Source organism: Arvicola amphibius, chromosome 5 (assembly GCF_903992535.2).
Source record: "Arvicola amphibius chromosome 5, mArvAmp1.2, whole genome shotgun sequence".
Classification (NCBI taxonomy): Eukaryota; Metazoa; Chordata; class Mammalia; order Rodentia; family Cricetidae; genus Arvicola; species Arvicola amphibius.
Genome location: NC_052051.1, coordinates 36,049,614 through 36,193,792, shown reverse-complemented (window position 1 = coordinate 36,193,792; position 144,179 = coordinate 36,049,614). Strand labels below are relative to the sequence as shown.

General features: G+C 41.0%; 1 protein-coding gene, 1 non-coding gene and 1 pseudogene across 2 annotated transcripts; all 3 read right to left on the bottom strand.

The window, feature by feature from the left end:
- Nucleotides 1-31,280: 31,280 nt before the first annotated feature.
- Sel1l2 (SEL1L2 adaptor subunit of ERAD E3 ligase) lies at nt 31,281-99,674 on the bottom strand. The gene is made up of 18 exons (XM_038331621.1): nt 99,512-99,674; nt 79,870-79,972; nt 73,703-73,865; nt 66,420-66,473; nt 65,935-65,994; nt 65,767-65,848; nt 63,842-63,996; nt 62,974-63,030; nt 55,450-55,518; nt 53,728-53,805; nt 48,005-48,067; nt 47,397-47,484; nt 44,003-44,151; nt 42,767-42,932; nt 42,575-42,649; nt 39,738-39,910; nt 32,145-32,273; nt 31,281-31,400 (listed from the first exon to the last, which is right to left on the bottom strand). Exons 2-18 carry the CDS (start codon nt 79,917-79,919, stop codon nt 31,281-31,283), a joined length of 1,731 nt encoding a protein of 576 aa, XP_038187549.1. The 5' UTR covers nt 79,920-79,972; nt 99,512-99,674.
- Nucleotides 50,448-50,547, bottom strand: LOC119815978. The gene has a single exon (XR_005285648.1). It is a non-coding gene; the product is annotated as a small nucleolar RNA U13 (small nucleolar RNA).
- Nucleotides 99,675-141,954: 42,280 nt separating the features above from the next.
- Nucleotides 141,955-144,109, bottom strand: LOC119815178 (annotated as a pseudogene).
- Between the last annotated feature and the right edge of the window lie 70 nt (nt 144,110-144,179).

The following is a 144,179-nucleotide window of genomic DNA, read 5'->3' as shown; positions in this document are numbered from 1 at the left end:
GATTGTCTATTGAGTTGCTGACAGCTTCTTATTAAGATGGCGCGATGGTGCCCCACACTTATCAGGCTCTTAAAGGAACAGAGTGTATGGAAATAGTATGGGTTTTCTTTTTAACAAAATAAAATAGGATAAGACAAAACAACTGTATGTGCTTTTTAAAACCCAGATTTGATCATGCTCCACCCTCCCATTAAGATTTATTTTTGTAGTTATGTGTATATTGTGTAAATATATGCCCAAGAGTGCAGCTGCCCGTGGAATCCAGAAGAGAGCATTGGATTTCCTGGAGCTGTAATTACAGGTGAGTGTAACCTTCCCTACACAGGTACTGGGGATGAGTCGTTTCATCAGCCCCTTAAATACTCTTCCAAAGTAGCATGTTTAACCCAGCCTGTTTCTAGTCTGTAAGTATGGGGATTATGTTTTCAGGATGTCAGAATCATCTTGGCAGAGAGTCATGAACAGTTACCAGATCTACCTATAAATGGGAGAATGGGAAGAGAGAAATTCCGTGTGAGAACATGGCAGCCTTTGTAGCTAAAGCCTAGAAATACAAGAAAGGGGCCTGGGAATCAGGTGGCCTGGGGTTAGCCCTGACCCCGTTTCTAGCAATTTTGTCTAGCCTTAGGATCCTAAGGTGGAATTTCTCTCCCAGGAAGACTTGTGAGGATCAAATGAGTGAGTTTGTCTAGTTAGAACAGTGCCTGGCATGTAGTAATTGTGACATGTTAGCTCTCATCTAGAAAGTTTTGAAAGATATTTTCAAAAATAAATTGATTGCTCTTATGATGCCCATTGGTCTTTCATGAAACTGCTTCCTGTTCATGCTAGACGCCTGGCTGATAAATAGTTAGGTACTATGTGAATCACTGTCTTATTTATTTTTGAGATAGCGCAGGCTAGCCATCATCTCGCTGTGTAGCTAAGGAAAGCCTTAAACTCTTGACCCTCTTGCCTATATCTCCAGTGCTGGGATTAGAGTCTTACACCACTCTTCCTGGCTTCATTTTTATATAAAAGTTATGCAAGTGTGTGCATGCTGGGGCACAGGTGTGGTTAGTGCTCAGAGGACAGCTTTTGGAAGTTGGTTTTCTCCTGCCACCTTATGGGATTCAGGTTTGTTGGGTTTGGCTGCAGGGTCACCTACCTGCAGATACACAATTCTCACCAGATACACACTTCCCTTTCCTGTTTCCTTTTATGAGAAAACTAAATCACATGACCTCAGTCATTTCTTTTGCTTCTCTGCCAAATCTAAACAAGGCTTGCATTTAGGAGCACTGCAGAAATGCTTTAATAAGGTGATGATGAATCATTTCCATCTTTAGCAAATATTTTCTGATTAATGAAATAAAAATTAGAATACTCTTTTTCACACAGGTACACACCCAACATACAAAATAGGAAGCAGATATTGTTGTATCAAAACAGGCATACATGCTAGATGAAATTCACTGAGTACCAAAGAGAAAAAAAGGTAAGAATTCAAACAGTGCTATTCTTGCCACAAGAGGGTCTTAAAAGTATTTTCCCTGTACTTTGTAGACCTTAATTTCTTATCTGAGAAGCTACCCTGCAAGCATTTGAAATTTGAGTCATAAGATACTAGAGCAGTTGCAATTTGCAGTTGAGAAAGCCGTGTCCTGCAGAAAGGGACTTGCTTCTGGCAGTACTGAGCTGGTAGTACAGAAGTGGAAAGGCAGGTGCTTTCGTTCCCTTGGCACAACCCTGGCACACTTACCCGGCTCAACGGCAGAGTGGGGAAAAGGATGGTAAATGAACTTTGTTGGGGTCCCTAAGGAGTGCTCATTTCAGGCCTCAGGATGGAGCTCACAAACCCAGGGTCAGCTCTACCTTGCATGTGTTCATTCAAGTGTTCATTTTGCAGGTCTGATAGACTGGTGTGTGTTGCAAAGGACACAACCCAAAACCAAAACTCTTGCCTGTTACCTGTGCCCAGAAATATTAGTTACCTTGGCTTCCAGGAGTTTTAAAAAATACAGACCTTACAGAAGAATAAGGTTTCTTTGAGAAGGGAAACAGAATCACAAAAACCTAGTTTTGACTCCTTTATTTAAGGCGTTAGAAACTTCAATGAGTTGCTTGGTAAATCAGTGCTGGGGTTGGAACCCCAGTTCTCCCGCTAGACAAGCACTCTATCACTGGCTGTCCCCACAGCCTACATCTGGGAATCTTGAAGGACTAGCTGCTGCTAGGTTGGTAATAAGGTATTGTGTTGTGTTGGCAAGATGGCCCTTTGTGCTATGAAAGCCTGGTGACCTGGGTTGGAGCCCCACAGCACAGAAAGGTGGAAGGAGAACTGGCTCTACAAAGCTGTCGTCTAGCATTGCCATGTTTGTGTGGTGTACGCACAGCAGTCAGTGAGATGAACTGCGTGCTCTGTGATGTGTGTTATGTGAGGGGGCTTACTATGTGAAAGAGGCTTTTAGACTGGGTTGAGAGAGGAAAAGTGGGTATGAACAAGTTTGTCATTTAGTAATTGATAAAATTCCCAACTGCAACATAAAGGAGCACAAAGATTGATCTTAAATGTGTCCCAGAGGCTCTTGGGTTGAAAGCTTGGTCTCCAGATAATGGCACTCTTGGGTGGTATGTAACCTTTAGGAAGCAGAGTTTAATGTAAGGAATTTAGGTCACTTGGGACATGTCCTTAAGTACATATTGGGCTCTTCCGCACCTTCCTGTCATTTGCTTCCTGGTTGCTGTGAAATGAATAGCTGTCTTCACTGCAGACTCCTCACCATGATGCTGTCTCACTATAGACCCCCAAATCATAGCTCCAGCCAAGCATAGTCTGAAACTTCCAAAAGGTGAGCCAACAAATCTTCCTCCTAAGTTGCTTATCTCACCTACTTCAGCACAGTGGTGAAAAGCTGGCTTGTGTGTAGTAACTGCTGAGTGTTCAAAAACTGAACAGGGCTTGAGGAGATGGCTTCTTGATAGTCAGTATGCAAACTCGAAGACCTGAGTTCGGATCCCCAGCACTCATGTCTTCTGTAACCCAGCACTGGGGGAGAAGCATGGAGACAGGAGGTCACTGAGGCTTGCTGGCCAGCCAGCCTGTCAGAATCAAAGAGCTCCTCTGGCACATGCACATGGGCACATATGCACATACGCACGTGCGCATGCACACACACACCTACATGAACCATGAACATATGTATATACTATACACAATGAATAAATGGAAAGCACATATGTCTCACTATACACTTAGGTTTATTACAGTTTATATTTAGCATACTATTACTGTTTTAATATCTTTAATTATAAAAAATGAACCTACCTTTTTTTCCTATGGAACAGGAGCTTGACATTTGATTAAGAACCAAGTTCAAGCCAGGGTGAGCTATTCCAGCACCAAGGAGGCTAAGGCAGGAGGAGGGCCATGAGTTCAGTGCTGCTTGAACTATATAGTGGATTCTAGAGCAGCCTGGACTATACTGTGAGATCCTGTATCAAAACAAAACAAATAAAATCCGTCTTGGCTGCCGCAGGTGTCTGTCCCTAAGTGGACCTAGGTGCAGTATCCACGCCACCTGCTGGGCAGATTCCATCCCTCATCCCCTCAGCTGGGATGTGATTGACTGCTCAGTGGGGTATCTGAGACCTCTAGACCCCTTCTCTATGGTCACCTTCCTATTTGGGGTTGCAGGAGTCCTTAATCCATCACAATCCTGCCCTGGCTCTGGGACATTTAGGGTGGTCCCAGTTTCTCTGGACCTGGGACACCCAGTTTCCTGAGGTGTGGAGGACCATTGGTTCCCCCCCCCCCCCCGCCCCCCACCCTCAGTAAGCTGTCCACGCTTTGTCCATGCCTGTCCAGGCCGGGTACCAAAAGCTACTAAGGGACCCTGCATCAAAAAACCGTAAAAAAAAAAGTTGGAATTTGCTGGTCATGCATTCCTTCTCAACAGAGTGACAGCGAGCTCTTGTTGAGATCTGGGTGACCTGTGTCATGTTCTGGTTGCCAGGGTAGGGAAGAGAGAGTGGTATAGGGGATTGGTGATTTCCACAGGAAAAAAATGCTGAGAAGCTTCCATGGCTCTCAACATTTCCCTTTTCATATTCCTGTGACTAGTTCTAAATTTTTCTTGTTGCAAAGAAATATACTCACTCCCCAAAATAGACTTAAAGTCAAGAAACCTTTGGGTATCATTGAGGTTGCCTTTTATTAATTGACTTGGAAAAGAACCCAGACTCCTGTTTACATGTGTGAACCCCAAACCTAGTTTCTATTTCTCAAGAAGTTGTCTTTTAGCTGGGCGGTGGTGGCCCAAGACTTTAACTGCAGCGCTTGGGAGGCAACGGCAGGTGGATCTCAGTGAGTTCGAGACCAGCGTGGTCTACAAAGTGAGTTCCAGGGCTATGGAGGGCCTTGAGTACCAGCTTCAGCACCCCCTCAGGGTCCAGCTAAGATTCTCTTTGGCAGTCGAAAACTGGTTGGGAAAAGGAATCTGAGGGGTAGAACAAACTTACTGACATTCTTCCTGTATGTTTCTTTATTCCTTGGACGATGAAGAAAAATGGGAAAGGGAAGGAAAAAAGAAGGGCCGTTCTCCACACAGCTTTCAGGTTATATAGGCATGCAGACAAGTTAGCAATCCCATAGGTGGTAACAATAATATCAAAGACACATTTCACAGAATCACAAGAAAAAAAAACCCCGCAAGGAGGCGTCTTACTTCTCAGAGAGGCGTGGCTGTGAAGCTCCCCAGCAGATCGCGTTGGTAGCCATAGCAACTTGCGGGCTTGATTTGCTTTAGCCTCTAGCTGATTGAGTTAAAAGAAATCTCTATTGGGGACTTTGCTTTTGACTCCAGCAGGGTGCCCAATTGAGAATTTTTCTCTCTGAAACTAGTTTTAGGGACTCAGGCCTTTTCCCTGTATAAATAGTTCATTTCCTGGGCTATGATCCTATGTTAATTGAAACTAAGGGTAAATGCATACTATTAGCAGTTTGTTAAGACAGAGCAGAAGACCAGTAGATTACCCCTTCCCGAGTCTGCTGTTTGAGTCCTGTCAATAAAGAAAAGTTGTGGGGGACTAGATTTATGTAGATTTTGGCTATGAGAATAAAGGTTTGTCTGAGTGAATGCTTTCACACCAGGCCTCATGGTGTGGGAGAAAGGTATCCGGTCGCCCTACAGAAAAAGGCAGGTTTACACTGCTGGGATATTATTTATAGAAGGGAGAAATGTCATGATTTCACAAGATTTCTACAGAATTGACAGTGACTTATCCAAAAGACAAGCAGCTCCTCTCTGAAAAAGTTCTCCATGTGAATGTGTACATATGCACATCCCGTGGATCTGCCTATTGGTCTGTCAGCTGTACACTGGCTGTATAATACTTGTGGGTTCACCACACAGGACAGCCAGGACTGGTACACAGAGAAACCCTATTTTGGAAAACCAGAGAGGGGGCGGGGGTTGTTCTTTCTGGTATTGATCTCAGTTACTGATTTGGGAGTCTAGGGTCTGAGTTCTGGCTTTGTACCATTTCCTACTAATCCCCACGGATCATCCTGGATGATCTTCATCCTTCTGGAAAGAGTGCCTATCATTGCTTTATGGAACAACTGCTTGAAAAAGTTATTTGGGACCAAAGAACGTCTAGTCCCCCCCCCCCCCCGCGTACTTTATCAGATGCACAGGGAAGGACTCACCCAGACATGGGGAATCCACTCTGCGATTTGTTTGTGGAACACGGGTGTCAAACTTAATAGGCAACTGAGAATGCCTTTGAGTTTCTGATTCTCGGGCTTCGTGAGTGTTGGTATTACAGGCACGCGGTACCACACCTGGTTGAGGATAAAGGTTCAGGACTCCCAACATGCTAGGCAAGCACTCTACCACTTGAGCACATCTCCAGCCCACAGGGGCTCCCCAAGCCCTATTCATTTCTCTGCATTTTGTATGCCGCAATACTGTCCTGTCTGCTTGGGATATTGCTGGAATGTGAACAGTGCTCCGTGCTTTTCTTTCCTTGTTGACACCTCCCAGTTTCAGAGCTTTCCCTAAGCCATTAGACCCTGCCCCAGGCCCATTCCCCCCCCCCCCCCCCCCATGTTAGGGAAGTTGGTGTGCTTTGGACCTCTTCCTGAAGTCACGAATTTCTGCTCATTTCTCCTCAAAATGTGACTTGCTCCTGACGGGTCATCAGGTTAATTGACATTAAAGTTTTATGTTATGATTTGAATCTGAAATGTGCTGTCTCCAGAAGGCTTAACTGTCAGTAATGGGGTTTGGGAGAAGTGACTGGATCCCGACAGGCTGCTCTTGGGTTGGGGGGGGCTGTGAGATGTGGGGCCTAACTAGAGAGGGAGGGGGGTTGAGAGGAACCTTGTCCTTGGCCTCTTCCTCCTTTTCCTTTGTCACAAGTTGCTGTGCTCTGTTCTCTGCTTCAGACAGAAGCTGAAACTGTGTGAGAAAATCATCTTCTCTATTGCTTTTCTCAAGTTTTTTTGGTTGTTTTGGGTTTTAGTTTTGTTTTGTTTTTGGTCACAGGATCAAAAGGTGATAAATCATACAGAGATTAAATCTATATGTGTCTAAGGTGTACTCGCATATGTTTGCTTCTTTTTGTTTGTTGTTTGTTTTGTTTTGATTTTTCTAGACAAGGTTTCTCTGTGTAGCCCTGGTTGTCCTGGAACTAGTGTAGGAGACCAGAAGGATCTCGAACTCAGAGATCCACCAACCTAAGCCTCCCAAGTGCTAGGATTAAAGGCTTACACCACCACCGGCTGGCTTTGATTCTGTTTCTGTTGGCGTATGTGTGTACAGCTGTGTATGTGTGCATGTGGAGGCAAGGGCTGACTCTGGATCTCCTCCATCCCTCTCCACTTCATATATTACGGCGGAGTGTCTTCCTGGTGCCAGGGCTTGCTGATTTGTCTAGCCAGACAGCTTCCTGGGATCCCCTTTCCACCACCCAGTGTGCTGAGGACCACAGGAGGGCTGCCACACTCAGAGGTTCTAGGGATCCAAACTTGGATCCCCACCATTGTGTGGTAAGCACTTTGCCTGCTGAGTCATCCCCCCACAAAGATTTTCATTTTTGAGAGGAAGAAAATAGGCTGTAGATGTCTTAAACAAAGCAGCTTTTTAGTGGAGCCACTTGGAAGAGACAGTTGTCTTGGATGCCTCTGGGCATAGTTAGCTTAGTTTTGCACAACTGTGGGGTTGAGTTTACAGCAGATATGAATCTATTGGGAGTCTTTGCTAAAATAAATGGTATTTGTGGTGTATTGACTATTACGAGAAAGCGAGATTCTAGCCAGGGTCAGTATGTTAGTCAGACATGCAGACTCTGCTCCTCCTGCAGTGGGACATAGCCACCCATCAAATCATGGGCCTCTCTGCAGCATCTTGAATTGCCATGTCTCCCTGGAAGTGACACTCAGGTATACCCCGTTTGGGTCTGTGGTGAAGGTGACACACAATATTCCTAATTCATAAGAAAACTGGCTCAAGGTAGTTGTGACTTTATCATTCCATTACTAAATAGTTTCATGTCTGTGATGGGCATCAAGTCTCTTGATAGCCTGAGTAATTCTATAAGAAAGCAGGTTGGGTAAGTCATAATGAGCAAACCAATAAGCAGCACCTGTCCCTGGCCTCTGTATCAGCTGCAGCCTCCAGATTCCTGTTCTAGCTTCCTTCAATGATGAACTTGCTTTTGGTCCTGGTGTTTCATTGCACTAGAAACCCTAACTAGGACATGCATATAAGATCTTTTGATCATGTTTATCCCAATTTTACCTCCAGCTCTCTCCCGCTCTCCTCATCATGATTCCCTCCCAGCTTCATGTCCTTTGTTTTATTTTGTTGGTTTTTTTTTTTTTTTTTAATCTATTAACCACCGAGTCCTAATAGTGCATGGGTGTGGGACCATCCACTAGAGCGAGGTCACCCGACCAGGGACCAGATCCTAAAGAAAACCGACGTTTGCGCTCCACTCTGTCAGTAGTCCCCCAGCTAAGGGTGGGGGCTCGGGTGCTGGACCACTGACTGTCTCGTCACGGTTGCCGCGAGCTCATGGCTGTAGCTGTTGTTCAGAAGTCACTTTCACTCCAGCCCTCCGCCACCTGCCCCCTTTGACAAAGAAACATGATGTCACTTGCATGGTCACGGAGAGGGTGAGTGGGATATGCACAGGGCCTATAAATAGCAGAATAAATAACTGTTGCCTAGGTTTAAGTAGACCTTATGCCATTTATTTTTCCTGTGGTGATTTGTGGTAGCATCGACCTTACGTGTTGGGCACATCTTTTCCAGATGTTTTTTCTCCTCATTTCTGTTTTGTAAGTTATAGCTTTCTTCACTTTGTTGCTACTCACTTTTTCTTTGCAATGACTTTTACTGATTTGTACTTACAAGTTATTACCACCCCATTCTAGGATCTTAAACGTTATTTTGAATTTTTTCCCCAGTTTTCCTACCACCACCCCATGCTCAGGTTTGAAGCCAGGACCTAGCACATATTGGGTGAGGAAATCCTAAGCCTTTAGGTTTTCTATAGACAGGAGCATGCTAGCTATCTCAGGCAGGCCTTGAACTCTTTTGTAGCCAAAGCTGATCTTAAACCTGACCATGCCCTTCCTCCACAGTCAGTGTGCTGAGAGTGTAGGTGTGTGCCAACGAGCAAGCCCACTGGCTATTCCTGATAGTTCTATGCCAACACATTCTATCAAATTAGAGTAATTAGTATTGTTTTTTCCTTTGGTGCCTCACTCCCTTCGTCCAGTACTATAGTTTTATATGTATACTTTGGTTTCCAAGGCCTTCTTGTTAGGGAAAGGAAGACTAAGGAACCATAAACAGCTTTGGATCGCCTTGGCCTCCTAGAAGTGCCAGAAATCACTTTCACAGTTCATTGGCCTGAATTAGTCACATGAGATCAATACACTCATCAAGGAGAATCTTAGGGGAGCATGGGGAATGTTTTATTGAACACCATTAATCTGTACTACAGAGAGTAAGGAGGTAGCATGTTCCTTCCATGTTGTCTCAGCATCCCTTTACTTTGACTATAATCTAAAAATTAAAATTTAACAATAAAATAACAGTCATATTCCACCAGCACTAACAAATGTGAGGACTGTCATATTGTTCCCATCTGTTTATTTTTATAACAGCTTGAATGGAGCTATAATTTCCATAACATAAATTTTCCCTTTGGAAGAAAAGATTGAGAGGATTTTAATATATTCACAGAGCTGTGGAACCATTAATAATATGAAATATTAGAGTATTTTATGGCCTCACAATGCCCATACATATAAAATATTCTTAAATATTTTGAGGAATTGACAGAGCATTTCCCACAGAGTTCTATTGTTGGGAGGGATGTCCTAATAGATACCTGCTGTGTCTAGTTGGTTTGTAATGTTAGTCCGTTTCCTTATGATCAGCTACTGAAAGTGGGGCATTGAACGGTCATTATTGGTGGATTGTCTCTCCTTTTAGTCCCGCCAGCTGTTCCTCCATGTATTTGGTATTGTATGTTATAATCTTAGCTTCCTAAGAAGTTGTTCCTTTCACTCTAAAAGCCCTTCTTTCTCTGTGTCACTTTTTGTTCAGTGCTGGGGTCAAGCCAGGACCTTGTATGCGCTGGACAATTGCTCTGCCCCTGAACTACACCTCTTTTCCTTTTTCTTAGCGTAAAATATTTTGCCTGGTATCTGTACAACTATTTTTGCTGCTTTGTTTACTGTTAGAATGATCATGTTTTCTTTTAATATTTTTATTTAAACCTGTTTGTATCTTTGAACTTAATGTATGTCTCTTTGCTAAAGTTTATCATGTTTAAATCTTTGCCTCTCTAGAATTTAGTTTATGAGGTAAAGCTTTGATTTTTGTTTTTTTTTTTCCTAGCAGGCTACCCAATACAAACAGAAAAAATTCCTAATTCTTCATTGATTTGAAACACCCGTTAAATAGTATATATTGGGATTTTAGAGGGCTTATTCTATTATAACTTATGTAAATGGTTTCGTTATCAATAGCCTTATATTTCTATCAGTTTGTTTATTTCCTCGATATTGTCTTCCTTTCCCAGAGATTGATAAAGGTTTTTTTTTTCACACATTATAGTCTCATTGCAATTTTCCTCCCTTGACTCTTCCCAGTTCCTCCCCACCTCCCTTCCCATCTGAATCCACCCCCTTTCTGCCTTTTATTAGAAAGCAAACAAGAATCTAAGGGATAATAACAAAATGTAATGAGGTAAAACAAAAACAAACACATTGAAATAGAACAAAACAAAGAGAAAGAAAAGACAACCCCTTTCAACCCCTGCTCCCCATGAGCCAAGGTACAAGAAACATTCAGGAATCCCACTTAAAACACAAAACTGGAAAATGTAATACATATGCAAAGCAGAAGGGTTATAAAGTAAATAAATAAATGAAATAAAAGTAAAAACAAATTTAAATAATTAAACACGACAACCCTGACAAGAAACTATGAGATAAGGAACCTCCAAAGATGCTGCTGAGTTTGTTTTCCTGTTGTCTATCTTCAGCTGGGCATGCAGCCTACCATTAGGAGTGTCCCCCCTCTCCCATGAGAGTCCCTTGTAGTTCGCTTCTTTCAGCTCTAACACCCTATCTGGTATAGACCAGTACAGGCCCTGAGCGTGCTGCCTCAGTCTCTATGAGCTCCTATGTACATCTGTCCTCTGTTTTGTAGGGCTTATTTTCTTAGTGTCTTCCATCCCCTCTGGCTCTTCCCCAGGGTTTCCTGAGTCCTGAGAAGAGGGGTTTGATGGAGGCATTCATTTAGGGCTGAGTGTTCCAAGGTCTCACCTTCTGTTTATTGCCTGGCTGTGGGTCTCTATATTTCTTCCCATCTGCTTGCAGGAAGAAACTTCTCTGATGATGGCTGAGTCAGACACTATTCTATGAGTATAGTAGAATGTCATTAGGAGTCCTTTTATTTCTATGTTTCTTTTGTAAAACAGTAGTATTTGTTTTCCCCTGAGGTCCCTGGGCTATCCATTCTGAGGTTCTTGGTCACCTAAGCAGCATTGGGTGTGGGTTCCATCTCATGGAGTAGGCCTTAAATCAATCAGATATTGGTTATTCCTACAAGCTTTGTGCCACCATTGCACTAGTGCATCTTGCATGCTGGGAACTCTTGTAGACTGAAGGATTTGTAGCTGGGTTGGTGTTTACATTTCTCCTTTGGTAGCATGCAGAGTACCTGCTGGTGTTCTGTATGCTGCTTGTACTTTGATAGGCATATAATTCTTTAGGTTAGGGAAATTTTCTTCTATGATTTTATTGGAAATATTTTCTCTGGTTTTGACCTGGGTTTCTTTTCCTCTCTTTATTCCTATTAGTTTTAGTTGTGGTCTTTCCATAGTGCCCTAGATTTCCTGAATATTTTATGTCTAGAATTTTTTAGATTTTTCTGACTGAGATATCCATTTCTTCAGTCTTGTTTTCAGTGCCTGAGATCTCTCTTCCATCTCTTGTAATGTGTTAATGAGACTTGCCTCTGGGCTTCTTATTAAAGTTCCTAAAATTTTCATTTCCTTATTTCCTTCAGTTTGGGTTCTTAATTTATTCTATTTCCATTTTCAGGTCTCAAACTGTCTTATTTCCTCCCACTGTTTGTATTTTCATGATGCGGGATTCCCCTCTGTATGCTGTGAATACCATTGGTGAATAAAGGAACTGTTTTGGGCCTATAGCAGAGCTATAGGGGAAAAGAGCTCTAGTGGGGAAAACTAAACTGAATGCTGGGAGAAAGGAGGCAGAGTCAGAGAGAAGCCATGTAGCCCTGCTGGAGCCAGACAGAACTTTACCCGGTAAGCCACTGCCACGTGGCTTACTAGATTATTAGATTACTAGAAATGGGTTAAATTAAAATGTAAGAGCTAGTCAATAAAAAGCTAGAGTTAATGGGCCAAATAGTGATTTAATTAATATGGTTTCTGTGTGATTATTTTGGGTCTGAGCTGCCGAGCAGTCAGGAAATGAACAAGTGGCCTCTTTACAACATTTTCATAAATTGATTTATTCTTTCCTCTTTAAGGACCACTATCATATTAATAATGGCTATTTTAAGGTCTTTTGTGCTTCAGCTATGTTAAGTTTCTCAGGGCCTACTGCAATAGAGTTGCTGGGCTCTACTAAGTACATAATATCTTGGCTGTTATTGTGTTTTTACACTGCCGTCTAGGCTTCTGGTATGGGATGACTATAATTCTAGATGCTGATATCTGACAGAGTTTTCAATGATATACTTTAATGAATTGACAAATAAATGTTTCACTGACGTTTGTAAGCTATTTACTTTTGTAAGCCATTTAACAGCACTTGCATAAAGATTTGTAGTCAGGTTGAACAAAAGTATGGGTTACCTGACTGATGTCAGATGTGGTGGGCAGAGCAGTCCTGTGGGACTGAGTCCTTCAATTTATAGAGTGTCAAATTAACTGTGGATAGATGGTGCCAGAACTGAATGGAATTGTAGAGCACCTAGAGTTGAAGAATTCATTGCTATGGAAAAACCTCCCACACAATTGCTGTCAGGAGTGTTTTGTGGGTAAAGAAAAACAGAGCTTATTTTCCTTATTTTATTTCATGTTCCTCTTTCATATTCCCAGTTATTTTCTTTGGTATTTGGGATAGCTGTTATTTTAATGTTTGAAAGGTTTTAGAAACCAGCTAGGAATCCTATTTACATTTTTGAAAGCAATATGCAGGCACACTCATGGGTGCTGCAAATACACTAGTGAGCCAGTCAAAACTGTTCTATGCTCCCACAAGAGTGTGTGTTGCATATATAAACATACCTTCCTCTTCTTTCCAACTCAGCATTGTCTCTATGTCTTCTGAGCTGTTTGACATATTCTTCCTTATGATATGTTTATGTTTTATGTTTTTCACATACCACAGCCTGGGACAAGGATTTGAAGGCCAGTGGTTAATTTGGAGAGAGAGTGTAAGCAGGTGTGGGAGAAGAAAGGAAGGAAGCCAATAACAAACTGTTAATGATAAGACCAACATGTGGATAAATGGAGGTCCTTCATGTTTGTCACTTTAGTAGATGTTTATAGAAACACTCTGTGACTGCCCACTGAGCAACAAGAAAGTGACAAGTTCCTGTCCCTTGGTGGGGGTTGTTTCTGGGAATGCCAACTCCATGACACTCTGGTCTGCTTTTCTTCTGACCATCTTTGCTCCCATAAGCAGAAAGGAACATGAGCACAGGGAAGAGAAGGAAGTCCAGGATGGCAAGAGCTGTCCCATGATGATGCTGAGCTGTGCTCAGGGTAGAGGTGCTTCAGACACCATCCATCTGCAAGAGGAAGCACAGTTACAGAGAGTAGCAACAGAGGAGGAAACCGGAGAGGAAGGTGGCATGGAAAGCCTGTGTAGCTCACAGATCACAACAGTATTTGATCATTGTAACTTGTGGAAGTTTCTGTCCCACAAGCTGCTCCCAAACTTCTGCTTATAAACGGTGTCCAATGTAGGTCACCTACATCCACATAAAATATGAGAGAACGTAGAAAAGGGTTCTAGACACAGAAATGGAGCCAGGCATGCCTTTCTAGTCTCATGTCTCATGGCAGTCATAATTCAGAGATATGTCTACCTGCCATCCTCTGCGGTCTTGAGCTGCTAGCCTGAGCCCTGACAGCACACCATGAGCTGAGTCCCTTGGCAGGTTCCTGTAGTCTCATGCAGGCTGCAGTACAGAGAGGCATCTTTTGGCAGTTGCCTCAGGGAAGAACCAGCTTCCATGCACTCACTACCACTGATATACTAAGCTAAGCTACACTGGTGGCAGCTGACATATTAGTTTAAGATTTGTTTCAATGCTGGATGGTGGTGGTGCACACCTTTAATACCAGCACTCAGGAGAGGCAGCTGGATCTCTGTGAGTTCAAGGCCAACCAAGCACCAATGCTGCACAGAGAAATCCTGTCTCAAAAAAAAAAAAAAAAAAAAAAAAAAAAAAAGATTTGTTTCATGTGATCAAAAGCAATACAGATGCTCAGTAAAAGAAGATCCAGACAGAAGAAAGCCTCTGAATGGGTTATTGTGTGTTTAAAAATATACATAGGTAGTCTTGGGAGAGAGAAGAGGAAGAATCATAGATTTAAGAAAATATAGTTTTAAAATAAAAGGTTCTTAAAATGGAGTAAAGTTACATATGTGTGTGTATGTGTGTAGTATCACATAAAGGTGGAAAATACACTGAAAGTCTGGATTGTTTTGTGTTGTGTTTAGATTTTTTGATTGCTAATAAAGAAATGACAGCTGCTGAGACTTATTAGTTGTGAAAACTTCTGGATCAAACCATCATATATATTTTTAAAATGTTTTGACTTCAAAATGGAAATCAAAAGATATACTACTTTGGGAAAGAGGTTATTCTTTTATTTCCACAGGAGAAGAGAGGATGTAGATTTGTTCCAGGTTGATATAGATTAGATTTGATCAAGGAAGACTCCCTGAAAATGCTTTCTACAAACATAAAGAAATAAACCTCAAAGAACTACAAGACACATGATGCATATTTTACCTGCTCAAAAATAAAACAAAAATCATCTTTGGCTGACTTGTGTACAATACACAATCTACACTTGTATTAATACAGATATTTACATTACCTTTAAAAGTTTATGTATTTTCAGAATAAGAGGATCAGACACCAATAAAAACAGATCACCCAGGTGATCCAGCATCCAGAAGATCTTCAAGAGTGCTAACTAAGATGATGAACTACTTTTTTCTGAGGCCATCTTCATACCCTTAAGTAGGCATCGAGCCATGATGTCTCACTTCTGTCAGCTGTTCTGGCCAGGTTGATAATCCCAGTATGGTTCTGAGGCTGGCATGGCCACCTCCCCCATTGGGACTGTACTGTCTACTAGGTGAGTCTGATCTGTGTACTGTCTAGCTGCTGCCTGAATGGAAGCCTGGATGACATAGAAGTCATGTCAGGTTAGATCATAGGCCTGGGACAGATAGTGAAACTCCTTAAAATAAACAGAAGGATTAGCAGAGAAGAAACCCAACCACTTTTCTATCTGAGAGAGATCTGGAAGAGCGAACAGAACATGGATTTTAATAATCCCATCAGCTCCCACTACTTCCCGGGAGAGGGAAGAGAAGGGCAGGGTTATGGTGAGATCTGGTATGGGGGTGGGGGGCGGGAAGGATCAGGAGGGGTTAGTCCAGTGAACTAGAAGGGGTCCAAGAAGTAGGTTGAGGCGTGGAGGGGTGGGGAGATGCAGTACAGGGAGAGAGAAGAAAGGTGGGTTGGGAGAAAGTTGACCTTGAACTTCCAGTTTGGCTGGGGAGGGAGTAGGTGGGAGTGGGTAAGGGGAGGAATGTGGAGACTGTTGTTGTTCCACAGGAGGGGGTTTGGTAGCCAGGATTCAAGGGAGTGGGGGAGGGGCCAGTGCTTCTGGATGCATGGTCTGGCCGAGCTATCAGGGTCCCAATTCCCAGGTGGTCAGGAATCTGGAGGTGCTGTGATCCTGGTGACCAAACCCGGTGCTGCAAGATACTGGCTACTGAGGGAGGGGTGAGAGCACAGTGCCCAGAAACCGTGGACAGAGTTCTGTCCATTTATTCACACAGTGACAAAAATGTCCTAGGTCCTGAAGGACAGAAAACTCAAGAGTTCCCTCTGGTGGACATTGCGTCCCATTTTCAAGGTCATATTGATGGCCAAATCTTAGTGCATAGAGAAATTGAGACAGATTGTATCAGTCCCAATTTATAAAGATTTTGTAGGAGGCAGCCCAGAGGCGATAATGGAATTGAAAGCACCTATTTGTAAGCCTATGTCCAACTGTGGGGCTCAAGTCTATCACAGTGCGTCCACTGGGACAACCCTTGAGCCAAAAACGGGGTTGTGGAAATTGAATGGTAGGCATCCCTGGCCATGCAATTTCACCTCAGCTAAGCCTGGCTCAGCCATTTGGATTGGACTTTCACAGCTCAATCGTAACTTCAACAAAAAGCCTGAAAATTGACAAAAGTAAACATGAATGGGTCCCCCACACCCTACTAGCATAAGCAAAAAAGGGGAACTCACGGAGATGAAGCCAATCTATCCTGAAAGCCAATTTTAGCCTGGCAGAGAGTCTGTGAGAAAAACAGCCTCCTCCGTGGGACCTTCAAAATGTTAGGAATATTCCTAAAAAATGAGCCTCTTCGCTGATGCAAATAATCCCAATCAGACCTAATCAGACCAAATTAAAAGATACCCAGGTTTAATTAGATGTCTGCGCTCTCAGGTGGCCTGAGGGGGGAATGGAAAGCTGACATGACCACCAAAGAGGAAGAGGGAAGACCACGTGTTTATTTTCTGGGGAGCAGTTTAAATAGCCTGTGGGAGTGGTCTTGACCTTTCCTGGCCAAGGACCAAGGTTAGGCGGGTTCCCTTGGCCCTCCCTGGGGAGCGGTCAAGGTTTGATGGGCTCAGGGGAGGGGCTTCCAAAGATGGAGGTTGGGGGCTGGGATTACACCAGTTTCACAGAATACTGCTGCCAAGACATAACAATTTATCCTGTGCTGTTTTTCACCCAATTCTGTAGCTGCCCCTTAAGCAATTGCTGTCCTAGTCAGCAACTGCAACTCTGCTGCTACCAGCAGTGGTTGAGCTGCAAGAGCCACAGCTGATGGGAATTCTGTTCCCTCACACACCAGCTCTCTCAAAGCCATTAAGGGAAACTTCATCTAAATCTCTACCCCTCTATAGAAACCAGGCTTCAAAGGTCGAAGTGAAGTTCTGCTCACTCAGAGAGATTGAATATAGCAAGTAGCTAACCTCTCTTTGCTCATGTCTCCGAAAAACCCATGAGACCTTCTGCCCAGCTCCCACTCAAGAAAATTTGCTACAGCTTCCTGTCAGTTTCTGACTCAGCCTCCTGACCATAGGTTAATTTTATTTAATCAAACAAATGGAACATATTTTTGCATTGTAAACAAAAGCAGTAGGAAGAAATGTAACACACCTTAAAATAATAGTCCATCTTTTCCCCTTTGCCTAAATAGAAATGAATGGTTTTAACTTTAACATAGTAAAACTATATACAACAAAAATGGTTATCAAGAATTAATTTACAATATTCAGTCCACTTGCATTTAGCAAATTAAGAGAAATACATTACCTATCTTAACTTAGTAATTCCAAAATTTTATACCTAACTTACTTTCATAATTAAAGAAAACTATAACTATCTAGCCTTCAACTGCATCTAATACCCCAGAAGCAATTAATATTACCTAAGTAAATAGGAAGTATATTGCAAGCAACTTCCAAGACTCTAGAAATGAAAGAGACATCTGGCTGCCTGGATTGTCACCCAAAGTTCTTCGGCAACATTGAGGCATCTATCTTCATTCTACAGGCCAGGAGTATCTTGCAGACTTTTCAGTGAAGTAAGAAAGTTGAAGGACTGTTCTGCCTTGTATCAGAAAAAGTTTGTCAGTTGTTTTCTTCTGTGTCCTACAGAATGTTTTTCAGACTTTTATGTAAAGCAGGAACCCTGAAGGACCATTCCACCTTCTTTTGGCAAAGTTCAGCAGTCACTTTCCTGTGGGTCATGCATATCCAGTTTATAAAGCATACTGTCAAACAGTGAAGGCAAAAGCTGCTTGTCAAGTCTAAATGACTAATCTTGCCACAATGAAAGCAAACTCCTATGAAGTTTCTTTGGTGGATCAGCCTTTTAAGAAGTAAGTTGATGCTTCTAGGAGCAGATGTGTCTCATTGTCATGAAAATCCTTAAGTTAACAAGACATTTTAAATGCCATATTCTATAGGTCTTTGCAGTATTTGAAGACCATTTATCTATCTAAAATATATCTCTGTATGATCTAGAAAATATGCCTAGCATATCTACCAATTTGACTGTTATAAATGACTACTTACCTATGTTTCTTGATTATCGTAAATAGTTTATAATGATGCCTTTCAGAAAAATAAAATTTTACCTTATATTTTTACATGAACTATATACGTACAATACCTTAAACAAAAATAAAAACATTCATGTAATATGTTGTAAAAATTACCTTAAATTTGTATCAATATACAAAAAATCCTTTAAACAAGAGTAGAAACATATATACAGTGTGTTGTTATAAAAATTATCTTAAATTTGTATCAATATACAAAATATTTGAGATTATAGTTGTTTTTTAGTTAACAGTAGATTCAATAATCTACCCTTTTATTATTCCTAGATCCTTCCTTTCAAAGAGAGTCCTGAATGTAATCCCATTTGTATAGTTTCCTCCCTAACCAAAACCAGTAACAATTAATAAACAACCCTTGTAAATGATGACAATCATCCATAACACACCAAATGACCAAATACCATTTTCCCCACTTCTTGGGAATGTGTACATCATGTTCTTAAAATTACCTCCTGTTTTCTAGGGATGATAGTATCTTTAGGGAACCTTGAGAAAATTGAAATACTGGTTAAGTCTTGAGAAACTAGCTGTAACATTTGTTGTCTAGTTTCTGTGTAATGGGAAAGTGCAGAGCGTATCTGAAATCCTGGCTAAAGTATTCTGCGAGGCTGGACCCTCTCAGCAAGCAACTTGCGAGTTGTCTCAAGCAGTTTGTAGTCAGATACTGATCTTTAGGTGGTATTTTCCCCCTAAAAGGCATTACCACAATTCCTACAGAATTGTTATTGTAGGGCTCTATTATCTATTAGAGACTTCAAAAGTTGCCATTGCGAATGGTTATGGGTCACTGCTAAAAACAAAAACATTTTAAATGTCATATGCAGAATAGTCTTATAAATTTAGAGCTAATATTTATGCCTATGAAAAGTTTCACATAAAACCAAAGGATTATGAAATTAGTGGCAAAATGAAAGTCCATTAATTTTGATTTTCTTCTGTTCCACACCAGGTTAATTCTTCTGACATGAGAAAGAGATTTTGGATTTTCCTTTAAGAAGAATGCTTGGGTTTACAGAAGGAGAGAGTCGTTCAGCTTCAAATATTAATTGAACTGGGACTGCATAAAGGCCATTTGCCTTTTATAGTTGTAAAGGACAACAAAAACAAATATTTAGAAAGGCTTACAAAATTTTATCCTTATAGAAATGTACTATACCATTGGGCAAAATTGGCTCAAACTATCTCCTCTCCTCATCAGGAAGGCTCTCTTGTTTAAATATGTTCATTATCAGTCTTGATGGTATCCACAGTTTTTCTTCTCATGCAGAAACAAAAGCAAAACCTTCTCCAACATAACACATATCTTTGTTTCCATTCTGAGTTTAGTACATCTTTAAAATATATAGGCTGTTTTAATAATCAGTTTTTCCATTATCCAATGTCTCTCTGTAGCTGTTATTCCTTTTTCATTAGAATTTAAGACATTTAAAGTCAATATAGCATTGAGTAATCTATCTCTGGGTGTCTTTATTACTCCTGTTAATTAAGCATATCCTTTAGAGATCTTTCTATAACTGCTTGTCCTGTAATATTGGGTAGTATACCTGTAATATGCTTTATGTTGTAATATGCAAAAACCCTTCCATTTCACTAAAGACATTCTGGAGCATTGTCAATGTTAATTTGTATAGCCATATATAATATGGTAAGATATATGGGGTTATTTTTTTGTCTTTTTGTATCTGTTGAGGTTTGCTTTGCTACCTAGTATGTGGTCAGTTTTCAAGGTTCCATGAGGTGCTGAGAAGTTATATTCTTTTATGTTTGGATAGAATGTTCTATAGATGTCTGTTAAGGCAATTTGACTCATAACATCTGTTAGTTTTCTTATTTATCTGTTAAGCTTCTGTCTGGTAGACCCATCCAGTGGTGAGAGTGGGGTGTTGAAGTCTCCCACTAATAGTGTGTGGGGTTTAAATTTTAACTTAAGCTTTAGTAGTATTTCTTTAACATATGAGGGTGCCCTTGTATTTGGGGCATAAATGTTCAGCATTGAGATTTCCTCTTGATGGATTTTTTTTTCTGTGACAAATGAGAAATATCCTTCTTTTTCTTTTTTGATTGATTTTAGTTTGAAGATTATTTTGTTAGATATTAGGATAGCTACAACAGCTTGTTTCTTAAATCCATTTAATTGGAAAATCTTTTTCCAACCCTTTACTCTGAGGCAATGTCTGTCTTTGTAGTTGAGGTGTGTTTTTTGTATGCAGCAGCAGGATGGATTCTGCTTTTCTATCCAGTATGTTAGCCTGTGTCTTTTCAGAGGTGAGCTTAGTGCATTTATATTAAGGTATATTAATGATAACTGATTACTAATTCTTGTTATTTTAGTTTTCATTGCTGGTGATGTTATTGTGTATGTTTTCCCCTTTTTTGGGATTTGCTGCTGTGTTTTTGTGGATGTAGCTAATTTCCTTTGGTTGGAGTTTTTCTTTTAGTACTTTGTGTAGGGCTGGGTTTGTGATTAGGTATTGGTTGAATCTGGTTGTCATAGAATATCTTGTTTTCTCCATCTATGGTGATTGAAAGTTTTGCTGGGTATAGTAATCTGGGCTGGCATCCGTGGTTTCTTAATGTCTGCATAATGCTTGACCAAGACCTTCTGGCTTTTATTGTTTTCATTGAGAAGTTGGGTGTAATTCTGATAGGTCTGCCTTTATATGTTACTTGACCTTTTTCCTTTTCAGCTCTTAATATTCTTTATTCTATATGTTTAGTGCTTTGGTTGATATATGATTAGGGGACTATTTTTTTTTTTTGGTCCAATCTATTTGGTGTTCTGTAAGCTTCTTGTATCTTCATAGGCATATCTTTCTTTAGGTTGGGAAAGTTTTCTTCTATGATTTTGTTGAATATATTTTCTGTGCTTTTGAGTTGGACTTCTTCTATACCTATTATTCTTAGGTTTGATCTTTTCATGGTGTCTATATTTTCTGGATATTTTGTGTTAACCTTGTTAGATTTAATGTTTTCTTTGACTGATGAGTTTATTTTCTCTATCATATCTTCAATGTTTGAGAGTCTCTTTTCCATCTCTTGTATTTTGCTGCTTATTTTGTGGTTCCTGATCATTTCCCCATATTTTCCATTTTCAGAATTCTCTGTTTGTGTTTTATTGCCTCTATTTGAATTTTCAAGTCTTGAATTGTTTCTTTCATCTGTTTGATTGCTTTTTCTTGGTTTTCTTTAAGGGATTTGTTGATTTCTTTAAGTTTTGTGTTTGTCTTTTTCTCCATTTCTTTGAGAGAATTTTTCATTTCCTCCTTAAGGGCCTTAAGCATTCACCTAAAGTTATTTTTTTCTGCTTCATTTATATTCAGTTGTTCAAGTCTTGCTGTTGTATGGCCACTAGTTTTTTTGGTGTCATGTTTCTCTTTATGGTGTTGAGTGTGTTCCTACCTTGTCTACCTATTTTTTCTTCTGATTGGTAGAGTTGGGGCCATGTCTCTGGTGATCACTCTTCCAGGTGACAGTAGATCCAAGACTCAGATGGTTGCTCTTTGGGTGGAGTTGTGGCCATGGTTTCAGTCACCTTGGAGTTCCAGGAGGTCACTTTGCAATGCCAGATGTTGTTCAGGTCTCTTCTCACAGAGGTCTCTGGGTTGGCCCTGCTCCCATAGAAGTTGCAGGCTTGGGACTGCTTCATGGAGGTTGCTGGCTTGGGCCTGGTCCCACAGAAGTAGCTGGCTTGTGCTTGTTTCCTGGGATGTTGGAGGTCACTTGTACCTGCTTCTGTGGAGATGGCTGACTTGGGCCTTCTGCAGATGTTGCTGGCTTGGACCTGATCCCATGGAGGTCACTGGCTTGGGCTTGTCCCTGTGGAGTTTGCTGACTCAGGTCTGCTTCAGCAGAGTGCTCTGGCTTGGGCTTGCTCCTGCAAAGGTCATTGTTGTGGGCCTGCTCTAGTGGAGGTCACTGGCTTGGGACTGATCCCACAGAGATCCTTCACTTGGGCCTGGTCCCATGGAGGTTGCTGGTTCAGGCCTGCTCTGGTAGAGGTTGCTGGCTTGGGCCTGTTTATTCGTATTTTTAACTTTGGTCTTTGATATTTTATGGAAGTTTTCCAAAATATTTGCTTTATGGTTTCTCCTGAAAATTTTGTTTTATTTTTTAAAGCTGTTCTGGCATCCAGAGCCATATGGTTTTTAACAATAGGAATCATTTTGTGGAGAGTTTTCCCCAAAGCTTGCAGGAAATGATTGAACTACATTTGCTATTGGGGCCTGCAAGGGGCCCTGTAGGGTATTTTCCAATGACAAAGGGTTACCTTGCCTGTCCTTTATTGATTTGCATTTGTTTGTCCAATGCTGGCCTTTTCCACACCTTCTGCATACCCCAGAAGGCTGGGGCCTACTGTTTGAATTATTTCTGGAATAAATATTGTTTCTAGAAACACCTTGCCGATTCTCCCTTTTCATATGACCTTTCCCACAGCAATTAAATTACCTAATATTTTGATTTTTCTTCATAGTTTTAGAAAGCAGTGCTACTATCTGAGTATCATCATTAGAAGTAGGGGGGACCAATATCAACTGTATTTCTGATCTATTCTTCTATTGGTACTGATCTTGCCTTTAAAGGCCTAATCACCCTTTTGCATTCTACATTAGCATTTTCAAAAGCCAAAGAATCAATTAATATTCATCTAATATCTGGATCAGATATCATTCTGCTTATAGCTGATGTTAATCTTTATTTAAAAAAAACAGTGAAGGCTTTCTTGGGGCCTTATATAATTTTAGTAAATGATTCAGTCCTCTTTTTTACTTCTTCAACCGTCCCAAGCATTCAAAATTGCTGTGCAGCATTGAGTCAGGGTGCTAATATTCAACATACACTGTCTTTGCAAATCAACATACTGACCATTGATCTAGATCTCTACTCCTCTATAGAAACCAGGCCTTAAAGGTTGAGGTGAAATTCTACTCACTCAGAGAGGCTGAATAGCAAATATCTAACTTCTTGCTTGTGTTTCCCAAAGACCTACAAGACTTTCTGCCAGCTTCCACTTAAGAACATTGACTACACATGGTTCCTCCCTACCATTTCAGTCAACTAGTTGCCAACTCAGCCTCCTGACCACAGGTTAATTTTATTTAATCAAACAAATGGAAAATGTTTTTGCATTGTAAACAAAAGCAGTAGGAAGAAATGTAACACACCTTAAAATAATATTCCACAACAATCTTGATTCTCTCAAGATTCCAACATCCCTAAACATAGAAAGTACTTTTAACAAGGCCTACATTCCCCCCAAATGGATTACAGATCTTTATTATTATTTAAGGGGGCTGGTTATAAATTGTTATTGGTCTTAGTTAAAAAAAGGCTAAACAAAAAAGTTAAATTTACTTTCTAAAGGAAAAAAGTGGGTTATAATAAAAAAGGGTAGATTATTGAATCTACTTTAATCCAAAAACAATTATTAGTTTCAAAATATTTTACATTGGTATAGATTTTAGTTTATCGATATAAATTTTAAGTTAATTTTGTTATATATATGTTATATATTTTCATATATATGTTATATATATGATATACACATATATATCTTTCTACTCTTGTTTAGGGTATTGTGTTAATGTAGCTAATTTTAAAATGTAGTATATAATTAAATACAGATTAATAGTCATCTATAATAGTCAAGTTTATAGTCATGGTAGGTATATTTTCAAGGTCATATGCAGATATATTTAGATTGATAGATGGTCTTTCTTCAGATACTCCAAAGACCTATAGAATATGGCATTTAATAATGCCATGTTTAATAACCTAAGGCTTTTCATGATAGTGAGACATGTCTGTTCCTGACAGCTTCAATTTACTTCAGAAAGATGATGGGCATTAAAGAAACTCCATAAGGAGTTTGCTTTCTTTGGAGCAAAAGTTAGTCACTGGGCAAGAAACTGCCCTTGCTTTAATTGCTGATAGTATACTGTCCAAATGGAACCAGCAGGACACATAAAAAAGGTGATTGCCAAACTTTGCCAAGACAAGTTAGGACAGTCCTTTAATATTCTTTGCTTCTCAGGAATGTCTGTCAGCTATACTAGGCCTCTAGGCCCAAGTTGGATGTTCCAAATGTTAAATAAGAACCTAGAGTGACTGTCCAGGCAGCCAGATGTCCCTGTTGTTAGGTAACATTTCACCCTTCTGGGGTCTTTGATAGAACTGAAGATGAGATAGTCATAGTTAAAGGTTTACTTAGTTATGATAAAAGGCAAATTAGGTATAAAACTTTAGAGTTGCTGGGTGGTGGCGGCACATGCCTTTAATCCCAGACCTCAAGAGGCAGAGACAGGCAAATTTCTCTGAGTTTGAGGCCGGCCTGGTCTGCAGAGTGAGTTCCAGGACAGCAAGGACTGCTTCACAGAGAAACCCTATCTCAAAAAACCAAAAGCAAAACAAACAAACAAACAAAAAGCAAAAAAACAGAAAAACCCTTTAAAATCACAAAGGTGAGATAAGTAATAGAGTATTTTCTCTAAATTTCACAAATACAAATGGTCTGGATATTGTTACTGTAATTCTTACTTGATAGCTGGTTTTTTTGGTATGTAATATTATGCTAACGTTAAAACCTTTCCTTTTAATTAGACAAAAGGGGGAAATGTGTAATATTCCTTTATACTGTGTGAATATATGTCACTATGATTGGTTTAATAAAGATTGAACAATAGCTGGACAGGATAAGGTTAGGGGGAGAGCCAAAAAGAATGCTGGGAAGAAAGGTGGAGTCAGAGGAGTAGCAAGCAGATGCCAAGAGAAGCAAGATGGACAAGCTGTACTGAGAAAAGGTATCAATCTATGTGGCAAAGCATAAATAAGAATTGTGGGTTAATTTCAATGTAAGAGTTAGCTAGTAATAAGTCTGAGCTATTGGCTGAGCATTTATAATTCATATTAAGTCTCCATGTCTGTTATTTGGAGGTGACCGCTGGGACAGGAAAACTCTGCTTACAGATCACAATCAAGAATACACATTCCATTCTAAATTATGAACAAATAAAGTGGAAAAATGGTGCCTTTCTTTCTCCCTTCCTTCCTCTCTTTATTTTTCTTCTTTTGTATTTAGTTATTTATACTACAATAAATCAAAATGTGATTTTTTTAAGAAAAGGATTTTTCTAAAGAAAATTGTAAAGTTTAATTTTTGCTACTTTTTAATACTTCTGAAAGTGCAAAAGTGAGCCGGGCAGTGGTGGAACATACCTTTAATCCCAGCACTCAGGAAGCAGAGGCAGGTGGATCTCTGTATGTCAAGGCCAGCTTGGTCTATAGATTGAGTTCCAGGACAGTCTCCAAAGCAACACAGAGAAAGCCGGTCTCTTAAAAACAAAACAAACAAACAAGCAAACAAAATGTGCAAAAGTGGAAACAGAGGTGATAACAGTGAAAATCATTTTTGACGGTAACAATGATAGCAGGATAGACGAAGATCAGGAAACGGTGACATATGTATTCCTGTAAACCCAGCCCTTCAGAGGCTGAGGCACAGAACACTAGGACAACTTGAGATCACAGCTATATCCTATCTTAAAAAGGGAAAAAAATAAAGACAAAAGAGAATGAGAAAGGCTGGTGGTAAGGTTGTTAATCTACTCTCTGAGCTATGGGGTCCTTAACTGGAGGTTTTTCTTGTTGTTTAATTCTGGTTTCTCCAGAGAAGCTATTGAGGCTCAAAATCTGGAAGCTGGAGGCTTCAGGTGTGTTTTGCTTCTACATAGGCCAGCCAGCACTGCCTGCTTCTCTTGTTGCCTCTGCTGGAATTGCTATTTTTAGTTTTATGCTTTTTCTTGTTAGTAACCTACTATTGTTAGAACGGCACATTTATTTTTAATGTAGGTTGATACTTTTACTTCAAAAAAAGATGTGTCTAGAGGAGGTGGATAATTTTCCTGTGCCAATCATGTATAAGCAAAATAACTCTGTGGGAAAAATAATTTATTCTGGTCAAGCAAGGATTGAAGGTAAGACAATTGGCAGGGAAGCTTATGGCTCCTCAGGAAGCAAAACTCAGGATGATACCCAAGTGTTCCTCCCCAACTCTGCCTCCATTTTATTTCTGACCTCTTTCCATCTCCAGTGGGTTACTTCTAAATTTCAAAACAAACAAACAAACAAACAAGCAAGTAAATTAAATTCTCAAATACCTTACATTTTTTTGTGTGAACGAAGTAGTCTAGTTATATATTTATGAGCCACTATAAACCTACAGTTAGGTTTTCACTTAGGACATAAGCACAAGTTCTTTGGGCTCCAACAGAATTTTCTCTTCAGCCTACTTTGAGCAGGGAGGCCCTTCTTCGTTCAGAGGTGAAGCTGTGTACTTGCACAGTGTTCGTGGCTTTGTAAACTCATCCAAAACTCTCAACTTCCTAAGCGAACCGGAAAATGGAGAGGTTAAGTGACCAAAACCATAGTGCTGCTCTTGTTTCTAAGGTCAGAGTCATTCAGTGCTGCTCAGCCACAGCTCACACCTCAGTCCGGAACTGTCAAGGACTTCTGGGTAGTGCAACAGGACAACTGGAGTCTTGGTTTGGTTGAGACCTAAGTCAGAGTTAAGGAAAGGAGCCAGATGCCCCCTCCTTGTAATCTGGGAGTCTGGATGTCCTGGGCTAGAGTGAGTGACAGGACGTGCAGTCCTGAAGTGGGAGGGTGCCAGCAAATGTTTTTAGAAGTTTCTGATCACTCTTGCGTTTTCCACTGTAAAAAGACAGACAGCTCTCCCCTGAAGGGTCTAAGAAAGGTTCTAAGGGAGCAGCTGAGAATGCTTAATCTGCCACCTTTCTGTTAGAAAACAAATAAAAGAAAGAAAACTGCTTAGCAGTCTGTAGAAAGGAGCTGACAAAGTTCCCCTTTGGAAGAAGCTTTCATGAGGTGGTGGGGGAATCTGGATCTGCGATATAACGTTTGGAACAGAGGTCATTATGGATTTGCGTGTGGCACAGCCTAATAGCAGGGAGGGTGAGGCCATGTGCCAGAGGACAGAACAAAAGCAAATGAAAGCAAGAGAGACCAGACTGCCCGTGGAGCCAGACGCCTTTCTACCAGCACCAGGGAAAAGGATGCAAACTTCTCCTTTCAGCAGAGAAGCAGGGCGGATAACAACATGGAAAGGTCAGTATTTTTTTTTCCTAAATACTAGTAACAATTGTGCTAAGGAAGAAATTGGGAAGACACTTCCATTCACGGTGTCCATAAATGATTAAAACAGAACTAAGCATAACCATGGGGTGAAAGACCTCTATTAGTCAAATCCTTGCCGTGGTCTTTGCTTTGGGAAAATCCTAAAGACACTAGGTTCCCAGTGGAGAATTATGAGAGCCAACATGGTGAACTTCTATGCTTAGAACTTCCTGTGCCAGTTTAGGAAAATAGTTCCTGTCCTTAAACCATCCTGTCTCTGTCCCTGTTCCCTTCAACCATGAAAGAGATGGGGGTGAGAGGAATGGGGAAATAGGCTACAAACGACTAGCTGTGTTTTGTTCTAGACATCTTGTTCACGTTGGTCAGTCCATTCTGCTGGGCCCTGCGTTTCTTCCAAGGGCAGGACTCATTCACTGGGCTGCACTGGAATACAACCCCATGGTTTAAACACCCTCTGCTAATGACTGTGAGGATAGAAAAAGGGGAGACTAAGGAATCACAGGAAGGGAAAGGAGAGCTCTCATCAGCTGGAGATCAAGCATGTCAGCACAATTAGCAGCATTTTCTCTGAAGGTTTCCTATGTGTGGATGATATTATTCTTCTACAGAGATAATTTCAAGTTAATAATGTTAAAATAGCAGTAAACCATGCCAAGGCCTTAGTGTGTGTGACATTTTTTCCCCCTTTTTCTGGTATTCTCAAGGAATCTTATAAGACTTTTGTTTACAATAAAAATACCTTTTCCTATGAACCCTGTGATCTATGATATCCTTATCAGCTCTAATCCTATCCAGCATACCCCAACAAGGACCCCCATGACCCCATTCAAGTCCTTAGTTACCCTTTGAAGACAGGGATTCAGAATCCACCAAAATCACATATGTGGCTATGTAAAAACAATGAGAGACAATCCCAGAGGAAGCTCACATCTACACTCTTAACATTCGAACTTAAATTTATGTTAAAAATATATTCGGATAAGTTCTAACTCTGCTTCATACTGACTCCTCCTGAAATTCTTTTCTGTGAAGTTGGGAATCCTGACAGCATCTGAATGGAGGGCTCTTAAAATAACTCCTCAGGCTGCAGGTGGCAGCAGCATAGATAAAGCTGTGTCCCAGGCCCTACAGCTGTTGATCTGATTTGCGCTATCTGAAAACAGAAAGCTGATCATTGTTCCACGTGTCCATAGAACAGGAAGAAAAAAAGCTCTCTTCATGACTCTCCGGAAGGATGAAGGCAACTAACTCGAGAAAATGCTTGTCACATGGTGGAGGTGCTGACTGTTGGGTTTTCTCTCTCCTACAACATACATTGCAAGCTTCCTGAGGACGAAGACCAGATAGAACTCATACCGATTTCTCAAGTTCTTGGCAGGAAATCTGGGACACGAGAAATGCTCAGTGAGTGGATCATTGGATTGGAGGAGTGAGAAGAGCAGAAAGCAGTTGTCCCGCCTCCATCCTTCCAGGCCTCACAGTGCTTTGAAAGTGAAACTGATAATTTGACTACTTGCATCCTGTTGGTCCAAGGCAGTGATTCTCAACCTGCAGGTCAGGACCTTCTGGGGGGGGGGTGTAGAATGACTCTTTCACAGGGGTCACCTATCAGATACCCTGCATATCAGAGATTTACATTATGATTCGTCACAGTAGCAAAATTACAGTTATGAAGTAGCAACAAAATAATTTGATGGTTGGGGGTCACCACAACATGAGGAGCTGTGCTAAAGAGTCACAGCATTGGGAAGGTTGAGAACCACTGGCCCAAGGGCACTACCGTCCGTGTGGGAGTCCAGGCAATTATTGTCCCCCCCCCCCCAAAAAAAAAAAACATCAGTAACGACAGCTTGTCTGTAAAAACTTACCTTCCTTGCTCCTTCGGCAGAATAGCTAGAAAGTACATGCTCTACCCAACCTACTAGAAAGCTGCCCTGAACTCCAGTGGCCAGATGTGGTCCTCTTGATACCCACTCTGGTGTTTCCTTCTTACCTGTTTCCCTTGAGGTTCCCTCCAGATAAACTACTTACACAGAAATCCCTGGTCGACTGGTTGGGGGAAGCTAAATGATGGGAGACTAATTAAATTTGAAATGTTTGTGCCACATGAGGCTCTCAGAAGCGAAGCCATTCCCCTCTCACCACATCCATCCCTCCTCTCACCTGGTTTGGGATCTTTGTATAAGCTGATTGTCCTTACTCTCGTTCACCCTAGGCCAGCACATCTGCCAAGTCTCAGCTGCCTTCGGGCTGGCTGTGGTGGCATCTGTTTTAGCTGGCTGATTTCCAGGCCCCATAGCAGTCCTGTGACTGATGTGGCTAAGCAAATCGTGGCTTTTCTTGGCTCTAAGATGACCTCGGCTTGCTCAGGGCTTATCATCCTGATCCGATTTGCCTGCTGTCAAGAAGACAGTGACTGAACGTTGTTACATTTCTCTTGGATTCTATTAAGAGTCTCTGTATACTTGCTTGTGGGTCTGTATGCTCTCTGCTAAATAATGTACTGAAGAGTACAAAATGCTACTTTGCCGTGGTGGGGAAATGTCAGTGGCTTTCCAGAGGGAGGCTCTTTCTTCTCCCTTGGTCGGTCATCTTGAAGCTGCCCCTTCTCCAGTGGTAGAACCAGAGAAGAAGCCCAGAGAAATGGACAGTTTGATGACCTGTAAACTAATAGTTTCTAAGCCTGCTTTTCATGTTTTTCTAGGTTCTCTTATCTGTATTTTTCTCCACATCATTTACAATAACAAACTCTTGTGACTGTGTTGAATTATAAAGGACCAAAATGGATCTTTTCTTACTGGCTCTCAGCACTTTGGCTGGGCAGTCACAGGGCACAGAGGCCATGGTGATTACCAACTCAGCTTCCCTCACCCCATTCCAAGTCATCTGAGGTTTTGTTTGCGTTTGCTTTTGTGTTTTAAATAGGCTCCCTTTATGTTGTCTCTGATGGCCTTCCTCTCACTGTTCATACCAGACTGGCCACAACTTCAGTGCTTCGTCTTCCCAAGTGCTGTGACCACAGGTGTGTACACTGTGCCTTGCTTCTTCACTTTGAGTTCCAAAAGGATTTTCAAAGCTACCACTCACTTGTTTGTTTTTTAAAATTACCTTTATTTATTTTTGCCTGTATGTATGTCTATGTATTGTGTGCAAGCAGTGCCCATGGAGGCCAAAAGAGGGTCTCACAACCCCTGGGACTGCAGTTACAGATAATCGTGAGCTGCCATGTAGGTGCTGGAAATTGAACCAGGGTCCTCCAGAAGAGCATGCGAGTACTCTTAATTGCTGAACCAGTCCCCCCCCCCCATCATTTATAATGTACCTCCTAGGTGCAAGACTTTTGCTACTTTGTTTGCATTCCTTATTTCATTTAAGTCTCATGCCAACTGTCTAAGATAGGTATTTTTCCCTCTTGTCTTGCGCATCAGGAAACTGAAGCTAAAAGATTTCAAAAACAGCTAGAAAGGTATAAAGCTAGGATTCAAGCCTAGCCTTCAACAGAGGTCATGGGCCTATTGGCTTCTCCTCATCCACCAATCCCCCAGCTTAGTCTTAGGCCCCTGACTTGCCTGTTGGGATCCAGAAAAGCTAGACCTTTTCATTTATGCCAGGAAGCTGATACCAGCTTCCACTTTTGCCACCCCCTCCTTTTCCAGGCATGACCTGCTGTGAAGAAGCACTGTTGTTCATCATGACTTCAGTTTGCCTCCAAGATCTTCCCTATGGAATCTATATGTTTAGTATATTGGTCATCTTCTCGGGCATCTGCATTCCTACCTCTCGTGAAACTACCATCCACTCCAGCTTGTGTTCTAGAGCCAAGACACCCAGCTTGTTCTCTCAAAAGGGAAGGATACCTTTGTTATAACACAAGGATGGCAACCTTTATCGAGGCCAGGACTAGATCACCAAGACAACAAATTTGTGGTGTAGTCTTAGATAGATGACCTGTCCTCAGCATCCCCCTATGGTCCCCTTGACTTAGCAGAAACTGGAGTTGTTTCTCTAGATCAGTTCTTAAGCTTTGTCCTCTCTCGTTCACAGCCGTGTGGGAAATCTGCATTAGCTCTTGATTTGGATGAGGAAACTCTTTATTTGGTGAGGATAGCTTGGCATGAACCTGTGGGTAGGTTTCCTGATGGTCCAGAGCCTACCTATGGCGATTTGTAAGCAAGAAGATCAGCATGGCGAGAATTAGGCCAATTACAAATAAATCCCAGTATGGTCCAACGGTGCTGTCTGCTTTCAGCCACTTCCATCTCATGGTAAACTGCTGGCAAGAGGCACTCAGTCAAAAACAAGACAAAAACAAACAAGCAAATAAACAGTCCCAGTGCTTGACTGTAGTCAGAACCAGCTCTTCTCACAAGCCTGCCGCTGCCACCCTGTCCCCAGCCCCCAGCCCGCCCCCTGCTCCCTTCCATCTTAGAAGATGGGATCTATTTCAGGGTAGAGCCCATACGTGGGCTTAATTGCCACCACTAAAATAACCACAAAGTTGTATAAAATATAGCTGGACAAGGTGGCGCTTGCCTGTCATCCCTGCACTGGGAAGCCTGAAGCAGAAAGGTCTCAGAGTTGAGGTCAGCCTGGGTTACACAGTGACTTCTAGGTCAGCCTTGATTATGTCATAAGGCCTTGTTTCAAAAAAATTAATGTCTACGTTTAAGAAATACAGCTTTTTGTGGTATCACTTGCCACCTGCCATCTGCTCACCCATCTCAGATTCCGATGGCAGGAGCTGTGTTTTGAACAAGTATATATAGCACATCTCTGCTTAAGGCTTTGAACACAGCGTGTGCGGAAAGAGTGTGCTGAATTAATTCACTGGTTGTACTACACAGTGTCAACACATGCTCAACAAGCGGAGCTGCCGTGTGCTAAGTACAAGACTTTGCATTCCACTTATCAAAGAAAAGTTAGCTAAATAAAAAAAAATCACTCCCTTCGTAAGCCTCATCACTTTGTCCCAGAGTCTCTTAGAGTTTTTAGAATCAATTTGAGACAAACTTACATTAAAAAACAGGATATCTCGGAGCAAATGCACAGTTTCCAGCTTCATAAGGGCAAAGAACACAGGTATGTGAGCATCTGGGCTTGTCTGGGCAGCCATGTCGTACAATCGTCTGGCCAGATGAAGGTCCTGGAAAGAAAGCATCCCGTCTCGGTCAGGCACAGATTCTTGAGAAACAGAAACCGTTTGGTAGGTAGAATGGGTCTGAAAAATTGTCCATGCCCTCATCATGCCTGGGGCACACAGGGAGATGGGAAGCATGAGAGAAACTCGTCATACTGGGTGGTGGGGTGTGGGGACCACAGGGAAAGAATCAGAAGCAACTCAAAGAGCCAGCCAGGAAAGAGGAGGCTTGGTCTTAACACCGACAGGGAACTTAGTTCACTAACAACCTGAATCAGATTGAAAACACATTCTTTCCAACTGCCTCCAGGACAGAATTAGCCTTGATTTAAGTCGTGTGAGACCGTAAGCAGAGTCAGGCCATTTAGACTTTTGACCTACAGAGACCATGAGAAAATCAGCGTGCTGTGAATGGCATCTGTGATGGAAAATTAACACAGGCCTCGAAAGCTGTTCTTATATCATCCGGGGTTAGTTAGCTCCTACTTGAGAACAAAGAACTTGAGGTAGGTACCATAAGTACAGATATCTAAAATAAGTGTAGATAGTTAAATAATAATCATACAATCTCTGTAGTATGTATCATAGAATTTGTTTATTTATTTGTCTTTTTTTCCAGGTCCTTGACTGTCTTGGACTATCTGTTCAAAAATAAACTTAATAAAGTGCCTACTACGTAGTAGGGCTGCTGTTGTTGTTTTTTTCTCCTAAACTTTTTACTCTTTGGTCTTTTGAGGGGAGGCTGCCACCCAGCTCCCAAATAAATCACACACATGGAGGCTTATTATTACTTATAAATGCCCAGCCTTAGCTTGGCTTATTTCTAACCAACTTTTCTTAAATTACGTCATCTTTCTCTTGCCTCTGGGCTTTTACTTTTTCTTCTGTATGTCTTATTTCATTCCTACTCTGTGGCTGGCTGGTTGGCTGGCCCTTTCTTTTCTCACTCCTTGATCTCTCTTTCTTACTTTTTCTCCTTCTATTTATTCTTCTTGTCGGCCAACCCTGCCTATCCTTTCTCCTGTCTTGCAATTGGCCAGTCAATCCTTTATTAGACCAATCAAGTGTTTTAGACAGGCAAAGTTCACGGGGTTAAACAAATGTAACATAAAAGAATGCAGCACATCTTTGCATCGTTAAAACATATGTTCCACAGCTTAAACAAATATAGCACATCTTAAAATAATATTCTACAGCAAAGGGCTTCAATAATTCTTACAAAATGAATGGGTGGGCTAATTTATCTTTCAGGTTGGAATTTGATTCCTGAAATGATGTGTTATATTCGTTGGGGGCTTTTTTCTTATTGAATTATGCAAAGGCAGATAGTTATTTTCCAACTACTTATGGCTTATGTTTTTATTTTATTTTTGTCTTGTTGCTTAACATGGGTAAAAAGATATCTAAGCAACATTCCTTTAAAACATTTTTACATTTAGTGTGTGTATGTGTGTGTGTATGCTATCGTTCTCAAGTGGAGGAGAGAGGCCGACTTCAGGACTCTCCTTCCACCATGCGTGTTTCATAGATTGAACTAGGTCATAGGTCATCAGGCTTGGTGACAAACTCCTTTACCCACCGAGTGTCTCTCTGGCACAGGAGTATTGTCTTCAAAGCATCTTTCCCAGAACAGTGTCTTTGCTGGGTACCTATGGACTAAGGAGAGTTTTTTTTTTCTTTTTTCCCCAGAAACTCATTTTGGTTTTGGTTCTGGGGATTAAATTCAACATTTCATACATGCTAGGATACCACCAAGCTGTATCCTCAAACCCAGGTGTCTTTTTAGGCTTCAATACTTGTGAGTTCTTGGGCTCTCTGCTAATCCTTGTCCTATGTAATGTCTTCCCTCAGCTGTGTTCTGCTCTCTGCATTAGCTCCCTCCTCACCCCTCCCTCCTTCCCACTCCTAATAAAGCAGGGTCTCACTGTGTGATCCATGCTTGACCTTGGACTCACAATCTTCCAGACAGCCACCTCCTGAGGACTGGGATCACAGGTGTGTGTCACCATACCTGGTTCATTTTTTCCTTTTAATTTTTTTTGTTAGTTTTGTTTTTTAATTGTTTTTATTGAACCATATGTTTTTCTTTGCCCCTCTCCCTTTCTCCCCTCTCCCCTTCTACCCTTTCCTGTGACCCCCCCCCTCCCAATTTACTCAGGAGACCTTGTCTTTTCTCTTTCCTATTTAGATCCATGTATGTCTCTTTTTTGTCGTCTAGGTTCTCTGGGGTTGTGGATTGTAGGCTGGTTTTCTTTGCTTTATGTCTAAAAGCCACTTATGAGTGAATACATATTATATTTGTCTTTTTGGGTCTGGGTTACCTCACTCAATAAATTTTTTTCTAGATTCATCCATTTGCCTGAAAATTTTAAGATATTATTATTATTATTATTATTATTATTATTATCATCATCATCATCTGCTGAGTAGTACTCTATTGTGCAAATGTACCACATTTTCTTTATCCATTCTTCTGTTGAGGGGCATCTAGGTTGTTTCCAGATTCTGGCTATTACAAATAATGCCGCTATGAATATAGTTGAGCACATGTTGATCTCCAAAATATACAAAAACGCAAGAAACTTGACATCAAAAGAACAAATAATCCAACAAAATGGGGTACAGACCTAAACAGATGAACTCTCAACAAATGAATCTCAAATGGCTGAAAGACATCTAAGGAAATGCTCAACATCTTTAGCCATAAGAGAAATGCAAATCAAAGTAACTCTGAGATTCCATTTTACACCTGTCAGAATGGCCAAGATCAAAAACAATGATGACAGCTTATGCTGGAGAAGATGTGGGGTAAGGGGAGCATTCCTGCATTGCTGGTGGGAGTGCAAACTTGCATAGTCGCTTTGGAAATCAGTATGGCGACTTCTCAGAAAAATAGGAAACAATCTACCTCGAGACCCAGCAATACCACTGTTAGGTATATACCCAAAGGATGCTCATTCATATCACAAGACATGTGCTGGCTCATTTCTTAAAGACTTCTAAAGCTTCAAAGTCTGCTAAATAAATTCGTTGGAAGCAAAAAGAACATTCTCACCTGAAGTACTTAAAATTCAGAAGATTGGGACAAATCTTCCCAGCATGAAAGAAAACAGATGCTGTAAGGCCTAGCCTGTGTCTTAGTTTCAGCTGAACATAGTTAAGCACATGTGATATGAATGAGCTTCATAATGTGAGCAATCACCTTACCAGGTGTATGTGATAAACATACAGTTGAGTGAAGGACAGTCAGATCGTAACAGCAGGGCATTCTAGAATTAGGCATCTTAAACCTGGGAATATATTGAAGGATTTGAGGGGAAGGAATACATAGGCTAGACTATATTTAGAAGAAAAGTGGTATATGAGGCTGCTGTTATCAAGAACAGTTAAGTCAAAGAAGGCACTGAATTTCAGGAAAGAAGTCAAGGAGTTATTATGCCAGAAAGGTATTTTCGGCTTGTGTGTTTGTCTGTCTGCATTGTCTTTGGGACAGTAAGGGAAGTAATGGTTTGAAGGAGTTAAACTTTATCCACAATATCATAGTAGTGGTAGATGAATCGAGCATTCCTTAAGGTAATGCTAACACTCGTATCAAATAAACTCCCCGAATTCAGGACACTTAACACTGAAAGGTTTGTTTTTACCTTTAATCAACATTTTAACATGGATGTTCCTGGGTAGAGGATTTTTTTCCACTGGTAATTAAGGGACTCAGCTCTTTTCCATTAGGTGGTTCTGCATTTCCCCAGAGCCTCTACTTTCTGCTGTGATCCATCAACGAAATGCAAAATGGCCAGGGAGAAACTGCTATTATGTACTGGCTGCCTTAGAACAAATGGCACCTTTCTCTTAAGCAGCTGGGGGTAGGGGGGTGGGGATGGGGAAAGGCACATGATGCAAAGGATGTTGGGAAATGTAGTCCAAGTAGGCAGGTATCCTTCCATAAATGTTCTAAAGACCAGCAATTATAAGTCTCTAGTGGGTGGAGGTATTTCTGGTATAAATGTAATGGGAGAATAGCAGAATGAAGGCACCAGATAGCCTTTGCAATAGACCAACGTGAAAAAATAAAAATTCAGAACTGATCCAGAGTAGAGACAGTTGGAATGGCCAGGAGGAACGGATAGCAGGCTTTGTTCATAGCACAGCTTCTGAAGTAATTAAAAAATATAAACTGCAGAAGAGTTCCATAGTAATTTGCAAGCTGAATGCTTGCGTTTTAAAGATCCTATCCTCAGTTAATTTTCCTTCAGGCGTGTGGGACAGCTCTATCCTTACAGCAAGACAACCACCATCTTCATCAAGTGAGCCGAGTCTGCTTGCTGGGGAGCCTTACAACTGGGTCTGTGGAGTGTCGTTACTCCCTGACAGCAGGAGGAGTTGGGAAAGGTCACTGGGTCCTCAGTTCTGTGTCTAGCTACTTCTTACAGTCCTGTTGGTAAGTCTGTCCTATTTGCACGTGGCCTCAGGGAGGCGCTAGAGTATATAGGCTTGGGAAGCTCAGGGGGATGGGTCCATCTTTTTGGCTATGGAGAAGCCAATGTCCACGCTTGATGAAAACCTGCCCATGCGGTTGCTTTGGGGTCACCCGCTGCCCTGTCAGCAACTCCTGACCTGTACTTTTCTGTAAGTAAAGCATTCTCCCACCAACTCTTTAGTTCCCCAGGGTGAACTTTAGAGGAGCCATTTTTTGTTTTGTTTTGTCCTTGGGAGTTTAGAAGGAGGTGTGTGGGGAGTGCGGTGGGGGTTCCGTTCACATCTCCTGCAGAAGAAGGATTTGGGGAACAAGGCATTGTTTTATGTTTCTACAGTGACACAGTCTGCCCTAACCCTGTGTTTAGATCAAGCTGCCCACTGCGCTGAGGTGCTTCTCAGTGAAGCTATTAGGATAAGGCATCTGTGTTACTTTAGGCCCACCGTCTGTTCCCAAAGACAAAGGAGCACACCAGAGGCTCATATTTTTACATCACTCCCCAAGAGTTGATCTATACCCCACTTTCCTCCTTAAATTCAAGGGTTTACCAATCGTATTTCCACCAACCTTCTTACATTCTCAAAGACTCTCTGGAAAAAACCCTCATTTTTGTCTCACTGGTTTGCACGAGGATTTACGGTAACAAGAACTGTGGCATGCCACATCGATGAAACGCTACAGTGAGGACAAATGCTAGAAAGGCCATTCTCCTAATCGCTTTGGAACAAGTTTGGGGGTTGAACTCATCAAAAAGCTTATTTTTGAAAATTAGAGTCACTTTATTAATTTGTCTGAGATGATGAAATTAATAAAATTTGCCCTGAACACTTGGTAATTATTTTTCTAATTGCATAGTGATCTCTCACCAGCTGAATCCAAAGTCCTGATAGAGGTCGGAGAGCAGCCCCTGGATTCTAGTCTTTTCGCTTTCTTTCTTTCTTTCTTTTTTTCCTTCCTTCCTTCCTTCCTTCCTTCCTTCCTTCCTTCCTTCCTTCCTTCTTTCTTTCTTCCTTTCTTTCTTTCTCTCTCTTTGGTTTTTATTTATCTCCAACTGCACCCTGGTTTTTAATGTAGATGCTTTCTGTCAAAACAACCACCCAACCAACCAAAAAACCCATGAGACCTCAGTGAGGAAAACTGATCAGTTTGATCACAGTGAATGACCTGTGAGTTAAGAGGAAACCTGGCAGGAAAGAATAGAAAAGGGTCAGAGAGAAGAACCTGTGGCTAGTTTTTCTGAGTGTGGAATGGATGTCCCAACAGCGGCTATCTGAATAGTGAAGGAAGAGAGGCTCACTGGTGGGTATGGAGGCAAGAAAACCAAAGCCACGGGTACGGTCCAATGCTGGGCCCTTGACAGTCCTCTCCTGCAGTCTTGGCCGCGTGTCATGAGAGGATGCTCTATTCAGGCTCTGGGTACACAGGAGAAAATGGTCTCACTATGGGGAGGATGTGGCTGTTAGGAGTGAGCCCTGTTTTGAATCACCCTGGGCAGGACAGCTAACTTAGTGAACACGCTGGGTGGGGTCATTTGTACACTTTCTGTAAACAACGTTTCTCTTGTGTTTTGGTGTTTTATATGAGGACTTAATGAATAAAACCCTTGATCAATAATTGAAACCTTAGCAGCTGTTCAAATTTCCCTCTGATCCAAGTGACAGTCATTCCACATAGTGTATAACTACAAAGCCTTTTCACACAGGCTTGTTCATTTAATCCTCTAAGCTGGAGGGTAGGCCAGGTATCATTAGCTCTGTTTCAGTGATGTGGATGGCAGTGGGATGTGGAGAGTCAACAAATAACATTCAGAGAAATATCCAGTTTAGCATTCGGTCCTGTCCGTTTTACAAACAGAGGTAGCTCACCTCTGCTAGGAGTGGAAAAATGGGTTGGATTTGGAGTTGACAAGTTATTGCTCAGGGCTGACTGATGAAAATGATCAGGCAAAGGCAGGCTGTAGGGAGGACAAGACAGTGGCGTCTGCATGACCCAACAGTCGGGGCCGGAATAGGAAGCCTTTGGCTGTAGAGAGCACTGGCTCAGCGGTTCTCAGGAAACTCCCTACCAATAATCCTCAACCGGACAGAAGAAGAGAGCACAGAGGCTCCAGGGCACTTCACTCTAGAACTATTTAGGAACATAAGCACCGTGGAGAGAAACATGTTTTGTTGCTCAGCATGACTCAGTGTTGGTCCCAGTTTTTTTTTTTTTCCTGAAAATGTTTGGGATCAGACATGGTGTGCATAAAATTCTGGATCCACCACTAAGGAAACTCTGCAAAATTAGCCAAATGAATTTATATCTGCAGTGTGGATTCCTGATGCACACAAGGACAGAGTGCTTACCTCAATATAGATATGTCTGTATATATGTACATGTATATCACACCTAACCAAAACTGGTTAATATTGGCATTTAACATACCTGCCTCCTCCTTTCGTACTCATAATACATCTCTGACTAATCACACCTGCTGCCTAAGGGATTTTTCCCACTAGCTTGCACTGTTAGGGCGCTCTTTTATTAGTGAACATGCCTCAAGCCAGATGTGGGCTCTATAACCTCTTAGGTGTCTTTAGAGTGCCCAGTATGGTGTCATGGAGACGATGGCTGCTTTGTAAGATGAATGCATGCCACCCTAATCTATAGCCCTGGCCTTATTCCACCTTCCTGTTATAGCTGACCATTTAGGAGCTGGTGGAGATGTCAAAGCATAAGTCACGTCAATGAAGACGTGGAGACAGGGCTCACCACAAAAATATGTGTTGGGAAAAGGAGGGATACATGAATCAGATTGGCCCAAATTAGATTTCTTCTACTCATTAATTATGTACCTGGAGGACATGAAGGCAATAGTGTAGTTATATGTGTTAGCACAAGGGAGAGGGACTCTTTTCTTTCTTCTACATTAATGGCATCGATGAAATTCCAAACATTTATAATTTTTTTTCTTCTTACACAGCTGCCATTGCTAGCTTTGAAAAAAATGCAATTACCTTTGCGATACCCAAGCCGTGCTCATACATATAGGCCAGATTGAACATGGCTTGTGCACTGTGATGCTTGTCTGCTGCGATGCTGTAGTGTGTGGCTGCTGTTTCATAGTCTTTCTTAGTCCCATAACCGTAGTAATGGTAATCTCCAATTTTCACTCTAGCGAAAGCATTCCCTGAGAGGAAGACCAGAAAGAGAGAATAATAACGCAGGGATTCGTGTACAGTCCTCTCTAAGTCCACCTAGTAAGCTGTAAAAACGCCAAATACATACACTTGCATATATATGTACACATGAGATAGGCAAAATCTCACAGGTAAGATTACATATATTGTATGAAAGACAAGACACAAATACAATGCTAGTCATGTTCATTGCAGGATAATATTCATGATTATAATGTTCTGAAAGAAATAATAAACTACACATAAATTCCTATTTGGAGATAGGACGGCAACTATTGGAGAACTGGATCCTATCTATTTTACCCTTAGAATTCTTTTCTAAAACTCTACTCTTATCTAGCCCCATAAGGGAAAAGCAAGAACTCTAAGGCTCTTAATTACTAAAATTGTTCTGGAGCCCAGTATGGTACTTGATAAATATTTATGGAATGATCGTGCTAGGATATTTTTAGAAAATGTTTTTCCCGGAGCTAATTTAGGATATTACTTTCCAATAAACATGGATAGATCATGGATGGAGGAAATCACATTACTTTCAAAGATTTGTGGCCACTTAGAAATGGCTTTTGAGGGTATGTGTGTATCTCAGGAGATGGCCATGCTTCTGTTTCCTAAAAGAATGTGGGTTGAGAGGATGAGGGAGAATTTATGGGGGACATTTGTCTCAGCTGTGGCCAACCCTTCACAGAAGACAGGCTTTCTTGGAAAATGGGAACCAGTGTATTAGGGTCTGAGGTATGTCTTGACAAATAGGACTCCCTTCCAAAATTCTTTCCCAGTTTGGTCCAGTGCTGTGGATTTCTTTTAAAGTTCTACCTTTGGTTAACAAAATTCCTCTAAACTTCTAGTTCAAGCACAGACACTTGAAAGATAAATGACACCATGAGCCATCTTTGTTTCCCTCTGAGAAGAGCCAACATTTTAAAACTTGTAAGCTGATGAAGACATGAGGTTTCAGATTTTGCTTCCTACACGATTCACACAAAATGTACAGGCAAGTTGGAGCGAGGGCCGATAGGGATGTCACTCAAGCAAGGCTAAGTACAGAGGCCAGAAGAGACATGAGGCCCCAAAGAGAAACCCACTCCATCTCTAGTTTTGTTCCAATCTGTCATGCTGACCCCAAGGTTTCTGCTTGGGCATGGTCACAGAGGGATGGGACACTTGTGTAATCTTAAGCTTTGCAGTTAACAACAGGATCTCCCAAGTCTCTGAGAATGGAGGACAGTGACCAAGCCTGTGCTCAGAGCCACAGTACCCGAATGAGTGCATGTGGCGATTCTGACAGGCTCCTGGGTAGATCTGTTGACTAGAGATGGCTACTTCAATCCCACAGCTGCAAGGTGGGTCCCAGGCCCTGATGTCTCAGTAGCTCTTCATATGGAGCAGCCGCTAAAAGAAGCATTAGTGACTAATTGGAATTCCATTATTAGAATTCCTACCTTTTGTGAGCCACTCAGCAGCCATAACTTTGAGATGGGAATGTCTGACCTTTGGACACAGGGTTATTTTGAGCAATCTGCAAGTGTGTGTGTGCATGTGTGTGTGTGTGTTCTATTTAATATTAATGTCTCTTCATTTTCAGCTTCTTTTTTTCTTTGGTCCAATTTCTACACCATTTCCTGGCTTGAAATAAGTGTGTATCTGTTGCAACCGAGCTGATTTGCTATGGCTGAGAGATTGCTGGTGTTGTTTTCTCGCTCCAAATAAGGTCTTTATTGCATTTTATAAAACATAGAATTTCTCACTAAAATCGTATTGATGGCTCGCTGCTGTGTTACCAGCTCAGCTGGGTCTGCGAAGGCACCACTGTGGTTTTTTTTCCCCTCTGCTTCATATTAGCATCAGCTGAGAATCATTTTTTTTTATCCTATTACTTCCTGTTAAAAAGGGATGATTCAGCCTTAACAGGAGATGATTTTCAAGAAACCTAATTGGAAATAAAATTGCTCTCTTATTGCAAGAGTTCTTCACACATCCAAATGCCAACCGTGACAGCTGTGCTACATCGCTCTGATTTTAATACTATAATTCTAGTGGGGGGGGGAAATTGGAAGGGACATGGTAATGCAAATGCCACCTGCCAATGCTGTTCCGAGCAATGATAGTTTACATTCCTTACCACGTGTGAAACCAGCAAGCAGGAAGGCCTGGAGGGTGCCAAGAAAGGATCTTCCCACTTTTTTTTTTTATTCTAACATATTGATAGTTAAATATCTGAAGTGTGTTGTCATCATCAATTTCTCATTTTAGAAGAGAAGTCAGATGTAGTCGGCACATCAAATTACTTTTGCCTACAGACTCGGAGACACAGGTCACATCTCAGATCGGCTCAGCAAACAGCTCAGCCAATGAACGGCTAAAGTCAGCCCCAGATAATTGTTTTCTTGAGTAAAATTATCCTGTTTCGAACAACAGTTCTGGTACCATGGAGACAGAGACAAATTCTGAGGGCTTGCTAAACTGAGAGACTTTGAGAATAATGAAGAAAATGAATGCTCAGAAATGACCTCTCACAGCAGAGCAATTTGAAGTGCCCCCTGCTTGACACCCTGTCCCTCTGTGCCTCTGTTCCCAACCACACAACTGAAGCAAACCAGAGGAATAGCCAGCGATGTGGTCCAGCTATGTGCCTATTTTGATCTGTTTTATACCTTGGATGGCGGCTCGGTTCCATAGCAGAAGTGCCATTGGGTACATCTTCTCTTTTCCCAGAATTTTAGCCCTTTCTAAAAGAAACAGGAAAAAAAGAAGAGGGAACTTTTCCATTAAAAAGGCTTAAATGAGGACTTAGTAAGCCATTTTTGCATATGCTTGGTTGGGGAATTGTGAAGCTCTTATCTTACTAGATTCCAAGATGAATGCTGAATTGCTTTGAGCGACTTCGTATCCCATTTCTGCGAGCAGTGCGTACTGAACGAGAGAAGAGTCTACATCGCCATCCTTATAGGCAAAGTAGGCTGTCAGGAATTTCTCAGCCCAGTGGCCGAGTTCACAGACACCTTTGTAAAGCTGAAGATGGAAAAAGGAGTCAAATGGGCTGGTTAGCTTCAGCCCACACAGTGATCTGTGGTCCTCGTCTTCAGCTGCTGATGGCTGAGCAGACAAGAACTTTTTTTTTCTAAAATTGCCTGGCTTTTGAAAATCATTGAGGGTGAAGGACTAATACGTGTATAGGCACACAGATTCTCAGGGTAGCTTTGTCTCTAGCGAATGGTTTCTCTGGCTCCTTTTAATTTGTGTAATAAACTTTCCTGGCTTGGAGGCTATTCGAGAGGATAAGAATATCAATTTGGAGGGGTTTGTTGTTGATAGTGTCATTTTCCAGGCACTGGTGCTCTGGTGCTCTGCGTGGATGAGGCTGCAGCTGATGTGGGAATGAGGAGGAAGGGAAGGCAGCGCCTGAGGGTATAGGTGACATGACAGGGAGGGAGGTGTGTGGAGCTCCATGGGGACAAATGTCAACTTAGCTGAATAGCCCTTATGTAACCAAAAGAGGTTAGCCATACATAATTCATTAGGAAGTTGGCAAAGGAACAAATCTAAAGATAGATTATTAGCTGGGAGCTTTTGAAATGAGTTTCAGAGGGACCAGATTGCAACGTGGAGGTGTTTGTACTGATGCAGCGGACGTATTTAATAAATCAATGAAGGGCATTAAGGTTCGGAAAGCATTCTTTTGAAAAGTACATTACTGGCTCAGGCCGAAAGAACCCACTTTCTCATTTGCCATCTGAGTCATCTAAAATCTAAGGACCCTGTTTCCTGGGAAGGAGCGGGCTATGTTTTCTAGACTAAATCAGGCCTGCCTTTCCTGAGGACTAACTCCCGTCTCACTGGGAATGCCAGGTTGCTCTGGTGGTTTGACTGAAGGCTGAAGCCCTTCTAAATTCCAGAGGCAGATTGTGGCTGCAACGAGGAGCCAGACTCAAGAGGAGGGGCTCATTGTTCTCCTTTTCTCCCCCATTTAAGTTACAATATTATTTCTTCTCCTGTCAAGTGGTGGTGTTCGTTGCCAACAGCAAGAAAAGATCTATGAAACAAAGGCAGCCCCCCTCCACTCTGTGTGACCCCAAGTTTACCTCCACGGCTGTTCTGCATGATCTTAGCACCCCAGTTCCAGTTGCGTACATCTCGGCTAGGTAGTAAATGGCGAGAGGCTGCCCGCTCTGAGATGCCAAGTAGAAGTATTTGAAGGCAAGCTTATAATCCTTCCATACTCCAGAGCCGGCTGAAAATGAAAATTCTTTTAAGTCACTCATTTTTTATTTTGGAAAAACATTTTATGGATATAATGGTCATAGTGATATCCAAAAAGTCTAAAGAGGATGGGGAAAGACCTAAAACCATAAGTAAAACTATTTGAGATTCACTATTTGGGGGGCAAGTGGCTGAGTTAGTCTATGATTTTTACACATTCAGAAAATTAAGAAACAAGTACTGTTCAGTTTCATGTACATAAGAAGACAAAGAAATGTGTGATCACAGGAATTCTTCTATGATCTTACCGCCATTCTCTCTCTCTCTCTCTCTCTCTCTCTCTCTCTCTCTCTCTCTCTCTCTCTCTCTCTCTCTCTCTCTCTCTCGATCTCGACCAGCCACAAACACAGAGCAGGCAAATCCCAGGTCTAGGAAGAGCAGGCTCTGTCTGAACTCATGATGGGAGGAAAGGCAGAGGCATTTGGTGCTGGGCAGAGTTGGTAGATCTCTAGCAGGTGAGATGCTTGACTCAGCTCTGCCGTTAACTGTTATTCCTCTTTCTGAGTCATTCCCATCTAGGGACTTCACTTGCAAAAAAAACAAAAAAAAAAAAAAACAAAAAAACAAAAAAACAAAAAAAACCCAAAGGGGCTTCCCCTGGATTGGCTTCACATTCCCTCCCAGCTCAAAGTTTCATGGTTTTTAAAAGCGATGCCACACAGGAATTAAGCTACAGCCAGCCTGTGGCATGGTGGCACACGCCTGCAATCCTAACATTCCAGAGACTACGGCAAGAGGGTGGTGAGTCTAAAGCCAGCTCAGACTACATAGTGAGACTCTATGACTAAACAGATAAATAAGTAAATAAAATTTAAAAAAATTAAAAAGAGCTAGAAGTCTGGTGACAGATTGCTTGGCACTGAATCCCAGTCTGACTGTGTCATCTTGGGTAGGATGTGTGGCCTTGATATCACTCAGTCTGCTCAGCTGTAAGCTGTGGGGTGTCCATATGTTGAGAGAGTAAAATGAACCGGAACATGCAAAGCCATTACTATTATTCTCTCCTAGAAGCTTGAGGAATTGGACAGATTGTAAGCTGAGGATTTGGAGTGAATTAGGAGAACACGATGTCAAACACAGTACAAAACAGGCGCTCTAGCTGGACCACAGCTGCAAACTTCAGCATTGGCTGGACCACAGTGGCAAATATCACCTTAGCTGGACCACAGTGGAAACATTAGCCTAGCTGGACCACAGTGGCAAACATCTTCTTAGCTGGACCACAGTGGCAAACATCTTCTTAGCTGGACCACAGTGACAAACATCAGCCTAGCTGGACCACAGTGGCAAACATCACCTTAGCTGGGCCACAGTGGAAACATTAGCCTAGCTGGACCACAGTGGCAAACATCACCTTAGCTGGGCCACAGTGGAAACATTAGCCTAGCTGGACCACAGTGGAAACATTAGCCTAGCTGGACCACAGTGGCAAACGTCTTCTTAGCTGGACCACAGTGGCAAACATCTTCTTAGCTGGACCACAGTGACAAACATCAGCCTAGCTGGACCACAGTGCAAACATCTTCTTAGCTGGACCACAGTGGCAAACATCACCTTAGCTGGGCCACAGTGGAAACATTAGCCTAGCTGGATCATAGTGGCAAACGTCTTCTTAGCTGGACCACAGTGACAAACATCACCTTAGCTGGGCCACAGTGGTAAACACCAGCCTAGCTGGACCACAGTGCAAACCTCAGCTTAGTTGGACTACACTGCAAACCTCAGCCTAGCTGGACCACAGTGAAAACCTTAGCCTAGTTGAACCACAGTGGCAAACATCAGCATAGCTGGACCACAGTGGCAAACATCACCTTAGCTAGACCAGAGTGGCAGACATCAGTAGACTTCTTGACTAGATGTGACCTACTAGAGAGAGTTGGCTGTTGCCCTGGTTCCTTCTCTGGCAAGAAGAACTTGGTGAGGGCATGTTCAGATACTGGGGTTTGTCCTGACTTCTCACTCTTTCAACTCCCACAGAAATCATTACAAATCTCCTCTCTGTTTGAAGCCCCTTACTGTAACTACCTTGCTATTGCTCTAAGAAGGCAGTATTTTTGCTGGTGAAGTAATTAAGGACAACCTCACCTTGTCTTTCCTCACTGACCTCCACCCCACCATCTTACCCCAGTTTGTGGATCTGTGCTTCCGCTCTCCCTTCAGTGCTGCAGGCTGAGAAACACCACTTCTCTATCAAGACCACAAGGCCTCCACCTACTTGGGATCAATCAGATCTTAATGCCACCAACTTTTCCCAGAACCTCCTTCTATCAGTTATAATTATGCCCATGTCTCATCATATAATAACAATTTCTTCTTGGATGTTGTTCCCTTCAGTTTCTTTTTTCTCTTCAAAATACATTTTGGAAATATTTTTCTCTTTTTCTCATTTTATATTCACACCCTGACCCACTGTAAACTGGTGCTCATTCAAATAAATACAATAATCTCACCAATCAACACAGCAATTCTCCATATTGACTAAGCGATAAGGGTACTGATTCATTTCTCTTTCCTTCCCTCCTCAGTACCCGCTCTTCCTTCTCTTTTCTCCCTCCTGCCTTTTCACATCCTTCTCCCCTTCGCTCTGTCCTTCCCACATAGTCTTTCTTCTCCCCTTCTCTATTACCAGACATTGTGCTACATTATCATCATACATTATCAGTGACATGTACACGGTATCTGGAAAGTTCCGCCATTTTGCCCTTTTGGATTCCTTTCAACCTCTCCTCCCCTTCCAGGCTTTTGTTCTTTTCTTGATAGTCACTCTTCTGTGGCTTAACATTTCAAGATGCCAGAAAGGATCACCAGGTTTATGAGCACAGCCACATCTCCTCTTTCTCACATTTTTTTCTTTTTCCTTTGCAAGCTCAACTACTCTTGGCTTATACCGATATGCTTATGTCTTGGATCTTTCTCCTCAGCCTTGTTCTCTCTCATGAGTGCCATTGTTACTTCTGGACTTACAGGAACTGTGCTGGATCTTACAGGAACCTCAAGGTTAGCCTAGTCAAAGGTGGGCATCCCACCTTTGTGTCTCCTTACCCTTTCTTTTAACTAATGCCCAAATCTTTACGTTTCTTTAAAGATCTCTTAAACTGATGCCTTAATGTTCTTTGCAAGTCACTCACAGCAGTGCTTTGATGCTTGCTACATGAGGAGGAGATTTACTAACGCCTACGTCATTCTAAATAAGGTAGCCATATTTGAGGTACCTACAGTAGTACATGAAGCCTAGCTGGAACTGTGCGTTAGGCCATCCCTTCTCTGCAGCTTTCTGGAAGTATTTAAGTGCTTCACCATAATTCTGCAAGATAATCACACTGTATTACTCAATGCTATATGCATAACTCCATGGTAACAACCACATTCCAGCTTAAGCGTACTGTCAGCGTCCTATAGGCTAGTTAACATAGCACCAGAAATAGAATTCATTTTCATTATTATATTAGATTCTATATAAAAATAATCATATTATTTCATTATAAATTGTAGTTTTCTGATTAGTAGTTTTTTTTTGGATGAAGGAAGGTCACTCAAAAGACATATTAAGCTAAGAAGATAAATTTCTCCATCAATAAAATCCTCAGGAGGCAGCTGTTTCAAAAGCTGGTTTGACCCTGTGAGTCTCAGACCCAGCTCTGGATGCTATTCTTGTCGCAGGTTTGTGCCTCTGTCTCTTTGGAACGATTTCACTGAATCATTTCAGCCTCTGTCTGAGATGCTAGTTTGGCTAACCAAGCAATCAAAACTAATTCTCATACATTAATGCTAAATGCAAAAATGCTAGAAATATGTCGAAGGGATGGCAAGGTTATTGAACTTACCACAGGAACACCTTTTCCATGAAAGTAAAGGAGACCAAGCCCATGAAGACCAATTGCATTGCCCTAGAATAATTTAAAAAAACTATGTAAAGGAAAATTACTGCAAAATCAATTCAAGTATTTCAAACGCACCCAGTAAGAAATGGCCAAGGCCACCAATTAGGAGGTTGGTGAGTCATTCTGTCTTATCTAGTACCTTTCATACCTTTATTCTAGTCACCCCTCTGACTAAATGTTGTAAGTGTTCAAGTTAAACAAGGTGAGAACGTTGTAGGCAGATAAAAGGGGGTACTTGACTATTTGGTTGAGGCTAGGAACTTGGGGGAATTGAGTTTTATCATGGTAGTGACATTTGAGCTGTGACTTGAAGGATGGATTTTTTTTCTCAAACGGGAAGGTCTATTCAAACAATTGTTACCTAATTTGGCCAAAGAGAGTTGACATCAATAGCCAAATAACATTTCGGGACATTGGATTTCAGTGCAACCACTGCTCACAGTTAATAATTTATTATTATTTGTATATACTATATATCATATCATGCGGTGGTATATGTTTATTCAAATTTAACTGTTCACAACATCACCAATGCCTACCTGATGTTTAAATTACAGTTTCTTTTTCTCATCTATACTTAGTGCTCTAAAAATGAAGTGCTTTCAAAATGGGAGGGCTGTGCTTCCACTAGCACATGTTCTGGCATATTGGTATTTAGTGTGTCAGCACCGGGTGAAGAGCGAACCTTAAAATGACAGGCCATATGGCTCATGGTAAAATTCTTGGGTGTGCTGCAAGTGTAACAACCTGAGTTGCAGCCCTGCAACCTATGGAAGCCATGGTTTCCTGAAAGTTGTTCTCTGATCTTCATATATTGTGACACGCACGTACGCATGCAGGCACACACGCACGCACGCACGCACGCGCGCACAAAGTAATTTTCCAATGGAGAGCTCCTTTTTTCTTTTCTCCTGTCATGTCTTTTGCCCTCTGGTGGCTGTGTAAGAAGCCAGGGCTTGGCCACTTGGCTTTTGTTCAGCAGATCTGCCCATCGATCTGTTTTATAGGCTTACAGAGTTTCCTCAGGAAGTTAAATTCTGATAGAAAGCTCTCCAGTGTCTCCTAACAACCTAAATTTAGTTCTTTGGATGCAGCCAGAGCATGCCCCCATGACCCGGGAATAGCACAGAAGCAGAGAAGGCATATTTTAAACACTATCTCAAGAATCCCAGCTGTGAGCCTGTGCATTTCAAAGGACCGAATATTACAAAAATCCTTAGGATATCCCATCAATATTAACTAAGTGGCGTAAAGGCCCTCCCTGTTTGTTTTGCACTGGGTATTAATCCTGAGGCCGTGAACTACATAAACCTTCAGTAGCTAGGCCACACACCAACCCTTTCTTCTCTTTTGTCTTCCATCCACCTGCGATTTCTAGCCATCACCTTCTGTGCTCTGGGAACAATAAGACCTATTGGGAAGGTCTTGTGAGTTGATTGTCGAAGAAGCATCATTTAAATGTTGAAAAACTGAAAGGGAGAGGGGCATAACAACCCAAGCAAACTGCTTTCCTTCTTTTGCTGGTAACTCAGTGGTGGTAAGCTCAGAGAACCTATTTAGAATCTTGGGACCAAAGTGGCCTTCTCTGTCATCCCCATGCTCTGTGCTGGTGATGTAAGGGGTCGTTGTAGGATGCTGTTCTCTGAGTGTGTCAGCCATTACTATCTTCATTAGAATGGCTATGGCTGTTTCCTCATAGAAGATGGAGATGATTTCAGCTGCTCCCTTTTATACCCTTCTCCCGATGTATGGAACTCAGCTTTATTTGCACATGATTTTGTGGTTCGGGGACTCACTGGAGTGTATAGAGTATGTAGCTATGATGGAGCCATCGTCTGTACTGTCCTCAGGCTTTCCAGTGGGGTGGTTCCTCTAAGTCCATGCTTTTCAATCTGTGGGTCATGATCCCATTGGGGGTTGAGCAACCCTTTCACAGGGGTCACCTCAAGCCAACCTGTATATCAGATATTTACATTACGATTCACAACAGTAGCAAAATTACAGTTATGAAGTAGTAATGAAATAATTTTATGGTTGGGGGTCACCACAGCATGAGGAGCTGTATTAAAGGGTCACACATCGGGAAGGTGGAGAACCACTGCCTTAAATCACCCTTGCCCACATTCTGTAAGAAAGCCAATAAACTCACTGGTTTGCCCAGTTGGATTTGGGTGGAGTCAAACTTTTATCCGTCCTTGAGTCCTCTCTGAGGGAACTTGATTGGACAAGTGGTAGAAAAGAGGAAAGTGGGGCAAACCAGAGGGTATATGCCTTGTCTGGGGCAGCAGCTGCTGATTAGCATCTCTGCTCCAGTTGCTGCCACATAGCACAGTAATCCTGCACAGCTCTTGCCATTTTTAAAGAAAATTCAAATTTTATTTTCCTACTTCAGATGGGTCATTTGCCAACATGGTACCAAGGTTTAAGGGAGGTACATCTCACATGTATTATCAATGTATTATCACAATCGTGAACCACAGAGGCATTTGATTGTCCATGGTTTGATGTAGCATGTGGTTATTTTAAAAGCACCTTCTGGGCTAAACAAGACATATGTGTAGCCAACTTCCCAACAACTTCCATGTTAGGGCTTAATGTTCTCGATTAATTAAGGGTCATGAACATATGGAACAGATAGTCATTTATCTGACGTTTAATGAATCTTAGCAAGAGGCTAGGACCTTGTCCTTCTCAAGTTGAGGGGACATAGATTCCAGATAGTAGGAAAGAAGTCAGAGAGCAGAAAGCTCTGAAGTGGGATTCCCCTCTGTATGTTGTGAACACCAATGATTAATAAAGAAACTGCTTTGAACCTATAGCAGGGCAGAAGTTAGGTAGGCAGGGAAAGCTAAACTGAATGCTGGGAGAAAGAAGGTGGAGTTAAGGGAGAAGCCATGTAGCCCTGCCGGAGACAGAGGCTAGAACTTTAGCTGGTAAGCAACAGCCACATGGCCATACACAGATGAATGGAGATGGGTTAAATTAAGATGTAAGAGTTAGCTAATAAGAAGCTAGAGCTAATGGGCCAAGCAGTGATTTAATTAACAGAGTTTCTGTGTGATTATTTTGGGGCTGAGCTGCTGGGAACCAACAAGCAATCTCCTTCCAACAAAGCTCTACAGTCCTAGAGTAGAGAGTAAGGCACCAATTCAAAAAGAAGGAAAGGATTTTGTGAGCAAAAGGATGCAGGGAGGCTTTGTGGCAGGGACAATGATTGAGTCCTGCTCAGGGTGAGAAGGGCTTAGAATGAGGAACACAGGACAGAAGGGTGTGGTAAATATACGGAGATGAGGTTGGGACAGCTATGTCCTGTGGGAGACAATTGAGACCAAAGAGTTTATACATAGTACTTTTATGTCCTGGTGATGATAGAACTTTAAAGAAAATTAAACAGCTAACAGCGCGCTCTCTCTCTCTCTCTCTCTCTCTCTCTCTCTCTCTCTCTCTCTCTCTCTCTCTCTCATTAATTTGGAGACAGGTTGCTCAGGTTAGCCTTGAACTTGGTATGTAACTCCTGATCCTCCTGCCTCTATCTCTGGAGTGCTAGGATTATAAGCATCACCACATCTGCTTTATTTGATGGAAAGATTAAACCCAGGATTTTGTACATACCGGACAAGCAGTCTACTGACTGAGCTGTAGCGAAATCCCAAGAGCAGCATTTTATATTTTTAGTTGCAAAATAAAAATATGTATGAAAACTCTACCACGTTGTTCAGGCAATGACTGTGGAGTGTGTGGCTATGCCCACCTAATGCCATCGAGGAGATTTACTTTAGATACAGTTTTAAACTTCCATCATAAAGAGGAAAAGCTAAGGCTAAAATATAACTAAGCTGGGTCACTGGCTCACTGCTGGTTACTAGCCCTCTACTATCTGGAAAGCAGAGTTACTTTATACACCCAGCTTCCTGGCATTATCCCTTTGGGGTAACAACTCGGTGTTATTGGCCAGGTTACAGAAGATTGTCCTCGGTTACCTCCTTTAAGTCTGTCCTCCTTTGGGTGTCTAATCTAATGGTATTCCAGATAGCTGCCATGCTGAGTGACAATTTCACATAAATTACAAGGGAGGCAAGGACCAGCCTCTCGGGAATTTTACCACAAGAGCAACAGCCACGGGCTGCTTGTCATTTCTAAACAGCCTCCTAAGACAGTGTACAGCTTGTAGAAACAGAACAGCTGAAAATATTCTTGATCCAAATGCATCTTGGTTTTGCCAGTTTATAGAATAAAATTGTAATACAGAAAAAAATGCTTCCTATTGTGGGTGCCAGAGAGTTAATTGGGCCATTTCCTGAGATTAGGGTGTGGGATGAGGTCATTCTTTGTGTAGAGAAGGGATTCAGGGTAGTCTACTAAGTTTGAACTGACAGACACCAGCTTCACTAAGACTACTGCTGAGATATTCTCTTGGATTATGTTTAGCTGAATGCATGCATGTGGAACATGGTATACAGAGGGCCAACTGTCACAGCCTTTCTGTGCGCCCTCATAGCTGCAAGTTCTTCTGTTTTGGCTGTGCTTTGAGGTTCTCTTTACCTGACTAGTTCCAGATTACAAAGAACAACAGTTGATATCCAGCAACTATTATATGCCAGGCAGTGCTCTCACAGTTTGTAATATGACAACACCAGGCAAATCTTCAATTCTCAACTCACTAATAGGGAAGCAAAGCACAGAAAGTTATATCACTGATCCTTGGCCACACCGGGAATGAGTTGCAGGAATGACACTCAAATCAGAAAATCATGGTCTTCATTGCCTTTCCCTGTCTACCTTCTCTACCGCCCAAACAACCTTCCACAAGGGCTGTTCTAGCCATTAGAACAGGCAAGCTGGGTGGCGACTCTGTCTTAAACTTGCTGCAGTTAATGATTATCGTGTCCGCTCCACCCTTACCCCTTTATTTCCTGTCCCTAAGTCATGACTTCATCTGCTACTCAGAGGCGATGGAATCTGCACATCTGTCTAGCTTCCTGCTGGCTCCAGCAAGGGTGGCATGAGTCACTGCCCTTTTCATTTACCAAAAAGACAGAGGACAGGTTGTATCCCTCCATGCTCCAGCTCGGTGCTCTATTGCTGATGATCTATTTCTCTCGGACACAGAAGTCCTTTCTAGGCTACTGTCAGGTCCAAAAGAAACCCTGGACAAGTGGCTAACTGTGGTGCCCATTAGCATGCCAAAGCGCTTGTTGGCCTCCAGGTTCTTCCAGTAGCAAATACCTGTTTTACAGAGTCCATGTTGGCATCCCGACTCCTCCCAGCTCTTCACCTCACCCCCTTCCCTAGACTTCTCTAGCTCATGGGCTTCCCTTTCCCCAACTTTTCATTCCCATATAATACAACCCTGCCATTTTGGTCACTTGCTTGTTCCCTTGTTCTTTTGTCTTTCTTTCCTCTCTCTGCTGGTTCTCCTATCCCTCCCTCGGTCTACTGGCCATATGTAGTCCCTGCTCTGGACTTCTCCAGATGCCTATAGCTGTACTCGTTCCTCAGGTCTGCAATAAAAATCTTCCCCTGTATCATACCTTGGAGTGTTCCTGTCCTCACTTTATATACTTATCAGATGGGCTTAGGACTTTGAAGTCAGTTCTTGGGCATCAGTCTGCTTGCAATAGAAGCCGATTATCTTACACGTTTACTGCAGGGGACTGGGTGTATACCTTGCTGGCCGCCATGGAGAAGTATTTGAAGGCAGTGGCGTTATTTTGTGGTGCAGCAATATTCCCTTCTAAGTACATCTATGGGTGAAAAAGAGGATGGAAATAGCAAAGGCCTTTAAAAGCGATACAAATATTTCAAACCTAAATAGCCATAATGATTGCCAGAGCATTGTGAATATAATAAATACCACTGAATTGTACATTTTTAAAGAAGCAAACATTGTCTTAATTTTACTTTAAGTAAGAAGGCAGAAGAAGCTAATGTCACCTACTACACACATACTAGAGAGATGCTGCCCCAGGAAAAAGAAATGGAACCTATTTGTGTTTTCTCATGTTCCTTGCATCTGAATTACAGTATGTGAGTAACGTTTCTAGAAGCAGGGTACTCATTCCCATGGTAACTAATGTAAATCGGCTACAGGGAGCCAAAGCAGACTGGGACGGGGTTGGGGGAGGTGGAGAAAGCACTCTCTTTATGGGCGAGAATAGCCCATCACATGAGGCACAAGATTTTGGCTTTGGTTAGGGTAGAACTGTTTCTCATTCTAGGAGTGGAGGAAAGACCCCTATCTGACTGAGCCAGGGCCTGTACCCGTCTCCGATGACATCTAGTCTGTTAAATGTTGGGCCTAAAGGAAGCTCATGGGCTCATAGCTACTCTCTGTAGCTGAGTCCAGACCGGCTGTATTTGAAGGCTTTGTGAGTGCCTCAGAAAAAGGCTGATGTCCTAATAGGCTTCTTTCTGTCACCTCAGGAGCACCACCCACTGTCTGGAGCTGAGTGCCTCTTCAGTTGCTGCTAGAAAAGGAGTATTCAAGTGTGGTCACATGTTACTCTGCATTCAACTAGTTGTACCGGTTAATCCTTAGAGTGCAAGTGCACACACGTGCGTGCATGTGTGTGTGTGTGTGTGTGTGTATGTGTGTGTGTGTTTCATTCATTTATTTATTTGCAGTGCTAGTGATTGAACCTAGGTCCTTGTACGTACTAGGAAAACACTTTGCCACCGAGCTACATCTCAAGTCCATTTCTTCGAGTGTGTGTGCGCATGTGTGTATGTGTGTGATGTGAATGTGTAGGTCAGAAATCACATTGAATGTCTTCCTTGATGGTTCTCTACTTTATATAATTATTTTTTTTTCAGCCAGAAGTGGTGGTATATGCCTTTAATCTCAGCACTCAAAGGGCCCAGGGAGATGGGCCTCTGTGAGTTCGAGGCCAGCACCTGGTCTATGTTGCAAGTTATGGCTCAGTCAGGGCTACATTGTGTGTGTGTGTCTGTTGGTGCAGGGGGAGTATTGCTAGCATGCATGGCACAGCAGGACAATTTTGTTGAGTTGGTTCTTTCCTTCCAAACCTTCATGTGGTTTCTGATTATTGAATTCAGATCACCAGGGTTCCCCTGCAGGTGTCTTTCCTGTTGAGTGACCTTACTGGCCCCTCTACCTGGTCTCTCACTAAACCTGGGACTCACTGATTGAGCTTGACTAGCTGGCCAATGAGATCCGAAGATCTGCTTGTCTCTACCCATTCAAACTGGGGTAATATACCTACATAACCACGACATGCTTTTTTTGGGGTGGGGAGGGGTGGCGGATAGAGATTGAGCCTAGGTCTTCATGCTTGACAGCAGGCATGCTATGCACGGAGACGTCTCCCAGTCCCGTGTTTCTTAACTTTTAAAGAAACAACAAGGACTGATCAACTAGAAGCACGTACCTTTCCTATAAGTGCCATGGCGTTTGCACTCCCAGCCTTTGCTGCCTTTAAAAAGTAGTATAGTGCCTTCTGGAGAGAAAAGGAACAGTATTATTGCCAGTCACAAATACATTCTACAAAATGGCTTTTTGAACCAGATTTTATTCATTCAATATGCATTTAAAAATATCCATGAAATAACCACTTTGTTTAAGGCGCTCTTCCAAGTGTTATTTCAACCATAAACCTGGAGAGTAGGAGAATGTGTGTGTGTGTGTGTGTTCTGCAATAGTGTGAATATATATCATATATTCATATATATAAAATATAAAATTTATAAATATATATTCACATATATGTCTTTACATTTTGAATTATGTATGCAATTTAAATTATATATATATAAAATTTAAAATATATAATTTAAAATGTAAAGACTTTTTTTCTTATCACATTTGGAAAAGCTGGATAGACATGTAGCTTTATAGTGGAAGATGACTCTCAGCTACAGATTTAAATAGTCCAGTATTTGGAAAAGTAGGCTTCTATGTACTTATTTTGAGACAACTGGTAATATAGTTGGCAGAATCCTAATGTTTATAAGGCCTGACACGCCCAGCTGCTTGCTGAAACCATGTCATTGGGTAGAGGTCTGCTCCAAGACAACTTCTGGATCAAAGTGAAGGACATCAAAGAGTCTCTGATTTCTCTAAGTAATAAGATTAAGCATTCTAGAATAATCTTAACTCTTATTGCTACATTCTCTAGGCCTCATCTTGACTTTCTAAAAAAACTCCTGAGAAATAAAAGTAACCAACCCCAAGGATGAGACCCATAAACAACTCTTGGGTGTCAGATTTGCACTCAGCGCATCTGTTTGAGCACAATGAGTCTGTTCTTTACAGGGACTTGACTAGGTTAATGTGCAATGAGCTACCCCCTCCCAAAGAGGGTGAGATAGTGGCATGGTTGGTGGTGGTAACCAACACATTTATGATTGGATTTAAGACCAGATCTATAAAAGAAAGTTCATGGCTGACACTGTTAACTTGACCAAAAGCCCACAGCTAGAGAGGTTATAGGCCCAAAGAGAGAACCTGTTTCTTTCATTTTGCTAAATGCCCATATTATCAATCTGTCTTCTAAATATTTATGTTTATATACCCATAGCTTAGTGCTGCTGTCAACCTTGGTCAGAGAAGCTTCTTTTTGCAGTGAGTAACTGTTAACACAGAGACTCATGGTTGCCAAAGGCGTGTGAATAAGTCAGTTTCAAATGCACAGCCCTAAATGGAACCTCTCTGTCATTCCCCATCCCCCACTCCCAGGGGCTCATGGAACACTACGGAAAAGGAGGCAGAAAGAAGGATGAGCCTTAAGAATGGGGAGGGACACTGTGAAATGCTGTCATCAGGACATGGCATGGATGTCTCACTCAGGAACTCACAACGGCTGTGGTCACCTGCAGAACTGTCCAAGATCAAGACGGTCAACTTTTCAGCACGGATGACACAGGGCCTTCTGTGGCCCCGTTCCTCGTTTAGGAGCTGTTGGTAGTTGAAATTGCTGGGGAATACAGAATCAAGTTTCTTTGGGGATTTGGCCTCTGGTAGGTTGCTAATACCCCAGTGGATGGCTCCACAGCCATGCGAATGTAGGTAGCACTAATTTGTACATAATATAAAGAAATGTCCTCAAATAATTAGATAGGTAGAGAATGAGAAAAGACTATAGGTTGTACTGTTTCCTAACAAGTATTTATATGGCTTTTCTTTCTATATTCTCATAATAAGAAGAAGATAATGTTATTTTTTTCCCTATTTAATGACATCTCAAGTCAAGCACTCAGTATATAGATTCCATAAGAGGACTGAAAACAGTTCTATGTCCTTGGAACTCTGTCTTCCTGGTGTAAGGGGAGGCCAAAGTAAGAGGAGCGTCACTGTATTGAGGCCATCAGAAGCCAGTGGAGTGTCAAGAGAAAGGGACTCCTCATTCCTGTGAGAATGTCTAAGTTTTCTAAAAAATCATCATTGTTCCAGTGGAGCCAGACTGGAATACCCCAAAACTAGGGCTTGTGAAAGTAAATGGAAGCTAAGAATTTAACTCAGAATTTAATTTTGTTAGAAAGTAAACAACATCATTAGAGATTTATAATCCTTTGGAAATCTTGAAACTAAAATCTCTGGACTAATCTAAGTGTTAGGAGAAAATTAAAACTATGTATGATTTGTTTAATTGAAAAAAAAATCACTGGTTTTGAAAAAATGGCTTTTTGTATGGATATTCTTCCTATCCAAATACTAACCAGGCCTGGCCCTGCCTGGGTCCTGAGACCTGGGAAGACTGGGTACATTCAGGTTGGTATGTCACAGACTCTGTGGGCCAGAGCTAAGCATACACCCAATAAGGGTGTCATTTGTGCAAGTCACATTATCTCTTGGTTTGATTTCTCATGTAGATTCTCCTCCTCTGTGTTCTCCAGGTACCCTGTTCTGTCCCTGTTATGTCATTCACCCACCAATTTATCTGTTTGTCTCCTTCAGTGTTGGAGCCTCTGTACTTAGCATAATGTCTTCCACATATTAAACATGAATAAAACATTTTAAAAATGAACGAATGAATATTTATGAACCTTTAAAACAAGGGACCTGGAGTTTAATCTTTATGGGATATCTTGAAGGCCTAAGTATTATGGTCCTAAAATCATTTCGAAGTTCAGTTTAGTAATTTGGCTCTCAATTAGTTTGCAGCAGATAGTTCTGGAAAAAAAAGAGTTTCATTCTGGGGAAAAAAAGAGATAATTTGAACTTTTAAAAGGAAATAATCTACTCAGAAGCAAATAAAAGTCCTAGAGTTCCCAACCCTTGAATGATGTGATCCCATAAGGTTCACGAGACTTGGCAACTTCTCACACAGCACTTAATGATGTGGCCTACTCTGCTCTAGTGTCATGGCTTACTCTAGCCCACCGCCATGACACTCATAGCCTACTTCACCCCAGTGTGGCAGCTTGCTCTGCTCCAATGTTGAGGTTTTCCTTATGCCGCTGTCTTTTCTTACTTGGAGATTCAGTTTTCCTTTTTAAATTTACCAGTTCTGATGTGGTTGCTTCTATTGTGTGATTGTGATTGCTTCTGTTCTCATGCACCCCCCTTCCCTTAGGGACAGGGTTTCTCTGTGTAGCCTTGGTTGTACTGAAACTCTAGACTAGGCTGCTCTCAAACTCAGAGATCCACCTGCATTTGCCTCCCTAGCACTGGGATTAAAGGTATGCACCACCATGCCTAGCTGTAAAATGTATTTAAAACATCATGTGAGATTGTCATGCAAGTCACTTTGATGTAATACATATGTAAAACCAAGTTATTGCTCTCAACAAGTTTGACGTTTTGGAGGTATAATTGTCAAGTGCTTGCACTTGCCTAGCTTGCAGAAAACCCTGGTTTGATCCCTAGTCCTGCATAAGCTGAGTGAGGTGGGAGACCCAGAAGATCAGGGTCAACCTCAGTTACGTAATGATTTTGAGGCCAGTCTTGGCTATATGAGATCATGCCAGAAAACAAGCAAACAAAACAGAGTAATTATCCACCCAGCCATCCATGTAGCCTTTGATTTATTCACTGAGCAGAGCCAAAGATATAACTCAGTTGGTAGAGTGCGTGCTTAGTATCCCCAAGGCCTTGGATTCAATGCCCAGTGCCACATAAACTGGGCATGGCATTCATGCCTGTAACCCCAGCACTCAGGAGGTGGTAGGAGGAGGATAAGAAGTTCAAAGTCATCCTCAGCTCTGTAATAAGTTTGAGGCCAGTCTGATGAGGTATGTGAGACCTTGCCTTGAAGAAAATTATTGAGCACTCATTAATTGCTCATTTTATACTGTACATTTTAACCAGGATAGATCTTACTGCCAATGGCAGATTATAGTCTAAGGTTATATCGACAGCTACTTTCTTTCTCAGTGGAATAATGATTTGTGTCACAGCTAATGGTGTGTTATTATGAAAAATAGAATGTCACAGGCATTGTGTTAGGTAAAGTTTCATTATTTAAACTCCCCCCATCTTGTAAATGTGGTTTTTTATTGGCTCTAAGAAAATCCCTAATTTAATCAGTTTGTAAGATTTTTCTCTAGAATGAAATGTGAAGGAAACGCATTACTCTGAAAACATTTACGAACATTTCCTTTATCCAAGGTTCTGAAGATCGTCCTGGGAAAGTAGCATTAGCTCTTTCCCTATAGCGGGTAGCAGAGAGGTTAATGCAGTTGCTCTTAGGGTTGATATGATTCCTTTGCCGGTTTTAATTTAATTATGCTGCATCCGTGTTAATAATATGCACCCAAGCACCCAGCTTTCCTAATCAAATTCATTCTGAGCGTTTGTCTTTTAAGAATGCAAATGAAATTAAAATGTGTGTATAGAAAAAATTCAAGATAATGTAATCAAGAATTGCACATACATAATTTTTTAATAACTCCAGATTTGGTCATAGAGGAGCCAAATTATTCCCTATGATAACAAATTCCAGGAGAAAATTAATTCATTCCAATAGTGAGCAGTGATGGGGAAAGGCAGGAGAGTTATTCCTGGGCACTTTGATATTTAACTTGCTGATCAGCAAACTGGAGCATCACACTTAAAATGAGCCTTGTAGTAATAATTTCTTCAGTGGATTGAAACATCAGACTGGCTGAGGGCATCATCCAGTGTGTAGGTTACAAACATCCATTTATTGAATATCCATTTATTGAGTGCACTATTCTGAGTAGAAGACAAAGTAGAGAGCAAGATGAACAAGCACATAAGTCCCATTGTGGGCATAGACAGCAATAGAGACCAATATAATGAAGGGAGTTATATGTGCTATGCAGAAAACAACTGGGAGTGTAAGTAGTGGATAATAGATAATAGATAACTAGAGTTATCAAGACAATTCTCTGCAGGGAGGTGAGACTCAAAGGATATGAAGCCAAATATGGGAGGAGCTCCTTAGCAGCCTCTTAGAGTTTTTTTTTTTTGTCTCTTTCATCTTCCCCTCTTTCCTGTAGCTAGCTAACTGTGCATAAGGCAGTCAGGCTTAAACTTGAGATTTTTGGAGAAACTTCCACATATATTCAGGTTCCTCAGACTGAGGAGTAGGAAGAACCAGCCTGAACCTGTCCCAAAGAGTGCCTGACTACTGGAACGGTTCTGAAATTAAACTCACAATCTTGGGGTCTCTGGATGAGAAAAATGAGGCCCAAGACAATTATTAGAAGGTTGGAGATGGCTGGGAGGTGGTGACGCACACCTTTAATCCCAGCACTCAGGAGGCAGGGGCAGGCGGAGTCAGAGAGAAGCCATGGAGCCGCCCCCACACGCTGAAACCTTGCCAGTACACCATGAGCCTCGTGGTAAAATATTAAATAATGGAAATGGGTTAATTCTAGATGTAAGAGCTAGCTAGCAAGACGCCTAAGTAATTGGTCAAGCAGTGATTTAATTAATACAGTTTCTGTGTGGTTATTTCAGGAGTCTGGGAAGCTGGGAAACAAACAAGTGGCCTCCCTACCACAGATCTCTGTGAGTTCGAGGCCAGCCTGGTCTACAAGAGTTAGTGCCAGGACAGGCTCCAAAGCTACAGAGAAACCCTGTCTTAGGGGGAAAAAAAACCCAAACCAAAAACCAAACCAAACCAAAAAACTAGAATGTCAGAGATGGAGGCACCTGAGCAGCCATGCCTTTCTGTAGTCTCACTCTAAAAATGAGGAAGCAGATTTAGTGGCTATATTGTGGGAGTGGTGCAAAAATAAATGACATTTACTAAAAAAAAAAAAAAAATCACAGGTTTTCAATGATGAGGGCCTGCAGCCACTTTTGCGTCTTTATTTTTGAAGATTTGTTTTGTAAAGGAGTATTTGGCCTGCATGTGTGTCTGTGTAACCAGACACATATGGAGGCCAGAAGAGAGTGTCAGATCTTTTGGGACTGGAGCTAAAGACAGTTGTGAGCCATCGTGTGGGTGCTGGGAACTGAACTTGGGTCCTCTGTTCTCTTAACTGTGGATCCATTATACCAGCCCCCCAATTCTGCCTCTTAACTGCACTTACTTCCCAGCTCTGAAACCTGAAAGGAGTTGCTTTATCTCTGCAGAGCAGGCTTTTCGTATATAAAACACACTTTTAAAAAGTCCCTGCAGTAGTGCTCTGGACCGTCTGGGATGGATCCTCATGACGTCTGTTTCCTGGCTGCTGCCACTCTGGTCTTGGCATCCTCAGTGCCACTCAGGAGGGCTTGTACTTAACCTGAGCTGAGGTGGCTCCAGCTCCCTTCAAGTGTTGACATTGTGTATGTGTGTGTGTGAGTGTGTGTGTGTGTGTGTGTGTGTGTTGGAGAGTGTTCTGTAAAAAGGCTATTTTCATCCTTGAGCTAGTAAAAGTTCCTATTTAAAACAAATGGGGAAATGTTCCCACTTCAGTACCCAGTGACATCTATTCTTATCTAAAACTGGACTCTGGTGCAGTCTTATAAATGTAGAACTCCCAGCTAAGGAGCTAACACAGCACTCACAAATAGGTTTTAAAAGCCCTGAAAACCTCTGCTTCAGTTACTCTGGGATGTGCATGCCTATGGAAATTGCTACCTACTTTATGACATTAACTTTGATATTTTTCTAATGTTTACCATCTCTCATATAAAAGAGAAGGTAGCAGCACCAAAGCCATACATGAAATAACAATATCAAGTGAAATGAAAAGTAGTAACAGATCTCCCTTTTAATGTAGCCACCTTATGGGGGGGTAATTTCTGCCCCTTAGGCTGTTGGGTTTTTACTGAGACAGAGTTTATATTCCCTTGAGAAAATGGCTCCTAGAAAATAATAGTAAGTGCAACATCATCTTTTAGAAGGAATCATTTGTTTCTCCAGGTCTGTGGTGATTGGCACCTTGAAACCACAATCATAATCTAGGGCAGAACATAGCTTGCAATGTGGCATCTTACGTAGATAGGTTGGGCTTATTTTTTTTTTCTCCACTATGTATTTGGAGGGTTGATTAGGCCTCTAACTCACCACAATTAGGCAAGGTCAAACACAGCGATTAAATGTTTCACAGAATCACAGAGATCCTTGAGTTACAGTTAAAAGCAGTCTGATTCTTGACCTAGCCAAACCTGATGAATCAGGTCCTCAGGCAACTTAGCAGGAATTTCCCAGGAGGACTTTGGGGGAAGATGAGAGTTCAGGACTAGTGAAGTGCTCAACTCCATTCTGAGGGAACGCCAGGAGTAGGAAATGTTCAGGGTCTGCACAGGCGTGGGGCATTCTTTGCCTTGGTTGCTCCTCAGAAGTTGCTCTGCCTGAAGGCAGGTTAGGAAAATGCACCTGCTGGTGAACTCTGCTTTCCCTCAGGGGCTGGCATTCGGACCTGACCAGAGCAGCAGCTGTGGGTTCCCGACATCTTGCCCACCTCCCGCTCTTCTGCTTTTCACTGGGCCCTCAGCTTCCCTCACCACTGCCGTCCTCGCTCCCATATAGGACTGAAGATTGAGATCAACTTACATAGTAATCCTGATCTAGACCTTTCCTCCCGATTAGATGTAATTGTCCAAGAGATACCTGGAAATGATGATGCTTTGACAATGAGTTTAGCGGTAATATTAACTTAAATAAAATAGCATTTATTTGTTGATTTTTCTATAGTGCATTGCTTCAGTTTGATGTTATTGGCTTGCTTTGAAAGGGGTGGGGAACATTCCAGTCTATGTCTTTTATCAGTTGTTTTATCAGTTGTTACAAGGCATATGACTTCCTTAGTGGTACAAATTCACTGGCTGGCCTATGGTAATGACCAGGTCCATAGATGGAGGGGCCTTAGTCTCTTTCTTACCAAGGTGCTGTCCTATTCCACTCTGGATCCTCGGGAGTCCATCTACATGAATGCCAACATTGGAGCTACTATTTTCCCATAAAGGTTTTTAAAAGTGAAATTTTCAGGAAGAAATGCAAAACCACCACCACCACCATCACCACCACCACCACCACCACCACCATCATCACCACCATCATCACCACCACCATCATCACCACCACCATCACCACCATCACCACCACCACCACCACCATCACCACCACCACCACCACCACCACCACCATCACCACCACCATCACCACCACCACCATCACCACCACCACCACCACCATCACCATCACCACCACCACCACCACCATCTTACTATCACTATCGCAACCTCTTCTTGAATAAGCTCCCCCCCCCCCAAACTACAGGTAGCAAGAGTCAGAGAGGAAAGGTTATCTCCTCCCCTTCTCATTCAAGGTCAGGTGTTGCTGATCCCCCTGGCACTCAAAAGGGAGCAACTCTCTGGTGATTGGCATGTCCTAAGAACGTGGTCTTTTCTCTGTGCATTACTTGTATCTGAACATCTCCTCTTTCTGCCAAGAACTTATAGTACTGGTATATGTCCCAATCCAAAATCTCACTGTTGGAACTCAGATTTTCAGGTCTCTCTGTTAGTCTCACTTTTTCCACTGGAATACCTTCACTTTTTTCCAATTTGTCAGCAACTGTGAATGGAAACAAATCAGAAGATAGAACACTCAGACTGAAAGAAGTAACCGTTAACTTGGAGAGTCATGGTCAGACTCATTCTGCTTAAATTGTGCAGGAGTCTGGACTGCTGACAGGAATATAAGAAATAGGGACTTCTGCGGTTTTGTTTATTTGGATCTGAAAAACAGTGGGGTAAAGTCTGTACTTGCTTTTGGAACTCATATAAATATTATCAGCATAAACTCTTATAAGGTAATGAGCAAGGGGACTTGAGCTGGGGCTTTAAAGGGATACCCATTAGTCTCTCTCTGCTAACTTTTTTCTGGAATGGGCATTGCAATATAAGAATAAGGGCCACTCAATTATTCCCTATAGATAGTCTGAGAATAAATATGAAGCTATATGTGCTCGAATATTCCTAACGAAATGTACAGTTTGAAATATGCACATAACAATTCTGTTATCATTAATCACATGAAATGATTTTGTCATAAATAGCCTCTGAAATCCAACAGCATTTTTTCAAGACCCCACCCCCATTTTTCCCAGATGTCTAAGATACACGTTTAGATGTTCTTCTGAATACAGAAGTTAACCTAATCCACATCTAGGAAGACTTTGATTTCGAAGCGTCTGTAATTTCTCTGAGTGATGTTGGAACATGGAGTGCGACATTCAACTCTACTCCCTCACACTCTATTTCTGTAGCTAGAACTTGGGTGGTAGAACAGTGACCAAACTGTGTGTCTTCTATTTGTTTCATTAGTATTTGTTTCACTTTTCACACACACACACACACACACACACACACACACACACACACACACACACACATATATATTTTTGGTTTTTCGAGACAGGGTTTCTCTGCAGCTTTAGAGCCTGTCCTGGAGCTAGCTCTTGTAGACCAAGCTGGTCTCGAACTCACAGAGATCCACCTGCCTCTGCCTCCCGAGTGCTGGGATTAAAGGCGTGCGCCACCACCGCCCGACCACTTATATATTTTTTTGAGACAGGGTCTCTTTATATAGCTCTTGCTAGCCTCAAAATTGAAGTGACTGTTCTCTGTTTTTCTGTGTTCCAAGTCCAGAGTCTACAGGCTGTGATGGTTTGAAGGAAAATGGATCCCATAGGGAGTGACGCTGTTAGAAGGTGTGGCCTTGTTAGAGTAGGTGTTGTCTTGTTGGAGAAAGTGTGTCACTATGTGGGTGGGCCTTGAGGTCTCCTATGCTCAAGTTACACCCAATGTGGACACAGAGACTCCTTCTGCTGCCTGTGGATCAAGATGTAGAACTCTCAGCTCCTTCTTCTGCACTATGTCTGTCTGCATGTCAGCATGCTGCTCATCATGATGATAATGGACTAAGCCTCTAAAAGTGTAAACCAGCCCCATTAAATGTCTTCCATTATAAGAGTTGAGGTGGTCATGGTGTCTCTTCACAGCAACAGAAAAGCTAACTAAGACACTGGTCCATATCACCATGCCCCCACTAGGAACTTTTAACAAACTATCCAACATTATATAGGTTAGACTTAAGGATGTTCACTTAACTTGTATGTTTAAGAAACAAATAGTATAGCAAGGCATAGTGGTGCACAGTTTTAATCCCACCACTCAGGAAACCGAGATGGATGGATCTCTGTGAGTTCAAGGTCAGCCTGGTTCTACATAGGGAATTCCAGGCCAGCCAAGGCTATATACAATGAAATATTGTCTCAAAAGAACCCAGCCAACCACCCAACCACCCAATAACCCTTCTCAAAGACTTATGAGAATTACTCACTATAATCTGCCACTTTCTTGTAATGATTTAGGGCAACTTCACAATTTTGTAAAACATTGATTCCTGACAAATATCTGTACCCCTAAAACACAAGCATAGATACATGTTAATGTTCAGATAATGCTATAGTTATAATACATCTATTTTGTTCTAAGAATATTTACAAACCAGAATCATCTGGGACATCATACTTCCTCCAGCACTTCCAAAGGTATAATATATCAATGCCTAAGATAAAAGAAATACAATTATATTGGTTTCCTAAACTGGAACTCAATCCAAACATTGTTTCTTTATTCCTACCCCAGTAATGAACTGAAAGCCATTCCAAAATATGCTCCAAGTCTCAAACTGTTCTGTTAATTTGGTTTTCATTTATTGGGGGTTACTGGGGCTTAGAGTCTTTGAAAAAGGCATGACATATGGTATTTCATTTAATCATCTTAAAATCCTATGAAGTAGATAGTATCTACCTTTAGTAATGAACCTGATATATGAGGCTTTAAGAAGTTTGTAGCAGATTCCTAAATTTCTCTGTTTAGTGGATACTTTTAATATACAGTAGAATGAACTTCTTTAAGAATAAATTCTATCCAGTGTTCCTTTTAAGTAAATAAATTTTGTTCCTGAGGAAAAAATAGAGTTGACTTTACCTTGGCTTGATCATATTCCATTCCTATTCCATAAGAGGATAAAAACCCCAATGCCTAAAGGGCAAAAGAAAACAAACTGAGTCAGTCAATTTGTCATCATTTAGCATATATTTAGTTTTTAGATTTTTATTTAATTTTATTGTATAAGTATTTTGCCTGCATGTATCTGTGTGCATCATGTGTGTACCTGGTGCCCTCAGAGGTCAAAACAGAATCCTTGGTATCCCTGGAGTTGGAGTTATAGACGACTGTGAACTACTGTGTGGGTTTTGGGAATTGAATCCTGGCTCTCTGCAAGAGCAACAAGGGCTCTAACCACTGAGCCATCTCAACAACCCCATAGATTTTTGTTTATATTGATAATGGATATCTTTATATTTTAAATAATATTTTAAATTTATTATTTTAATTATAATTTATACTGTTAGTTAGAATGCTATAAAAGTGCCTTTATATTGGGAGGATTATATGTGTATATTTCATAATTCTTGCTGTACCTTAGAATAAATCATAATAATAAAATACTAAAGTCAGACATGTGGTGCAGATCTGTAATCCCAGGAAACTGAGGCAGGAGGATCATGGCATCTAGGCTATCCTGGGCTACATAGAAAGACCCTGTCCCCCCCCCAAAAAAAAACCAAAATGAAAAGCAAGCAAACTAAAAAAATACTATAAACTTGTGGTTGACATATGTTTCCCTCTGCTGTTAACAACATTTTTCTTTGATATGTTAAATCTTTAAGTTTTCTATCTTTCTTGCTTTTTGTGATATGAGTACTGAGTCCAGGGCCTCACATATGCAAGGCAATGCTCTATTACTGAGCTATTTTCCCACACCTAATTTGAGTACTTTTATTCATATTTTAAAAATGAAACAGGATTGACTTAAGAAAAATATTTAATTCAAAATACACTGAATAAAGAGTGAAAGTCTGATCACAGAGCAAGATGGAAGTAGTGGAGGCCCCCGCCTGTGTACGACACAGTATGCCATCCAAAAAGCTTTTATAGAAACCACAGAAGCAAGTTAAATCAGTACATCAGTGTGACGCACCAATCGGAAAATGCGATTCAAAGCCCACATATGCAGCTCCCAGATGGTTTGACCTATGATTTTCCACATTTGTGATGGTGTGAAAGCAATATGCACTCTGTAGACACTGTGTTTCAAATTGGGATTGTGTTATTTCCTGGGCTAGTGGCATGGGATGCTATACTCCTAGGATGCTGGGCAGTGGCAGCAAGCTGCAGTTCCTGGTCAGATGTGAGCACAAGGGTGGACCACTCTGTGATATATGTGTTGGTAAGCTACAGTGCTTGGAAGGTGAAGTGGATTAAGTGCATTTCAACTTGTGATATTTTCAATTTTCAATATTTTATTGGCTCTTGCAGATTCATTTCTTCCAGCAGCTTCTCAGTTCTTATTGGGTCACCCCAGTAGTCTCCAGGCCTATCTCCTCTTGTCTGTTCCTCATCTACCATTTCTATCATCACCCCCATCTAGCATTAACAAGCTCATTTTGTGAAATTTATAGTTCACAGAGTTTATAAGAATACTGTCAGATGTCCAGCATTTTCATTGAGGTTCAATAATTCAATCTTCTCAGGAAATGAGTAACTGTATTATACTCTAAAGGATAAAGAACCCTGTTACTTTTTATTTATATGTGTATATGCACATGTACAGTGTATGTGTGTATTGTGTATGTATGTGTGTATATGTGTATGTGTGTATGTATGTGTGTATATGTGTATGTGTGCGTGTGTGTATGTGTGTATGAGTGTATATATGTGTGTGTGTTGGTCAGAGTACAGAGTTCCTCAGATACCATCCACTTCTTTTGTGAGGCAGGATCTCTTACTGACCTGGGACTCGCTAGGCTCAGCAAGCTGCAGGGATCATTTACCTGTCTTTGCCTTCCTAGTGTTGGGATCACAGGTTCATGTCATTGCCCCTGACTTTTTGTGTGGGTTCTGGAGCTTAGAACCCAGATCCTCATGTTTACAGAGCAAGCACTTTGAACTGAGCCCTAACCTGAATCTGGTGTTGCTTTGGTGATTTTGAAATTGACTCTAGAAATTATTTTTTCCCTCAGAAGTACAGTAATTCTACCACAATAGTGTAACGTCTGTCCTTTACATAATCTGTATGCTGATAAAAGCCTCTGCCTTTAAAATCTTCACGTTCTTCTTTAGGCCTAGAAAGTTTCCTTTTAAAGACGGTGCACATCACACGTTCACTACAAGTGGAAGACCCTGCACAGTGTGCCTTGCACATTCATTACAAGTGGAAGACCCTGCACGGTGAGCCTCACACATTCATTACAAGTGGAAGACCCTGCGACTCCTTTACACTTTGTGATGTGTATTTGAAATGGCTAAATTGGCTCTTTTTAAGGATGCCACTAGCCAATTTTAGATTAAAAATTTTTCTTGCCGGGCGGTGGTGGCGCACGCCTTTAATCCCAGCACTCGGGAGGCAGAGGCAGGCGGATCTCTGTGAGTTCGAGGCCAGCCTGGTCTACAAGAGCTAGTTCCAGGACAGGCTCTAAAAAAGCTACAGAGAAACCCTGTCTCGAAAAACCAAAAAAAAAAAAAAAAATTTTTTTTTTCTTGCAACTCCTGACAATTCTCGATTCTGCTAGGTTTAGAATCCGGTTCAATTATGCAGAAACTCTGACAGTAAACAAACATACTGACCTTTAAAGAGAAGGTATGTATCATTTGGTCTTATATTTGAAGACTCTCTACTGAGAGTACATTGTATGTGGGCAGAGCTCAGCAAACTTGTTGGTTTGATCCTTTGGGGAAACTGTATAAACTGGTGAAGTTGTGAAGTAAAGCTGGTGTTAGATTTGTACTCTGTGATGGGGAAGGAGCATTTCTCTATATAAAGCTCACTAAAAACGAAAGGACTGGACCATGATGAGTACCACCTTTGTGTAACCAATCCAGGGCCATGCTTCCTCCCTCTTTAGCAGAATCATAACAATGAATGAAAGGCTCTATTTTCATCTCATTTTTATTGTTCTTAATGCTGCTTATATCATTCCAGAAGAAGCTGAGGGGCCTTAAGGGTTGTCACTTAATGGGATGTTCTGAGTACCCGGCCTTTCCTTTGTTCTTGGGCATTGCCACCTAACAACTTCACAACCATCAGCTTTTAGTGGTTTTTGTCTTTTCTTTTTTTTGAGAAAAGGATATGATAAAACCAGGTGGATTGTAAAATGATTAAATCTTAACCCAGGAAAGAAATGTGTTGTGAGTTAGGAAGAGTGGTGACATCTGTGACACCTGAACAGTTTTGAAGGTCAAATTCTCTACGTAGGCTGGCTCATAAGACTTGATTCTGAAGTCTGCTGGTTTGCCTTGTGGAGCTTAATACCAGGTTAAATGCCTGGCATTTATTGCAAAGGCTTTAGCGTAATGGGCATTTTACCACATTTTAAAGTAAATCACTTGGGGTCTGTAGTAACAACTTAAAAATCAAATATTTTTCTGTTTGTTTTTTTCTAAGGAATTATTAAAGGAGGAGAAAGATTAAGCAATTTCCCTCTAATTATCATATGAAGCTGGAGAGAATTGTGAGCATTACTTTTGGCTCAAACCACATGCCAAAGCAAAGTGTGAATCAGTTCTAATGAGTAACTCAGACACTCTTAATACAAGGCCATTAACATGAAAAACAACTAACAGAAGCCTCGAATCATCAAAGTGGTTATTAGATTGATACTGGAGATGATGTTTTCAGCCATATCATGGTGCTAATGACGATATTTCTTCCAGGAAACACTTTACCAGTTCAAATTTGAAATAAATGAAGACTATGTGGAGCTGTTGCCATTGAGATATAATTATTTCAAATCTCAGAACACAACAAAGCATCACCCACATATTTCTCTTTTGTGTATCAATTGTACTTTATTTTTATATGATAGGATTTTCATATATTCTGTGACAAAACTGCTTTGGATTTATAGGCAAAGGAGTGTATATATTTAACTCCAATAACAAAAAAAAATCACATTTGTGTGTGTGTGTGTGTGTGTGTGTGTGTGACAATAAGAATGTGGTGCCCAAAGGACAACTCCTGGAAGCCAATCATCTCCTTTCACCAGGTGGGTGGGTGGGATCAACCTCAGGTTTCAGGCTACAGATAAACACCTTTCCCTGCTGAGTCTTTTTGTGGAGACTATATTACAGCTCTTATCTTTTGGAAGGTACGGACGGACACTTTGTAAAATGTCACAGCAGGCTGGCTTTACAGTCTTAATCACTTGTGTTGCCTTTCAAAGAATTTCCTTCAGTTAATTTGGATTTTTAAAATTCGGGTCTTTTCCAGATCTCTCACACTCTCAGTTTCTGTACTGTTTTCTGGATTTTCTGACTGTTTTCCCTTTCCTTCAGATGTCATAAATATCCATTATTCACTCTCTGTGCACATGTGTGCGTGTATTATTTACTCTCTATATAATAGTATACACATATACATAGTATATATAATAATATTATATATATTATATACAAGAATATTATTATTTGGTCATATTTCCAGCCTTTTTTTTAAGGTGCATTTCTGTGTGACATTGTCCTCCCAGTTCCCAGAAACATTTCTGACAATCCAAACAGTATTCCTAGGTTAGCAGGCCAACAAAGATGCTCCTGGCCGGTCCTATTAAAGAGCTGTTATCAGGATGGCCTGTGGTACAGAATCTCTTCAACTGGCTGTTCTTTGTACAATAAATGAATGAATGAGTAAATCATTTCTTAGGGAGGTTGCTAGAGGTAACAATGATTGATAGCCTTAGTTCAGCAGCAAGTCCAGCTGCAGTCTTGGAGACTTCTAGCTAATCCATCTGCAAATGATTTGTTTGCTAGTCCATATGCAGTCAGCCTGAAAATTACAGGAGTCCAGGATGTCAGAGAAGGGGAAGTGGGCTTAACAGAGGACTTTTACCAAACATTATAACTTGCCACATTTCAGCAGAATGATTGAAATGTGCATATCAGGTCGATGTCAACCTTCTTTGGTTAAGTTTGTTCACAGGCACCTTCTCTCTTCTGGTCTTTCTTGAGACCAAATGCACACACGTACTGGACAGATAACCCCATTTTATATATGAGAGAACTGAGACTCAGAAAGGATCCATCACAGGGTGGGGGCAGTGTGGGAACCAACGTATAAAACAAGGACTGGCTGACCTAAAAGACAGAGCTGGTGAAGTGAACATTGTCGCACACCAGTGTGCTTTAATGTCCTTTACAACATTTGCTGAAGACTCTTGCAGATATCATTTACTTCTCCCAGCAGCTTTTTGAAGCACACACAAATTATTACCGATCTTTTTAGGTTTGAAAAAACAGGTTTTGTGACATAACTTCTTTAGAGATACCAAAATGAGCACGAGACGGAAAAGCTATTAGGATGCAGAACCCAGAGCCATGTCTGGGGACTCCTGCTTTGCTCCCTCACTATGGCATTGTGAAGCCTGTAACTGCATTTTCTAGAGTTTCCCATGAGTGCCTTCATCTCTATATAGAGCTAATTATGGCAATTCATGGCCAGTGGTTATAGTTTAGAGCTCTAACCTCTGCTACTATGTTTGTCCTAGAAAACTATTTTCTGATTAACTTAAAAGCCAATGGCAAACGATTTGATCAGAGTGTAGTCTGGTTGACTTAATTTTTATGTACATTGAAAATAAAAAAATAATTAGGTGATATAAATGATGGAGACATCCAAAGCTTTAGTTTTTGGTTAACCAAACTCTGAAATTTAGCAATTCTTGTATTTTATTAACATTCACAGATCTGTTCACTGTGTTCTTTTATGTATAATTGCAAGAATTCTGTGGAGTTAAACAGAGTATCTACCAATATAAATTAAGATTACATGAAACTTTAAATAATGACATTGATCTGTATGTATTTAAGTAGAAAGATATACATGGTTTTAAGTGAATAAAGAGCTGTCTAGGGAGAGGCAAATAGATGTGGTCTCATATAAAATAAATACTCTATATAGTATAACAGGTCTAGAAGTATAAAAGTGGGAACAATAATTTTTATAGTTTCCTTCTGCCTAATTGAAACTTTGTCTTTTAGCAGTCATTATGCCCTCCCTCATCTGTCTTATAATAAATGACTATGATGTTCCAGGCATGGAATTGAATGCCCTACAATAACTCCATAAAACCATTCATAACTAATTAGTAGGTCATTCAACTTTACACTTTTTGTTTCAGACACTTTGCTAAATGTTTTGTAATTATCTTAACTTTATAGATGCAGATTTAGAGAGATTGTCCTATCCATCACTGGCATTTGGTTCAACTTCTTCTGGCTCAGCTAAGCATATAGACCCACAGGACTCCCATGAACCTCACTTGCCACTGGTCTTCTTCTGGAAAGAATAGAGCAAATGAACCACAGTGTGCCAGTAGGAAATGTCAAGCCTTCCTTAGCAGTGTAGACAGTCTTCTAGAAGTGATCATCCCAGATGCCTCAGAAGGTGACTAAGAGGCAAGGAAATGAGGCCTACATGGGGAGGATGTGGAAGCCATCTTGGTGCAAATGCTTCAACCTTCACATAATAACTCAATAAGTACAGGGTTCCCATTAAACTGTTCGCCATCGTCAGGTTCAATAGTTCATTGTAGTTTTTTCCCCTCCAGAGGCAGTTTGCCAGTCTGAGGCCATTTCCATCATAAGTCGTGCTAGGTAAAGACATAGTTAAAATTTTATTCTTATCAGGTTGCCTGGGAAACAGAACTGGTGTGAACCAAAGGTCAAATTCTCATGCAGAAGAAGCAGAAAGGGTTTTTGTTCAATAAGTAGCTTATTCACTAAGCAAGCATAATAGTGTATTCAAACTCCATGCCTGGTTCCTGTACTGCATTGGATGAGACTACAAAAGGTCTCTACTGTACACCTTTTAGGTGACCTTACTTTCATCTTCATATGTTCTGAATTTGCACATTTTTATTGTTTGATTAATGGTCGTGAATTTTGTTTGTGGGACAAAACTGTTTGGTTGGAAGTGTCACCCCAGCCCCCTGGCACCCATATATACAAGAAGTCTGGAATATTTGGTAGAAAGTTCCAAGTTTCCTCCCCTGGGAGTTGCTGCAGTCCAGACTCCATTTCTAAGAAATGGAATTTGTAGGTCTGGTCTGTGTCCATGCAGTAGGGTGGGGGCATTATTTCTTCTCCCCTTTCATATGTTAGTGTCAACTGACGATGTAGCTATTGAAAAAAATTCATTGTCTTTCAAAACTCACGTTTTGGGCCTTGTGCGATCCTTCTTTAGCCAAGGACTCATACAACTGGATGGCTGCTGTTATGTTTTGCATGCCAAAACTTCCAAATAGCAAAGCGTCAGCCATTTTTTCCATAGCTTTTAAATTTCCCATGTCAGCTGCTCTGGCAAAGAGTATGTAGGCTCTGTTTTGAAAATGTAAAGTCAGGAAATCGATTCATAAAACAATTGGAAATTTCTGTTTCTGCCTTCTCATATGCCTTTCTATCAGGTAATCTGTAATTGTTGTTAGTCATGATGCAGCTTTGCTGAAATCCATTATACCTCTAGACAAATAATTCTTTCACTTCGATGTGAATCAAAGATTTGAATTTCAAAGATGTCCGACAAATTATGAAGTCACTAAAAATGAGGTATTTATATAATATTTACCACCTGTCATGCCTATATATCAACTAAAGGGAAAAATTAAAGGTATCCTAAAGCAGTGAGCTCTTCCATGGTCCCTTCAATTATTAATAAGCATTTGTTTTATAAAACAAATTCCAAAAGATACAAGAATTATCATTATTGACATGTCACATCTAGGAAATCTGTATCACAAGAATGTTGATAAGTCTATATTCTAAAATAGTCTTCAAAAGCAGAACTAATTCTTCAATACAGCAAAACTAGACTGTTTAGAAAAATAACAATCCAAACAAACTTTAATGGGTGGGACTTTAGCATCTAAGTGCCTGGGTTCGTGTCCTGTCCCCACCAATGACTAGTTGGAAAGCTTCAGTCTATCTTCTCTGTCCCTTCTGTAGCCGTAACACTGGGATGGTTGTAGCATCTACTCGAGACTGTTGTGAGATGACCCTGTGGCATACTTGGCATAGTGCCTTATTTAGGCGGTACTGTTAGGATGATCCCTTTGATTAAAATTTTATATCGTAGTAATTGTTCTGTAATTAGGTGGTAAATGGTGTGAAATTTTCATGGTTAAAATATAGACTTTATAAGATTGCCTTACACTGCATTTCCCACTAAAAGTCACCTGATCTGTATTGCATGCAGTGTCAGAAGATATAACAAGTCCCAGACACATGTTAGAGACAGGAAGTGTTTGGGGTTTGTTCTTACTTTTATAACAGTTTTTGGTGGTGCAAGACCAAAAAGCAGTATCCACAATTTATGATCTTGGTTCAAATCTAGGAGCGCATGCGTACACACACACACACACACACACACACACACACACACACACACACACACCAGTCTTTGATTCCAATTTGAAAGAACCAAGAGACTTTATTTTATACCCAACCCATTTATACTGGTGCTAAGGGAAGTGCTAGTTGGCTAGAGTAGAGTAGGCTAAGGAAAAGAACCTCAGGCAGACAGACATCCAGATATGCATTGGAGTTCTGACTGTCAAAATAGTGGAACAAGCTGGAAGCCAGAATGTCAAGAAAGAAATTGACTATAGTCAAAGGAAGGGAAGGTTCTGGAAAGCAAAGAGCTGGTGAAGAGGTCTCAAAGGTCAATGGGATGACTTAATATCGATTTTACTTGACTAGATTTAGAATCACCATGGAAACATATCTCTGGGTGTCTTTATGATAGTGTTTTCTGAAAGGTTTAGGTAAAGGGTGAAGCCCCATCCTGAATGTGAGTGGTACCATCCCATGGGCTAGGGTTCTGGACGGAATACAAAGGAAAACAGAAGCTGAAAATCAGCATTCATCTCTTTGCTTCTTGACTGTGAACACAACGTGAGCAGTTGTCTAGTGGTCCTGCTGTGTGATTCATCTGCCATGATGTGACCTCAACCTGTGACCACAGATAAAGCAGTCTTTAAGTTGTTTTTTTTTTTTGACAGAGCAATGAAAAAATAACTAATATAAAAATGTGTACTAATGTGTAAAGCTGACTATGCGACTTGTGGTCTTTCAGAAATTGTTTGTGGGAGGAATGTGAAAGAGTTGAGAAATATGTCCTAGAGAAGCCCTAGAATGCTATAAGCAGAGCTGCTTAATGAGTCATTGTGGTAGGAGGGTGGAAGACCGGGATGCTGCGTGTACTCTCGTACAGATAAGAAAGCATTCATGTCATATTATGGCTTCATTTTGCCCACGTTCTTAACTTGGGTGACACTGAATTAAAATCTAAGAATCTAGTTTGTTTGGTTGATGGAATTCTATGTCAGGATCACGTTTAGGCTGTGGTATGGCTCCACCTCAGTTCTCCTATTTAGATGAACAATGATAGAGAAAGCAGAAAAATAGAAAAAGCAAGGAGCTTGGTAAGGAAAGGTTTGGGAGCAAAAGAGTTGTGAACAAAGATGGTTTGGACAAAGCATCTGAAAGTATTAAAGATATTAGTACTGTTAGAGAGAACTCTCTCATTCTTCAATGGGATAATGAAAAAGGTCCCCAAGGGCAAGTTGCCACTCAGTGAAGCATCTAACTTGTGGAAGTGGAAATTCTTTTGGAAGAAGAGTGCCTGGGCGAGATCAACAGGTAAGTGCTTAACCTTAAACCTGATGACCTGAGTTCAAACCACAAGACCCTCATGGTGGAAAGAGAGAACTGACCTCTACGCAAGTGCTATGGACACACGCAATAAATCAGAAAGGAATAGAATTCTTGATTTATAAGTAGAAGGAGAGAGCTTGAACTGAAAATGTCACTAAAGGGATTCCTTGCTTGAAAATAGCCACCTATGAGAAGTGTTTGCCCAGGGCAGCACACAGAGGCCACACTCACTGTGTCCAAGAGGAGCAGCCTGTATCTCAGACCAACAGCAGAACTCGGCAGTGTTGTTTATGTAATACTGATTTTGCAGGCATAAAAGATGAAAGAGTGAAGAGATCATAGAGGCTTTTGCTAAGAGTAGGGATTGAGGCTAGGTAATGTGTTGCAGGGTCAGGTTCCCTATTAAAAAATATATGTCTACATCTCAGTTCTCTTTTTTAGATGAGCAATGAGAGAGAAAACAGAAAAATATGAAAAGTAAAGAGCTTGGTAAGGAAATGATTGTTAAGTCATGAAGTTTAGCCTATGTTGTAGTGGAGACCCTAAAATATTGGAGATGCCATGAATGTAGACTGTCCTCTGGGGAAAGCTGCAGGCATGAAACAGAGTCAAAGAGACTATGTCCACTTCAGGTGGTTACGCTGGAAAGGCAGGACTGCCCAGTACTACTGGACCTCACGTTACTCAGTCCCAAGTCCCAAGTGCCAGACATAGCGCTGGATGCAGGATTTGTGGCTTGCCCTGTTGACTTTCAGTCTTGCTTCAATCTGATCTTCTCTTTATATGCCCTCATTTCTCTCTTTTGGAATGAAATATCTACATCATACCATTGTTTATTATGGGCATACAGTGTGATACTTTATTTTACAGTGACTCATAGTTAAGAGTTTTCTGTTGAGTTTTAGAAGAGACTTTAGAGTTTAGATTTTTGCATAGCATTTTAGAGATGGACTAAATATATTTTCATTATGAGATAAACATAAGACTTAAGGGAGCAGGGATAGAATGTTATTCTTTAAAAGTAGTGACAAATTGTCACAGGGTGGAAATGTGACAGTCTTGTCAGGTTGATGCAATGGAAACACCTCTGGTGTGTCTTTCAGGGTGTTTCCAGAAAGGCTTAATTGAGGACTGAAGACCCACCCTAAGTATGGGTGGAGCCATCACATGGTTTGGCCTCCTGTGCTTAATTAAAGTGGGAAGGCCAACCAATGATCAGCATTCTTTCTGGCTCCTGATTGGTGAACAGGTGTCATTGTCAGTGTGGACTGTACCCTTGAACTATATCTCCAAATAAACCCTTCCTTAAATTGCTTTTGCTTTGTCACATTTGACCAGAACCTTACCTGCTGCTACAAAACCCTATAGACTACCGGACTGAGAAGGGTACCAGCAGAGACCAGGAAAAGAAACCTGAAATGGGGGCATTCCCTGCTTGACTCAGCCTAGCACCAAGAGGCAGCAGCAGTCTATGAAACAAATCTTTGTAGATATCCTTAATTCCATGAGCAGGGTGGACATTATGGCTTTCTTATTAGGAAAGTCCAAAGTTGTAAAGGAGATACTAGAAGCAGAACCCAGGACCGGAGACGTTGCTTCTGGCTAGGAAAGAATAAGAACTGGGATGCAGTTTCCAAGAGGAAAGAAAGGGAGGAGAATCTGGGTAACATGGACAGACAGACAGAATGGACTGAGCAACTGGCATCCATTGTAAAGGTTCTGACACTCGCTGCTGAGGTAGATGCTAGTGCAGACTCGTCTAAATGCTTCTCCAGGATCAGCAGCAACTTGCTGTGGGGAGCAGCTTATCTTCATCCCTTCTTTCTGTCAGAGAGGAGTGTTAAGTGGGGAGCTTAGGCCCCAGCCCCTTGCATCTATCCTAGCCCCCGACCCTGAGAGTTAGAACTCTGGACTCCAAATCACAGCAAGCCAGGTCCTGACCCCTCCCTGGAGGGGGGAGGTCAGGAGCACTCCCAAAAATATTTAAGTGAACTCCCAAAAGAGGAACACGTGGTCTCCTTTCCTTCCTCCCAGTGGTCACGTTCACACGGCTTCCCTGTTTCCCCTCGGGGCCACCTGAGAGTGCAGAACTCCCACTAAACCTGGATATCTCTTAATTTGGCTTGATTGGGAATTTGTGTCAGTGGAGAGCTCGCGTTAGGAAAATATTCTTAACAAGTAGCTCTTAGTGAAGGACCACCCCTAGAAAGAATGCATTCAGAAAGTAGATGTGGGCAAGCCAAAAGCTTAGGGCCATTTCAAACTATGCCATTCTTATCCTGGGAAGTGACAAACAAGGAGGTGGGCTGGAGAAATGAAATGATTCCCCTCTTTGGTGGGATACCCGGTAATTCTTCTCCTGACCTTTCTGCATCTTGGATATGAATACACAGGTATGCTTGACTTAAGGGCAGAATGTGTTATCCTAACAGTAGAATAACTTTTGCTTAGCGTTCCCATACACTCCTGGGCTATGTTGCTGTGAGCATCGCTGGTTTTCTGTCTTCCATTGGTCAGAAGGGTCAGGGACTCAACCCACTGTTGCACCTCTGCTGCTGTGAAAACAATAAGTGGCTCTTCTGTCGCCTTTGGGGCAGGGACTGGGTCAGGATAGCCTGGGGAGGAGTAGCCCAGCATAAAAGCTCCTCTGCTGATGGGAGATTTGCTCTCAGGACTGTGTTTTCCCCTGCTACTTCTACCCAAGAGGAAGAATCCTTCCAATGATAAGTGGAACCTTTCCATGGGACCTTCTCCTAGTGTTTTTGCATTATCAAAGCAAATTTAGAATACCCCTGGGCTTGAGAGGGAATACCTAGTGGGCTTCTTATCTCTGGGCACTCTCCTGCTACAGGCTGAGAAACCTATCCCCAGGGTTTGTTCTTTGTTAAGTTGTGTATGTCTGTGTGTAGTGTTATACATGGTATGCACACACATGTTTGTGTACGTGTTGAGGCCAGATGTTGACATTGGGTGTCTTTCTTTGTTAACCTCCATATTATTTTTTTGAAACAAGGTCTCTCGCTGAATTCTTAGAGCCATTCAACTAGACTGGGACCAGGGACGTTGGGGATCTGCTTGTCCCCGTTCCTAGTACTGGGGTGTTAGGTGTGGGATACTGTGCCTGGCTTTTACATAGGTGTTTAGGATTCAGACTCAGGTTCTTGGGCTTCCATGACAGGCATTCCACAGACTGTTGTCTCCCTAGCCTACTCCCAGTGCTTAAAGGGGAAATGAAGTACCACTTACCTTGTGAAACTCCTCAGTGAACAAGACAGTATCACATACATTAAAGGGCTTTGAAAGCCATAAGGTCTGCACAAAGACTCTGGTAGAATTAAGCATGCTAAAACACAAACCGTTTTATTTCATTTGAAATGCCCCACAAATCAGAATAAAAAAGTACTTCTGCTGAACGTACCTATCCGTCACTTAGGTCTGTATTTTGCATCATGGAAAGGAATCCCAATTCACATTCGACCCTCTTCCTTACTAAGGGTGCTAAACTTGGGAATCCTTAAGTAACCATCCAACTCTTTTAAAAGCAAAAAACTGACATCAAAATAAACTTATTTGTTATTCCAATAAGGTTTTAGTAATAAACTAGATTTTCTGACTGTCTATTATTTTTCCACCTGGAAATTTTACTTGGCTAAAGGAAAGAGATACTTACTCTGTTTTCTGTTTTTGGCTTTTAGACTCCTGGAGCATCTTGTTGCCCATCTGAAATAGCTCATCTCCTTCGTCTGCGATACTTTCCTTGGCTTGCTTTTTGACTATATGAGGGGAAAAGAGAAAAACCAATATTATTTCTATTTTTAAAAATTTGAGAAAGAATGTGTTGATGCTATGCTACATTTTGTTTTGAGTTTTGCTACTTACTTGTCAAGCATTTGCATTTCGAGCAGATCATTTGGCGTCAGTCCTAGCTCAGGGGCCTGGGAAGTAGAGGAAAGGGATGCTGCCCCGAAAAAAGAGGTGTTTCCAGCCTCATAAAAGGATGTGGGTTTCTGCAAGCAGAAGGTGAGTGGTCTCCTGATACACCTTAGACAGAGGTGTCATCTTTGGTGCTGTGTTCTTAGTCCTGGCTGTCAAAGCCTCACTTGCCTGTGCCACTTGGTCTATATACGTAGAGCCCTGAGATTTTATAAGTACATGGGCCAGTTATCTCCAGGATGACCAGAATAGGCATAGGAGCTGAAGAGACAATTTTCTTGCGAATTTTTCTTTGTGTAAGGCTTCTGCCATTCCTTAAAACCTTCCTGAGATGCTGGGGAATATACATGCATTATCAATAATAATTTGCCTTGTTTAGGTGGGTACTCAGCATCAGTGAGCCTTATGAGACTTAAAAAAATAAATGATATTTTTCTAACATTTATGCAACACTATTTTTAAAAAAAAACACTATTACCACTTGCTTTTTTGATAAGAAAAGTTAATTGATCAGACTTATAATTCCCCACTCTTCAACTATCTTTCTCTTTCCTTTCTCTCTGCTCTCTCCTCCTCCATTTCCAAATGTATTACAATACACAGTGGAACCTGATTAGAAAAAAAATAGAGCCCGAAGCCCTTTCAAAGGAAAGGCATTTGGGATTTGAAGCCTCATTAACAAGATCACAAAGAACTTTAAGTGGCTCTTTTTCTTCTCCAAGACAAGATAACAAGAGATGTCTATTTTAAAAATTAGAAGAAAAATAACCAAAAAGTAAATTTTAAATTATTTTGAAAGCTTCAAGTTATTCAATCAAATCAGAAACACCAGGCATTTTAGCATCTAATTTCTGCTTTGAGTTGTATGTTATCTCTACTCATGATTTAAAGGGAAAAGTAATGGAGAAAAGAACTGATTAATCTGTGTATGGAATAGCAATTATTGACATTAGCATGCTTTCAAAGCGCGAGCATGCATTCTGGAAGATTGACTACAAGGAGCGATTTACCATGACCAAATTCCTCCCCAGGGCTGTTACTTTTATTAGTAATTTTTTTTGCTTTCCCAAATGTATTGAAATAACATATTTTCACTTCTACAGCAGGATTCAATTTCCAGATAAAGTTATCTTCTTGATGCTCTAATTTTGTTCTTATGATTTGGAGGTTTCCAGATTTGGGAAAGCACAGTAAGGAAATGACTTCAGGAGGCTTTCTGAATTTGATGTGAGGCAGACTCAGTAAACACAGGGGAAAAAAAAAACAGAGGGAGGGGGGAGAAAGAGTAGATGAGATCAGCATGGTGGGCCAAGAAACTGCTCACAGTCCTTTGCTTTGTTATTACAAAATATCAACATCTCTGTCCATATTGTCAACCTTGCAAATCTGCCTGCTCCCATCATGCGTCTGATGTAGTGACACATTCAAAAACCTCATAAAAGAACAGCAAAGGGGAGGAGGAGCAGTGAACTTTATTTCTGGAAAATCATGACCGAGTCCTAAAATTTCTTGTTGCCCCTGAACATAATACACCTTGATTTCTCAGTAATCCTCTTTGCCGTTGAAGTTTGCCCATAAGGACAAGCTACTCAAAATCAGGTAGACATTTTCTGGTTTACAGTGAAAACATTCTATTTGTGTGCAGCGCTGATGATCTTGAGTTTTACTTTATTATTTGTAACCCCATCCAATGCACTTCTGGGGCCACATCATGAGCTCACTACCTAGAAAGGAAAGGTTCTGTACCAGTCCTTTGAGATGTAACTGTAGATGCCACCAATAATGGTATTGTGGCTATTGCAAAGTCACTAAGTGCGAGTCCCTCTTGAGAAGGTCACACTCATAATCAGGTGTGTCGTCTCCTTTCCCCGAGCTTCTCTCTCCCTTTCTTAAATCTATGTTAAAATATCTTCTCCATAAACTTTAACTCTGCCTCATACTGGTTCATGCTGAAGTTCTTTTCTGTTATGAAGTCAAAAATCCCAGCTTTACTTGAGAGGAGGTGTCTGAAAAAAGCTCAGGCTACTGTAGGTCACTGTAGCATGGAGCTGTGCCTCTGGCCTATCCGCCACTGTTGTTGCTGCCTTCTGCTCTCTGAGGTGGTTTGAATGAAAATGGCTCCCACAGGCACGTTCCAGCTTTAGCAAGTTGTAGAACTTGGCAACGTTTGCCACATTGTTATGGCTGCAGAGGCAAGGATATAAGAAAAGGGTTACAGAAGCTCCCTTTGAGACTACGGAAAGCCGCGGAGGTCAAGCTTGTATCAGCCGTGTCCCTGCATGGAGGCCTAAAGAGGCCCTCTTGTGAAGCTGTGAGACTGAAGCCTCAGTTTCATTGGAGACACCAAGATGATGGAGACGCGAGAGCCATGGAATGTCTTCCGAGGAGAGCTACTTACAGAGTATGGAACCAGCCCAGGAGAGAGAGGTGTGTGCTGCTGTCAACAAAGCTGAGCAGAGTTGCAGATCTGAAGAGTGTTTAGACATCAGACATGGGGATGCAGAGTTTGGAGTTTGCCCAGCTGGTTTTTGATCTTGCTTTGGTCTAGTATTTCCTCACTATGTTTCCTTTTACAATGGTAATGTTTATTCTGTGCCATTATTTGTTGGAAGTATGTGATCTGCTTTTTTTTATTTTGATTTTGTGGGAAGATTGCAGTTAAGAGATTGCCATGAGTCTCAGAAGAGACTTTGAACGTTTAAACAGGGTTGAGAATGTTGTAATCCGTGGGGACTTTCGAAGTTGGACCGAATGCATATTTGCATTATGATCTGGCTACAAGCCTATGGGGGCCAGGGCGTGGGAGGTCGTGGTTTGAATGAGAATGGCCTCCATAGATGCATAGGGAGTGGTACTATTAGGAGACAAAGATTTGTTGGAGGGAGTGTGTCACTGAGGAAGGGCTTTTAGGTTTCAAATGCTCAAGCCAGGCTCAGTCTCTCTCTTTTTCTTCATGCTGCATCCAGATATTGAACTCATGGCTCCTTCTCCATCACTATCTGCCTGTGTACAGTCATGCTTTGCACCATGATGACAACATGGATTAAGCCTCTGAACTATACGTCAGTCCCAATTTAATATTTTCCTATATAAGAGTTGCTGTGGCCATGGTGTCAAAGAAATAGAAACCCTAACTAAGACACTCTAATCAAAATCCCACCCATGTTCTCTACTTTGTCTTGTTTTTTATTCTTCCTCTGACAGTGATAAGAACCTAGAGACACCAGATAAATGACTCTGTTTGGTCTTTTAGTCTTTAATACTTCACTAAGCACTGCCAGCAACAGATTTAAAGGGCCTCCTTGAGTTTGGAGTTCTCTGAATGGCCAGCCCGGGGGTACTTGTTCTGCTCTGAGGAAAAAACCAGGCTTACTCCTGGTAGGTTTTCTAGCCTCCTTCTGCTGCGGCGACAAAAACACTCTGACAACTCAGAGAAGGAAAAGGTTGATTTCACCTTTATAAGTTATAGTCTGTGATTGAGGGAAGTCAGGGTGGGAACTTGAAGGAGAAACCATGGAGGACCACTGCTGCTGGCTCACTCCCAGTCTCATCCTTAGTTAGCTTTCTCTTGTTTTAGATTTTATTTATTTTTATTTTATGTATATAAGTGTCTTGCCTGCATGTGTGACTGTGTACTGGGCATGTACCTAGTGGTTGCAGAGGTCAGAAGAGGGTGTCAGGTCCTTTAGAGCTGGGGTTACAGATGGTTGTGAGCTACTGTGCAGGTAGTGGAATTTGTACCTGGGTCCTCTGCAAGAACAAATGCTCTTAACTGCTAGGTCATCTTCCTAGACTTTTGCTAGGTTTCTTATATACCTGAGGACCACCTATTCAGGGAGTGGTACCACCCAGAGTTGACTGGGTCCTCCTATATCTATTAAGGCAATCAAGATAATTCCCCACAGCTGGGCACGGTGACATGTGCCTTTAATTCTTGCACTCAGGAGACAGAGGCAGGCAGATTTCTGGGAGTTCAAGGCCAGCCTGGTCTACACAACAAGCTCCAGGAAAGTTAGAAGTACATAGAGACAGGCACACTCTCTTTCGTTCTCTCAAGAACGAAAACCAAAACCAAAGATAGTCCCCTTCAGACATGCGCACAACTTATTTTATCTAGGGAACCCCTCAGTTGAGACTCTCTTCCTGATTGATGCTAGTCAGTGTTACCTTGATAGTTAAGGCTAACTAAAACAAAAGGTATTGGGGAATGGGTCTTGCAAAGTAAGGGGTGAGAAGGAGGTATAGCAGGGTTGTAACTCTAGTTCCAAGGGATCTATTTGTGACACCCTTTTCTGGCCTTCATGGACAGCAGACGCACACATGGTGCAGAGATGCACACAAAATCAAAACACACATAAGCAAAGTAGAAGACAAAAATTGAAAATTAAAAAAGATAAAAGTAGTAGGTGGTGGTAGCATGCACCTTTGATCCCATGAGGCAGAGGTAGGCAAATCTCTGTGAGTTTGAGACCAGCCTGGTTTACGGAGCAAGTTCCAGGACAGGCTCTAAAGTTAAGAGAAACTCTCTTTTGAAAAACAAAGAGAGAGAGAGAGAGACAGAGAGAGAGAGAGAGAGAGAGAGAGAGAGAGAGAGAGAGAGAGACAGACAGAGAGAGACAGAGAGACAGAGACAGAGAGACAGAGACAGAGAGACAGGAAAAGACAGACAGAGACCGAGAAAGAGAAGTATGTAGTTGGACTTTTTCTGTCAGGACCGTTGGCTCCCCAATAATGACATGGAGACTTATTATTAATTATGAAAGCTCAGCTGGTGTTTAGGCTTAGACTCATTTTAAACTAGCTCTTATAACTTAAATTAACCTATACCTTTTAATCTATGTTCTTTTACATGGCTCCATTTCCTTTACTCTGTACCACCTATGCTGCTTCCTCTGTATGTCCTGGAGTCTCTGCCCTTCTGCTTCCTAGCATTCTCTCTGCCTGGAAATCATGCCTAGCTGTTGGCTATTCAAATTTTTATTAAACCAATCAGAGAGGCACATCTTCACAATGTACAAAAAGATTACCCCACACAGAAGTAGGTATGCCAGAGGTCTATTTAAGATGGCAGTGTGTATGGAAAATGAAATGAGTCTTATGTTTCAACACGAGTAGAGACATAATGTGCAAAAAGATTTTTTAATGTTTCGTGACTTCCTTTTCCTTATTTTAATTAATCTATGTCTTAGATGATTAGAGTACCAAACCCCTTCCCCAATGCAACGTCATTTGGAGATAGGGTCTTTGAAGAGATGATTAAGATGATTCATTGTTTCCAATCCAGGATGACTGGTGTTCTAATGAGAAAAGGAAGAGGCTCCAGGGTACACATGTGTAGAGAAGAGACATGTCAGAGTGTGGGGCTTTCAGTGAGGTGGAAACCTCAAGGGAAGAGTCTTCAATCAGAACCCAAAGTGCCCTGTCCTTTATTATCAGCTAAAACTATGGTGCAAGCTGCACATGCCTTAAGGCATTGCTGTTCACCACTTTAATCTTTTAAGCCTACGCTCATTAACCTTGAGCTAAGTAACCCCAAATGTGTCTATTATCTTTGTTTCTTAAATCATGTCTTTAAACTGAGCATGTTCAGGGATGGAACTGCCCCCGCTATGAGTATGCACAGTCTCGCTAATAAATCTCTATAGTTTTTACTTCTTTTTTTCTTGCTTTGTAAAACTCCTATTAACTCCTAGATGCTGCAGGAATAACTCTCCACTCCTCAAGTTCTAGCGATGCTTAGTTTGGCTCTGTACTTGCCAACATGCTTGACCATTGTGTTGGGTTACAAGGAATTAGTGAGAAGATGACCTTTAGGGACAGGTGCCTTCAAATGAAGCCAAACCAGCCAGCACCTTGGTTTTAGAGTCTGGGTCCACTGAACTGCAAGAAAACAACTATTGCTGTTGTTTAGCCACTTGGTACATGGTGTTTTCTTATGACAGGAATTTCTTATAATAGGGAATTGCGATGCTCACCCCGGATTGCATGGAAACAAACTGCTTGTTCCCTGTAGCAAGAGACACATCCAAATCAAAGCAAAGACTACCTGCCAAAGGCAGGAGGGACTATAGCTTTCCATGGTCTCTCTAGGTCTCCAGCCTGGACCTCTGTCTTTGTTAGACACCTGGATTTCCCGGTCCCTTACTTCTAGCAAGGTTTGCTTTTTGAGATTATAAGGAGGCAGCATTGCCAGTAAATGTCCCTCTGTTTGCCCGGTTCCTGGACCCAGATCACCTTTCCATGGATGATGGAAGCACTGGTAATCTCTGGCTTATATTGCTGACCCTTCAATTGCCAACTTTCCTAATTAAGTATGTTCAAGAATCAGGTCTATGTAAACGTATCCTTTGTAAAGACACTTAGGTATGTGCCTATCTCTCGGGTCACCTGTATCCACTCCTGTCCTGTAATGCCTTTATCCATGTCTCCCTTCAAAGTTCCACTTGTGCTGCTCTTCCCTTTGCCCTTTGTTACATTCTTCCTTCTTTTTTATGTTTAACCAGACTCTAAAATCTTAACATTCAGATTACAAGTAAATAAATACTCTTTAAGTTACCTAGAAAACATACAGAGAGTAGATAATAAATTATTTCACATTTCAACTTGTATTTACATCATGTATTATGCAAAGAATCATCAAGAATTAAAGGAACTGGTGGATGAGCCAGGAGCCACTGAGTCTGACCACCAGTCAGGTGTCTTCACAAAGCGACAGATAAAAATGGAAGGTTCTTTCCCACAGCAGCAGAACCTGCTAACACCGACTGCTGTGTCCTCTCCAATTGCAGTTGCATTTAATATAGCATTTAAGCTATAGTCTCTGATTTTTCAGGATTCACATCAGGAAAACTCTTCACATTCACCATTATGTGTGCCAAGAAGATAGAATATTGTCAAAGGAGGGAGAATAATGATCTGTTGCTAAAAATAGCATCCCATCCAAGAAGAAAAAAAATGACTCAGCACAGAGTTGAGCAGATAAAGAGGCATTAACTCAAAAATTCTTGAATAAGAATAATACTACTGCAGTAATATACTTGATTATCTTCTGTTCATTGTCATCAAACTCCAGGACCCCCCAGGGGTACTGGAGGAAGTGGTAGACAGTGTTAACTGCAGCAGAAAATACTTCCTCCCTTCAAAAGCTTCTATGGAAGTAAAAATTGAGAGCAGGGATTCTGACAAGACATAATTGTTGAAAAATAATTTATTGAATAAGCTCTTAATTTAGCTAAAAGAAATCTATCTCAGAAAATAAAAATCAAACCAATATATATGAGCAGGTGTTACTACTTATAAAGCAGTTAGTACCAGACAGTACTCAGAGCTTATATTCACTAATTTTTTTTCACTGACTATCAGAAACACTATTATGATTTTCATGTTAATGCTGAGGTGATGTGGCTACAAAGAAGTCAGACAACTTGACCAAGGTCACTCAGTTGGTATTTAGTAGATGATTCAATTCTAGGCAGTGTGATTCAAGTCTGTGCTTAGGTAGCCATTACTCCTTTTAAAAACAAAAGTTTTGAAACACCATGGGCATTATTTCTCAGTATCTAAAACGGGGGGTGGGGGGTGGGGAGGGCTTCAAACTGATTCAGCCAGCAGTTTGCAAGAATGAACTAAGCTCTTTTACACGTAACTGTGTTGACTTGAAAAGGCCTTTCAGTTGTCGGCAATAAGTAAGGTGTGCATGTTGAGTTTTCTGGGAAGCAGAAAGTGAGAGTTGTGTTTAAGAAGCACTATTGGATGGTTGAGTCTTGCCTATTTCTTTCTCTCAAAACCAAGCCTGAATCCTCAGCTTAGTAGCTTGAAATTAACTCTTTCAGGAGAAGGAGAATTTAGAACCCTGCGACCAAGCTCCCTTAAGTTGGGTGTGTCCTTCCCCTTTTCCCCCACCACATAAGATTGACTTAACCCCTTCAATACATATGTGAGCAATCTCTAATAAACAGTACTTCAACCCGAGCCAGTCTTTGCGGCTGATCCTTCGAGATCAAAAGAAAAAAGAGGTCTTTTTATGAAGAGATCCGTGACATGTTCATTCTTTCACTCCCAACCACTCCCTGTTAGGAAGTGTCTTTGGACCCTCATCTGGGGAGAAGCTGGATTGGGCAGAGGAAGAGCCTGAAGCAGGCTTGATTTAAAAAAAAAAAAACACTTTGTAGGTACTCCACAGGACATTCTGGAGCAAGAGTAGCCTTAGGACTGTCCCAGGAAGGGTGAGCTGATAAGTCTGATGGCCATCAATAGTGGCGACCAGTGGAAAGGGCAGTTGTCTATACACACCTGTCTGGCTGGGAATACAGTCTCATTCGGAACTGGCTACTGAAGGCTATAAGGAAACTGTCGCCTCAGCAACTGGGGACATGTCCTTCATTAAAGAGGTGTTCATCTGGCACTTCTCAGGGTCTGTCGCAAATAATCAAAAAGTCAATAAAATAGAATGCAAACGATCAACTTAGCTTCACTGTTTTAGATGGCAGAAAGGAGAAAAACGATGCCCAAATGGTTTCATATGAGTTATAAAATGCCCTCCTCCAACCAAGGACGTGGTAGTGACTGAGTCTGCTGACCGAAATGATTGCTGATTAATCCCACGGGAGGCAGGAAGGAACACAAGAGACTGCAGAAGCAGACGCCACCGCTCCAGTGCTCTGGCTGGCTATTGATTTGTCTTGCTAGCAATTTAATAAGGATTACTACTTTTTTAGACTTAATTTTATCCCAGAAGAAAGAATTAGCTGTTGAAGTCACAATGTTAAGGTACTCTGAGGGAAAACGCACCATTTTTTTGAAAAGGTAATGCCTGTGAGAACATCAGTTCAACTGTAAAACACCACTCAAGTTTGCTCTAGAAGTCTAAGGCTTTTTTTAACCTTTGAGTATCACCTATAAGGCAGCATGCTTCAAAGAAAATTCTGAATTTGAACTCAGTTCTGAGATCATGTCCTAACTGTACAGAGACAAGTTTTGATTCAATTTAATTCATCAAGTATTTATTCATTCTGTGTATATGGCAAACACTGTGCCAGGAACACATCTTGCTTTTAAGTAATGGGGGATACAACTATTCTTTGCTATATCTGAGAAACTCTGAGTTAAAGAACAATTGGCAAGATTGCTCCGTTTTCAAAGCATGGAAAACCGTATCCCTGTTCTAGAGACTTCAGTTAGATGCTAATCATTCCCATTTCCGGAACAGAAGCATTTTGAGGTGGTTAGGCTGAGTTTTGTTTCTCTTCTTTGCTGGACCCAGTGGTCTGGGAAATAGCACTTACCCAGAACACCTACATCTCACTGTGAAGACTGGATCTCGACCTTGGGAATGTCAAAGCGTGGACTGAACAAGATCAGCGTTCAGCAAGGTCTACCGTGGGCCTGTGATCATGTCCAACCCCCATATTATTGCATTATTTTCACAGTTTGTAAAGTTCAAGTTTCCCTTTAGAGGAGATCTTGCCTCCATGGCTTGCTCTTTCTTAACTCCTGATGCTCCAAGTACTGTTCCTAAGCTGTATATGGTTGTAGGAAACACAAAGTCAGTTTATAGACCGGTGCCATAGACATCAGGCACCAGCCAAGATGGCTAATGATGCACATGGGAAGGATGGGGTATTAGTTATCACAAAGTACCTGACCTTCCCTGCCTTTTCTATAGGCCTGTATCTCCAAGAGGCCAATGTGCCTGTCTGTGTGTGTCTGTACCAGCCTGTGTGTGGTGGTGTGTGTCTGGGTGCTGGTGTTCTATGTGCCGAGTTTTCCCAGAATGAATAAGCATGTTCTATCTCTCTGTGACTTCTCGAAATCTCTTCTCTGCCCATCCTCCCACCGTCTGCAGTGACCTTCCTCCTCTCCCGGCGTCACTTCTCACCCATTATCACACAAAGGCAAATGTAACACCATTTTGAACTGTTCTAAAGGAAATTTCTCTTTATGAAACGAGTCTGAGAATGCAGACTTAAGGTTTCGCAGAACAGAAAAAGAAGCTGATGTATGCTGGGGATTAGGATAGCTTCTTTGGCCATCTCAGACAGGGATGTTTTACAAATATGATGTGACTCTCCCAATTTTAGGGTTTATTGGCACCCTAACTTAGCACAACCACTACATTCCTGGCTCCAAATATTTCCCCATATTTTTCTGTGTAATTTCATAAAGAGAGCATGGAAGCTGGGTGCCATATCATATATCTGTAATGCTATAACTCAGGAGGTAGAGGCAGGAGGATGGAGAGTCCATGATCACTCTTTTATGCTTTCTATATAGAACATTCTAGGTCTCAGATACCTGAGACCTTACCAAAACAAAACAAACAAACAAAAAAAAAACCATGACGTCTCATCAGCATGACTGCCTATACATGAGCCGAACAAGGATGACACCAGTGGACTTGCTAACATGAAAAGGAGAAAGTCAAGAGGCCTCAACCCTAGACAAAGAACTGTAGGCCATTAAAGTATTCTGAGAGCAGCAGAAACTGTCTTCCCCAGGGAACAGCATACCAAATGCTTATCTAATACCAATTGGTCAGCCCTGAAAACATATACATGCAAGTAACATTACAAAGACTGTGCAAGCTGTATTTATATACTACACACACACACACACACACACACACACACACGTAGCAATAATTAAATGATAATAAAAAGAGGCCATGAAATTTAAAAAGAAGGTTTGGAGGGAGGAAAGAGAAGAGGGAAATGATATTATAATCTTAAAAAATTAAAGCATAAACAAGAAAACCAAAGGTACACAAGCAAAACCTCCCAATCCTCTCCCCAGGTCTGCAGGAAAGGGTCTCTCCTTGAAGAACTGGCATCAGCTGATAGCAGATTCCTGTATGGGGTGGGAGCAGGAGCAGATGCTCGCCCACTTCCTATCTGTAAACACTTGTTAGGGCAGCTTCACAAACAAAGACACACATGCCGTTCAACATATTTCAGCAAATAGAAATTTCTCAACCTCATCCCATTTAAAATTCTATCTGGCTGATCACAGGAGCTTGGGTAAAAAAAATTACATGTAACGAGGAGTTTGGACTAATAGTTAAAACTGATCACAGTGACTTTTTTTTGTGGGATTGGGAGAGTGAACCCAGATCCTTGAGTGTGCTCAGGACCTGTTCTCCCATTGAGCTATACTGCCCCTTACAGTAAAATTTAGTAGGCATAAATCTTACATTTAATATTTGTATTTAATTCTTTAGTGTATGTGTCCCTGTGTGCCCGTGGATACAAAAGAGGATATCTGGGGACCCCAGTTCCACTTCTCGGACTCTGTTCTCTTCTTTCACCATGCGAGTTCCAGGGACTGACTTCAGGTGGTCAGTGGCCTCACCCCTGGAGACACCTCACTGACAACTCCTAGACTTACATTCGACAACTTCGTGGAGGCTTGAGGTAGGACTTGGCGGTAGCGCACTACTTTGTGATTGATCATCAGCATTGAAAACCACCAAACTATGGAAGTATAAAGAGTCAGTGATCCATGGCTTGGTGGTCAATTAATGTGTCATCTTGCCTTGGCTACAGTCCCCAGCTGTTCAAAAACTAACCTAGTTTTGGCTGTGTAGGGATTTTTAGAAGTGACTAAAACCCATAATCAAAGGATTTTCCTGGATGATCCGGCTTGGCCTGATTCGATACATTTGAGCACATTAAGAGTGAGACCAAGGCTTTCCTAATGAAAAGCAAAAACAGAGGCCGAAGAGATGTTTCAGTGGTTAAGAGTGTGGACTAGTCTTAAACTCTACCCCAGCTTAGTTTCCAGGATCCATACTAGGTAACAGTTATAGTCACCATCTGTAACTCTAGCTACGGATATCCAATGTTCCTCCCTGGCTTCTGTGGACACCTCCACTCAGATACATACACATACACATAATTTAAAAATATTTAAAAAGGAAAGAAAAGCAAAAGAAAAAACCACAAAACCACAACCCTAAGTAAACAATAATGAAAAAGAGGCATTGGACTGTTCTAGGGATGTCAGACCTGAAGTCTGTGGACTGCGTGTGTCCCAGGATGGCTATGCTTGCAAGCCAACACATTAGTAGATGACTCTGTCATGTTACAACATCAAAAGGTTAAAGGCCTCTGTCAGATCATGGCTTTAGTTTACGTCTAAGAGTTCCAGTACTGACAGCCTCTTCTATAGACTTTGGGTTTGCCCAGCTAACCCTCACAGTCATGTGAGGTAATTCCTCACAGTAAATACTTTGACACATGTCTGCTTCTCCTATGGGTATTTTTCCTGGTTGATGCCTAAACATGTATTGCTTAGTCCTTTCTAATATATGGCTTAGTCTCTCTTTTCCTTTCATCCTTTCTCTGTTGACCATTTCCTTTTTCCTCTTCTTTTCTTGAGACAAAATTTCTACGTGTAGCCCAGGTTGACCTTAAACTCCTGATTTTCCTTCCTCAGCCTCCTGAGGTCTTGAATGACAAGTGTGGACCACCACAGCTAGCTTGGCTTACTCTTAAGTGAATTTGCCATGAATGCTTCATGTCTTATCGCTGTGTTCTGATGTCAGATATAGCAATAGTATGTTTTTCAGAACACAGGATATCATGGTTTGTAAATCCAGCTTCACCCACCACCAGTTGACACTGACTAAGGTCATTGTGGGTTCCATGTAAGTTAAGGACTTTAGAAGAAAGGATATATAAAAGAATAGCAAGGACCTTGAACGACCCAGTGGCTTATCTCATGTACTTAGATAGGAGTGCATGTCATCTTCTAGGAATAATGAACAAGATGTGAGACTAGATGACCTCTGGCATTCCCTCTTTAAGGGGCTGTAATTTCAGTTTAAATAGAGTGTATGTCAATGAAAGTCCTGATCCTTCTATGTAGTGGTATATTATTTGTACCCTGACAAATAAATCTTGCTTGAAGACCATAAATAAAAGGAAAGCAGTCAAGTCATTAGAGAAGTCTTGCAATTAGAGACTGCTCATTCATTTCCTGGCTACCCAGACCCAAATAATCACACAGAAACTATATTAATTCAAACACTGTTTGGTCAATGGTTCATGCATATTTCTAGCTACTTCTCATATTTTTATGATCCGTGTATCACCATGAGGCTATGGCTTAATGGGTAAGGTTCTATTCTGGTATTTTTCTCCTTCAGCAGCTACATGGCATCTCCTTGACTCTGCCTACTCTCTTTATATATCTCTGTTTGGGTTTCTTGCTTGACTCTACTCTGCTAAGTCATTGGCCAAAAGAGCTTTATTCTTTATCCAATAAAAGCAACACATATACAGAAGGACATCCCACATTATCTCCCCTTTTCTGTCTTATACATGAGACCATGCCCAAAGTGGGCTCGTATCGTAAAGACTACTGGCTGAAGGAGTTCCTACAGCAAAGTATTACTTTTACCAAGGTTGGGTGACTGCAAACTAAGCAGACTAAGCTTCTCTCTCCTTCTATTTTCTATTTCCTCTAGTGCTGGGCTTAAATCATTTGAATATCTAGGATTGGGATTAAAAGTCTGAGCCACCACCACCAGGATTTGTTTAGCCCAGGGTAGCCTTGAACTCACAGAGATCCATTTGACTCTGTCTCCCAAATCCTGAGATTAAGGGTGTTTGTCAACATTGCCAGACCTCTAGTGACTTCAGCTTTGCCTCTGGTCTTCAGGCAAGATTCATTCATCAAAATACAAATATACCACTATACTTCTAGTTCATGACTGTAATTTGCCTGCCTGAAAAGCCAGTGTGCTGGCTGTTCCATGATTGCCTTTCTTGTGAGCTCCTTTCTACAGTTTCTGGATAGGTTAGGTCAAAAGGTGACCATAGGGAATATAAAGAGTGAGATAAGGGTATTTGCTCCCTGGCATGCCCATCTGTGACTCTAGAGACTGACATTGTCTCTTGACCTAGGGTCACAGTTCTGTCACATAACCTTCTCCATGAGCCTCTTACTAGTTTTCACCCTGAGGTCCTTTGGAACCTTGAGATGATGATGCTAGTCCTGCTACTAGTCTGACAGAGCCTTGTGGTTTCACTGTATCCAGTTTAAACCCTTAGAAAAGGCCCCTGGTTCAAACTTCTCTCAAATGACTCCATGGGAAGGTATCATTTATTTCTTGCCAAAGCAAGTATATTGATATTTTCAGATTCTATCTAGAAATATCTCCTATCTAAGCAGCAAACCAGGTTTCTGTGGGTAAATATGGGGTGAAAAACTCTTGACATAATAAGATTGAAAATCTCTAGGTCTTTGTTAAGGCAGGACTTTCAGAAGAATTTGAGCCTGGTTCAATAAGAAACCTTCCAGCCTTGAAATGGATAGCTCCCCCTGGAATTCCACTGTTTTCAGTTTCTGCCTCTTGCTATTATTAGCAGTGACTGCTTTTCTGTATTTACTTCTAGAAGAAGGATACATCTCTCATTTCTGTAAATCTTGATGAAGGGATACTGTGGCTTATGAAACGGAGCTTCTTGTGTGCACTTGGCAGTACTTTGACCAGGCACCGTTGATGAATGTATGCACACATCCTGGAGGTCCTGAGGACAATTCGTTTCTTTGAGGTCAAGTTTGACTATTCAAAATGTGAGATTTGAAGTCTAATGCATATACAGTAGCTGGTCTTGGTAGAGTATAAATATTTTTTATTATTTGTTCTCCTTTACAACTTTCAAATGAATTTTGTGCTTAGAAAATTGCAACATGTTTATGAGATAGTTCTGCATCGCCCCAAAGTCATTTGAAAAGCATGTAATGGAAAATTTTTGGAGAGTGTTTGATTCCATAGCCCAGGCTGGCCTCAAATATGCAACTCTCCTCCCAAGCCCTCTGAGTGCTAGGTTTCGGACATGTGCCTCTGCACCCGGCAAACATTTTAGCCGTTGTCAGCCATCTTTCATGAGCGCATAAAGCTTAGTGGCTAAGAAGCAGAGGACTTTATCATTCAACAATTCAGGCTCAAATTTCACTTTATGAAACAGCTTTGTGTGTTAAGATGTGATGGCTATTATCCATTGTTAACTTGACCGAATCTAGCATCCCCCAGCCTCTGGGCATGTGCATGAGAGATTATCTAGACTAGGTTAATTTAGTAGGGGAAACACAGCCTGAATATGGGCAGTACTCTTTCCTGGGCTTGGATCTTGGACTCCTTCAGAAGGAAGAAGCCAGCTGAGCACAAGAATCATTGCACTCTACTTCCCGACTGTGGATGCAGCGTGACTAGGTTCCTCAGGCTCCTGCTGCCTGATTTCTCCACCATAATGGACTCTACCCTTGAACTATTAACTGAAACAAACTCCTCCTTCCTTAAATTGGGTTTGCATGGCATTTTATCACACAGCTAAGACATATACCTTGTATCTTATAAAAAGTCACGGGGGTAGAGGGCTAGGGATATGATTTGATTATAAAGCTCATTCTGCATAAGTATAAGGAAATATAAGTTTGGGTCCCCAGAACCCACACGACTGCAGGGTAGGTGTTGCAACCCGAGTAAAATTACAGTGCATTGAAGATAGGGACTGGATATCCATCAGGGTGGCTGGCTAACCAGTCCAACCATAGCGGTGAGTGTGCATACATCACATGCATGTATATCATATGCACGTACATATCACATGCACATACACATTTAAGACAAAGAAATCCAGGAGTAATTGTTCCTAAGTCTGCGCCAGCTGTATTTTCATTATAACTATAGCTATACTGATAGAACAGTACATGAAATGGATGAAATAAAATTACAAAAAAGAATATATGAATAGAAAAATATCTAAATGCTATGGGAAATTTTGATAATAAAGTTTCACTAAAAGTTATACAATTTAATTATGATGAAGAATCTTAAGAGAATTAGGGGGTAGGGAACTCTGCAGATATCTGGAAGAATTCCGAATAAGATTATAGTGATGGTAAATATTGTCAACTTGACGGGATAGAGAGTAACAGTGGAGATAAGACTTTGAGGGATAAGCTTTTATTTTTGCTTGTCTGCTTTCAGCTTTTGGCTGACAGGTTTATGTTTCTGATTTGTGAGTTCATCAACACTGTTGCCTCCACCTCTGTTACCATCCTCCATCAACATCACAACCCAGCTTCTTCAGCCTTTGCTCTAGAAGGTCACTATTGCTGGAATGAAGGATCATGACCAAAGCAACTTGCAGAGGAAAGGGTTTATTCAGCCTACGCTTCCACATCACAATTCATCATCAAAGGAAGTCAGGGCAGGAACTCAAACAGGGCAGGAACCTGGAGGCAGGAACTGATGGAAATCCATGGAGGGGTGAAGCTTACTGCCTTGCTACCCATAGCTGGCTCAGCCTGCTCCCTTATAGAATCCAAAACCTCCAACCCAGGAATGGCACCACCCACAAGATGTTGCGTCCTCCCTCATCAATCACTAATTAATAAAATGCCTTACAGGCCCACCTATATCCTGTAAGGGGCATTTTCTTGATGTTCCTTCTCTCAGATTACGTTAGCTTGTGCCAAGTTGATATAAAACTATCCATCACAGCCTTCGAGTGTAGACTGAGGACCAGAGGTTCCCTACTAATCCTCCAAGACTTCAGTACTGTTGAGTGCTGAGTCATCTAGCCTCATGGACCGAGTAGCCCCAAGTTTCCAGCCTCTCCAGGGTGAAGACAGCCACTGTTAAATAAAACCATTTAATACATATTCATTCCCTAGGTTCTGTTCCCTAGACTTTGACTAACATAGTTGTTCCATGTGTCTGTTGTTCCCTATTGTACAAGAAAGTTCCTGTTGGGAGAATTCATGGGTAATAGGATGAGCATGGTTTATACTAGGAAGTCCAGTGCAAACTAAGTAAAATGCAGAGCAGATTTCTCCATTAAAAAACTGACAGATAAGGCTGGGTGGTGGTGGTGCACGCTTTTAATCCCAGCACTCGGGAGTCAGAGGCAGGTGGATCTCTGTGAGTTTGAGGTCAGTCTGGTCCACAAGAGCTAGTTCTAGGATAGGCTCCAAAGTTACTGAGAAACCCTACCTCAAAAAAAACAAGAAAAAAAAAGAAAAAAAACCCTGACGGATACATGCTACAATGGCGTATGATGTACATTTTATCTAATTTAGACATGTGCTTGTTTTATGCTATCACTGAAAACTGATATTCTTGACTTCCTCCTCGATTTTAGCTCTCAAGCATCTATTTAAGTAACATGCTAATGAAGTAGAAATTTATATACATCTATTACACAAGAGCATGCGTTGGGATTAAATAAATTGTTGAAAATAATTTTTAAACTTTACGCTTAAATGTTAACACCAAAGTAGGAGAGGGGCCAAGCTGGGAAGATGCTGGTTCTAGAGGGAGCAGGGGAGGCATGATAGAGGGGACTATAGGATGAATGTGATCAACATTCCTTACACCACGTTCTTTCACATTTTTCAGTGAATAAAAATTTAAAAATGACTGAGAACCACTTAAATTCTGCACACAGACTCTATGAAGATCATATTTTTCTAGAATCTTCTTTCATGTTAAGAAATCTAAGCTCTTGCCAGTCCTTCCCTTCTCCCTTCCCTCTCCCCCTCACCCCTTCCCCTAGCCTTATCCCCACCCCTACCTTTACCCCTATGCTCACAACTTTTGCCAGGCAATCTTGTTTGCTTCCAATTTCCAGGAGGATCTATATATGTGTTTCTTTGGGTTCACCTTGTTATTTGGCTTCTCTGGACTTGTGAACTATAGGCTTAATGTCTTTGGTTTATGAGTGAGTACATACCATATTTATCTTTTTGGGTCTGGGTTATCTCACTCAGGATAGTGTTTTCTATTTCCATCCATTTGCATGCAAAATTCAAGATGTCATTATTTTTTTTACCACTGAGTAGTACACTGATACGTATATATTCCACAATTTCTTTATCCATTCTCCCATTGTGGGGCATCTAGGTTGTTTCCAGGTTCTGGCTATTACAAATAATGCTGCTATGAACATAGTTGAACAAATGCTTTTGTAGTATGATTGGGTATCTCTTGGGTATATTCCCAAGAGTGGTATTGCTGGATCCTGAGGTGGGTTGATTCCCAGTTTCCTGAGAAACTGCTACACTGATTTCCAAAGTGGTTGCACAAGTTTATATTCCCACTAGCAATGGATGAGTGTTCTCCTTACTCCACATCCTCTGCAGCAAAGGCTATCATTGGTGTTTTTGATTTTAGCCATTCTGACAGGTGTAAGATGGTATCTCAAAGTTGTTTTGATTTGCATTTCCCTGATCACTAAGGAAGTTGAACATTACCTGGAAGTGGGAGGGTGGAGATGGAGGAAGGGCAGATATAGGAGCAGGGAAGAAGATACCTACATTAAGGGAATCATTTTAGGGTTGGCAAGAGACTTGGCTCTATCAGGGATCCCAGGTGTCCACGGGGATGTCCTCAGCTAGGTCCTTGGGCAGCAGAGGAGAGGGTGCCTGAACTGTCCTTGCCCCACTATCACAACTGATGATTATCTCGAATATCACCATAGAATCTTTGTCCAGTGATGGATGGAAATAGAGACAGAGACCCTCATCAGATGAACGGACTGAGCTCCCAAGGTCCAGTTGAAGAGCAGAAGGAGGGAGAAGACGAGCAAGAAGTCAGGACCATGAGGGGTTGGTCCACCAACTGAGGCAGTGTGCCTGTTCTAATGGGAGCTCATCAAATCCAGCTGGACCAGGTCTGAATGAGCATGTGATCAAATTGGACTCTCTGATTGTGGCTGACAATGGGGGCTGACTGAGAAGCCATTGATAAAGGCACTGGGACTTGTTTTTATGGCATGTTCTAGCTTTTTGAGACCCAGTCGATATGGATGCACAGCTCCCTAGGTCTGGATATAGCGGGGAGGGCCTTGGATTTCCCACAGTGCAGGGATCCTTGCCCTTTTTCAAGCAGGGAGGGGAGAGGGAGGAGGTGGTGTGAGGGAGTGGGAGGGGATTGGGTGGAGGGAGGGAAGGAAGTGTAAATATTTGAATGGAAAAATAAAATAAAAAAGCACTTTTTAATGAAAAAAAGAAATCTAAGTGTTTAGCTTGCATGCTTTATTTATGGAGACTTAGATTACCAGCACAGAACAAAAGGGGTGTTACATTCATTTTGGTTTCCCTTAGCACAAGAGGTTTTCTCTTAGAAGAGTAGGTGATAAGGACCTATATAATTTTCGGAGATTTTCTCCCAAGAGATATAATTATCAACCTTGCTTGTTATCATTATTCTGAATTCTGAGTTAAAATCCTGGAACAGAAGCTGACAGAACGTAACACTATTGTGCATATAAATATTTATAACCACAGCCTATGTTTTCTCCAAAGCAGTCCTGAAATGTGAACTCTGGCTAGTCATTTCAGACTGATATGTGGGAGAGTGCTCTACTTACAATAGTTTTGATTTCTCTTCAGGAGATCCTTATTTTGAATTCCTTTTATTTTTAATTTATGTTGATTCTTCTTTTTTTCTAAGGGATTTTCTCTTTTATTGGTTATTGTACTTGATTTTCCTTGTTCCAGTAGATGCAATAGAAACTGCTTGATTTTGCTCACTGATACCTACAAAGAAAAGGATTTTGGTTCACATCACGCTTGTGGGACTTTTTAAATGAGACAAGAAAGTTGAAAATTTCCCATTTCTAAAACAAATACAAGTTTAGTGCAATTATTCTAATTCTAGCTTTCTTAACATCAAAATGACATATGGCTTGCTACACTTAAAGAATCGTGTTGTATAAAATAAACCCTTTCAAATCTATTTTATTATCTGAAACATGGAGCCAAACACTAAAAGCTAAATGTTATAAATAAAATAGATGGAGAATATAACCAGTCTACTCTTCCCCTGGTAAGTTGTCATGGTGATATCAATTATGTGAGCTAAATAGATGGAGATGATCCTGTCTCATATTGTTACAACAAATATGTAATGAAATGTTGCTTTTAAAAATGTAAAAACATCTGTATTTTCCAGAAATTATCTAATTAACCTACTTGAACAAAGTTACATGTTTTTCGGTATATGTATGTGTAATTTGTTTTGAATTGTATAAAAAAATAAAGATTAAAAAAAATTTAAATAGTTTATGAAGGAAATTTACATTCATATTTTTCAGGATAAATTATAGGAGAATCTTTTGTTAGTACTTCTACAAAGGGTCAGGTTTTTGTCTGTTTGTTTTGTTTTGTTTTGTTTTTCTGTTACAAAAGGAGTTTAAACTCCTGCTGTCTGAAATGCTTAATCCCAGGGTATGCAAAGGCAAGTTGCCAGGCAAAAGCTTTTTAAAAGACAGCCTTGTTGGGCTGTGGCTGTAGCTCCGTTGGTAGACGGCTTGCCTTTCATGTTCAAAGCCCTAGGTTTGACCCCAAGCTCCACATTTAATGGGGCATGATGGTGGATACCTATAAGCCCTGTAGGCGAATACGAAGTTCAAGGTCACCTCCCTCTACATCGTGAGTTCGAGGCTTGGCTATGGGAGACCTTGACCCCAAACAAAAGCACAACTTCAGCTTTGTTGATATACAATCAACTTACCATAATTTAACCATTTAACATGTTGGACTCATTTTTTAAAACATTCACAAAACATGTACAAGAGTCAGTTTTAGAACATGTTCTCACCTCAAGAGGGAGCCACACAGTCTTTAGCGGTCACCGTCTTATTTTCGTGTCTGTCCCACTGTTTCTCCTAACTATACTCATCTGCCTTCTCCTCCCAGACCCTCCATATTTTCACTCTTCATATGCACATTATCACTTAGTGATATTTTTCTTTCTTGTATGACCGTTTCCTTGTAGGATGATTCTTTCCCAAGCTTAACTTCATTCCAGCTTATATCAACATTTCATTCCTTTTCCCAGTAGAATAATAAACCACATATGGGCATATTAAATTTTCTGTTGCTGTGATAAAATACTCCCACTTACGGAAGCACCTTAGGGAAGAAAGGATTGGAAAGGTTTATTTTGGCGTATAGTTCCAGGGGCCAGTTCATTGTGGCGAGAAATTCCTGGTGGCGGGGTCTTCCGGGATACAATTGGTCTCCCTAGTCAGGAAGCGGAGGGAGATGAGCTCTCGTATTCAGCTCCTTTCCTCCTTCTGTTCAGTCTGGGGCCCCAGCCCCAGGGGTGGTGCTGCCATGTTTAGTATAAGTATTTGTAGTAGTTACTTCTCTATTGCTGTGACAAAACACCATGACCAAGGCAACCTACAGAAGGATGGATTTATTTGGGTGTCCCATTCCACAGGAATAAGAATCTGCCTGGTGGGGGCGGATTGGCAGCAAGCAGCAGGCATGGTGGCTGGAGCCAGTCAGAGCCTATTGAGGGTATTCTCTTTCAAACCACCATGCTCCCTGCTCCCCACTTCCTATGTAATCTCATGAAGATAATACCCCCAGGCCTGTCGAGGGGCTAACCACACCCTCCCAGATGTGCCCAGAGGCTTGTCCAGTGGGCGATTGTAGATCCTGTCAGACTGGCAGTCAACACAAACCATCACAACCATTAAACCATGTTCTATTTTTCCTTCCTTCCACCCTTTGTCCCTCCTTCCTTCCGCTCCTCCCTCCCTCCCTCCTTCCCTCCCTCCTGCCCTTTCTTCCTTCCTTATTAGGTCAGACCTAAAAGTACTCCATAGTGTTTTCAGCCAATTTCCAGTCAATGAAAATGTAAGAGGCTGGGAAGTGGTTCTTGGTACTGGGAAGCTGGCACTTTAACAAGCTTTCTGCATGCTTTGGCGTCATGAGATTATCATCTTGAGGCAGAAAAGAAGAACAGGAAAATTTTGGAGGCATGGGAAGGGAGTTTCTTACTCCAGAGTCTGTAGCATCACTTGATTTTTAGCTGAGGATCAGGTATTCCAGCACATTCCATGAAGTATTTTAGTATTCTAGCTGGAAGCATTGGTCAGTATAGAGAGCTGTTTGCCTTTGAGCCCGACGACCTGAATTCAGTCCCTAGAACCCATATCTCATGGTGGAAAGAGAGAACAATTCTCTCAGGTTGTCCCCTGACATCTGCACATGCACACGTGCAACTACACACACACACATATACACACATGCAACAACACATGTACACACACACACACAAGAGATGCACATAATCAACATTTACTGTAAAGTGTTTTGAGGCAGAGAAAAAATTCCTTCTATAAGATATTTTTACATTTGTTATGAAACTATTTTCAATTAAGAATGTTAAAATAGCAATAAACCAGGTCTAGAACCTTGAATATGGCCTTGCTTCTCTCCCAGCTATTTCCTGGAAATCTTAGAAACAAAATTATTAACCTGTGTTTACAATGAAAATATCCTAACTTTCTGTACCCCCATGATCTAGGGTATACTTTTTAAGCTATAATCCTCTATGTTGTGCCCAGGAACCATCCGCATGAACTCAACTGATTTCCTTAGCAACCTCTGAAGGTAATTTCAGAACCCATAAAAATTATATATATATATGACAGCAAAGGTTGATTCTTCTTTAAGAAGCCCATACCCATAAGTAGCTCAAGGTTGCATTCCTCCCCTACCCTGAGTGTCTTTCTATTAACTCCTGTGCATAAAACTATGTTTAAAACTCTCCTAATAAACTGTGACTCTGCTTCCTGCTGGCTCATCCTGAAATTCCTTTCCATGGTGAAGTTAAGGAACTGGCTTTACCTGAGTGGAAGTTTCTAAACAGAAGTTCTCAGGATGTTGCATAGTGCTGTGATCCCTATCTGGAGAACTGTCACTGACAGGCAATAGGCTATGCTACTAAAAGAATGGTAATTAAAACATCAATGCAGAATAGTTGTGTTAGGCAGTGGTCGCTCACTCCTTTATTCCCAGGACGGGGGCGGGGGGTGGGGGGGAGACGACACAGAGGTAGCTGTATTTGAATTTGAGGCCAGCCTGGTCTATAGAGCAAATTCCAGGATAGCCAGAGCTATACAGAAAAACCCTGTCTTGACAGACCCAAATGAATGAATGAATGAATGAATGAATGAATAAATAAATAAATAAATAAATAAATAAATAAATGTAGTTGAGACAGTGTGAGCTTGACTAAAATCTGTTAACGTCTCTGGTGGCCTCTTGTCTTGTTCTACAGTGTTTTCTGAGTGGTTTCCTCTCTCATTCCCTCAAATCAAGTATGACAGTCAGCTGGGACAAGCATTAGAAAGCCTGTCTATGTTTACAATGTACACATTAGAATGATAGTATTTAGTTATCTTGTGAAAGTCCCATGTGTTTTGCTGAAGTACATTGAAAATTTTTAAAAATAAATATATTATCAGTCAATTACTGCTGAACTCCAAATACATTCTTAAATTTATAAATTTCCTATCATGTATACAGTGTCATATATAAGATAAATACAAGGTACATACACACATAAAATATATAAGTAACTAAAATATTAATATTAATCAATGATACCTTTTACTTATCCTGTAGTGCATTTTGCTAAACCAATTTCTACTATAATTTAGTTGAGCTGTAAAATTAACTGGAGTATTCATTCTATATCCCCTGTGAAATCATCCTTCCATGGTTTCTCGTTTTACGCCATAACAAACTGAATTGAGGTATCTAAGTATTCTGAAATTTCATCCCAATGAGCAATACCTTTTCTTTAATTAACTTTTCTTCTGATTTTTGTTTAAAGTCACTTACATTTTAGAAATACCATCAATAAAACTTACGTTGGAAACATTCCTTAAAAAAAAAAAAGAAAGAAAGCCTGTCTATGATTCTCCAAGACATCAAAACTGGAGCTACAACTGTGCATGAAACGTCTCTACCTTTACAACATTGTTTTCCGGTTGGGAAGATAACAGCCACCTGACAGAATGCGGAATTAAAAGTTAGTGTTATTGGACCCAGGGTGCCTAGGGACACATTTTCCAGTGAGTGCACCCCCTGTGGGAAGAGAGGGAGCTGGTTATACAAATATCTCCTGAAGGAGACTTCCGGCAGCGATATAGCAAAGTCGGGTGCACACAGCTGTGCAAAGGAGACTGTAGCTAACGGCGTAGCGGAGAGGATGGCTGAAGGGTAGTGGGGGAGACGGTGTAGCTCATGGCGTAGCAGAGAGAAGGATGGCTGAAGGGTGGTGGGCAATGAGGCAGAGGGGCAGGCAGCTCTGAAGCTAGGACCAGGGGAGACTTGGGGAGAGTTGTGAGCCGGGAGTGATCATCACTGATTGACTTCAATTTCCAAGAGTCCCTGACTGCTGTGGGGGAAGAATATTATGTGTTGGAGAGACCCTGGGATAAAGAGAAGGTCGGTGGGGCTAAACCAGGTGGGAACCGAAGATGGTGATGTGATGTCAGCACATGATACAGGGGACAGTGACAGAGGCAGGTGTCTGGGCAGGCAGGCGTGTTTGCACGTAGGATTTTCTGCTGAAGGGCTAGTAATGTGTACTTTGCAAACAGCAAAACTGAAGGGAGGAAGTTTTTGCAAGGCTGTTTTTAAACTGCCAAAGGGGTGTTTTAATAATCAGAGATGGAAGTTGTGTTGCAAGGTTTCCTTTCTTCTCTTTTTTTCCACCCTCTCTTCACTCTCTTGCATCTGGAAGATTTGTGATGCAGGAGTTCTTCGGAAATATCCCATGGACACATCCTACCCAGCTTAGAAGCCCTTAGCCCATAGCCATAACATGATAAAATGCAACTCATTTGCATAAATGCTGACATTCTCCCAAGTCTTCCTCTTTGTCTACTCCCCCCACACATCTGCTGACATCCTGGACAGTCTCTAAATAATACAGGTCCGTCCCTACCTTCTTGTTCTTTCATTGTGCCTTGGTACCATTATGCCAAATATCTCCCCTGTCCCAAAACGCTGCCCTAGTTCCTCCCCAGGGCCAGTCTCATGGCCCTGTGATCCACAGTGCCCTGACTCTGACTTGCAGTTGCTTCTGTCTTGGATAGTACTAATTCACTGTTCTCTAAAGTGATATCATTTTATTATCATACATTTTGTGCTTTATTTACTGAGTTCACTATACACATTTTGTAACTGTCTTTGTGTATTTTTTATTTAAAATATATTATATTGAGCAGAGGGGAGCCAAATAAATGCATGGATCTATATATTTCACAGTAATCCCTTTTCCCTTAAAGCACAGCCATAGTAGGGCATCTTTTCACATGAGAGAATAAAATACTAATAGCCTGAGGAAAAAAAGAATTTATCTTGCTCTACATTCAATTCTAATCTGTAGCTAAATTATAGTTTGTTTGGTTGTTGTTGTTGTTTTGTGTCAACGGATGTTTCCAAAGCAGAATCCTGTCTTTAATACTTGGATAAAGGCAAACAAAATATACATAAATAATCCTAATAGTCTGAAAAAACTTCGATTTTGAGAATCTGGCCACTAGAATTGACATGTTGTGTCTGGGTGATAATTGACTTTACTCTGAAAAGCACACAAACTTTTACTAACTCAGATTCCGCATCTTAACTGTCCTTACCTCAAGGTAAAGGTGCTATAGATTTTTCCACATAGATTTTATATATAATATTTTATATTCAGTAATTAATCTCAGTTTACCCACTCTGTAAAATGGGTATAATAATACTGTCCACTTCAGTAGGTGTTGTGAGGGGCAAATAAGTTGATGTCTGGGAAGAACTTTGTATATGATAATAGCCCAGTATTGACTGTTATCAATATTTTGTTAGCCATTTATTTCTTCTTAAATAAAAGTTTCTATGTTTCTAAACTTCCAGAATGCAGGTCCTACAGTTTTTTAATTTGTTCTGTTCATCGGTGAACTATGTCTTGAGCCAGAGAAATCAGAGCATGTTATGTGATTAAAAAACAAAACAAACAAACAAACTAACTAACAACAAGAACAAAAAGTCTTTCCAAAACAGAGCAAGGTGTGGTAGCACCTTTAATCCCAGCACTTGGGAGGCAGAGGCAGACAGATCTCTGTGAGTTCAAGGTCTGCCTGATCTACCTGGTGGGTTCTAGGACAGCCAGGACTGTGTACAGGGAGCCTATGTCAAAAGGTCAAAACAAACTAAACAACCCCAAAGCAAAAACAAACAAACCCCTCTATCACCTTCCACACACACTTTTCTTAATATCTTAAATAGAATATCTAAAGTTCTTTCTGATAGTAATTGCACTAATTTTAACCAATAGCATTAAGCAGTAATTTTAGCATTTCCCACGCTACTGTTGCTGTCTGGGTTGTGTTTATTTGATGCTGAAAATGTAAGTTGGTCCTCAAATCCCACATTTATATTTAAATAGAATTTCATAAAGAAAAAACACGACTAATGGCTAAAGGGCCTCCCTATATAGCTTTTGGGAGTCAATGAATTTGAGACAATCAGGCAACACAGCCCTCTAGGATTGATTCCTTAGTCCTCATTTGCTGTTCTCTAAGAATTGAAGAGAATGTTAAGGAAAGCTGAGATACTTCCTGTTATATGAGGATATCCATTAGCTGTGAGAAGACAAACAATAGCACGCATAATCAGTAAAAAAAAAAAAATGATCAAGTTAGTTTCAGAGAACAACGCATGCTCTGAAGGGAATAAAACCCGACACAAAGGCAAGGAGGGATTGGTCACAGCTAGATTAGACAGGGTGCCTTGCGGTAGAGGTGACTTTGTAGCCAGCAAGTTGATAAACACATAGTAGTGAACAGGCACGGAGCAGAGCCTCCCCAGGAGACGGAAAAGCAAATGACAGTGCCCCATGTGGTACCAATCAGTTCTGTGTTAGGATTGGGAATAAGGTTCTGAATGGGTGTGAGCCAAGGAGAGGATTACGGAGCACGGTCACCCAGAGAAGCAGGGCCTTCTCTACAGGGAGAGTAGGGTTTCACTCATGCAGGTAGCTGCCTCTGCAGGGTTAACAATGACACACTCTGTTTACACGTGACAAAGACCATTCTGATGGGTGCGAGCAGCAGACTGCAGAGCATCAATAGAGGGAGCAGGGAGAAGAATGTGGAAGCGGTAGGAGGCGACTTCTGAGGAACGGTATGACACAGGACACAGATGAGTGCAGAAACAACAGAGAGACACTGCATGGGCAGATGAAGGATGCTGCAGAAGTGGCACGGAGAGGGACTGGATGCAGATGAGGAACCACAGTGTCAAAGATAATCTCTTGCAGTTTTGTTTAGCCAGCTGAGTAGATGAAGAATCAAGCTATAGAGAATGGAGAAGAGCGGAGGCAGGGCTGCATTACTGCGGGACTCAGACTCCCCCTGTCTTCCTCTGCATGCTTGTAATGCATCCGAGGCAGTGGTTTTCAACCTTTCTAACGCTGCGACCCTTTAACACAGTTCATGTTGCAGTGATCCCCAACCCTAAAATTGTTTTTGTTGCTTTACCATAACTGTAATTTTGCTACTGTTATGAATTGTGATGCAAACATCTGTGTTTTCTGATGGTTGTACGCGAAAGGGCCATTAGACCCAAAGCGGTTCGTGACCCACAGGTTGAGAACCAGAGAACAGAAATTGTTTCTCTAAGAGTGAATCATTGACAGCAATGAGTTGGGACAGAAGCCTTGTTGTTTGCAAGTGAGAGATAGGTGAAAAGTTAAAGAGTTGCACAGTGAAGATTCTTGACCTGCGGTTGACTTTCCTTCACTACGTCCTGGCGTTGCCGGCTCTCACACCTCAGAGTAATCACCACTCCTTGACTCTGATCCACTACATTGCGCTTCACAAAAACTTCCCTGGAAAGAGTGGACGCTAAATAAGGGCTTACTGAAGTCATTCATGAGAGCACCTGGAGTAACACAGCAAGACTAGATCAATCTTCCTCCCAAGGGCCTCCGGTTTAGGTGGATGCATGAGATGGCAGAAAGAACACAAGCTGCTGCCCCTGGTTTCATAAGAACGTGACAGTGAATTTCTACTTCCTAGTAGGTATAGATGGAGATTCCACATGCGTACTTAAACCATCATATTTCTAAAACATTTATGGTCCAGACATCCTCAGAGAAAGGCCAGTTTATGCAATAGTCAGAACTAAAGGAGAAGAAAGTGTCATTTTCTATAAAAGTACTTGGCTTCTCTAGATCCCTGATTCTCAAAATGTGGTTCCAACAGCTGCCTCAGCATCACCTGGGAGTAAGGAATGCAGTTTCTTGGCTCCACCTTAGGTGTCCAGAAGCAGAAACTCTGGGGGAGAGGTGAAGCCCATTCTCCTGTGGTCTGGCACATCTGTGCAAATCGACGGTTTGCTAAAGATTCAGAACCCCTGCTCTGGGCAGCAGTGGAGGAAGATTAAAAGTGAATGAGAGTGGATTCTAAGCAAGTGAATAAAGACACATGGGAATGCGTGTCACTCATCAAACAGTGAAGATATGCACACACATAACACAGCGCCAAAATGTGCAGGGAGCAGATGCTGTTTCTGTTAGGGCTTTCAATCAAGAATTAACACTGTATCAGATCACCCTTTCTCTCAGTCTGGAATAAGTGTATACAGCATGCGTTTGGCAGGAAGAGAAGATGGGCAATTCTGAACATTAGGCCATTTTAGCGGCTCCTCTCTCTTAAGATTTTCGTCTTTGACTTGCTTAAATTGAAGCAAAGGGGCTTTTAGTAATCATCTTAGTGTTCTTCATTTCTCTAGACTATCTTCAATTAGGACTAGAAAATAGTCTTAGGATATGATGCCTAACATGACTAAGGATTTTATTTTAGCAAGGCAAATATATTAAATGCAGAAAGTACTGCTGTGTTAAAAACATGCCTGCTCCCTTTGGAGAAGAAATAACCTTCCATCGTTAAAACATGTCATCATCTTAGACTTGTGGGACTGATGGCAGACAGGAAGCCGCCTCTGTGTGACCCAGGAGAAGAGTCAAAGTAGGAAAAAGATGGCTCTGCTCCAAAAAGAGAAAGAAAAGGAGAACTTCAGAAAAATCACAAAGGTAGCGGTAGGCTACCTGAAAACTACAGTGAATGAGACAGGTGATACACGGTTGTTTAATTGACAGCTCCAATTCGGTGATTCCCTGGAGGTGGGAGGGGGAGTCTCTTTCAGAAGACAAAACGTGGAGCTCCAGTGAGAAGAGGCTGGCGTCCTAGCCTTCGGACAGGCTCACGACTCTCATATGCTGTAGATCCAGTAGGAGGGGTTTTTGCTTGCTTGTTTTATTTTTCTTGTCTCTTTTGCTTAAGAGAAGATCTTGCCAGGCACTTCTAGTTGTCCTGAAACTTCCTTTGTAGACCAATCTTGCCTTGATTTTCCTGCCTGTCTCCCAAGTTCTCAGATAACAGGTATGTGTGATCATGCCATGTACCTTGTAGGTATCTGAGACAGTAACTCCACTAGCCAATGGGTCAGCATTTTGTTACTCTGCATGACTCAGAGGGAGTAACTGAATGCTATCTTGGGTGGGAATGTACTATCTTAAACTGAGCCACTCTGGAGGCCTGAGGACGGGGAACAACCACAAAGCAGCGAGCCTACCACAATCCCAGGATGAGAGTCCCCTTAGAGGCAGCTGTGGGAAGCTGGAGGGTGGAGCACTATCCAGAGAAGAGTATGAGGCAAAAGAGGCTCATCTTTAACAGCAAATGACTCAAGGATAAGTAGCCTTACCTTGGGGGCCAAGAGCAGATCCCACCAACTGCCACTAATCCTGGAGTTTGATAGTCCTGAATTGGAGAGCAACAGAAAAAAAAAACAAAAAACAAAAAACAAACCAACCTCTGGAGCCACCTATCTGCCATTCCCTGATACAGAGCCCCAGACTTTGAAGCTCAAGCTGAATTCTGAACATCCATAGTTGTATCCCTCTAGTTAGATAAATCATACATAGAAGGGCATAGAACTATGGAGACACGTATGCTGATGTACAGATTTCAGTGCTACAAATCCCCTTGATTATAACAATAGGTACCACATGTGGTACAGTTTAAGGAATCTGAGGAAGGAAGAACCTACCACAGGAAGCATAAGAGTCCATGAATTCCAATGGTCTGTCCTCACTCCTGTGCATAAAACTAGCCATCCCTCAGTTCTGATGGCCCCAGAAGGAGCTGTTTCAACTTCGTGTTTTTTTAAATCAATTATTCAAACAAAAAATACAGTAGAAAACATCACTACTAGATCTGTCAGTAGGAAGACTATCAGAGGTTGAAAGACAAGATATAGGAAGAACTACATTCAGGGCTGGAGAGATGGCTCAGAGGTTAAGAGCACTGACTGCTCTTCCAGAGGTCCGTGAGTTCAATTCCCAGCAACCACATGTACAATTACACAACCATCTGTAATGAGATCTGGTGCCCTCTTCTGGCCTGCAAGTATACATGCAAGCAGAACACTGTATACGTAATAAATAAATAAATCTTTTAAAAAAAAGAACTACATTCAATGATCAACAAAGGAAGAAAAGCATGACCATAGCATCCCAGAAGTCTGAGATATGGTTAAGAGACTAAACCTAAGAATCTCATGATGGAAGAAGGGGTTGAGGAAAACTAAAGATGGGAAAATAATATTGAATTTCCTATGGTGTTACTCCTATTTTTTATTTATCTTCCTTTATGTGAATATTTATATATTGTTGAATTAATGTGTTTGAAATTAATGTGTTTGAAAATGTCAGACTTTTAAAGTTTCTTCCAGGGTATTAATAGAATACTTATGGGATGAAGGCAGAAGTGGGGGATATTTGGTGTGCAATGAAAGAAACCAGCAAGGAGGGTCTATAAGAGATAGGGGAGCTCAATGAGGACATGTTAGAAAAAAACCTGTAATGACAATTATAGTTATGTAATTCTGCAATATTGCAATTATGTAATGAAATCTATTATTTTGTACCTAGCCCAATTTTAATAAAAAAGACAAAATCCTTTCCTTTTGGCAAAGCATTTGTTGATTATTGTATTGCATATTTTCATGGTACCTTCTATTGCCTTCAAATACTAGGTTATTGTATGTCCTTTGGGACATAAGGAGGAGTTTGATTATTCTTTAAGTTTTATGGAATTCATACTGTGAGATAATAGAATACAATAGACAAAAATGAAGGCTGGATATCAGGAAGATGGCAGGTGACTTTGATGGTTGTAGTGGAACAGTTGAAATGATTTGGTACAGAATGTATTTTAAGGATCAAGAGAACTGGGGTGCTGGGTATGGGAGAAAGATGTATGCATGACTTTTGGAGCTCCTGCATCTAAGCATATGGTAGAAAGAGGAGCCAATAACTAACTTGGGAGACACTGGGGAGGAACAGACTCAGGGTTAAGGAAAGTCAAGAGTTCAACAATAAGCACACCATGTTTCTAATGCCTTTTAGATGTTCTCATAGCGAGCCTTATGTAGTTTGTGTCTGGGGTTGTCTGACACACACAATAGATGATGATAGCTTGAGAGAGATGTGGGTAAATAGCTGCAGAATTGCATTTTACATTGTTGTTTTTAAAACTTTTTTCAATAAGAAAAACATATGCTCATCAGTTAAAAATGAAAAGTGCATCTATTAGAAGGCTGAGAAGAAAGAGCTACAATAAGTTTGACTAGGTTTGCTGGGGGACACCAATGACCTACTTGAGTCTGGTGATCCTGAAATTAAAATAAGCCTGGTTTTCTTATTTATTTCCAGTCATTTCAACTACTCAGGTGTGGGAATTGAATACACAGAGGACAGTGTTTCATCATGGCTGAGATTTTACAGTGCAACATGGTGGAATCATCAATGCCAAGAATGACTCTTGGTTTAAGTATGACGTTTAAAATCGCAAGAGTTTGTTTATGTTGTTACATAAAATTTGGAATTCTGTCCTAATTCTAAGCCAAAATTCATCAAATTAATTTTTTTCAAATTAAAACTCAACCAACAACCAAAATAACAATTATTAGCATCAAGTATTCTAACACAATACAACCCAAATTTATACTAACTTTAAACTAATGTGTTATAAAATGATGGCTGGAAAATATTCAACATTTTTGTTTTCATAATTATATTATATGTTTCTATAAAAGCAGTTTTGGATACTATGTAAGAACACTGAAATTCATCATTTACGATATGTCTGGATCTGAACTGTGGTGTTTCAGAGTGATATTTAGGGCTACGCATGGCATGATGTCATGTGAAGTGCAAAGTGTGCTTGTGGTATGTTTACATGAGGTTGTGCAATGCGCTATGAGTACTGGCAAAAACGCCATATTCATTACATGTTTAACTCTGAATTAGCCTTTGGGTATTGTGCAGTTAAAAATGTTTCATTATTGTTCAACCTTTTGTAGTCTCTATATTCAGTACAGGACCTGTAGTGTTTGAAACCTACTATTTTTCAGAATAGACATTCAGAAGAGACACCAGCTTTTTCTGTGAATTTGGGGCCAAAATTTAGTTGGTGGGGGAAGCTTATCTAACTTCTGGTGAGGTCATTCATTTCTTTATGTGGCAGTCTGAAAAGAAGAATGGTCCCAATAGTCCCATATGTTTGAACACTTAGTCCCCAGGTGGTGAAACTGTTTGGAAAGAATTTAGGAGATGCAGTCTCATTGGAGGAGGTGTGTCACGGTGGGGGCGCAAGCTTGTAGGCTCCAGAAGCCTTATGCCATCCCCATTGTTCTCTCTTTTTCCTCCTGGTTGCAGATTAAAATGTGAGCTCTCTGCTGTTCCTGCTGACATGCCTTTGCTCTGCTATCGTGGACGCTAACCTTCTCGAATCATAAGTCCAAATAAATGCTTTCATTTATAAGTGTCCTTGATCATGGTGTTTTGTCAAAGTGATAGAAAAGTCACCAAGTCACTGTATTCATTTCCATTTACGTGAATATCCATGTATTTCCAAATTATAAATGTGTTTGAAAATGTAGTTTTCTAGTTTCTTCTGGGATATCCTATAATATATAAGATATATGTGTATGTTTCTTTTCTAATTTTGCATCTTATAGCTATCATATTTTATATTATTGTATGTGGATCTTGTTTCAAATTATATATAATATATATTTTTCTGAAATTATAAAAGGAACCCAAACTTTTCAAAATCTCCTAAAATATTTTAACAGGAGGAAAATTTTCAAACTCAGTCTTTGAGGCCAGTATTACCCAGATATTAAACTGAGACAAGGATAGTACAAGGAAAGAAAACTACAGACCAATATCTCTGATGAAACGGATACAAAAATATTCATCAAGATACCAGAAAATTGAGTTCAGTAGTGTATTAAACTGATTAAATACTGTAGAGAAATGGAAGTCATTCTTGGTATGTAAGGATATCTTAATTTCCTTGAAAATTAATGAATGTAATATATCACATTGAATATTCAATGATATTCAATATGCAGAGAAAGTATTTGACAAAGTCAATACGTTTTGAGAATAAAAATTAACAAATGAGGAATAAAAGAGAATTATCTCAACATAATAAAGACTACATGCTAACACTGCTTATCTTTACATCACACTCATTGGTAAAAGATTGGGAACCTCTCCTTTAAGATTAAGATCAAGGCAAGAACACCCAGTTTTGTCACATATCTCATGTGACACTGACATTTCCACCCAAAGGATTAGACAGGAAAAAAATCCACTCAACTTGGAGAAGATGGAGTTATCTATCAACAGAAAACCTGATCATATGTGTAGAAAACCTTACAGATTCTTCACAAACTGTTATACATTAAAAAAAAAAATCACCCCAGACCCTAGTCATGCTGGATCATGACTATAATCTCAGTGCATGGAAGGTGGAGATAGGAAGATCAGGAGTTCAAGGTCAACTTTGGCTACAGCATTGAATTTGAAGTAAATCTGTGCTACCTGAGACCCTGTTTTCTTAAAACAACCAATTAACCAATTAACCAGCCAACCAGCCAATCCAACCAACCCATACTTCCCCCAGCAAAATAGATTCAGCCAACTTGCAGAAAACAAAACCAACACACAAGACAATTGAAACAACCCAAAAGGAAGTTAAGAAAACAATTTATCAAAAGTATTATCAAAAGGAACAAAGAATTTAGAAAACCTAGGCAAGAAGGCAAAGACACATACAACAAAGACTACAGAGTATTGCTAGAAGAAATTAAAGACTAAACAAATACATAGAGATACAGACAATGTTTTGTTTTTTTTTTTTTTTTTTTTTTTTTTTTTTTTTTTTTTTTTTTTTTTTTTTTTTTTTGGTTTTTCAAGACAGGGTTTCCCTGTGGTTTCTAGAGCCTGTCCTGGAACTACAGACAATGTTTATAGACAGAAATTTTATATTGTTGAGATATCCATACTATCTCAACATATCTAATGCCACTTTTGTAAAAATCCCAATAGTATAGTTTTTGCAAAAATAGAAAATTCATCCTAAAATACAAATCTCAAGGAATTCTGAATAGTCGAAATGATCTTGAAAACTTGGAGATATTGTATTTTCTCATACTAAAATTTACAGCAAATTATAGTAGGATAAATATTGTCATAGTTGCCCAACATACATAAGGCCCTAGGTTCAGTCCTCAGATTGCAGAAAATGGGTGCATGTGCACACACACACACACACACACACACACACACACACATACACAAAAACACACACACACAATGCAAGAAATGAACAAATAAGCCTTGTGGGGAACTGACAATAGAATCAGATGTATATAACAGCGGAATATGAGAGGCCGAAACAAACTTTCCCTCTTCTATGGTTGAATGCTTTTTGACAAGGGAGCCAAGGCCATTTCATGGGAGAAGATAGGCATTTCAACAACTGTGTTGGCAAAATCATTTCCACATGCATAAGCAGTACAAAGGATCTTAGTTTTCACCATAAATAAAACTGAAATGTCCAAAGAGCTACATGTAGTATCTACGACCACCAGAGTCTTGGAGGAGACAGTAGGGGGAGAATTTCATGACAGTAGGTTAGTAAGACTGCCTTGGATAGGACCCCAAATTTAGAGTCAGTAGAAGTAAATAGAGATAAATTAGACAATAGAAACCTCACAAACTGCTGTGCGTGGAAGCAGGACACTAGAAGAGTGGGGAGGCCACACATGGGGTGGGAAACAGTGTTTCCAAATCAGATAAAAAGTTAGTGATTGGAATATATAAAGAGCTACTACAATAACAAAAGCAACAACAAAAATCCTCACAAATGGCCTGACTGAAAGCTAAGCAAGAGCCTTGGAAACACATTTCTCCAGAGTACAAGTGGTAAACGAGTACATGAAATTTAGCTCAGTATCGCTGACACATGTATGAACTTGAAGAAATTATGATAAGCAAAATAAATCAGCCACTAAATGAAAAGAGCTGCATGCTTCCACTTCCATGAAATACCTAGAGTACTTCACTTCCTAGAAACAGCGAGTACAAGGTTGGTTGCCAGGGGCTGCGAGAGAGGAAAATATGGGGAGTCATTAGTCAGCTGTTAGAGTTTCTGTTTAATTAGGTGCGTACTGAAAGAATGCAACTGATTGTAGTGAACTGTTCACTTAACGCTGATGACTGTTAAGTGCTATGTGAAGTATATGTTACTATAATCCAAAAACCACCTGAAATACAGCTGTCATCACAGGTGTTGGAAAGTGCACTCTGATCATGGAGCAATGAGAAGGCAAGGACAGAAGGGACCGACGGCACAAGGGCACTCATGAGCAAATGAAAGGAGAGAGGCCTTGAGGTTCTGGTGAGGTGGGAGCACTTGTGGAACAACTTGAAATGATGCCAGCGGTCATCAGAAACTGGAATCCTAGACTGTGACCCAGAGAAAAAGAGAAGGGTATGGTTAGTAGTAGCAAGACTGAAGGAATGAATGGACAAACCTAGAGCTCGTGAACAGGGCAATATGAAAGAAGAAAGTAAAAGCGGAAAGACCAGAGCTGCTCTTCTGCCCTCACCTCCTCGTGTTCCGATGATTCAGCAAACACAAAGGGCAATAGATATGTACCACCCTATTCTGGACCAGAACAAGTGGATTGTGGGAAACAGTGTTCTAGATTGTACCAGGGCAAGAAGTGCTTAGGAGATAGCCAGGCTCCAGTTGGAGATGAAGGGGAAGGTACTATTTGGAAAAGTGTGATGCAGGATGTGTGGTGTGAAAAAGATCAAATGTCCAGAGGGTGAAGACTTTATGTATCTTATGATGAAGTCTTGAACAGATGGAAATATGTTTAATTAAATGTGTACACTATCATTGTTTCTATCACGTGCAAAGACTGGACTGGGGAAAGCTGAAGAAGATACTGTATTATACACCACAAGCTCAAAGAAGCATTATCAAATAAAGGACTGCAGAAATACAGAATAACATTTAGAATATTTTGACCATTCTGAATTAGAGCTACTGTGTGGTACATAAGAGGCATTGCGTCTGATGAATGCACACACTGAAGTATTGTAATCCTAAGACTCTTACATTTTCAATGGGCTAGCCTATTCTCACCTTTAAGTTGTGGACGAGCATTCGAATAACCCAAATTATTCTGCACAAAGGTGTTGAGAATGTGAGGATCTCACAAAGTTTAAAACATTGTACACCTATGAAGGCACGGGTCCAAATACACACTCTGACCACATCATAAATCACGGTACCGGAATTTTGCCTTTCTAAAATGTGAAACTAATTGTTGGACCACAATTCTAATCTCGCAATAATAACATAGGATGTTAGGTGAGCTGAGAAGGGAACCACTCCATGCTGAGGGCAGCACTGTTGCTCCCTCTCCTGTGCAGTTTGGTTTGTCCTGTTGTTGTCGCAGCGGCCCTCAATCATGCACTTGAGTTGTTCCTTAGTTAGTGATCCCCTCATGCTACTCTTCTATCAAATCCCCGAGAGTTTATTACCTCTGTCATCACAGTGACTTTATTACTTTTTTTTTTTTGTATCTTAGAGACAAATTTACGCTGTTTAGCCCTAGCTGTCCTGGAACTCGCTCTGTAGATCAGGCTGGTCTTGAACTTGTGGCAGTGTTCCCGCTACTGCCTCCTAAGTGCTGGGATCATATGCATGTGCCATCATGCCTGTGCTGGTTAGTTTTTAAATACTGAAGAGAATAGTATACAGAGTTCATGAAAGTACTGAATCATTAACACAGGAATCATTAACTTCAAGTTGATGGTTCTCAACCTGGGGATCACGACCCCACTGGGGGGTCTAGCGATCCTTTCAGAGGGGTCACCTGGTACCATCTGCATACTCTGTGTTTACATTACGATTCATAGCAGTAGCAAAACGACAGTTATGAAGTGACAATGAAAATGATTTTATGGTTAGGGAGTCACTACAAAATGAGGGACTGTATTAAAGGGACACACACACATACACACACACACACAGAATATGTGAGTGTTTTGAAGGAGAGTAGATGACTTTTGTGAACTCTACATTAAAGTTAGAAAAGTCAGAAAGAGGAAAACTAGGGAAAGAACAGTGTTGTTTTGGTGTTTTTTTGTTATTATAACATTAGTAGTCATTATCAAGGAAAGATAGCCCAGACCTTCCTGGTCTGCTATGGAGGTACAAATGGTGAAGGGACATGTTCAGCAAGACCGATCCACTTCATTGTCAAGGAGCCATGGAACACTGCAGCAAGTTTGCAAGCTAGGTCTTTGGCTTTGATCTCTTCACCTCTAAAGTCTAGGCTCCACAAGGCTGTTCTAAAGAAGTTTTAGAAAATGTAAAGCAAAGAATTGGGAGACGTACAGTGCCCTGGCGAGCTGCTGTGGCACATTCCTCCTTTGTCTTTGCTACAAAGGCAGTAGTTTGGTGGTTTGTGTATGTTGAGAGCCTGGAGAACCTTTTAATTTTCTTTCTACCCTAGCTTATAAATGGACAGTAGGTTCCTAACCTACTAATACTAGGCATTGAGAGGACATTTATGGGTCAGAGTCACATCTATTATCTTGAGTAGTAACAGGATTCTCAAGGGGGGGGGGGTCAGGTGATACTATCAGGTGGAACCTGTATGTTACAAAATACCAAGGACCCATAGACAAGTTTGGTGGTCATGATGAAAATGATGCCCCTTAAATCTCTATCCACCCATGAATAAATGGAGGTTTAGGTGAAACTTATTTCTACTTTTGCTGATAGGAATCCCACTGCTAATTATGGGATGTGATAGTTATAGTGATGGGAGAGGGGCTCAGGAAATGTTACTATGTAAAGAAATGTACTTAATTTGCATAAATACATTTCCACATTTTATCCCTTAAATATTTATTCACTAGTTCAATTAACGTTTATTAGTGGAAGTGGTGGTGGTACATGCCTACAATCCAAGCACCCAGGAAGCTGAGGTAGGAGACTCTCAAGTTCCAGGCCAATCTAGGCTACATGGCAAGATTATATATCAATAAAACAAAACAAATATTTTGAGTGCTTATGTAAGCCAGGTACTATTCTAGTAGAGAGACATAACTGTAGTTAGCAACACAGATAATCTACTTTTATGGAGTTTATGACAACAAGCAATCAAATAGTATATGCTACTTAGCGACAATATAAAGAAGAAAATTAGAGCATGGAAAGAAATAGGGAATGTATGATGTCCGCACACAGAGGAACATGGCTGTAATCCTAGCCTACAGAATACAGAGGGAGGAGGATTGCTGAAAGCTCAGGACCAGTCTATCTACTTAAGAATTCCAGTGCAGACAGTGCTACCTAGCAAGACCCTATTTCACTTCAAAAACCAGTGAAAGAGAGACTGAAAGAAAGAAATGGACAGAAACATAAGATGTGGAACTGTAGAATGGAATGATATCTAACTCGGTATCCAAGCAACGCCCCTTTGAAGAGATGGTGTTTGGACAACTACCTGGAGAAGATGAGGAGGGGGCATGACTACATGGGTGTGTGGCTGAAGAGGCATTGCAATTAAGAAAGAATAGAACTGGCTGGAGAGTTGGCTCACTGCTCTTGCACAGGACCTGAGTTTGATTCCCACCATCCACGTCAGACAGCTTCCAACCACCTGTAACTCTAGCTTCTGGGGAGATCTGACACCTCCAGCCTCCAATACACATACACACAGACATACTCATCTATATGTAATTAAAACTAATTTTTTTTTTGTGAGAAAGGACAGAAACGTGTGCAAAAGACCGAGGCTTCTTAGGAATGGCACAGAGCCCAGTGTGTCTGATAGGGTAGACATTATGAGTAGGGTATATAAGAGAAAACAGTGGGGACAGAACCCCAAGCTCAACGAACAAGAACTTTGGTGTCTGCACACCGCATGAGATGATGAAATGCCTAAAAGATTTCAAGCAAAGGCATATAACAGAAAATGACATATTTATCACCATATGTAAGTAGCTGGGTTGAGAGTAGAATGAAGAACTGATCCCCTCCCTCTAAGATGCTAGAGGACACCATGTCCAATCCCTTCCCTTTCTGTCTAAACACAAGGGTTGCAGGTCAGCCAGAGTATGGGGGAAGACTCAGCCCACTGAACAGTCTTCCCCGAAGGAAGGAATATTTCAGAGGGAGAATTTTGCAAATTAAAAATAAAATAATAGCTAATTATCTGGTTGAGAAATTTGGAGCATTTTGAATACACACTATTAACAGTGTCTATAGCCAAAATTTTCTATTGAAAAAATACAATTTAGCAAAAAATATTTACCTGTGTGGTGACATTCATTTCTTTTTGTTTTTTATATCTTGCTGCTTCAGTATCTGCAATATACAAAGCATTTCTATAAAATTTGAAGACATTGGAAACATTCACACAAATGCAGTTTCTAGTCTGAAGACTTCCTGGGAAAGCTAGAGCTCATATTGTAACACTTGAAATTGCTCTACAGCCTGGAGTTACTAATGGGGTGTTGAAATAACCCCTTTTATTGATACTTTTCAAAGCTGTAACTTGACATCAGAGGTAATCTACTTCAGTCGAGCATTTGGAACCCAAGCTAAGATGTAAGGGGTCTACGTGATAGTGATAGCACAGTTACAGTCGTAGAAGGCACTCTGAGCGGGTTTGTTGTTTGTTTGTTAAGTTGTTTGTAAGTTACAGGAAGCGAACCAAAAAGAATTACAAAAAGAGTCATTGCAAAAGGAAATAGTAGAAAAGCCTTGGGAACCCACAGAGGCAGCAAGGAGATATGGAAAAGAACCGGGGGAAAATACGTAAAACACAAGATGCAGACAGGCAAGAAGCCGAGTACAGCTTCGGCTCTGCAGGTCACTGTGAGGACCCAAAAGCTGCTTCCAAAGGGAAGCCTGATGGAAGGCCAGGCCTGCCTTCCCAGTACAAGCCAGGCTCCCAGGCATATCAGCTCCAGTGACCAGTACAGAGGAGACAGGGATTGTACTGGTGGATCAGCCAGCAGAAGAAGAAAATCCCTTTTTGTCATGACATACCTCAAATGGTATGACCCTTTTCCCCCTCTTTTACTTGCATATATTAATTATACATAATGGTAGGTTTCATTGTGACATGTTCATGTATGCATGTGCACACACACACACACACACACACACACACACACACACACACACTATTCTGAGCACATTCACGCACATCTCTCAACCATTTCTTGCCCCCTACCCAGTGCTACTGTTCAACTCTTTTTCTCCCTCCACCCATCTTTCCCCTCATTCTTTCCTTCTCCCTCCCTCTTCCTCTCTCTCCCCTTCTTTTCCCCATTTCTTTATGATCCATTGAGTTTAATTACAGTGTTTACAGGAGCATGGTTGATTAAGGAGTTATTTACAGGAGCTAAAATTGTGCTATGTCACTGAAGACATGGCTTTCTCATTAACTGGATTTATATCATTATGGAGGAAAGGCATCTCATGATGCCCTCCCTCTTCTGTGACAGAATGCTGATGGGCAAGTCTTACACTGGTAATCTCAGCTTCTGAGAGCTCAGCTGTGATGGCTAGTCTCAATTGCCTACTTGACTATATCTGGAATTAACATAAACCAGTACTCTTGTGAGGGATTTCTTTTAATTAAATCGTTTGACGTGGTAAGATCCACCTTTAATGCAGATCTTTGAGGTGGAAAGATTCACATTTAATGCCAATCTTCTGAGGAGGGAAGACCCACCTTTGTTCTGGGCCACACCTTCTGCTGGCAGTCTATATAAAGGGCATGGAAGAAGGAAGCTTTCTCTTTCTATTTGCTCCCAGTGGCAAGTCCATTCCTGTACTACAATTACAGCCTACTTCCTTGGAATTCTGGTATATACTGAAGAGCCCCCTGGACTGAACACTACTGAATTCTTGGACCTTCCACTGATTGACAACCATTGTTGGACTAGCTGGACCACAGCCTGAAAGCTATTCAAATAAATCCTATACAAATGTATATATAATCATTCTTTAAGTTCTGTTCTTCTAGAGAACCTTGGCTAATACAGCAATGCAGGACTATTTCATGCTCTGTTCCACCTTAAGAGAGAAACTCTTCTTAAAAACTGGGGTACCCTGAAGACCTGAGACCAGGGAACACCTAGTGGGGGCCTGCCACAGCTACAGAGAAAGTAAAGGCCCAGGAAAATATACTTTTAACACACAGGAAGGCTGAACTAATGGACTGAACTAATGGACTGAAAGGTGCTGGTGGCCAGAGACAGACTCAGGATGCAAACTGCATAGAGAGAGAGCCCTCCCTCAGTGGCTGCGATTAGATTGCTTCAAGTGAGAATGAACTGAGAATCTGATAGCTCTGAGCCTGAGGCCAGTGGATAAATCAAATTCTGGATCCACTCGTCTGTGCTTCACTAATATAGGACCTGAGTCCTTACCTACAGCAAGGTGATGGATACCCAGGAGGCTTTGAAAGGAAGAATGTAGATTCTCTGCCTCTACGGCTCCAGTGCTGTAGCTACTTCCCATACCCAAAGCATTTTGGAGACAGCCCCCAACACTCACAGCACACTTAGCCCCCACTAAAACATTATCCACCCGGCAGTGTAGTCTGGAGTGTCTCAGGAAAGTGAGAAGATCTTCAGCCACCAAAGATAAAGGTAAGCGTATCCAACAGAGGTCCCTGACAGGCAAAGGTGGAAAATGGTCTCTGTGAAGACGTCTGGGGCAGGGGGAGGGGGCATGAGACACTTGTGCAGACTCAGCCAGAGCATGGAGCAAAGGAGAGGACGGAGCCCGCAGGCTGAAGGGCCCTGCTACGTGTAATGTGACCTTTGCTTGTCAAGGGCATATAAAGAAGGTGCCTTCTCGTTCCCTGCCCCTTTTTCAACTTTTTTCTTTTTCATATGATCATCTATCATACATTTAGAAGGATCTTAACTGTGTTGTACTTAGTTTTTATTTATGTTTTTGTTTGTCATTAAGCTTCATACATTGGGATAATTTTGTTAAAGCATTTTTCATTAGTGGAAAATGTTTTTTTTCTCTTATTTTCTATTTTGCCCTCTGTATTTCCTTTTCTTGCTTGTGTTTAGTAGTATTTTAACCATATTGGCTTAAAAGTTTTAAATTAATTTTATTAAGTGTGTGTGTGTATATGCGTGTGCACATGTGTGTGTGTGTGTATACACATGTGCTACAATGTCCATGTGGGGCCAGAGGAAAATGACCGGTTTCTCTCTTTCTGCCATGTGAGTCCCAGGATGCTCAGACTCAGACCATCAGTGCCTTTCCTCACCAAACCATCTTGCCGGTCTTAACATCCTTTCCTTTATGCTTATTCATTGTACACAGTGCTGCGTCGCATAGGAACATTTTCATACAAGGGTATATTACATGTTGAATGTATTCCCTCCCTACAACCATGGTCCCTTTACTAACCTTGCCCCCTCCATTTAGTCCCTTTTTCCGTTAGACAATTTTGCGCCTGCTCTAATGTCATATATACATATGCGTATGATTTTGTGCATTTATATAAAGTCTAGGGACCATAGATTAAAGAAAACATACAGCGTTTGTCTTTCTAGGGCTGGATTACTCACTTAATATGATTATTTTCAGCCACATCCATTTCCCTGTAAACCATATTCACTTTTCTTTGTTACTGTAAGAATCTTCATTGTGTGCACACACATGCACACATGCACATACTTGCACACACAAATTAGAAGATAGGGTCTGCATATGAGAGCAATATGCAGTATTTATCTTTCTGTACCTCCGTCTTCACTTATTATACTATTGTAGAATATTATTTTAAGGTGTTTTTGCTTTTGTTTATGCTGTGGAAAATTTGTTTAATGCGTTGCTTTTATTTATGGTGCATTTGTTTAACTCTGTGAAGCTGTGATTCTTTGCCTGTCTAAATACCAGACGGTCTAATAGAGCAAAAGGAGAAAGGACAGGCGGGGCTGGTAGGCAGAGAGTATTAGTGGAAGGAACAAGAGAACAAGGGAGGAGGACACTAGGACCCAGCCACCCGACCAGCCATGGAGTAAGAGTAAAAGTAAGATATACAGAAGTAAGAAACGGAAAAAGCCCAGAGGCAAAAGGTAGTTGGAATACTTTCAGTTAAGAAAAGCTGGCAAGAAACAAGCCAAGTTAAGGCCAGACATTTATATGTAAGAATAAGCCTCTGTGTGTGATTTATTTGGGAGCTGCGTGCCCCCCCCCCCCCATGCCAAAAGATCAAAAAGTCAAAATAGTCAGCAAGTAAATAAAACAACAACAGCAAGAACAGCAGCATGCTATTTATTTTTAGTTTTATTCTATTATGAACAGAGAGAATACAATTGATATTTCATTTTTCTTCTATTTCTTTTATTTCTATTTCTGTGAATAAGTGTTGCTTTTAACTAAATAGAAATAATTCAATTTTACCAATAAAGGCTTGGGAGCCAGATGCTGGGGTGAAAGCTCAGTAGGTAGAACATGAGACTCTTAATCTCAGGGTCATAAGTTCAACCCACATTGGGAACCAAATATTGGTTTTTAACTAATTCCCAGTCATTTGATTTTACCAATAAAGACGCAGAAGCTAAATGCTGGGGTGAAAGGCTGAGAAAGTACCCGACTGACTGTCCTCTGCTGATGTCCTAGAAAGAGCTTTCTCAGATGCCATCTGAAACAAAACTCCCCCAACCAGGTGTCCCTCCTTTCTACTTCCTGTGCATCTCTCTCTCCTCTCTCTCTCTCCCCCCATCTCTTTTTGTCCTCCTGACTTCCTCTTACACTCTATGGTGTTTTTCTTGTCAACTGGTTGCTTGTTGTGCCTCTTGACCTATGGTTGATTTTATTTAATCCTGTTTACAATATTTAAGCAGAAAGCTGTTCGGTTAAAGGGATGTGCTAGTCCTGAGCCACACCACAGCTGTAAGCAGGTTTCTCCAGTAAACAATGCAATTTCGGGGTTCACAATGTGATCAAATCTCCTGCAACAAACAAGGGTTCTCCATTCTTCCCTCTTTCTTTGCCTGAATCTGTTGTCATTCTGACTGAAGTGAGGTACAGTCTTTGAGTAGTTTAATTTGCTTTTTCTTAAAAGTTATGGATACTGATCTTTTTCCTATATGATCACTGGCCATTTGTATTTTATCATCTGAAAACTGAACATTTTATTAGCCTATTTATTAACTGGGTTGTTCTTAGGTGTTTGAGTTCTTTGTATATTCTAGATATGCTATGTCAGAGTATAGGCAAATAAAATTATCTCCCATTCTGTGGACCATGTCTTCACTTAATTATTTACCTTATAGCCTTTTATTTCACAGGTTCTATTTGCTTCTTGTTGGTCTTCTTCTCTGAGTGACTAGAGTGTATTAAGCCTGTCCTTCCTGTCCATGAACATACCACCCTGAATATACTTTATTTGGAAGCTAAGCAGGCTTAGACCTAGTTTGTGCTTAGATGGAACATAAGCCTATGCCTAGATCTAGAGTGTTTCCCCTATATTGTTTTCAGAGTTTCAGGTCTTTTATGAAGGTCTTTCATATATTTGGAATAGACTTTAATGCAGGCAAGACATAAGGACCTCAGTTATTCCCTATTTGCTATAATGTTGGCTGAAGGGTTGCCATGTAAAACCTTTGTTATGTTGACATATGTTCCCTCTATTCCCAGTCTTTCCAGTGCTTTTATTGTGAAGAAATATTGAATTTTGTCAAAAATATTTTCAACATTTATTGAGATGATCATGTGATTTTTATCTTTGAATCCTTTTATATGAGTATTATATTTACTGATTTGCACATGTTGAACCATCCAACTTGCACCTATGGAATAAAGCCAAGGTGATGATGGTGAATGATCCTTTTGATGTGTGCTTGAATTCTGTTTGCAAGTATTTTGGTGAGAATTTTTGCGTCGATGATCATTAGGGAAATAGATTTATATATATATATTTTTTGTACGTCTTTATCTGGTTTTTGGATCATGGTAATAATGACTATAAGTTTAACCTTCACAAATTTATGTATATAGAAATTATAGACTGTTTTGTGTATATAGAAAATACAGATATCTTTATAAGCTGTTTATTTTTTATTCTACTATGATCAGAGAGAATCCAACTGATTGTTTCAATTTTCTTCTATTTCTTAGGCCTTAGTTTGTGCCTTAATATAGAAAGTTCCTTCTACAGATGTCTCTTAGGTTAATTTGATCTATTATAATCTAATCAAAACTTATCTTTATTTGTTATTAACAAGACATATTCATGAATGAGAATTAGGCATTTAAAACATACATTATTATTTTACTGAGACAAAGCTGTGTCTTTAAGTACAGTAATGTTCATAAAATTATATGCACAAGATTTTGTGGGTATATATTTAGAACTGTAATTCTTTAACACATTGTCCTTTAATCAGGAGGAAGGAATCTAGTTTTAAAAATGTTGTTTGAAGTCCACCTTTCCAGCAACACACGACACCTGTTTGTTGTTCTATTTGTTTAGAATACTCTATTTGTTTAGAATACCTATTTGTTTAGAATACTCTATTTGTTTAGAATACTCTTTTCCATCGTGTCGGCCTAAGGTTGTACCTGTTTCTGATGGCAAAGGGCATTTCTTGGAGGCAACAGATAAATAGATCTTGTTTTAAAATCTAGTATGCTGTTCTGTTTCTTTTGATTAGGGAACGAGGCTACGGGTATTTAGAATTGTTATTGAGAGGTGTAAATTAATTCATGTCTTTATTAATTTTGTAGTGGTTAGGGGTTTCCTATGACTCATTTCCTTAACTACTGTTCCAGCACAGTTTGCTCTTTCCTGTAGCCTTACAGATGTATTTATCTTTCTCATCAGCCCAAAGAACTTTTCTCAAAAATTTTCTATAGAGACAGCTTGGTCATGAATTCCTTTAGTCTGCTTTCTTAAGGAGATTGTTTCTTTGTCCTTTAATTATGACAGATTATTTTTCTGAGTATAGCAGTCAGGGTTGGCACATCATTCCAAATACTTCAGGACTTTAAAGTTTTTGCTGAGAAAGCCATTATTGAGATGTACGTTTATATGTGATGTTTCTCTCAGCTTTCGAAATACTTTATTTGTTCACTGTATTTAATGTTTTAACAATAATATGAAATGACCATATTTATTTAATGTCAGAGCTACATGGCTGATGAAGCATATACAAATCAATAAGTATAATTTCCACATAAATAAATGTAAGAACGGATAGCACGTTAGAATCTCAGCTAATGTACAAAAGACTTCTGCCGAAGTTCGACACCCATTCATGATAAGAAAGACCATGAAGATGTAAAACATGTCTCAACACAGTAAGGTTGTATATAACAAATCCACAGCTAACGCAACGGGGGTAGCCAAAAAGTCACACGTTCTGGCGCCAGATGAAGCAGCGTAAACGAACGACAAACAAAATTAACCAGGCTAGCTTAAAATAAAATATTCAGCTTTAATAAGAGGAAAACAAAGGAAAAAACTTACAAAGCCAGAGTTCCAACGAAGCACAGAAAACAAAGGGAGGGAGCAGGCCGCACACCCACAAGTTTTATAAGTAAATCTTAGCCTCAGGGGAACACACCCCACAAACAAGGTGATTGGCTAAGGTCCCCTCCAGCTAATAAAATACTAAATTGACAGCATTTCTTCAAAAACCTGGAACAAGACCAGGCTGCCTATTCTCTCCATTCTTATTTAATGTAGTACTCGAGTCTTAGCTATGGCAATATGCCTGATAATAATTTTAAACACAGACATACAGACCAATGAAGTAGAGAACCTACAAATAAACTCATACAGTTACAATTGCCTTACATTTGACAAATGTGTAGAAGGCATACATCAGAGAAAGATAGCTTCATTAACAAATGCTTCTGAAAAACTGGATTCCTGCCTGTAAATGAATGAAATTTGATCTATATTTTATCTTGCACAAAATCAATCCAAAATGGATCAAACACCATACTAGAAGACCCCAAACTTTGTACTTTCTAAAGGAATCATGTCTATTAAGTGTCTTATCCAAGACACTTCAAGTTTTAGGTTTAGGAAAGCATTTCATGATAGGAATCTAATATGAAATACCACAAGAATTCTGATTTACATAGTGAGTTCCAGGACAGTCAAGGCTACTTAATGAGACTCTATGCATATATAAAAAAAGAATAAGAATTTTTGTCTAACCTAAGCATTAAACAGAGAATTAGTACCCAGGAAATATACAGTATTGCAGAAATTAAACTAATAAAAACATATATACCGGGTAATGATCAAATGTGCTAGTGATCTAAATAGAAAATTCTCAAAATAAAAATACAGATATCAATAACTACTAGAAAATATGTTCAGCATTCTTATCTGGAGAAATTCTTAATTTAATGAATGTCTTTGAGGTTCTGTCTTATCTCAGCCACTACAGCTGTCATCAAGAAAACAAATAACAAGAAATGCAAGCAAGAAAGTTGAGAAGCGAGAACCCACATTAATTGCTGGTTAAATGTAAATAGAAAGAATCAAATATATTTTTTTAAAAAGAAACTGATAATAGAATCTGTGTGTGTGTGTGTGTGTGTGTGTGTGTGTGTGCATGTATGTGTGTGTCTAAGTCATGAAACTAGAATGAGAAATGAGACGAAAAGAAGAGATTGATGGCATACAGGCAGTGAGAAATCAGAAGGGGACTAACTAGGGGAAGAAAGGAAACCAAGTGGAGGGGAGGAAGGCAGTAAGAAGGGGAGCAGGTGAGGACAAAGCATGACACACGTGTCTGACAATGAGGGATGAAACTCACTGCTTTGTGTGCTCACCAAAAACATTAACAAAAATAAGTTGCAGACATACAACAGAATAAATACATGCATCTGGAAAAAAAATCAAATGCTGAACTGAACTCTACCATGCAAGTGCAAATTCCACAAATGTTAGGAACTTCAATTGGGTTACTTGATAATAAAAGTTTTATTCAGCAAAAAAAAATTAAGCTACAAGAATTGAAAGAGACCAAGAGGACACTACAAGACTATTGTCCAGTATATCATTATTAAATGGTTACATTCAAATGTCATACTTGTTTATTGATCATTTACAATCTGATTGTTTCTGAGTTGGAATGTAATTAAAATGTATCTAGGAAAATAAATGGCGTCTAGTAATAAAAACACAGGAACACACATATGTTTGTCAGTTTTACATATAACTTTTGAAGACTGAGTCTTTAGCCAAGGCAAGACTCCAAGTCATTACTTCCATTATTCGTTTTCCACAGTGCTGCAATGCCATGTCTCTGTTGCCACTCTACCTTTCAATTTTAAATTCATTTTCATTTTGTATTCTGGTCCTTGAGATTGAACCTGGAGCTTTGCACATGCTAGGTAAGCACTTGGGCACTCAGCTGTATCTCCAGCCTTAAATTTTAAATTCTTCTAGGCTTATACATCAGAGGAGTACTGAAATTACCATCATTAAATGGCATGAGATAATCAGAGGAATGCAAGCTAGTATTGAATTCACTAGGATTTTAATTGAGAAGATAATTTTCAATGAATTTTCTAATCTTTTTTTTGACAAATATGTTCATAGAAACACAAACCATATATATAGTTTTCAAATCAAGTCTTTGTAAACCAGACACAGATAATAAGCATGGGATGCTGTCTTTGGTAGGAATAAAAAAGTTCAATTACTGTCATTTAATTTAATACATTGTAAAACTGATCCTTCATATCTAAGCTTGTTGGCACAGGCCTGTGACCAATCTGTTTGGGAGGCTCAGGTGGAGTACTCCAAATTTTAAGGACAATTCGGGAAAATTAGTGAGAACTTGTCTCACATAAAAAGTAAAGAGGAACACAAATATAGCTCAGTGGTAGAATATGTGCCTAGTGTGTATAAGGCCCTGGGTTCAATCCCCAGTATGAAAAACAAAAATGAGAATGAAAAAGAAAACAATACCCTAAGTTTTGTGAAATAAAGCACACATGCATGTGATATGCTCACATTCTAGAGACATAAGATTTTGATATAGAACAATAGAAGTAAAACTATTAAAATTATTTTTTAAATTTTGCTTTGTTTTTAATTGAGCTATACATTTTCCCCACTCCTTTTTCTTCCTCTCCTCTCCATTTCTAACCCCCCCCCCCGCTACCCACACTCCTAATTATTTAGGAGATCATGTCTTTTTTTCCTTCCTAGGCAGATCCATGTATGTCTCTCTTAGGCTCTTCTTTGTTGTCTGGGTTCTCTGGTGTTATGGACTGTTGGCTAGTTATTCTTTGCTTTATGTCTAAAAGCCAGTTATACGTAAGTACATATTATATTTGTCTTTCTGAGTCTTGGTTACCTCACTCAGTATGTTTTTTTCTAGTTCCATCCATGTGCCTGCAAATTTCAAGATGTCTTTATTTTTTTACCACTGAGTAGCACTCCATTGTGTAAATGTACCACATTTTCCTTATCCATTCTTCGGTTGAGGAATGTCTAGGTTGTTTCCAGGTTCTGGCTATTACAAATAATGCTGCTATAAATATAGTTGAACAAATGTCCTCGTGGCATAATTGAACATCCTTTGGGTATATGCCCAAGAGTAGTTATTGCTGGGTCTTGAGGTAGAATGATTCCAAACTTTCTGAGAAATCACCATACTGGTATCCATAGCAGCTGTACAAGTTTGCACTCCCACCAGAAATGGGAAAGTGTTCCCCTTACTCCACATCCTTTCCAGCCTAACTTGTCATCAGTGATTTTTTTAATTTGACTATTCTTACAGGTGTAAGATGGAATCTCTGAGTTGTTTTGATTTTCATTTCTCTGATGGCTAAGGATGCTGGGCATTTCCTTAAGTGTCTTTTGGTTATTTGAGATTCCTTTATTGAGAGTTCTCTGTTTAGGTCTGTATCCCATTTTTTATTGGCTCCTTCATTCTTTTGATGACCAATTTCTTGAGTTCTTTGAGTATTTTGGAGATCAGTCCTCTGTCTGATGTGGGGTTGGTGAAGATCTTTTTCCATCCTGTAGGCTGCCATTTTGTATTATTGACTGTGTTCTTTGCTTTACAGAAGCTTCTCAGTTTCAGGAGGTCCCATTTAATGATGTTGCTCTCAGTGTCTATGCTACTGGAATTATGTTTAGGAAGTGGTCACCTGTGCCAATGCATTCAAAGCTACTTATCACTTCCTTTTCTATGAGGTTCAGAGTGGTTGGTTTTATGTTGAGGTCCTTGATCCATTTGAGTTTTGTGCACGGCGATATCTATTTGTATTCTTCTACATGTCAATATCCAGTTACACCAGCACCATTTGTTGAAGATGCCTTCTTTTTTCCATTTTATAATTTTAGTTTCCTTGTTAAAAATCAGGTGTTCATAGATGTGTGGATTGATATCCTGGTCTTCAGTTTGATTCCATTGGTCCTCCTGTCTGTTTTCATGCAATTACCAAGCTGTTTTCATTACTGTACCTCTGTAGTAGAGTTTGAAGTCAGGGATGGTGATGCCTCCAAAAGTTTCTTTATTATACAGAATTGTTTTGTCTATCCTGGGCTTTCTGTTTGTTCTCCATATGAAGTTGAGTACTGTTCATTTGATATGACCTTCTTCATCTCTTTTGACTAATTTTAGCTTGAAGTCTATTTTGCTAGATAATTAGGATAGCTACACCAGCTTGTTTCTTTCTTTCTTTCTTTCTTTCTTTCTTTCTTTTTTTTTTTTTTTTTTGGTTTTTTGAGACAGGGTTTCCCTGTAGTTTCTAGAGCCTGTCCTGGAACTAGCTCTTGTAGACCAGGCTGGCCTCAAACTCAGAGATCTGCCTGTCTCTGCCTCCTGAGTGCTGGAATTAAAGGCGTGCACCACCACCGCCCGGCTCCAGCTTGTTTCTTAAGTACATTTGATTGGAAAATGTTTTCCCAACCATTTATTCTGAGGTAATGTCTGTCTTTGTAGTTGAGGTGTGTTTCTTGTATGCAACAGAAAGATGGATTCTGTTTTCCTATCCAATCTGTTAGCCTGCATCTTTTTATAGGCCAATTGAGTTCATTGATATTAGGGAATACTAATAACCAGTAATTGCTAGTTCCTGTTATTTTGTTTTATGTTGTTATTGTTGGTGGTGGCATTGGGTGTGTGTTTTTCTTCTTTGCTATTTGATGGTGTGGGTTAATCTATTGTTTGTGTTTTGTGGGTGTAGCTAACTTCCTTATGTTGGAGAAAATTAATTATTTTTGATTGGCACATAGTTATGTATCTATGAGGTGAGATGTTATGTTTGATCCTGGTAGCAAACTCATGATCACATACATGTTCTGTTTATTTTGTGAGATAGACTATATAGGAACATAGGTTATTTGATATACAGCTCCTGGTCAGGCTACCTAAGGAACTGGCAAATTCCTAAAATTTAACCTTTACTTGATGACAAATATATTAATAAACATACTGTTTTAAGTTTTTACACAGTTTAGAAAATTATGTATATTTGGAATGCTCCTTAGATTCAGGGAGTAATATAAATTAAACTAGAATAAATATGTTATAAATGAATTTTTCTCTGTGTCAAGTTTGTGGCTAATGGAAGCCATAAATAGTTTGCAAGTCAAGGTAGTATCATTGTCCCCCACTGGTGTGGGAGGGCCTTCTGTCTATGTGTTGCTATTATTGGTTAATGAATAAAGAAACTGCCTTGGCCTGTTAATAAGGCAGAATTTAGGTAGGCAGGGAAAACTAAGCTGAATGCTTGGAGGAAGAAGGGTGGAGTCAGAGAGAAGCCATGTACCTGCAGGAGACAGACACTGGGAATTTTACTGGGTAAGCCACAGCCTCATGGCGATACACAGATTAATAAAATGGGTTAAATTAATAAGTAAGAGTTAGTTAATAAGAAGCTAGAGCTAATGGGCCAAGGTGTGATTTAATTAATGCAGTTTTTGTGTGATTATTTTGTGTCTAAGCTAGCCGGGCGGTAGGGACAAACAAGTGGCCTCCTCTAACACCCAACTGTGCCTTTAAATCTAAAAGTCCTCATTTCCTGTCATTTTTCATTTGTTAACTATGATAATCAAATGAGATAACCCATGTATTTTGCAGAGTATTTTATATTTGGTGAATAACAAATTCAAGCTTTATGATATCTAATTCTTTGTTTGTTTGTTTTTTGAGACAAGATCTCTTTGTGTAGCTTTGGCTGTCTTGGAACTAGCTAGCTCAGTAGACTAGTCTGGCCTGGAACTCACAGAGATCTGCCTGCCTTTATCTTCTGAGTGCTGAGATGAAAGAGGATTAAAATTATGCAGGAAAAGGGCCTGGATGGGCATCTAATTCTTTAGTGAATTTAAGATGGCGGGAGAGAGAAGCACTGGTTGCTTTTGCAGAGGACCTGAGTTGAGTATCGTGCATCCACATGTGGCTCACAAACATCTATAGTTCCAGTTCCAGGAAATCTACAGGTACTAGGTGTGCATGTGGTGCACAAACATACAAGCAGACAAAGTACTCATAGATATAAAATAAATCTAATTAAAAAATACATGTAAGTTAATAGTTTTAAAAGAGTATGGAAAATAAAGTTTTGTTAGAGACTTTATAGTTTTAGACATTACTGTTTTGCTTATTACTAGTCTCTCAATGACTGCTTTTTTTCTTCAAATTACTTATTCTAATTATAGTTGTGCATTAGAAATGATACACTGTGACTTGATATTATAGTAACAGTAAATGCCAGTAATTTTTAAACTCCATTATTACAGCTAGAGAAAAATGCTAGGAAAAGCAATGTGATTTGCTAGATTCCCATTGTCCTTTCCTGCAAAGTACATGGAATATAATTAGACTTAGTATGACAGATTGTACAGACACAGAGTACAAAGCACAAAGTGTCAGGTGGACCAAATTATGGATATTAAATGGAATAACGTTTATATTATACGCTGGGGCAGAAAATCAAGTTGTCAGTAGCAAGAGTAACACGAAGATTACAGGGCTAACGTCAGTTATCATAGGAAGGATAAGTGTAGCTAAGCGAATGAGTGGAGTGGGTGGAGGTAGAACAGTAGAGCTGAGGGCATTAACTCTTCAGTGACTTAAGTAAACAGAAGCAATCAGACATTATCTGCTGCAGAAGATGGACAACCAGGACACTTGACATTTACTAAGATGTGCTGCAATTTTCCTTGGCTATTTTGATCGACTATTTAGGGAAAACATTCTATTACAAAGAGTACAACACAGCACACTTTTTGAATGGTTGTTTTGTGTCAAGTGAGAAGCCACGGCAATTGCTAGATGCTGGTGGCCCTCTTTCATCACATCTTCCTGCATGGTTTCCAGCATTGCCACAGATTCCCACACTATGGGAAGAATGAAATTGGCCGTGTACAGGAAGAAAATACTAGAATTTTTACTTATATGAGGCTTTAATTAATAAAATTCCATTTTAAAGATATATTTTGTATAACACACAATACTTTAGAACAGCAACATACCATACATATGTGTATATATCTTCAAAAGTTTGATGTGAAGCTAGCCTTGGAAGGGAAATAAAGCATCATTCTCCTCCAGGATAGAATATCTAACTACAATCTATTATATGCCAGATTATGTATTTTGTCTCCAAAATGTGTTGCAAGGCAGTAAAGGAGTAAACAGGAAATAACTTGTGTTCATATTTTACTGATAGGAAAATTACGCTAAGTAAGAATGACCAACCTGTCCAAAAGCCGAGATTCCCACGCAAGTGTGACTCTAGATGCTTCCTTCTTTCTATGCCCTGGTGGCTTCAAGCTATCAAGGGATCCATCCTAGATTGGTTTTTAACTGGGGAGACATTGCAAAGCAGCCCTGCCTTCAGCCTCACAGCCATAGAATGGAATTATGGCTTAACAGTGAGGATTTAAAGGTGTGCCAGTCATTCACCTAACTCCACTTTGTTTCTTATTTTCTTGGCTTCATTTTTTTTCTTTCTGAGTTCCCAGATTTTTTTCCTACATTGACCTTGGATGCCAGGACAACAGTCATTATTAATATATACCTTAAGACAAAGAAATGAAACAACCCCCACAGGAGACCTTGGCACCAACATAGTTGCCCTCAGTAGATCCCAAGACAGTATTCAGAGGTCAGATTAACCAGACCCCTATTTGGCTCCATCAATAGAAACACCCCATCTTGGCCTTTGAAAACAGAGTTCAACCTTCTTATGGGGCCTGTTATTGATATTACTCTCTCCTGTCTTCAACACCACTGCCACCATCTTCCTATATGTGCTGCCTAGCCTGGTCTGTTGGGACTCTCTGGGGCTGGGGCTTGTCCTCTAGCTATCACCAACAAGACCAGTTGAAAGCATTAGTAATGCCACTCCATCAGTCTACAGAGTTACAGGGAGAAACCAATCCTTGATGCTTCAGTTCATCATGATTTGGGTTGTTAGTGCAGCAATTTCAAATTGAAACAATTGTTTTTTCAACTCGGAAGACTCTTGAACTCCCATTTCACAGAAGCTAAGATAGACCAATAAGTGATATCAAAATAAGTCACATAGAACATATTAATGGCATTGACAAAAGGACTTGAGCAACATATGAATATATATGTTTCACATAATATATGAAAGCATTTAGTATAGTTTTTTTTTACAGAGTTCATTTCTCCTGCCTTTTAATTCTTTAATTGGCAGAGGAGACAAACCTGATCAAGACCTCTAGATAGTAATATTTGTTGGATCTCTTCTCAAAATCCCTTCTGAGGATTCATCAAAATGCTGCCTTACTTACTTATTATGCTCCAAGGTTACACACAGTCATCAAATGACTGCTTTGTGATTTGGACCATTACCACTGATTAAGTTTTATCCTGCCTGACCCCTTAGATTAATCTGCATCTGAGACACTCTGACGGCTGCCCCCCTCTCATTGACACCTATATTATCTGGAACAAGTTAGAACAGTTGGTCCCCAGACCCCAGCATCACTTAGGGAGATCTCTGAGAAGTAGGGGGGAGGTGATGAAGGATTAGGAGTTAAACAGATCCTTGATAGACAAACAGTTGGGAAGAGGGACCATGACTACATAAAAATGTTGGTACTCTTCCCTCCGAGATGGTTAGCAACCTTATGGCCAACATGGTTGGCTTCTTCTTCACCTTCCTTACCTGAGACAGAAAGCCTGCCAGCTACAAACAAAAACTTGGAGGACTTTTTCCCCTTTCCTACCAGCAGGACTCTGTTGCTGGTGGACCAGTCGTAAGAGTTCAAAGTCAGATCAGACCATATTTACATAACAGATGTGGGCCAATCAACTATTTTGTCTTTGCTCAAATTGACCAACCCTAAGTTAGGGGAAGAGGACACTTTAAAAACCTAGAAACCTGAGCACTCCAGGAAAGAATGGATTTTTTAAGGCTCTCATATTCTCTACTCTGCTTTGAAGAGGTATTTATCTCTCTCTCTCTCTCTCTCTCTCTCTCTCTCTCTCTGTGTGTGTGTGTGTGTGTTTGTATATATTTCCTCACTATAATAAAAACCTGTTTTCACTAGGAAAAACGATGTCCTGTGAATCAAGCTCTAATATCTGAAAAGCAGAAAGCCCAAGTTATGTGAAAATGAATCAATGGAAAACTTTAGGTTCAAAGGAAGCCATAACAAAGTTTAAGCAAGTCAAGAAGGGGCCCAGGTTCCATCTCCAGCAAGCAGAAGAACATGACAGCTTTAGTGTTGTGGTTTTGAATTTAGGATCAAGAAGGATACAGGAAAGGAGGTTATGAAATCTTCCACTGAGGTTAAAGAAAGCTGCTGAGGTCAGGTGTTTGGCAAGGCAGTCCCTCCATGGAGGCCCAGAGAGGCCAATGCATAAAGCTGTCAAAATGAAGCCTGGGTTGCCTTAGTGAACCCAAGATGGTGGAGGTGCCAGGTATCCTCCAGACAGGGTGTGGAACCAGCCTAAGAGAGATAAGCATGCTGCAGTAAAGCCTGAGGGAGTGGGAGATCTAAGGAGTGCTTTGACACTGGACATGGAGATGCAGAGTTTGGAATTTGCCCTGCTGCAGCTTGGTCTTTCTTTGGTCCAGTATTTCCTCACTGTGCTTCCTTTCATCCCTTTTGGAATGCTAATGTATATTCTGTGCCATTGAATGCCAGTGATCTCTATTGATTTTGATTTTATAGGGATTGCAGTTAAGAATTTGCCTTGAGTCTCAGAAAAGACTTCAGATGTTCAAACAGTTTTGAAGGGCTATGGGGGCTTGTGAAGTGGGACCAAATGCATTTTAATGCATTATGATATGGCCACACAGGCCTTGGGGGACGTGGAGTGGAAAGAGGTGGTTTGAAGGAGAAAGGTCCCATCAGCTCACGTGTTTTCATGCTTAGTCCCCAGTTGGCGAGTTGATTCTGGAAAGCAGAAGAGGTCAAAGAGGTGACCTTGTTGGAGATGAGTCACTGAATGGACTTTGAGGTTTCAAAAGCCCATGCCAGGTCCTGTGTGTGTCTATTTGCCTGCAGATTGGTATGTAAGACTCTCAGCTGCCATTCCAGCGCCATGCCTGTCTGGGTTCCAGCATAGCGATCATGGATTAACCCTCAAAAAGAGTAAGCAAGGCCCCAATTAAATGATTTCTTTTATGAGAAAAGAAAAACACAGGTATAGGAGACTCCGTCCAGAAAGGTGGTAAGGTTGAAGGAGAGGAGGCACAGAGAGGCGTGGAGGCTGAAAGAGATGAGAGACATGCAGTGGCCATTCTAAAACCCGGGGGAAAGTTCTGAGAGCAAATCAGGCTGAATAGAGACATTCAGAAAAATCTAAGTTACAGGAAACAGACTGCTACCTGGTGAGACATCGCGGTGAGAAGAGTACAGATGGCTGCGGGAGAGTCCAGAGAAAACGTCCCCGAGGGGACATTCTGTGGGGATGGGAATTTAGCCTTCTGAGGAAAGTGGAGCATAAATCAACCTTTTTTCATTTTGTGCCTGCGTTCACGATAGCCGCCTCACAGATTTACTCATGATTGATCTGATTTTAATCTAATTTACACGTGCGCTCGGAAAAATTTCCCTTCTACAGATGCACATTCTCTTAAAAACCCATTAAGTCCTTGATGCAGAAAAATGAAATCCCTTGGTTGACCTCCAGCTCCCTTCATTATCAAGTTTAACCCCACATTCATAGCTCTGTCTAAATCCAAATAATCCCCACTTCATTAGTCACTGGTTCTCCCTCCGAAAGTTTTCTCCTTCCATTTATATAATAACATTTTCTATTGAAAATGGACTAGAATTATTGAGATTTTCCCTTAAAGAGCCACGTGCCTATGTCTTTTATGCATTTGACTTGTGAGCCACTTCAATTTGGAAATCGCCAGGAATAGTGTCTAGAAAGGGCATTTCATATCCCCTTAACTGTAGAAACCTGGGCAAGTTTGTTAAACTATCTGAGCCTCAGTTTCCTATCGGCTGAGAACACCCGACTCTCCTTAAAATTCTATACCCACCCCTTATAGTACACTCACAGAATAGAGCAGAATCAAAGTGTAGATAGAAGTGAGTGTTTGCTGAGGGAAAGTATTGAATTTAAGGCAGTAATATAATAACTATCAATTCTCTGCTCCCTTTCCAGTGACCTTTAAAAAACAGCCTGCACTGGAGAGCAAATCCAAGACCGCCTTGTGTAGACTAGGCAAGTGCTCTACCCCTGAGGTCCACATCCAGTGTCCAGAAGACTGGTCTGGACACACACGCGGCATTTAGCATCTGCACAGACAGCGTTTCCCCCCTTAACTTAAAATGAAGAAGCTTTGCTTTGTTAGCAGGAGAAGTGGCAGCAGCCCAGGATTTCACATTTGCTTCAGCTTTTATTCTCCCTGATCACGTTGGCTTCCACCTTCCCCTTCAAACCTTTTGCCTCAGTAATTTACCGCATCTAAAGCTGCAGGCCTTTTCCACAGAAATTTAATCATAAGGAATGACAGCAACAAAAATAACATTAACAGAGGTCTGGTTAATGACCTGTCTTCTCTGTGGACTGCCTTCTCTGTGGCCTAGACTCACTCCTTCCCTGGCAGAATCTTGCAAGACTCCTTGCCCTCTTTCTGTAGGAGGAAGTGTCATCTTCCATCCATCCCTCAAGTAAGGTTCTCCTCAAGACTTAGTTCTCTGACTTTGCTGCTCACAAGGTCAGCGCCCTTTCTCTTTCTCACATCTCTCACAGGATGAAGTGACGCTTCTCTCCAGCCTTCAGTCATGACACACTCTCTAGGTACTCGTGACAATCGTGCACTGGCTGTAGCCTCTATGCCACAGAAGTTGCTCACTCAAGAGGTGGCTCTTTTTGTTCTCTCTTGACAGGAGTGATTTATAATAATGACACCCCACATAACTAGACCAGACTTTGGAGTAATCAGTGACTATGAGAACAGATCTTAAAGAAATTGCTACTGGTAATAAAAGGACTGTGATAATGAAAATGCTAGTATCATAATAAATTTGTTGGAGGATAAATACATTTAATATAGTAACTATAGAATTGATAATGGGCTACTGATGGAGTTATGTAAATTAGTTCAGTAATGTGCAGAGTGTTTCAAAGCAGTCTATAATTTAGTGTTGATATCTGAGAAAGAAGGGTATTTCAGAAAGCTTTTCTCCTCCACTGCTTTCTTCAAGTACAAAAATGACAAAATTTCCATAGAACGAAGTTATTGGGAGAAAAGGCTAACAATGAGTGAACAGTGCTTTTTATTTATTTTGACTGATATGCATTTTAATTTAATAGAAAGGGCTAAATAATTCCCTCTGCACTGCTAAAGACTTTCTTTCCAGTAGATTGATTGCTCACTGTACGTGCCAGTAAAGAATGTAACAGTCAACCTGCAAAAATATTTGGATAATGTATACAACGTGCCTGTCATAGTTCTTAGTTTATAGAAATTGCTTACTGAATGTTAGTTTTATTAATTCTTGCTTAGATGAGAGGTAACTTGGTAGGAATCTAAATTACATGTGGGAAAGTTTGGTGGAGATGTTAACTGATACTTTCCTCCAGATAATTCCTTCTATTTGAATCTTTTTCTCTATTCAGGCTGTGAGTTATTCATTGCTTTAAAAAATGAACCTGATGCAGTAGGAAGATCTCGATGTGGATGTAGGATACATCACACATATCACCAAGGTGACAACAAGTCTTTCTGGGAGCCAGTCCCCGAATGGGAAAAGACTTGCTCAATTAGGAGAGCCTAGTGAGGTGGAGCAGTGGCAGAGAGACGTTTCCATTATGATAGCCTGATATTGAGGTGAAACAGACATTTAATTATTAAAACTTAAGAAAGTCATATGTGTTGTAGATGAGTTTGTAAAGTAGAATTTATGATGGACACCCTAATTATTTAGTTTATTGTACCCTACAAGTCTGGCAGCTTTGTTAATGGCGAGTGTAAACTGTGACTCATACTCTAGGATTGCGGCAAGAGAGCTTCGAAGTGGAGACTTGAAAAGGAGAAACTTTGAAGTTGATAATGTACAATTTCAGTTTTAATGAAAACTGGAAACCCCTAAGCTCTGTGTGTCTGTGTCATCAATGAGAAGTGGCGGAGGTATGATTAGAAGGGAGTTAGAGAGCGTGGTCATACTCCTAGTACCTGTGTTGGAGTACCCCGCACTTAGGGTCACAGTCCACCATGTCTGGACAGCTCTCCGAGCTTGGTGCAAATAGAGGACTCCATTTCCCCAGCAGGGCTTCCTGCTCTTTGCCTGACCTTATTTGGAAGCTGTCCCTGAACCTGGATGCCTGACTTTTCTTATCTTTTAAATTATTTATTTTTATTAATTTTACAGTATTCTTCCTACATGTGTGCCTGTAAGTTAGAAGAGGGTACCAGATCTCATTACAGATGGTTGTGAGCCACCATGTGGTTGCTGGAAATTGAACTCAGTACCTCTGGAAGAGCAGACAGTGCTCTTAACTGCTGAGCCAAATCTCCAGCCCTGCCTGACTTTTCTTAAATGTGATCTTTAACACAGTTTCCTGCAAATGCTTTCCCCTCCCGGCCCATACGATAATTAGGTGTTGTGTTCCAGCAATATGGTAAGACCATGCTGCCAAATGCAAATTAGGTGATGCCCCAGCTTCTGTCCCCGTCCTCTATGTTCCCCTCGCTTTGGAATAAAGCTGAGCTCTAACACTGAAGCAGTCTCCCGGAAGACTATTTCCACCATACACACAGGCAGTACAACGCTGCCTATGCTCCCTTTGTCCTTGTAGCCTGGTGACCAATGGACTATGAGGACGGGGAAGACCCCATACCAAGGATCCATGATCCTGAACTAAATCATTACTTTCCATATTCTTTTCCCCAAGTCATCTTCCCTTCTCAATTTTCTGCTAGCTAGGCAATTGCCACATACTCAAGTTTAAAATCTTTGTTAAAACTTTTTATTTTATCTTTTGTTTTTGACAGGGTCTTACCCTGGCTGGCCTGGAACTGTGTCCCTGAAGTGACACTGAACTTGAGGCAGACTTAGCCCCCGAGTGCTGGGGTGGCAGACGCGAGCCACCAGGTCCAACCTGGATAAAATTTCATTTATTCAATATCAACATTCCCATAGCCAAGACAAACACTATTTTCTCTGAATTGTATGGTTTTGCGCAGAGAGGAGGGAGTTCTGAGAACTAAATGAAATCATGGATGTACGAGAGCTTGATATGGGCTAGGCATTCAGTAATATCGACGGATCCTATTTTTCCAAATCATGTTATTTCCCACGGTATTCTGCTCTCACCAAAGTTGTGTGTCCTACACCTCCACACCCCATCCATTCTTACACTTACTCTGGGAACTTCCTTAAGTTTAGAATGTTTTCCCTTTCTTTTCCTGAAGTGCAAACGCTAGTCATCCTCACAGGACATGTCTGTCCTCTTTCAACATTGGAGCTGGGGGCCCCTTCCATATCATGCTCTTAATACATTGCTGTGAAGCAACTAAATGCATTTATTGTCCTCCCTCCTGAGCTTGATTGACTTAAATTATCCTTCCCATGCACTGCCCCATATTTATGCTGTGTGCCACTCATGGCAGCACCCAACCACATACTGAGTACAATATTATATTTCTTATTTTTCCTTCCCAATTTCACTATTGGACTTTTCATCCACATTGCTCCAACACAAGATTGTCATAATTTTGGGAATGGACTTACTAAGTTTAGGGCACTTTTAAGTTTAAATGTATTCGTGTATGTCTGATTGATTTCTTTTCTTTTTGTGGATGAAGCTTTATACCAAGAAAGGTCAGCTTTGTACATCTATTTACATATACTCTTACATAGGCCCTTTCCAGAACCTTCCCTAATGCCTCCTTTAACACTTATCCTTTGCATAAGTATGATCTTTGAAATCAAATTCTAGGCAAGGTAAGGATGCTGTTATCTGTGAGGCCACATTCACAGTCTCCGTCTCTGTGACTGTCTTCTGAGAGGGGAGATGCCCTTGGGAAGCAGGGGACAAGATAAGTCCAATTCACCTACAGGCTGAAACTCTGGTAGGAGAGTAGAGTTGATGTCAGCTCTGCTCCTCCTCAGGAATCCTGGTGATGTGGCAAGAGATGTGGAAGGGGTGGATCTCATGGGATTTAGGTCCACACTCTCCTGACTCGTAGGTCCCCCTAGAACCCTGTAGTATTGACATGGTCTTCATGCCCATGGCCTCCACTTGACCCTTGCCCTCATCTTGGTACTCTTTGCTCATAACTTCATTCTCAAAGGCTCCAGAGGCCTTGACTGGGACATCCTGCTCCTCTTCCTCCTCCTCTGGGTTCCTGCAGCACTTGCTGCAGCGGCAGCACTTGCAGCCACACATCATGCAGCACACACAACAGCAAACGTAGCAGCGGCAGCAGCAATGTCTCTGGAAGCAAGTGGTGGCCAGGGAGATGATGCTGTCCCAGGGTTTCAGAGAATGCATGCACAAGGGCAGGAAATCCCAGTCCCAGAGCTTCAGACCCAGGATGTAAGGGCAGCGGCACTGCAGCATCCAGACGTACATGATCAGGAGCACCAGCAGAATGATGGGTATGCCCATGCCCACCAACACTGGCCAGCCTGCCAGAGACAGGCCAAATACTGTTAGCGAGGTCAGGAAGAAGAAGAAGAAGAGGTAGAAGACTCAGAACCAGCCCAGAGATGTTGCCTAGGTCTTTGGCCAAATGGATGGGCAGTTGGGTGAATGGGAGTTGGGTACCACAGCAAGATTCCAGAGATGTTGAAGAAGAAAATGGCACAAGGCAATTGGGAAGGAACTACTCAAGGTGCTTCCTGGGTTGGCTAGGGCTGCCAGGATGACAGTGGTGGTGGTGCCAGTGTTGGACCCCAGTGTGAGTGGATATACCCTCTCAATGGTGATCACTCTAGTACGAAGGAGTGGTGTCATGGCAGAAGTGAACACGGAGCTGCTTTGTACAATGAAGGTCTTGCCTGCCCCCACAAGGATGTGCTAAGTAGCCAGTCAACCAGGCAAAGGGAAAGGGGAAATCAGTATTAATGGTCTTCTTGATGACAATGGAAATATATCCTTTGAGCAAAGAGCCCAAGAGCTTGACTATAATAATCAGACAGCAACAGATGACAGCAAGCAGGACGATGCCCGCAGCAAGATCTGGGAGACTGAAATTCATGAAGATGTGCTGGCATTTAGCAATGTTCTCCTTGTAGATTACATTCTGGATGGTCCAAGTCTGTATGACATTGGTCTGGCAATGTGAAGGAGAGGTGTAGTTATCAGGTGAGAGAACGGTGACATTCATCTGAGTCACACTGGTGATAGTTTTGCACCAGATCTTGACCAGGCTCTTGTTCTGGACTGCTGCATCACGCATTGCAATTTGTTGGATGGCTATTTTATCCACCTGGATGATGAGCTTTGTGAAGGGTTCTGTGATGACTTTCAGAAGGTCTGGGGCATCTTCTCCATTCTTGAACTTAAAGGTGTCCACCACTAGGTTTGTCAAGATCTCTAGGTAGTGGATGGCGGCTTCCAAAGGCAAGAGCACCAGCTCAGAGCCAGTTGAGGAAGTCATGGACAGTGGCCCCTGCAAATGCCCTTCTGAACTCATTCCGATCTCCTGCCTGCATAAGTGCCACAACAGTATTGGTGACGGAGGTTCCAATTTGGACCCCATGATGATGGGGATATCAGCCTACACATTCAGCAATAATGAAAAGCAACCATGCTGACAATGATGGACAATGATGCATCATGATGGTCACCAGCACCTCAGTCACTCTCCCAGCCACAGGGTTAGACATGATGCAGTTGTTGCTGAAGAACTGTCCAGCCATTTTCCTTCCAACCGGTTGGAAGGCACTGTTGAGTACATCCAAGGAGCAGATGAACAAGTAGAGAAAGCTCAGGAGAAGAATGAAATTTCCCAATCCCCTGGAAAATGCAGAGAATCTTCCCTTGGTGTCTCCCTCTGACCATTTGATCCCAGTGTCCTGGAGTTCAGGCAGGTCCCAGAGGTCAGTCCCCTCAGTGGGTTCCTCTATTAGGACCACGGTGGAATAGGAGGGTAGCAGTTCAATATTGGTTATAGGAGCCCAATATCATTTTTGCTGGTCTTCTCGTCCTTGACTGCTGTGTTAGACTGTGGACCTGAGGCCCCTTCAGTGAATTTACTGGGATTGGGCTGGGCATTTTCCAACTCGGACCAAGGAGCCATGATCTGGAAGGAGGACAACACAGAACAGCTGAGCTGGGAGCCCGAGCTGGGAACCACTGAAGAGCTGGAA

Excerpts from the sequence above, each read along its gene's own strand:
- Sel1l2 (XM_038331621.1), bottom strand. The coding sequence starts at position 79,919 with ATGGGCAACAAGATGCTCCAGGAGTCTAAAAGCCAAAAACAGAAAACA. Across the intron at positions 63,997-65,766 it reads CAAGAAAGTGGCAGATTATA|TTGCTGACAAATTGGAAAAA; the intron begins GTGAGTAATTCT and ends TTCCATTCACAG. Across the intron at positions 44,152-47,396 it reads GCTAGGCTTCATGTACTACT|CCGGCTCTGGAGTATGGAAG; the intron begins GTAGGTACCTCA and ends TTTCATTTTCAG.